This window comes from Amia ocellicauda, chromosome 2 (genome assembly GCF_036373705.1).
Source record: "Amia ocellicauda isolate fAmiCal2 chromosome 2, fAmiCal2.hap1, whole genome shotgun sequence".
NCBI lineage: Eukaryota > Metazoa > Chordata > Actinopteri > Amiiformes > Amiidae > Amia > Amia ocellicauda.
In genome coordinates this window covers 11,964,435-12,108,613 of record NC_089851.1, presented here as the reverse complement: position 1 = coordinate 12,108,613, position 144,179 = coordinate 11,964,435, and the positions used below count along the sequence as shown (strand labels likewise).

At 37.4% G+C, this 144,179-nt stretch overlaps 4 protein-coding genes across 11 annotated transcripts in view; 1 reads left to right on the top strand and 3 right to left on the bottom strand.

Annotated features, from left to right (window-relative positions):
• Positions 1-305, bottom strand: part of LOC136764593 (receptor-type tyrosine-protein phosphatase mu) — a 224,168-nt gene extending 223,863 nt beyond the window's left edge. For all 7 annotated transcript variants that reach the window (XM_066718779.1, XM_066718788.1, XM_066718797.1 and 4 more), the window contains exon 1: positions 39-305. In XM_066718779.1, the coding sequence (XP_066574876.1) occupies positions 39-111 (73 nt within the window). In that variant the 5' untranslated portion in view covers positions 112-305. The remainder of the gene's footprint in view (positions 1-38) is intronic.
• A 21,791-nt stretch (positions 306-22,096) lies between these two features.
• On the bottom strand, positions 22,097-24,531 carry lrrc30a (leucine rich repeat containing 30a). Its single transcript, XM_066689191.1, has one exon. The coding sequence runs from the start codon at positions 24,299-24,301 to the stop codon at positions 23,414-23,416; it is 888 nt and encodes a 295-aa protein (XP_066545288.1). The 5' UTR covers positions 24,302-24,531; the 3' UTR covers positions 22,097-23,413.
• A 14,870-nt stretch (positions 24,532-39,401) lies between these two features.
• lama1 (laminin, alpha 1) lies at positions 39,402-95,020 on the top strand. Its single transcript, XM_066718748.1, has 63 exons — positions 39,402-39,643; positions 49,880-50,050; positions 50,394-50,506; positions 57,743-57,985; positions 58,891-59,070; positions 59,468-59,557; positions 60,086-60,203; positions 60,581-60,759; positions 61,005-61,110; positions 61,267-61,427; positions 61,716-61,856; positions 62,172-62,309; positions 63,056-63,157; positions 63,422-63,636; positions 64,062-64,173; positions 64,423-64,533; positions 65,899-66,026; positions 66,760-66,846; positions 67,593-67,804; positions 68,479-68,585; positions 69,962-70,142; positions 70,326-70,462; positions 70,826-71,062; positions 71,725-71,868; positions 72,041-72,217; positions 72,443-72,628; positions 73,048-73,175; positions 73,573-73,696; positions 74,022-74,159; positions 74,397-74,518; positions 75,037-75,123; positions 75,332-75,525; positions 75,848-75,990; positions 76,301-76,399; positions 76,548-76,659; positions 77,260-77,416; positions 77,903-78,113; positions 78,424-78,540; positions 78,868-79,031; positions 79,435-79,570; positions 80,164-80,266; positions 80,860-80,976; positions 81,278-81,460; positions 81,718-81,872; positions 83,963-84,106; positions 85,516-85,649; positions 85,941-86,094; positions 86,180-86,304; positions 86,635-86,785; positions 87,529-87,673; positions 88,558-88,699; positions 88,930-89,044; positions 89,490-89,657; positions 89,931-90,082; positions 90,424-90,606; positions 90,750-90,945; positions 91,358-91,464; positions 91,798-91,987; positions 92,506-92,664; positions 92,935-93,088; positions 93,643-93,776; positions 94,290-94,506; positions 94,595-95,020. The coding sequence occupies exons 1-63, from the start codon at positions 39,583-39,585 to the stop codon at positions 94,753-94,755; spliced, it is 9,258 nt and encodes a 3,085-aa protein (XP_066574845.1). The 5' UTR covers positions 39,402-39,582; the 3' UTR covers positions 94,756-95,020.
• A 2,640-nt stretch (positions 95,021-97,660) lies between these two features.
• Positions 97,661-134,334, bottom strand: arhgap28 (Rho GTPase activating protein 28). 2 transcript variants are annotated; one of them, XM_066718759.1, is made up of 15 exons: positions 134,090-134,334; positions 110,433-110,623; positions 109,920-110,140; positions 107,553-107,640; positions 106,675-106,835; positions 106,424-106,589; positions 106,235-106,326; positions 105,317-105,394; positions 104,105-104,264; positions 102,464-102,546; positions 101,455-101,652; positions 100,841-100,978; positions 100,345-100,472; positions 99,443-99,507; positions 97,661-99,284 (listed from the first exon to the last, which is right to left on the bottom strand). In XM_066718759.1, the coding sequence occupies exons 1-15, from the start codon at positions 134,212-134,214 to the stop codon at positions 99,193-99,195; spliced, it is 1,986 nt and encodes a 661-aa protein (XP_066574856.1). In that variant the 5' UTR covers positions 134,215-134,334; the 3' UTR covers positions 97,661-99,192. The 2 variants fall into 2 exon arrangements, with proteins under 2 accessions (XP_066574856.1, XP_066574865.1); XM_066718768.1 differs by lacking the exon at positions 134,090-134,334 and adding an exon at positions 117,368-117,464.
• Positions 134,335-144,179: the final 9,845 nt, after the last annotated feature.

Here is a 144,179-nt window from a genome sequence, read left to right as displayed (position 1 = left end):
AGGTATGTAAACAGGCGTAGGAAAATAAAAGCTCTTACCTTTAAATGCTTGTCCTCTAACTAAGCCCAAAAGACTGACCGCCGCAAAGAAGCAAGTTATAACTCTCTCCATTGCGGGAGTGTAACAGATGTTCCCCCCCAGCTCCCGGGGTAAGATGGATGTAACTCTTCCTCTTGCTCAGAACTGAAACTGTTCCTCTTTTTTACAGTTACTCTCCGGGTACCTAAAGCGTCCAGTCCCTGCCTTTCCCTCTTAACTACTTACTTGTGCCTCTCTAGCTGCTCCACTCCCGCACTGACTTACTGACTGCCAGGAGAGCGGCGTGACGTCACAGAGCTCTCAGAGCCGGCGCTCTCCGGTAGAGGGGGTTTCTAAGCCCCCGCACTCGGGCTGGGGTCAAGTTCAGGCAGCCTAGTTTCACTGATTCATAATAGTAATACTTGATTTTGTTTATTTCTTAATTTGAGAGAAGGTGGCAACTGTAAAACAAGACATGTGTATATATCAGATGTTATAGAAAGTGTGGACGACACAGGGAAGCATGGAAAGATGTAGAAAAATAAATGAATGGATCTGTGAACAATCTAAAATATGTGTCCACACTGAAAGGGTCCAGAAGAATCGACCTAGGTGGTCCAGTTCTGATGCTCACGTGCCCATTGTAGGCGCTTTGGGCAGTGGACAGGGGTCAGCATGGGCACCCTGACTGGTCTGCGGCTATGCAGCCCCATACGCAACAAACTGTGATGCATTGTGTGTTCTGACACCTTTCTATCAGGACCAGCATTCACTTTTTCAGCAATTTGAGCTACAGTAGCTCGTCTGTTGGATCGGACCACACGGGCCAGCCTTCGCTCCCCACGTGCATCAATGAGCCTTGGCCGCCCATGACCCTGTTGCCGGTTCACCGCTTTTCCTTCCTTGGACCACTTTTAATAGGTACTGACCACTGCAGACCGGGAACACCCCACAAGAGCTGCAGTTTTGGAGATGCTCTGACCCAGTCGTCTAGCCATCACAATTTGGTCCTTGTCAAAGTCGCTCAGATCCTTACGCTTGCCCATTTTTCCTGCTTCTAACACATCAGCTTTGAGGACAAAATGTTCACTTGCTGCCTAATATATCCCACCCACTGACAGGTGCCATGATAACCAGATTATCAGTGTTATTCACTTCACCAGTCAGTGGTCATAATGTTATGGCTGATCAGTGTATAGTTCTTCAGATACATGTTGCTCCAAAATAATTAATTTGTATAAAAGCAACTGGTGGAAACTATAACATGGTAGCATTTGGCAAATGTAAGTTCACAAAGCACCATCAAATGCATGAGGTTGCACACAGCTGGGAAGTCTGACTCTGTTATTGGGTTGATTTAACTAATGTATCCACGTAATAGATGAACCAATGGAGCAACTGACAGTGCCGACTGTAGTGCGGTAGTTTAACATTGCATAGTATATTATAAGCTGGTGAGCTGATTCAACCGTTTATATTAGGAGAAACTGAGCAGCATTCGTTGATCAGAATAGAGGGATGTCTCTCTCACCCCACCCCCACCGATCCCTCTCTCTCTCTCTCTGTCTCTCTCTCGTTTCGCTTTGATTTTATGGAAAATAAAGTTTGATAAAAAAAGGGAAGTTAGAGCTCATATATTAGCAGCTCAGCAGTTGATCAGTTGTTAGTTGTGGCAGCAGAGCACACAGTGTATGCGAGAGCAGGAACACATGCTTGGAACCCCCTCTGAGGGCTGCAGCACGCATGGGTCATGGGCTGCATTAGACAGTACTGCGATGAATTCTTAAGTAATACAAAATATTTGACTGTACCTCAAGGACCATTCAATTCAGTTCTCAAGTCTCACAGAAGCATCCCCCAGCTATGGCTAAATGAATTGAAAATAACTAGATCTTAACCTCTGCTGCATTCTTGGCGGTCTTCTATATCTTTTAGTATTGTTTTTAAGATTTCTTTTTCTTTTTTGGAGGACTTTGGTAGACTGAAATAAAAACTTTTTTGGATCTTATTTTTTTTATTATTTTGTGGCATGGTAGGAGTGTGGATGGTTAGACTTTAATTGATTTTTCTCTTTATATTTTGAGTGAGCACCTGGATCCGCCTCACGGGATTCATAGCAGTCATGACTTACCAGGCACACCAGAGCACAAATCTCAACATCATAAATCACATGACCTGATACATATATATATATATATATAGTGCAGCAGCAACGGCTTGAAGCACAAAGAGGAGGCCAAATAACCATGCATTTTTCTATAACAGTAGTTTGAGATCTATAAGGTCAATATACATCAATATACATAAATACTTTATTCACATTCTGTTCATTTGTCATCTTAGTTTACCAAACTGTACAATTTATATTCTTCTTCTTCTTCTTCCTCCTTTTATGATTACTGGCTACCATATGGCTAACCATATAGTCTATCCGGTGAGTTTTGTGTGCATAGTGAATTAATAGAAACGCCTCAGGCAAAGTCAATAGACATGACAACTAATGTTATTGGCTCTTTAACGTTGAAGCTCTGCCAATGTCCATCATGCTCTTCTTTCACATTGAAAAACTGAAAAATTTCAAGTTGAAAAATTGTCTGTGGAGATTGATTTTTCACAATGAAAAATGTAACTAAACAAATAGGATCTCTGGTGACAGTACATCTTACATCGCAACAATTGCATACGTATTTTTTTTTCTCATTTCAGTTTAACGTTGACAGCATCTCACTGACTGTTTTCATCATGTGAATTCTTAGTTTATATTGTGTTTTGCACTTTTTGTAACGTTTGATAAACAGATAAAAAAACAAGTACTGCGGTAACACACAAGGATTATAATGTGAAAAGATAAGTTCCTGTTCTTGTTACGGCACATTCTTATATATCTGTGTAACACATCCATGATTCTGAAATTCTAAAATGAATGTGGTTGTTGGTAAATATGAGGAGGCTCTTAGTGTGATTGTAATTGCGGTGGAAGTATGACTGACATATGTATTATAGGTCTTGAATACATTTTATATCATAAAACGTAAGCTGGATATTTGAAAGACTGTTATGGCTATAGGAGGTTTGGCTTCAGTTGTGTTTTTTCTGCAGCACTTTATTACACATTATGATAGCCAACAACCAAAGGCTAATAAAACATAAGAGCCATGGTAAGTAACATTCACTTATAGATTCAGAAATATTTAACACTTCTGCCACCACATTAGGACAACATGAATCATATTATAAGGTTAGAGGATCAGATTATTCACATGGTGCCCAGCTTTTTTTAAGGATTTCTCTCATGTTATAATGTTGACCCTTTTTTGTTCTTGTTTTTAATGCAGAGTACATAACACATGTTGTTAAATGAAGAGATAATCAGATTATTTGAATTATTAAAGTAAAAAGCTGGTGTCACACCAACAACAGCCTGACCTACAGACCATGGCCTGTTCATGTATAATCTCCTCACTATTGGCACATCAATGGCAACTGAAGCAAGCTAGCAACATCAGGCAATGGAACTACTGGAGTTATTCTCATACTTGTAAGTTAGTTATGGGCAACACCCTTGACAAGTCAGCAGTCTGGATGTCAGTGACATCACTGGTTACATCCTGAAGCTCTCTAATAGGGACACACATTTGCACATTTAGAAATGATCTGCAACTAAACTCCACTTTTCCAAATCTGAAAAATACACAGTCATATAATCTAAAATCATCAATGAGAGAGATGAGAGAATACCTGTATGATTATATGAAAGTTCCTTGGGGAAGTTGTTATGAATTATGGGGGTTTGGTTTGCATACAAGAGACTGCTTTTAGATACACAGAGCTCAACAGCCTTCAGACCTGAAGCTTTGATGGCCACTAACCCTCAGTGAGGATAGCTTCCACTCAGAATTATATTGTTTTTATTCATATAATATGTTATATGCACCTATAGGATTTTGTTAATATTTTGACTGAATAGGAAGCAGTCTTTCAATTTATATTAACTGAATATGAAACGTGATTACAAATGCAGTTACTTAAAGCATTTTTTTCATCCAGTGGAAACAACGGAAACAGATGCCTCCTTAATAAGTTCCAGGTTTTTGTCTCTTCTGTAATTGTAAGATTTTCTCTTCATTTGCTTAGGCCATATTTATTTGAGAATACAAACTTTCTGTAATTGAGTTGCCAAACAAGTGTAGGTGTAAATTTAGTAATGTTTTGGCAGGTGGTAATAATCCAAGGGCAGGCATTTTCCAATGTTTATATTCAGTTAGTTTTTCTATGCAAGACTCTAACGCAGTGTCTGAACTCACCAATATACTGGATTTATGTAACTAGAAACTTGGCAGAAATTAATGTAACATGAGTGGAAATCGGCCATAACTCAAGAAGCACAGGAACAGCCCTGCAACATTGCTTTTTAATGCTCAGCCGTGGACTAAATTATCTTTTGTATTATGCCTTTGCTTTTTAGTTAGGTTTCTTCTTCATATACAGTATTGATATTGATTTTTCTATTTACATTTGTCTTAATGTTGCCTAATGCCAGGACATATGTAAGGAATTATTGAGGAAATTAATAGAAGTATACAGTACAGTTCTTATGTCATTTGTGATGGGATTGGCACTTAGTTAAGACCTTTTTCTCCACACTGTGAAACCTACTTATATGTTTAAACAGGAAACCTAATTATTTAGCACATTGACTCAAGGAATCTCAGCGGCGAATTCCAATGGATCACAAGCCTGTGTAAAGACTAATAAAGTGAAAGTAAAAACTGAAAAGGAATTAACAGTATCTCATTGTTAAAGACAGTATGAAGAAATTATGTTTTATAGTTCTATGCATTTGTGTAAACCACAATTATAAAGCTGTATCATATAGCGAACCTAGTATTATTATTATGAAACCTGTGTTAAAATATCGATGTACGGTGCTTATATAGAAGAAATACAATGCAAATATTTAATTTGAGTTCTGTCCATATATATGTCCACATAGAATTATTATAATTACAGAAAAAACAAACATTGGTAGCATAGACACAAAATTCAAACAAATAGATAAGGGTGTATGGGGAATTTGGTTGTATTAAGCAAGTATGATAAATGAAGATCTTTTCAAGGCAATGTGATTTTCAGATTATTAGTATTATTTCTATAGGGAAGGAAAAGAAAGAAGATACAAATAGAAAAATGTCCTGCTACCACCAGGACGAACAATAGTAAACTCACAGATTAATTTATTAAGTGCTTTGGCTTAATTTAATACTGGTACTCAGTAAAGCTTCCCAAATACTTGCAATGTTCTTTCATTTCCTTGCTTTTCCCTTCCTGTCTCAGATAACATATTCTAATATCTATCACCAATTGTTGAAATACTTGTTACAAGCCACAAATTATGGTTGAAGAAACCTTAAAGCCAGTTCTTATTTTATGTACAGTACTATATTTCATCTAGGTATTACAATCCAGGGGAATTAGTGTGTGTGGTGCCAATGATTGGGCTAATTCCTTACCCTTAATTCTGTCAGGCACACCAGCCAGCCATGTGATAATGAAGTTTGACTGCTGACCTGACTTCAGGCCACAAAAACATATGGAAGTATGTGGCCAGGTTAAATTGGATAATAAATTGCCAATTAAACCTGACCACATGAGTATAAGGAAAGCATAGAGAGTAGTTATTTCTTCCGCCTCATTTCACAGGGTCAACGACAAGTAAGAATGCTTCAATGAAAAAAATATTATGAAACGAGCCTTCAGAAAACTTGCAAGATGAACATACAGTGAAGGGGACATTTTATTGACTAATTACTTCAATAATAATGATTGTATATTTTATGATCGATCAACAGAGTCCATTGTTCGGTGTCTGGTCCCTGTCTCAACAGCAATACATATATTTTGTTTTAATTAGGTAATGTGAAGATAATTTATTCTTAATCCGTGTATTGTGTTGACCCATCTCGACTTCCTGCTTGGCCCGTTCTCTGCATATAAATATGTCATTTTTTTCTTTCAATATATCTGAGGGTTAAAGTATCAGATTTTCATATTCCAATGCTACACACAGCTTTTCCGTCCCCCTTGTGTTCTTATAAAGGCATTGGCATTCTTACCATGGGCTACCAAATGAAACCTTTGCCTCTTGAAGCACTTTCATCAATATATTTTTTTAAATATGACATCGGTGACAACCAAGAGGGATACACACACACACACACACACACACACACACACACACACATATAAATACATAAAGTACATTCCTCTTTTCTGATTTTATTTCAGATAATGTTTCTATATTGTGCTTAATTGATTATGATTTCAACTTAATAGCAATCATTGCTGGTAGACAAGTTGGAAGTAGATAAATAAAATCAGTAAGTGATGACAGACTAATACACACATACACACAACTGTGTATATATCATCAGCAGCAGTCTTTATTGATCCATTGCTGGATGAAGGCCTCCCCAAGATGTTTGCACTTGTTTCGATCTATCGCTTCCCTTTTCCATGTCACTCCTGCAAAACTGTTGTGTGTGGGCTCTGTTATAAGCTATTTTGTGTAAGAGCTTCCAAAGTTGTTACTCATATCTGAACGTTGAATTAGTGTAAAACGGGCGTGAATTCTCCAAGATTATATCTACTGTAATGAAAATGCCAGAGACTGTAGCTTTTGTATGAAGCTGACACTTTCCAATTGAACTCTAAGCTGACGATTTATGAGTATGTTGGCCTCAAATCAAAAGAGTGGGATTCAGACTGAACTCGAAGCTCAGACATGCCTAAATCTTTTTACCAGTGTGATAATTGAAAGTGATGGACTTTTCCTTGTCAGCTGAATCAAACACATGACAACTGCAAAAGGAATATTCTCTAAGGATGACAGAAACAGCAGAAGTCTTACTTGTTTTTGTTTCCTTGCGTTTTGTTTTGCAAGGGCCAGGGGGAAGCAGGGAAGTGACAGGATCAGTTGCACAATCTGCTGCATCCTGCCTCTGCAGAAGGTGCATCAAACTTGATGTTTGTTGTCTTGACTGTTGTACTATTTTATTTATGTAATCCTTGGGTAGGTTGTCTTGCCAAGAAAGTCTTATAGAACTGAAATGTGATTAGCAGGTTTTCTTTCCCACCGATACTACACTCACAGATGCACAGATTCTTTGTTTGCTGTTTAGGAGACACTGCCTTGACATTTTCAATTATAACTGTGGGATCCAAACTCCAGGACAAAAACACTCCCTGAGGAGATACCATGAAACAGATTGTGTTTATTTTTTCTATATATATTTGCATTATGAATCATTAAGTATCCCTACATTAATAAAGGGAAGGAGAAAGTAACCCCCTGGAAAACTTGCATCTCTTTGAGCTATACAGTAACTACTGTCCAATTAAACAAATTCTACTCTACTTGGTGGAATATTTTACTCTATAGATTGATAATGTGATGAAGTCTGAAATGCCAGTATTAATCCAATATATGAACATCTGGAACCTCTCAATTAAATAGCTTATTAAATTATAATGGCTCAAACCTCATATCTACAACTGGATTATAAATAAATATTTTGGATATACAGAGACACACACAGGCTATGAAACCATAATTATCAGAACAGCACTAAGAAGGTTGAATTAAATACTCCCTTTTCATAACTTCCTCAAAGACCTTTTAATACTTATACAATAATACATATAAAGGTCAGCAGTATATGCTTAGTTGCAAACAAGAATTCACAAAGTAAAAAGCCAACCGTCATTCTACTGGATTAATGAGGGTGAGAAGCATTTAGGATAGTCAGATAGGAAGACATTTGGAAAGGAATAATATTCCTTAATGCAAAAATGCAAAATATTTCACCAGATACCTATTCAACTACATTTTGAAATTGTCTAAATACATTGGAAGAATGCGTTTAAAAAAATAAATAATAATAATAATAAAAAAAAAAAAAAAAAAATATATATATATATATATATATATTCATTGGCATTCTAAACCGATGTTAAACATTTTCATTTCAATTCTCCCTCTCTCTCTATATATATATATATATATATATATATATATATATATATATACATACACACACACACACACACACACACAGTACTGTGCAAACGTCTTAGGCAAAAATAGACATGTTAATAGATTATATTTATCAATTAACAAAATGCAAAGTGAGTGAACAGAAGAAAAATCTAAATCAAATCCATATTTGGTGTGATCACCCTTTGCCTTCAAAACAGCATCAATTCTTCTAGGTACACTTGCACACAGTTTTTTAACAAACTCAGCAGGTAGGTTGGCCCAAACATCTTGGAGAACTAACCACAGTTCTTCTGTGGATTTAGGCAGCCTCAGTTGCTTCTCTCTTCATGTAATCCCAGACAGACTCGATGATGTTGAGATCAGGGCTCTGTGGGGGTCATACCATCACTTCCAGGACTCCTTGTTCTTCTTTACGCTGAAGATAGTTCTTCATGACTGTCACTGTATGTTTGGGGTCATTGTCATGCTGCAGAATACATTTGGGGCCAATCAGATGGCTGTTCCTCACCCAGTTTTATTCCTCCTACACAGCTGTTTCTGTTTCAGTTAATGATTGTGTTTCAACCTACATATTGAATTGATGATCATTAGCACCTGTTTGGTATAATTGTTTAATCATACACCTGACTATATGCCTACAAAATCCCTGACTGTGCAAGTGTACCTAGAAGAATTGATGCTGTTTTGAAGGCAAAGAGTGATCACACCAAATATCGATTTGATGTAGATTTTTCTTCTGTTCACTCACTTTGCATTTAGTTAATTGATAAATATAATCTATTAACATGTCTATTTTTGAAAGCATTCTTACTTTTATTTTTCCCAGTCTTTTCCTTGTAATTGAGCACATTTATTTGGGAGAGGTACAGAACCTGCTGATCTACATAATTATGATCCTGAAAATTTTTAACAGAAAAGACTCAACACCTATTATAACACAAAGAAAACGTTTAGTTCTGGTGAGCTTTCATGTGCTATTTCTACACACTTTTGACGAAGTGGCAATGATTTTTATCCTAATTCTTATGTTTTCAAATAATTCCTGATACTGCAAGTAAAAAAGGACCACGTATTTTAAAGTACTACATTTGTGGTTACATGATTCAGAGACGGAAAACCCAGAATGAAAGCAGACTTTGTTATGGCAACACATACTGTACTAATTTGAAAAACATCCTACAGAGCTTAACAGAAACGTACCACACTACTGCTCTGTAACTGAAGGACTCTGCATCTGCACCAATTCCCAGGCTGTGATTCATTTCTTATTTTGTTATTGTCATTATTCTTTCATTTACTATTAATGTTAGGTAACAGTTTGTTTTGTTTGTTTAAAGCACCTACTAATAATTCATTTGTGACTGCATCAGCCTTAACAAATCACGATCTCCTGAATGCCTAAGAATAAACAAAACACAGACAGACTTACAAGGTTATACATTAATCATTTATTTATAAAATGTTTGGAAACAGGTGTGATAAATAACTAAGATCAAGACTTCGCAAATGCTATCTAGTCATATGCCAATATCTTAAAATAAAATTATATCAGATGTTGCAAGGAAACAGCTTATCTGTTTATGGTAATAGGCAACTAGCAATAATCTCACACTTTTGTCATACATAATACAATTATACAAATGTATAAGTAATGAGAAAACAGAAAAGTGAATGGATCAGGTGGTTTGTACGTTTCCAGGTTTCACTAATCAGGTTAGGTTGCTAGAAACAAGCCCTCCATCTCAAAGTCAACAACAAGAAATTATAAGCTTTTGCCAAAAAAGACAAAAAATAAATGTGTTAAGTCAGAGGAGTGCAGATGCATATTTTCGGCTCATATGGCAGAGTGTTGGTGTGGAGAACGCCGTGAGGAGAATGTAAAAATGAGTCCAGCACGATGTGTGGAGGCAGTCGCAGCCTGGGTCTCTGGTTGCTGTGGTCTCTGTCTGATCGAGGATTCGTAAGAATGTTTATTTTCATGTTTTACCATGGCTTTCCTCTTAATTTGATACTAATCTGTCTTTGATTGTGCTTTCCTGTGGTTTTACAATGTTTTCAATGTGTGATACTGCAGCTGACTACCATGATTCAGATTAGTACATGTTTGTAAGGCATGTATTATTTTATGTTATATAATATGGTTTAATCTTTTTGCACTGTATGTGACAACACGTCTGTGTAATACCACTAGCCCCCCATAAAACATGTATGACTCTGAATCAGGTCAGTCTCCATTAATAGTATTTGATTAAAGGCACAGTGAAAACATAAAACAAATGGTGAACAAATGTAAAATGTAGAGAAATCATTGCAAATGTGATACATAGGTTTATTTATACAGGGAAATTTAGTTAGCTAGAGTGTAACAGCTATTTAGTTTTTTTTTTCATCTACATTTGTGTTTTAATTGGTTATTTAAGGTCAGCTGTAATAATAATCAGTCAGAATATTGTTGAAGGGGACAAAAGTGTTGTATGGGAAATACTACCACATGGGAGAAAAGTGCTGGCCCATATAGTATACCCACCCACCCATATTTTATCACTATACCACTGGTCTGTGTCTATGTGTTTATCACTGTCTCTTTATTATTATTATTATTATTAGTAGTAGTAGTAGTAGTAGTAGTAGTAGTAGTAGTAGTAGTAGTAGTAGTAGTAGTATTTGTATTATTATACATTGAAGCAGATAGTTATTTAATTGGTCATCCATCTGCAATACATGTATATACATCACTGTACTTTGAAAACAATAGAACTGGGTTACTGTTTTGAACCACTATTTTAACTGATATGGTTCTCTACACTGATGATTCTGTTTCAAAGTCAGCATCAGCTAATATAATACAAAATCACAACAGCATAGCAGTTCCCATTAAATCAATAGCACCGAGCAGCAGAAATGTGCTCAGGCATGTTCTACCAGTGAAGGGAATGTTCCTCTATTGATCTGCAGACTGCACTGAGAGAAGGAAGCTATATGCCTTGTTTAGGTGTGTTACGGCCCCTGTTCCCAGTAATTGCTCTCAAGACAGGATGTTTTCCATAAAACAATACGTCTTTGTTCCTGGATCAGGGCCCCCGACTAGCTTGTTTGCGTGCCCACATCCTCCAGATTTAAAGTATCGCAGGGTTTAGGGAAAAAATAAAACAATAGAGGGCAAAACAGAGAAAATAAGCAGAAGCCTGTAATGAACAGATTTTTCAGTGCCCTATCAGGACTGAGGTTGAACTGTTTTAGTTCAGTGGTGAAAAGCATTGTGTACATAGAGTGAGATGAAATACCAATGAAGGGTATCATGCATTTATACATGGCTACATTTCAGATCTTCCTTGTATGAGTCAGTTGAACCCTGTGAGACATTAGCATACAAATTAAAATTAAGATTTAGCACAAAAAATACAGGTGTACACTCAGTATGACACTTTCACAAAGCATCAATAGCATTTCTCTCAGCATTCTTAAAAACCTTCATCCTGACAGTTGCCGTTAGTATTTTGTGAATCTTCTTTTGACTTTGGTAACCTTGCAATGTCACTACCTGTAGCCTTTCAATAGACCGGGCACTTCTGGAATTTTGTCACCACGTCTCCATATAGAAACTCCACACAAGGCACCATTTCTTCTGTACAAATAGTCTGATAAAGCCCTGAAGCCAAACAGATCTAAAAGCAGAGAAGACATAATATTGTTCTCAATATGAGCTTTACATTTTCTATCCCAAGGGCTTGTAAGTTAGTCAATCTCTTCATTTTATTTGATCACATTTTGATAGGATTCTTCCATTGAATTTTGCCATGTTCTCATACCAAGAGTTAGTTGGCCAAAGAATGGTTAAACTGAAACTGACTCATACCTGTTGTATTGTGGTGTGCACTGGTGAGTAATTTCTGAGTTCCCCTTGTTAACTTTTTACAAGTACTGTTTGTATATTATATTAATTCTTTCTTTATAGATACTGCACGTAAACAGATTCATTTCACAGCATACTGTGGTGCAAAAAAAAGAAATCTTTCTAATGAATATTTGTCTCCAGTTGAGCAATTAAAAAGTCCATATAAAATGCAAAAATGAAGCAAAAATACAATGACATTGCGTATTGTAATTGGTATATAATTGCAGCTCCTGCATCGATAAGTGGCACAGATTACAGACAGTAAGCAGGGACTTACTTCTGCCAAAAACATTACACACAGCAATACAACAATACCCAACGTGAAGGGAATTGCAGTCATTAAAGAGTAGTTTTCATATTCACATGCTGAAATGCTTCATAATTGTGTCGAATCCCACATGTTGCTGTATCTACTGAAAAGAGAGAATGTGAATTGAACTCCCCTTTGTTTTCAGAATGAGGAGACTTTAGGACTACAGCCGGCTGCTAGCAACCCCCCTGGGTTTATTTTACCTCACTTTCACACCTGAGGTAACTCCTGCCAGTAAATTCCAGAAGGCACAGGGATCTTATGTATAGGAAGCATTACAAATGCAGATTTTCAAAGGGATTCCAAAGGAAGTCATAAAACAAAATGAAACTCTTTTGTAGCAGATATATTTAGAGTTTGCAGATCTGCGGCCAATTACTCCTCATGTAGAAATTAGATTAGAAAGTAGGCTAATATTGCATATAAAACATCAAACCTTTACTTGGATTTTATACTTTGATATACTTTCTTTTTTGCAAATGTAAAGATTTATTCCCATTTAAACGTGTTGCTTTTCATGCTGGATGCATGCAGACAAACTGAGCACATTTCATTGATCTGTCTCCCTGCTGTCAGTGTCACTGAGCAGCGGATATTTATCTGTTAAAACAAGCATAACTACAAAACAACATCATTTAACACAATAACAAGGCAAGACATTAATGTTTTCCCTGAAACACTGTTAACACTTCACCCATTTGTATGAAATATTCAGTTCAGTGTCTGAATGTCGGCAGCAGTAGTTTGCTAGACTTATTTTTTCACTACAAAGGATCTCAAAGATGTTCATAACAGCACAGCTCATTAATGAAAAGTCCTTCACAATGGATTTAAGTGAAAATTACAACATTTTATTGTGGATCATAACTTTGACAAAAACTGTGTGTATAATGTTGACAAAATTACAACAGTAGTTTGTGTTCATTCTACTTCTTGGCTAATAGTTGGACTGGTTTGACTTGGAGGACAGTACAGAAATGACAGTAGGGGGAGCTGCAGTGCAAATTGGAGTTTGTGCAGTCGTTGCTGTGCTCTTGTAAAATACGAAAGACTGTAACATTTAAAATGTTTCTTGATTTGTTTTTGTTATTCTGTCCATTATTGAAATTACTATATTGATGTACTGTAATAATATACATATCCAGTCCTAGAGGGCAAAAACATTCCTAGTTTTCCATCCATTTGAGGTATAAGTAGTTGATATTAATGTTTCACTAAAATGAACCTATTTAATCTCTTCTCTAAGTCTAACGGAGGTGATGATTTAAAGAGAAAACATGCTGGATTGTGGCCTTTAAAGATCCATGCAAACTGTGATATTGTTGCAAACTATGGAATTAAACATTAAAAATCAGAAAGGTGTTTCAGGTATGTTGACAAAGGCGTTGTTAATAATCTCATTTTCCATGTTAATATTTCAGTTTATTTTTGATTTATGTTTTTTACTGCTGTTTACCTCAAATACCTTTGTGATTCTATGAAGTCCTTTATTTGTTTATGAAATTGGGGCTCTGTGTTTGAAAAAGCTCAATCATCCATTTCACAAGCAAGAGTAGAACATGTAAATAGTAAAAAAAAATGATGATGATATTTATTTTGCCCCATACTTGTACTTGATTTATCTGATACATCTCCATGCTGCTTTGGGAGGGCAAAGAGAACTCATGCTTCCACCAAAGCCAGTGTTTTGAAAGCCATGCCCACGATTATATCAATCAGATGGATTTTTTGTAGCTGGAACTACTAACATTGTGAAACAGCAGGCCTCCAAAATGTCACAGCCACTGATGTGCCAAAGACTTTCCAACCCACTACTGCCTATTCAAACCTAGTCACGCTGGGCCAGTTTTGCACCCCCCCGATACACTTCGCTATTACGATAGCCAGGATTGGAGACCAGCCCAATTCAGATTATAGGACGCATCCTACACACTGTCTTTAATAGATGTGTCACATAGGAGACCCTAACTGATAATGTGTTTAACACCCATAACATGTCTATTAGAAGGCTGGTATATTTATACTAGCAATCCATCCACCCACCTGAAACACTGGGACAGCTCAAAAGAAAGGATAGGCTGAAAATAGACCTAAATCCAGGCCATGCAAGTGTATTTAGTATGACACATGAATTCATTTATAAACATCATCAGAAGCTTCCCATTCAAGTCCTGATCATACCCTTTCCCCTAGGTGTGAAAAGGAAAGGCTAAAAGGTCTTTCAGCTGCTCAGCTGATGATTTCAATCTTACATTGGTCTTCATAGCTTCACGTGTACAAAAATCCACACCCAAGGGAAAATAAACATGCAATGTTGAGCCATTTCAGAAGGCAGGAGAGAAACGCAGCTTAAACGTGACATGAGTTATTGGTGTTTTTAACAGCAGTCACAAAGTCACCCATTCAGTTGATAGCTTGGTTGATCCTAGTTAGGCTAAAGGGTTAAGCTCAGCCCAGGCAGTGACTCACAGAGGCCTAGCGGGGATGGGATTCCAGAAGGGTCTGTCTTGTGGTGTAAAGGTATTCTGTTGGGGTTTTGTTTTGTTTTTGTCAATCATAAACTATCTAGTGGTCTGTGATGGCTAGTTTCTCCAGAGAAAAATCCCCACACATTTGGAAGTATGTGACATAAAGACTATTTCAAAGAAACCTTCATGTACCTAATTTATGTGTATTGAAGGTAGGTTTATTATTTCCCAACTGTCTAACAGCCATGTCTCAAGGTTGAAAGACATGTTCAATAATAAACTGCATTTGCCTTTTCACAATTATGATTCTTTGATTTAACTGCTTTAATTATATTCAGTTGCTCTTCATGTTGTGACTTTTTTTGATGCTTATTGTTTGTAGTTGTGGGTTTTGCTTTGATTGCTGTCTGCTTTTTATTGGCTAGTTTTTACATTTAATCTGAAATTGTCATTTTTTTCTGTTTTTGTTTTGTTTTCCTTTTCCTTTTTTCCTTTTCTTACTTACTCTTTATAGTTGTGCTTTTGTTTGTTATTCTCAATTACTGTTCTCTGACTTAAATGTCATTTTAAAAATCCCTTCCTGGCTTGGTATAAATGCATTCAAACAACTGTAATTACACAAGTGACTATTAGCTCAGTCATCTGTACACAGGATCTCTTACACACTTGTATAATAATGCTCCAACAATTGCTAAAGCTAAAGATGGAGAGTTTTATACAAAATAACTAAGATTAGTAAATAAACACATATGCATATGCTAGTCAAGTGACACAACAGGCACATGAAACCTAGCCTTTGGACACTGATGTTTGGGTGACTTTCCAAGCTTTTCCAGTTCTAAGTCATTGGTTGTGTTTCAGTCTCTGATTATACTATTGTTAATCAATTCAAAGGGGACAATATTTTAACTGAAGGTGTCATCTCTCTTCACAGTACAGTACAGTATTTCAGTGCAGTGCATTCAAAATATATTACTGAAACTGTTTTCAGGGCACTAGAACATCAACACAGTCTGGTCATTCACAAGAGCATGAAGTACTTTAACAGTTCTGTGCTGGGAATATGCCAGAAACGCACAAAACAGTATAGCTGATCTTGTCCACACAGCGTTCTTGAATCCATTCCACAAGCACTAACCCCACTTATGTTATGCTAAATGCAATCGGCACTTTTAACAACCTCAGAGGCTGCACTTTTGAGTCATAAGGTGATAATTTCACTTACCCGGCTTTGTTAAGTAGGTTAATAAATTATATAAATAACCCATACATGTCTTTGGTATCTTTCAGATATTTTACTATAACATACTGTATATATTATCATATAACAGAATATCCAAATGCAATGCTGCTTTGTAATCCTCTTCCTGGGAAGGTCATTGATGCATGTTAATTCCTTAATGAAACTTTAAAGGTCACAATCTCAGATGCTGCTGCATGATGATGGAAAGTGATTTATTCCAACAACTATGTCTCAGGCATGAAATAATATGGAGAAAAAAGTAATTCATACCTTGTCTATGTTTGTACCTGAGTTGGTGTTGAAGACATTGACATTTTGATTTTCTTATAATATAAAACACAGATTCCTGAAACATCAAAAACATCATTTATTTTCTCATGAGAACATGTGAACGATCTAAAACATTCAAGGTTGTTTGCACTGTATCACCAGAGTGATCTGTCAACATATAATTTTTGAAGGATCCCAGCAAACAAAGCTGACATGAATTGATAACCCTTTCTGCACTTTTTCTGCTAAACTACTATTGTTTTCTATATATATATATATATATATCTTACTGGATGCTTTGATTTTAGTATTTGTTTCTCATGTTATGCTGTACAAACAGTTTTTTACATTTCACAAACCTCAAGCTATTATCTACAAAGGTCAAATAGTGAGGCCGATTTAGTCTCGTAACTCTTGCCATTCACTACAGTCATAAGTCTAACTGTCCTTCTCTACACCTGTGCTCTTATAATAGAGTTGGGTGCAGAACTGAATGACATATACCAAATAAGATCTAACGACATTATTGCACAACTTCATGATAATCTCTCTGGGTTAGTACTTTTAATTATTTAGCATTTTGCCTTTTTACTCTGGTGTCTACAATAATTATCTGAAAACCCCCTACAATATTTAAGTCTTCTTCACATGGTGTGTTTTAATTTGTGACCCGCTGCTTCAGAAAAAAACAAACCAGAACATACTATGAAGTATCGCAGGTTGGTCGCAAAAACAGAATACGCCTTCTCACCAGGTTATACTAGTGCTCTTTGCCAATAGAAAATTTATCAATAAATCTCGGTGGTGGCAGGGAGCATATACAAAACGTATCACACTTGAGGATGGAAAAAAATGACTAGGTTATAGAAATGGTAACAGGTCTCTGAAATGGAGTAAGACAAGAGGCTCCGACGATGATAAAGCTCTTTAATCAGGGGCTGGGAAATGGAACTGCCCCAGAGCAGTCGAGGAGCCACTCTGTGCTGCAGACAAAAGCACAGGGAGGTGGAAGATAAGATTTTCACTTGGAAACAATATTGGAAAGCTGCTCAGGAAACAGTTTTCTGGGTGAAGGGACAGGGTGGCTAAGGGGGAAGTATAACTAAAGAGGTTTCAAATTGGGAAGCAATCTAAGGGCCAGATAAATTGCTGACCAAGTATTTAACCTTGCACAAGGTCTACAGATAGAAAAACGAACACTATCCGCAAAGCATTATCAGAGTCATAAAATCGCCTGATGTAGAGTTCTGGGGAAGAGGTTGTCGAACACATTTGAATTTTACAGTAATTCATCGTAAAGTGCGTTGGCAACAAAGTTATCAGTCATCACTGTTTCAGAAAGCCCAATAAATTGAGGCAGAGTTTTTCCATAGCATAAGAGCACAAAGAGAGATGGTAATTCTCCCACAGTTTTCTAGTATACTCTTTAGAATTTGCGGTTGAAGACAAAGCACAGACAGCATGCTTTTAAAATGCCATTCATTATTTTTTAGCTTTATAATTCAACAACAGAATCAACAACTTAAACTCAACTCTTAATCTCAGATGCAGCTAATGCACTGAAACCAAAGAAAGAACTGCATGGCTAAATCTATTATATACACTGTGTGTGTGTATATATATATATATATATATATATATATATATATATATATATATATATTCTAGACAGTAAATTATGAAAATACGTATTGCTACGTGAATTAAAACAGTTATAAAATCAAACAAAGGAGGAATATATACTTTGTTTCTTATATTTTCTATCTATAGTAAACAGTTGAACAGTAACCGGAAATTAAACTGAAAGGTAGGATGTATATTTAAGTCTGTCAAAATCTAATCAATATGAGCAAGTGGTCAGCAGGGGTCTCAGGTGAGCTATGAAGCAAAAGACCCCCCAGCTAATTTAACACCCTTCATTCTGACACCTCAATAAACAGTGATACGAAGGTATAATACCTGATTATAATTGGCTGTAAATAACTGAGCCAGGTTGGAAACTCGATACATAATTCCAACAGGAGTAACCCTGGCTGACTGTCAATCCACCTGGGCTGCAAATGCTGAGATGAAGCCGGATCAGGAACATAAAATGAAATTATCAAAAATAAAATGATGCCCATTCCTGAGTCTTGTTTTTGTGCTACTCATGAAGGCAATAACTTCTTCTTCTATGCATTTAGAATATAATACTCTTGAAACCCATATATAACATAATAAACATAATACATGCATTCAAAATGAAAGATCAAATCGGAGGTTTGTAGCAGCCATGTGTAATCTTTTTACTTATATGATTTATTTAAAAGTATCAATTCAGGGCTGCAAGAGCTACTTCTAACCCTGTGGTTGTCAACTTGCGCATCCTTTAACCACTTGCCAATTTCATAAAACCAAAAATTTAAAAATGAGTTGTCATGAGGGGGTCTTACACAAATATTTACACACATGCAAAAGCTATGGATTACCCTTATAGTTACCCTTATAGTGTTTTCTATATAAGGTACATTGTATGTTTGTGTTTCATTTAGATACATGAGGCAGCTAAGTTATACAACAACAACATTGCATACTGAAAATATTGTATCATAATGCATACTGCAAATATATATTTTTGAGTGCGTGTAAGGGTTATATAGGGAAAGGCTGTAACCAAACTGAAGAGGTACTGCTTTTATATTTAACAAAGCCCTGGTGGTTGCAATTGTCAAACTCCCAAGTATTCCCAAGAAAGATTAAAGAAGTTTATATCTCACACAGTTAGTACTTCAAAAAGGCAATTCAAAGCCAGGAACTGGCAGTTCTTCATATAAATACTGGTACATTAAAATAAATAAATATGCAGTGTTTGTACTGAGAACACCTTGCCAAAAGACTTCAGTCTTTCACCATCATCCAAAATGGTCTCAGTTGAACAGAGGTAGAACAGATAAACAGGCCAGAAAGGCTCTTTGCCAGTCGTACCAGAATATCTTGGCAGGTGTATTTTTTCTCCTGACAACTCCAGTTCCCCGTTTAATGATTTTTATTTCCTTTTCCTTCTGATATGTTACTACCTAACCAGTATGAATATGCATTGCTTTAAATAAAAAGGTAATCAATGAGAAGATAAAAATGAATCACTAACAGAAAATAATCTAGAGGATATCATAATTTCCCAAGAATTTGTGGTTTTGCCCTTCAGTTTATGCAAGGCAGTGACATGTCTATCTATCATGTTGATGAGATCAGCAATCTTCAGCTGTTGAATGCCAGCACACCCCAGGGAAACTGGCGAGGTGGGTGTATAACACCTTTGTATCATAAGAAACAGCTGAGGAAAGAACACACTTGTTCACTGCTGTCCACATCTGGTAATTGCCCATGTTAAGGAACAGCTGTGATGCCTTTCGTGTTTGTTTTCCACTTTACACATGTCAGTTTATGTGGTCAGACATTGTCATGTAACGGCATGCATACTCATTAGTAGCTCTCTGGATTTTCAAGTCATGACAATAATAATAGATTTTGTTTGTCTGATGTGGTGGATTCTGTCTCAAAGGAGCCCAGCTGTACTGGCAGGAGTGTTCGTGACTGCAGCATAGCCCCATCTGGAATGACGAGAGCTCCCTACATAGCAGAATAGCTGATTTTGGCAACCTTTGGGCATTAAAACAGGTACCCATATCACAGTGGGCATCTACACAGTTCTGTATGTAAACACCTCAGCTTATTATTCACAGCTCTGAGGTGACCCATGACCACTCTGTTGGAGAGCCGGTGACCGTCTGACAGTATAAATGTGACTAGTAATCAGATTCTGCAGAGCACACGGAAATCTCTACTCTCCTGAACATAAAACCATTGAGGCGTTTCTGCTTCCTGTTCAGACTGTAGTTAGATTTTATAAATTGCTTGTTCTATTCTGTTACATGCAGTAAATGTAAAACAAAGTTGGCATGAGACACTGTGTCTTCAAAATAAACTTGAAGTGGCTTAAAAAATCAAAAGGCAATAAGAATATAGCTCCACCTGCAGTTTGTTCCTGTAGTGCTATCAGTACACAAACAAAAGATTTGAAGTATTTTCAAACCTAGCCATTTAACTGTAAAGGGGAAAACAAACTATAAACTAGAATGTTCTCCTTTGTGTTGCACATTGACACACACAAATATGTGGGTCTACAGCACTGGCCAATCAACCAAGCAGTGATAGTACAGCACAGTACCATGTTAACATAGGGTCTAGAGTAGGGACTTCCTTTATATAGCTTCAATTAAAAGGGATTTCAAAGCTTCCATAATTTACTATTACATTACTCTGCAGCTATCTGATCTCATTAGTTGAGAAAAGCAAGATAAACGATGTGTAGATGTTACTTCTGTTCATATCTCTCTCTCAATGCCATAAAGAGCACAGAGTTCTCAGGAAATTCAATAACACACAAGACACTTCAAAACAGAAGTGGCATCTGAAGTTGCAGTAACGCTCAAAGAAACAAAAATTAATGATCAATTCATGCATCAATGCAAGTCACTGTGGGTAACATCAAAATTTCTAAATTTATGGATTTTATGGAGCGTGCTGTTCACCTTATATATACTACGCTTCGATAATCAATTTAGGATGCTAAACACAATACCTGCATCTATACCTGTCTATAAAAAAATAATACATACTCAAAAATGTATTACAGAAATGTACTGACACATGCAGAAAAAGTCTACAGAGACTTCAAAATATAGTTCATACTGTAACACTTAGCTGTAGGTAGGTCTAAAGCATGAAACAAACTGCCTTTTTACAAATAGGAATCTGCTCTTTATTAAGCAATCATTCTGGCATAGCTCTGACACAGTCCCAAGGGCCACTCCTATGACCCTTTGCACTCCAATGATGATGAGGGCGATACAATATTAATCTTTTATTAAAATGAATCTGTCAATACTGTTTCGAGATCAGTATCTTACAATTTTAACCACAACAACCTAAAATTCAAAATATGTGGTTAATAAATGTAGAAATGTATAAAGTGTAAATTAAGTAGTCCATTAGATACAATGAGAATTCAAATATAGTGCAGTAGAGTGCATAGAACAGTCATGCTTGGATATTAAACATAACCATAATGCTCTGGTTTACTCCCAGCCCCCATTCAAGAAATGCAGCACTCCCTGTTTCATGTGTCTTAATGAGATGGCAGCACATTGACACAGATCAATAACACATCTGTGGTGACACCCTTTTCACTTGGCTATAGTCACATGATACATTTAAATGCTTCAATCATTAGTAAGAGATCGTTAAATGGCTTTCTCAATACAATAATATAACATTTATTTTAAGAAATTGTCCTTAAAAAAACTACAATCTAATAAAATGGAAAAAAACATAATTTCCTATTAGGAAAATGGCATATTAGAAAAGCAAGATTTAATCGCAAAACTCCCCAAATTGGAATGTTTCAACAATTAAGATTTATTTTTACCATAACAAAAAACTGTTGGTTCATAAGTGCTTTGAAATTGTTCTTGTGTTGCTGTAGATTAAAGGTTTTCGCTCAACTAATGGTTTTCATATACCGTATGCCAATGAAGGAATCCTAAAGAATTTCAATTTGAAAGTATTTTTTAATGCACAAACACTCATTGCAAGATTTTACAATAGTTTTACTATTCAGATTATTAGTCTTCTTAAACTTGACATATATTTGAAGGGCTCAGCATGTCATTATCCGGGCCTGGAGGGGGTTTATAGCCTGGTTGCAAATCCATTGTAGCTATTTTAATCAAACAAACACACTCATTTAAAACTCCAGTTGATTTTAATACTATTGTAAAAATGGAAAAATAATTAAACTTGTGTCCCTTCAAATTTTTGTCTATATTAAAAAAGTCCATTCTGTGTTCAAGAACATGCTGAGAGCATATATGGTTTTTAATATACCAATACCTCCTAAAATATATTCAGGAAGCCTCTATTATAATTAACCTTTTCCATTAGCTTTTATGATAGTTTCATTTTTGCAATTGAAATAATAATACTATTACATACATGGTGGCTCACTTCAATAAAATCATTTAATCAAGGACACGATTAATCCAGGGGGAGGTCTTTTATAATTGTTCCTCTTGAAAATTATCAGATTTGGTAACCACAACAAAGTGCCTGAGAGTATTTGTTAAACCATCTGTTGATGTGATGGAGTGGAACATTTAATCAGAATTTATGGCACCAGTTGTGTTGGATTTAATGTTCCCCCCATAGTTTCCATTAGCACTCTCTGTCATGATCCTGTTAACCCAGTCTCTGAAAGGTGGAGGTTGTAATTGAACTTGTTCTCCATTCCACTCCACCATGGGGCTCAGCAATGTCAGCTGCACTGAGTCAGCATGTAGTGCAAAAAGTTGAAAATGGGACCAGATATGCACCTTTCTAAAAGAGAAACCAGAAAGACATAGCTTGCCCAGCAGTTTAGTACAACTCAGAGATTTAACATGTAGCTAGAGCAAGCACACACTTTTCCCACTTCTACTAAGCACAGAAATTGAAAACTCCAGGGAAGAAACCTCAATGTGTTTTTCACAACAGCTTCTTATAACACTTAATGAATGCCAGAAACAAGTCCCTTTATTAAATCATTGACATCTCTTTGGCTTTTCAACTTAATACAAGGATACACCAAGCTGAACCTCTAAGAAGTGCATCTGGAGTTTAGGATATACTATTCAGTAGATTAAAAGATAAGATGGTTAATTATTTCTCACTTCGTTTAAAAAGGACCTATGCATTTTAGCGTTGCATGTTTATTTAACAGATTCTTATAGTATATTATTGGAAATGTACCTTATTATTGTGGTAGTTGTTATTATTAATAATAATATTCATAACCGTAACAATATATTTGTTTTCATTTGCAAGATATTCCCCTGAGAAAATTAATGACACCCACGAACAACAGAGTTCTTATGAATAAACATATTCATTCATTGTGTATATTGTTCACAGAGCTTTTTTGAAAGGGAAAACATAAAAAAACAAAACAGTTAATTAATAACCCTATTGCTAACCTTGTGCTATTAATTATCTATGTTTTTCAGTATCAAAAGTTAAGTCAGACTGAAAAACAAACAAATAAGCAAAACCACATTGTTTCAAACTACTACGGTTTGTTTTAAACTGACTTCAGATAATTAAAAAGAGCACTGAGTCCTCCATCCAAAACCTCGGCTAGGGGTTTCAGAAGTGGGTTGTGTACGATGTGAAGCCCTTTATCCAAGGGATGGCACGCCAGCTTCTTTAATTTCCTCAGCAGATACAATTGCATGGGAACATTCTGGATGTCATTGAAATCCACATTAAGCAGCTCCAGCGATGTGAGGAAGCAAAGAGTCTTGGGTAAAGAGTGAATGCAGTTGCCCTCAACTATTAAAATCTTTAGGTTTGTGAGGAGCTCGATTTGGTCGGCTATGTTTTCCAATTTGTTGCAGGCCAGGTGCAAGAAGACTAAGTTCTTCATCCCGTAGACACAGGCTGGGATGTGTGCGATACAGTTGTGGCTCAGATTGAGTTTTTTCAGGCTTACCAAGTTGGTGAGACTGTTGGGGAGGCCAGTGATTCGATTGTTGGCCAGGCTGAGAACTTCCAGTTTTTGACAGGTGCTCAGCTCCTCGGGAACCTCAGTCAGGAGGTTTTTGTAGGCAAATAAGACACGCAGGTTTTTCAGCAGGCCAATCTCCACAGGCAGGCTGGCCAGCTGGTTTCCCCACAGATTCAAAACCACTAGATTTTCAAGGCCTCCCACAGCAGGGGGCAGGACACTAAGGCAGTTCAGTGACAGGTTAAGCTTCTCCAACTCAGTCAGCTCCCACAACTCCTCAGGCATCTCAGACATTCCCCGCATGGCCAAGGTCAGAATGGTGAATCCAAAATGGGTGGTGGTATGCTTCCGAATCCTTTCAGCTGATGACAAATTGTTCTCTTTAGCTGCAGCCCTCCCAGTCTTTTTAACTTGTTTCTTCAGCTCCTCTTTTGCAAAGTCTTTCGATTGCTTAGCCCCCATATCTTCAAATTGCCAGTACTTCCTCTGTCAAAATGTCAAAGACCATTTTCAAAAGTTATTCCTCTGTGAAGTTTTTCAGACAGGACAGGTTTGTTTTTATGAATGCAAGCCTCTATGAATGTCTCCCTGAAAGGACTCATTCTTTTCTACAAAATAAAAAACGAATACAAATAATTGTAACATATAAAGAAAATCAGTATATCTATCTTACAACATGCAGAGCTCTCAACTTGGGCAACTGCTGTGATCCACTAAATGAAAGGTGTTAAGAAGAGCTGAAATGCTGAATGTGCTGACCAGACCTACTTCAGTTCTTACTGAATTTCACTGAACAGCTGCCACTGTCATTTCAGTGCTTCATCTGAGCGATAACTAACCTTGATTCTATTAAGGTCAAAAGGATACCATTATTGTTAAGTCGTTTTATGTCATGCCTTGGAAATCATATAGCCTTGACCCTAGTCCATGTCACTTAACAAGTAATGTATTATTATTAACATGTTTTCTAAGCTGTGCTGGAATTATTTATTTTTTTCAAGATAAGGCATCTGAGAATTCAAATAAGCAAAAGAAAAAAAATATATTGACTTTGCATTGAGATTTCAAATAGAAATATTGGGGATATTGTAGAGATAATACATACAGTTAATTGTTATTGGAATGCATTAACAATAATAAATGACTGATATATCTATAGTTAGGGTAATAAAACTAAAATCAGTTGAAAAGTATAAGGCATTTTAATCACCATTCACAATCTATTTGTGTAAGTGCAAGTCTACTATTGTATTCTATTTAAATCACCAGCACACACTGCTGCAGGCTCGAACCGTTGCTATGTTGATGTATTTAGTGGCTTTAAGGGGGATTATTGAGGATCTTATGAATCCCAATATAAACTTTGTATTTAAAGAAAGAGACGATTGATAAATGAGGAGCTTGTGGAACAGATCGTTCCTTTCTCAAATGCATTGGCTATATTTTCATTTTCTCATTAGTTCACACAGTATTAAAAATGGCAACAGGCTGTGCATTACGAAACCATTAAATCATGCCTGAAAAAAGAAATTATTCTTAAGAGGCATTAACTCAACTGCTGGCAAATCATATACTGACTGTAACGCAGGCACTTTGAGAAAATTGACAAATTTGATATTTTTGTGCAAATATAACAAAGGTTTTTGAATGCTTAGGTAGTTAATTGTAACAAAAGTGGACAGTGCATAATAAGAATGAAAATAATTACATATTACCATTTTCTATTTGCTCTACAATTACTATTAGATTTTATGATGTCAATGTTAATATTTATGTACTTTTAGCTTGCTGATATTTTTTAAAAATACCTGAATACATAATTATCCATTTGGACGCTTGATGACATTTAATTACACTTACATTTAGAATTGTATCCAGTTTCAATAAATACATAAGAAAATCAAACTAAAAATTCAAACTAAAAAAACAAAACAAATTAATACAAATTAAAATCAGTAACATCTTTGGGAAACTGATGTTGTCTGGATATTATACTACCTGCTATGTTGTCTTACTGAAAATATAAGTCACTGGTACTGCCACTGACGCAGAAAATTTGATTTTTAACAACAAATATATATTCTACCAGTTACAATCAATGTTTTGAAAAACAAAGAAACACATACATAACCAATTAAATAAATAGATTTGCTATATATTTTTTGACCAAATAATATCCCTAACATAACTATAACCTAATAACTATTTTTGGTCCTTAAAGTATAAATCTTATCAAGGTATAGTTTAGTTACAAAACAACATATAATAAACAAATATTGCATCATTCCTTGCATTATCTATTTCAGATTCATGTAAAGCAATTATGATTTTCTGACACACAAATAAGCTTCATAGTGCTTTTGAATGTTTTTCTGTAAATGCTGTATTGCCAGTTGTCAGAGCCTCGTTCGTAACCATTGGTATATTATTTTGTGCCTCGTTTCTTTATTTTTTATTAGTTTGCATTTACTAGAGATAGCAGATATAAGTATATGAAATAACAATAAAAGACCGTGTTCAACTCTTTTAATATAAAGCCTTACATATATAAGTACTAGAGTGAATGGTAAGATAAGATGTGAAGGTTTAATAATTCTTTTACATTAGACAGAAAGTTGAAAAGCAATAACACAGGGATATATTTATAGTATTTGCCATAACAGGGAACAGTAGAGGAAACCCATGGAAAAAAATCTATTTCCCTAATCCCAGGATCCACTAATTTTGACTCAAGGGGACCCTGGGTGAATGTGGAACTACACAACCTATGATCAGTGTAAAGTTTGGGTGTATTTATAGCAATAGATTTCACTCTACTGAGGCAAACATATTATTTGATATTTAACCTTATTTCACAACCCCAACTAACAACTGATCGACCATTTAATAGCTATTATTATTTCTGCAACACCTTGGTTTGTTGTTGTTTGTGAATGCATTTAATTATTCACAGATTTCATGAATCCTGGTTGCTTTTGCTGTTTGTAGTATGAGGAGAAAAATAGTGACTGAAGTTCTCTGACAATCTTATTTGCATGTTTTACATATGGTAGAATGATTATTATTTAAATCCCTTTACAGCTAAAAAATTATCAACCTAAAAGCTGTATAAACCAATGTTTTATAGTAGTACAGTTTAGTAAACAAATGTAGCTTATATAACATAGTCTGTAACCCATCTGAATCTGTAAATTGATCTTGTTGACCTGTTTGTTAATGTTAATGGCCAGATGAAGACTGACAAAAGATCCCACTTGTCCCTGGTGTATTTTTAACAGCCTGTGCTTCTGTTGATTCAGGCAGAGAGGCTAATATAGTCACAAGTCTCTGTAACTTATATGTGTGTATGTGTGTGTGTCTGTGTGTGTGTGTGTGTGTGTGTGTGTGTGTGTGTGTGTGTGTGTACGGTTATGCAAGACTATTCTTCTTTGTAAAGCAGGAAAGTAGAACACAACGTATAAATGGCACTTGAGAACAAGAGATTAAGGGAAACGTATAGTAGTAATTATTGACCAATGTGTCAAATTATGCTCCGCATTAATGTCATTTTGTCTCTTTGTTCAAACAAATTAGCTAAATCTGCTTACCACAACTGTGTGAAAGAATTTAAATGTGCTAAAGAAGAGGTGTCCAAGCTATGATTACATTCAATAATCACTGGATGATGTCTGACTTTGTTTTCCTCTCTTGCTGTGGGGGTTACATTTGGTACATGGGGGGTCTGCTCAGAGGGAACTGAAGCCATTATGAGGCAGGAATTGCCACCAGCAATGTATGTGTGGTCATAGGAGTACATACTGCTGGGTATAGTTTAGAGTAAACAAGTTAATCTCTCTCTCTCTCTCTCGCTCTCTTCTATATATTTATATACTCCACTTAACAGAGCTGTATATGTATATATATATATATATATATGTATATATGTATATATATACGTATATATATGTATATATGTATATATGTATATATGTATGTATATATATGTATATATGTATATATGTATATATATATATATATATATATATATATATATATATATATATACACTCACCTAAAGGATTATTAGGAACACCATACTAATACTGTGTTTGACCCCCTTTCGCCTTCAGAACTGCCTTAATTCTACGTGGCATTGATTCAACAAGGTGCTGAAAGCATTCTTTAGAAATGTTGGCCCATATTGATAGGATAGCATCTTGCAGTTGATGGAGATTTGTGGGATGCACATCCAGGGCACGAAGCTCCCGTTCCACCACATCCCAAAGATGCTCTATTGGGTTGAGATCTGGTGACTGTGGGGGCCAGTTTAGTACAGTGAACTCATTGTCATGTTAAAGAAACCAATTTGAAATGATTCGACCTTTGTGACATGGTGCATTATCCTGCTGGAAGTAGCCATCAGAGGATGGGTACATGGTGGTCATAAAGGGATGGACATGGTCAGAAACAATGCTCAGGTAGGCCGTGGCATTTAAACGATGCCCAATTGGCACTAAGGGGCCTAAAGTGTGCCAAGAAAACATCCCCCACACCATTACACCACCACCACCAGCCTGCACAGTGGTAACAAGGCATGATGGATCCATGTTCTCATTCTGTTTACGCCAAATTCTGACTACCATCTGAATGTCTCAACAGAAATCGAGACTCATCAGACCAGGCAACATTTTTCCAGTCTTCAACTGTCCAATTTTGGTGAGCTTGTGCAAATTGTAGCCTCTTTTTCCTATTTGTAGTGGAGATGAGTGGTACCCGGTGGGGTCTTCTGCTGTTGTAGCCCATCCGCCTCAAGGTTGTACGTGTTGTGGCTTCACAAATGCTTTGCTGCATACCTCGGTTGTAACGAGTGGTTATTTCAGTCAAAGTTGCTCTTCTATCAGCTTGAATCAGTCGGCCCATTCTCCTCTGACCTCTAGCATCAACAAGGCATTTTCGCCCACAGGACTGCCGCATACTGGATGTTTTTCCCTTTTCACACCATTCTTTGTAAACCCTAGAAATGGTTGTGCGTGAAAATCCCAGTAACTGAGCAGATTGTGAAATACTCAGACCGGCCCGTCTGGCACCAACAACCATGCCACGCTCAAAATTGCTTAAATCACCTTTCTTTCCCATTCAACATTCAGTTTGGAGTTCAGGAGATTGTCTTGACCAGGACCACACCCCTAAATGCATTGAAGCAACTGCCATGTGATTGGTTGGTTAGATAATTGCATTAATGAGAAATTGAACAGGTGTTCCTAATAATCCTTTAAGTGAGTGTATATATATATATATATACAGATGGATGACAAATTAAAGGAAAAACCTGAATAAATTAGTGGAGGAACATAACAAATGCAGATGCCTCTAAACAGGTGTACTGCATGATGCAATTAAGCAATTAACATCCTATCATGCTCTGTGGCATGTATAAAAATGCTGAGCAGGCCCAGTTGACCTCGATTTTAGATCAAGATGGCAGTGCATAAACCCCTCATTACAATGACAAATGCACATTTCATAGTTCAGTGGTGCAAAAACCATAGGCACTGGTCTACATAGATAGATGACAGATGACAGATGACAGATGAGTCATCCTTCACCATATTCTCAACAAGTGGGTGAGTGCATGTGTGGCGTACACCAAGAGTGAGGGGGTCCGGAGGCTGTGTTATGCTGTGGGGGGCATTTTCCTGGCATGGTTTGGGTCCGCTTGTCCCCTTAGAGGGAAGGGTCACTGCAAATCATTACAAAGTTATTCTGAGTGATCACCTTTATCCTATGGTGAAACATTTCTGTCCTGATGGGAGTGTCTCTTCCAGGATGACAATTCTCCCATCCACAGGGCACGAGGGCTCACTGAATGGTGTGATGATATGAAAATGATGTGAATCATATGCTATGGCCTTCGCAGTCACCAGAACTCAACCCAATTGAACATCTATGGGAGATTTTTGACCGACGTGTTAGACAGTGCTCTCCACCACCATCATCAAAACACCAGATGAGGGAATATCTTTTGGGAGAATGGTGTTCATCCCTCCAATAGAGTTGAGAGACTCGTAGAATCTGTGCCAAGATCACTGAAGCTGTTCTGGTGGCTCGTGGTGCCCAACACCTTACTGAGACACTTTATGTTGTTTTTTTCTTTAATTTGTCACCTGTCTGTATATAGTTGTCATTGTTTTCTTTAAAAACGACTAGCACACAATGCATAAACTTTTACAAGCTTTTGAGAATTGAGCAGATTCTGCTTAACAGTGATGCTTAGTTCTGGATGCAGAAGTTAATGCTTTATCAGGGAAGGCCATGGGCTTTTATTAGGCATGGAAAGTCTGATAAGGAAAGAAAGCACCACTCCATCAGTAGTGTCTTGAAGAAAAGTAAAGGATTAACTCAGGCCCTGGGGAGCCTGGGAGCAATACCAGAGCGCAGTGCAGTAGATCACACTCGCTATCTGCCACTAGCTTTGGGAGGATTTGTGAGAAAACCAATAATTTATGCATAGTGGTATCTCATACAGTGCATTCTCTCAGGTGGAATGAAGGAAATTAATACCCAGCCATCAAACATAAGATATAAAATACGTTATTAATCTATTATATGTTAAGTTTTACACCTGTTCTGCATCTGATTACTTTCTGACTAACAGCAGTTTTGAGAACTCAAAAGGCATTCCAGACGTTATCTGTTGAGAAAGATAAAAGATGCTTATTCCGGGAAGAGTTATGGATTATGTGCTACAGCTAGTTATTTATTATTCACAACTTACAAATGCAAATTTTCATGCCATCGGTCTTGACAATTTCCATTTGCATTTATTTCCATGGCAAGCTGAAATGAGTCTATGAATGTTTGTGCGTTTGTTGGGATTTCAGGATTTGTCACGCGTTCTCAGACATGTTCAGAGTTCGGCAAAAAATCAACACCTTTTAATACTGAATTTGACTCCTGGCAAAGAATACCCTTCGAAGCAATACAAATGAGATAGAAAGTAGAAGGGAAGTAAGAGACTGAAGACCTTCTTTGCAACACAAGGGTGACAGCAACAAACAGAGCACAAGCATCCACTGGCACATATAAATGTGCAATTAACATATTAGGTTTCACAAGTTGGCAGTTTTATAAAGTATGTAAAATATAAAGGCAAACCAAAACATGCAAAAATGTACCATCAATTTTTGATTGTTTGTTTGTTGCTTAAGCTGCAAATATTATATATGACTAACCACAGGGGAAATGTATTGATTATATTGATTAAATGATAACATTAAGCGATAAAGCAACCTTATAGCAGGAGCAAGCATTCTTTTGAATATGCAACATCTATACTGCTGCCACTAGGTGTCATGCTAACATGTAAATGTTATCTTAATTAACCTTACATTTGTGTTGGTATTGGTGGTTGTGTTTTCTCTTTTGAGTCTTGCGTTTGGTGGTGTGTCAGATGTGAAGCTCTTTGTAATATTATAATATAAACAAGAACAACAAATGAATAGACTAACACATACACATATATTAATATTCAATTTAAATAAATTATGTGACTTCGATATTTACAGATTGCTTTTTGAGAGCTTCCAAATGTTATTGGCTGGAGAGTTAGTTGAGGTATAGTAATGGCACTTTGTGCTCCATATGTTACCTCAGTGTAAAAACAAATCACACTGTGCCTTTGGCTTGATAATTCACTACCTTCTGGTTCATCTTTTGTATTAATTATTTAGAAATGTCTGTGGAAAAAACAACTTCTATTCATGCCCTCTTAGCTACCCAGTCTCTCTATGATCCACTGTTTTCCCAAAGATTATATGCTTCAGCTCAATTTGGAACTGCTGTTTAGTTTATAGTAGGTTTAATAGTATCCCATAATGTTGTCGAAAAATGTATTTCCCTTGAAACAAATTATGAAAATATCATCTCTGCAAATTTGGATTGTGAAACATAATCACTTTCAGCACCGCAAACCAGTGTGGCAAAAGGGACTGCTTAAAGTAAATAAATAAATCTGAAAATAAAATAGAGGGAACTGAGAAATAGATGTATAAATCTTCCTTTCTAAGCTATTGCACAACATAAAGATGCCATTTGTAATGTTCTATGGCAGCAGGAAAAGGCAGAGAGATTACTACATGGCTAATGCAGTTACAAAGTGGCAAAATCAGGTTTCAGCAGCTGAAAACGCATTGAGAATAAAAACCAATTGTGTTTTTGACAACAACAAGCTCTTTGATAAAGTAGAGCACAGCAACCTAACCAGGGCCCACCTGCAGCAGATGTAAACATGGGTGAATAAATATAAGGTGAACCACACAGTAATGTGAAAAATAATAGATTTGTATAGCATAGAAAAAGGATAGTAAAACTACCTGATTATTTCTATTATCGTATGCAATATTTAAAGTTAGATGGATCTTAAATTAACTGTAATAAATGGTCCTTAGTGGCTCCTTTATAGTCATGAGGGAGTGAGATGGTTGATTTAATTCCTAATCACACCCAGGTGCCCTGCTTGGCTGAAGCCCTACAGATAATACCCAGTTCTTATTGGCACACTAAATGACCAGTAAGAGACACACATCAGGGTTGCCTTTCCCTTCCCTGTCTACTGTGGACTCAAGTGATCATGGCGCTTCTGAAGTTAGACTCTGTGACTGTTGAGTAGGTTCATCAGTTGAAACTAAAATGTGTCTGCAATCCACTCACACAGCTCCATGTTGTATAGATGAGGCAGAATTTGAACATGCTGACTGTGGGTGAGTTGATGGGAAAGGAATTAAACTTGTAGCAAGCAGAGTTTGTGTAAGTTGGTAAAAATCAGTTTCCGACAGGTGAAAATACATGTGAGAATGAACTGCAAGCATTTAAAATATATGTAACGGCAAGAACATGAGTGCACATGAGTGGATGCTCTTCAGACCTTCTTTTACATTTACATTTGTTTTGTTTTTAATGAATTCATTCATGTTTCATTATTATTGTTAGTTAGATTGCAAGAAGGATCTGTTACCAATTTGAACTGCATTGTATATGCAAAGATTTATTTTGACACTGATCAAAATGATCACAGATACCAGAAATCGTGATGCCATGCCTCTGGGACTCATTTTTAAGAGGCACAGAGGCCAATGCCAAAGGTGGCATCGTTTTTGGGATAATCATTGACTTCAAATGGTGTTTAAAACGTCCTTGAACTGGTTTTTACATCATCATAGTCCAAAATACTGAATATCTTTATATTATATTTTCAACCACCAGAGGGAGAACTTGACATACAAAATATTGATTTAATTTCTTTTGTTGCTACTTGCTACTTCTATAGGCTGTAACAATGTGTTCACTTCTTTTAAATGTATTATTAGCATATTCAATTTGTAGAGTAAAATAGAATTGTTCCTATAAAATCTCATATATCTCCTTACTGAATTATTGTAATTACATAACATTAAATACAATATTTTTTCATTCTGTAATGCTTTTATCTATGTAAGCTTTTCCATTTCCATTTCAGGAATAATTACATTTGCTAAAGTTTTTGCAAAGACATTAATTGTATCTACATATGTATGCCATTGTATTGAACCTTTCAAGAACTGCCATTTTGAGCTTTTAGTTTTACGGCGAGAAATGCCTCCTGAAATAAGGCTGCTAAATGTATAATTTTTTACAGCATATAGCCAATGGCTACAAAAAACCCATAGTTCTAATGGCAAGATGTCATGAAGACCACGGCTCTAACCTGCAGAAAATAAGCCTTGAAACCTATAGTGTCATAAACAGTGTATCCACAGGAGTGCTGGAGGGCTAACCTCTTCAGTTACAGTTCTGTTTATTTCATTAATAGCTGACATCGAAAGTGACAGGAGGTTTCTGGCTATCAAAACAACTGTGGACCATGAAGAACAGAGTCCTGGACAAATACAGAAAAAATACATAAATAGTTTTCAATAAACATAGTAATAGGTCTTGTTTTAATTGTTATGTGGTGCTATACATTAATGCGTAAATATTATATATATATATATATATATATATATATATATATACACTCACCTAAAGGATTATTAGGAACACCATACTAATATTGTGTTTGACCCCCTTTCGCCTTCAGAACTGCCTTAATTCTACGTGGCATTGATTCAACAAGGTGCTGAAAGCATTCTTTAGAAATGTTGGCCCATATTGATAGGATAGCATCTTGCAGTTGATGGAGATTTGTGGGATGCACATCCAGGGCACGAAGCTCCCGTTCCACCACATCCCAAAGATGCTCTATTGGGTTGAGATCTGGTGACTGTGGGGGCCAGTTTAGTACAGTGAACTCATTGTCATGTTCAAGAAACCAATTTGAAATGATTCGACCTTTGTGACATGGTGCATTATCCTGCTGGAAGTAGCCATCAGAGGATGGGTACATGGTGGTCATAAAGGGATGGACATGGTCAGAAACAATGCTCAGGTAGGCCGTGGCATTTAAACGATGCCCAGTTGGCACTAAGGGGCCTAAAGTGTGCCAAGAAAACATCCCCTACACCATTACACCACCACCACCAGCCTGCACAGTGGTAACAAGGCATGATGGATCCATGTTCTCATTCTGTTTACGCCAAATTCTGACTCTACCATCTGAATGTCTCAACAGAAATCGAGACTCATCAGACCAGGCAACATTTTTCCAGTCTTCAACTGTCCAATTTTGGTGAGCTTGTGCAATTGTAGCCTCTTTTTCCTATTTGTAGTGGAGATGAGTGGTACCCGGTGGGGTCTTCTGCTGTTGTAGCCCATCCGCCTCAAGGTTGTACGTGTTGTGGCTTCACAAATGCTTTGCTGCATACCTCGGTTGTAACGAGTGGTTATTTCAGTCAAAGTTGCTCTTCTATCAGCTTGAATCAGTCGGCCCATTCTCCTCTGACCTCTAGCATCAACAAGGCATTTTCGCCCACAGGACTGCCGCATACTGGATGTTTTTCCCTTTTCACACCATTCTTTGTAAACCCTAGAAATGGTTGTGCGTGAAAATCCCAGTAACTGAGCAGATTGTGAAATACTCAGACCGGCCCGTCTGGCACCAACAACCATGCCACGCTCAAAATTGCTTAAATCACCTTTCTTTCCCATTCAGACATTCAGTTTGGAGTTCAGGAGATTGTCTTGACCAGGACCACACCCCTAAATGCATTGAAGCAACTGCCATGTGATTGGTTGATTAGAAAATTGCATTAATGAGAAATTGAACAGGTGTTCCTAATAATCCTTTAGGTGAGTGTATATATATATATATGCTTTGGTGCTTAATCAAAACTTAGACAAAACACCAACTCCGTGTTATTTGTCTGGGTATTTCAGGTCTCAGGTTCACAACAATCAAATATTTTGGAGCCAAAGGAATTAAGATGTGCTCTGGAAACAGTAATAGTTTGTCTGGCCACAATTCCCTGGTGATAATCTGAGATCTTGACCAGACATCTCAAACCAGAGCTCTCTATCAAGAAAGAATCTCAGATTGAGGAAAAAGCTACATTACTGCTAAAATGCAGATTAGTTGTTAATTATCTTGGAGAGTCCCAGCTTTGGACCCTCTGACAATGGTATAAAACCGGAGTGTGTGGATAGGACTCAGGACAGGGCCCTGTGCTACAGCCTTAGTTAAACTGAAACAAAATAAATACAATGTGGTTTGAGCTAACCTTTTAACACAGGGTGAACATGCTATGAGGCAGTTTTAGGCTGCATGGCCAATTTAAGTGAAATCTCTCTTCAGGACACGCATTATTAAGCTCTTTTAACTAAACAAATCATTTAATATAAAATATGGTACAAAATACAGATGTCCTTATATGAGAAAGATGCCAGAGGCTTCTCCTGAAACTATTTACAAAGATGCAGGAAGCAGCAGGATTACAAGAACATATAACTGTATATCAAATTGACAGGATGGTTATGATATTGCTGCTCTGATCCTTTATAAAGACCAATTTAAAGCTTACATCACCCGGCATTTCATATAACATTGTATGGAATTTATGATTGTGAAATAGTCAGCCTGCTGTTGATGTCTTTCAAATCTCTGGTGGCAAAAGTGAGTTAAACCATGCTGGCTGCAGCAACATAGAAATGTGCATTTTTAAAACCAGTCCTCCTTCCATCCTGGTACTTAGTGCTCAGGGTATTAGCTATACTTGTGACATTCCAGACGTCACTTAATGCATTTCAAAGGAAATGCTTTAGGTTTTCTACTTATCTCTAACCCCTTATTGGTTAAAGACATACATAAAATCATACATAAATAAAACAAATTACTGTCTTACAATTATAAAAACAAATATTTGGATTCCCTTTTGAAATTTCTGTCTTAGCTATTTGACAGATGTATCCAGAATCTTTCACAGCACTGTAATGTTGATTAGTTAGCCTAGTGGTGGCCGACGCTTTTACTGCCAAAGTCTTTGTCAATGTAAGTATTAAAAAGAACAAAAATCCTAATGGACTGTGGATCTCACTGGTTACACACTGGTCTAGAACATAAAGTTTTAGTCTGGAATGTTAAAGTGTGTTTTTTCAACCTTGTGTGGGAGTCACAGTCATCAGAAAGTCAACATATTTAAAAAAAAAAAGATTTTCCAACATAGTTATTTAATAACTTTGAACTTCATCAGATCATCAAAATGAATTGCTGTTGCATAATAAGTCTACATTTTAGATACATTTCCCTGAATTCTTGCCTCCCCTGTATATTGTTTACTTTAAAATTATTATTTTTATTATTTTTAATACATGCTAAATGTTATAGAAAGGTACAGCTCAACTGGGCATAATATCACATGGGTCTCTGTTTAGTCTATCACAAGTTTTAAACACTTGTTTTATCTCTTCTGAAAAAACATCTCTCTCAGAACTTCCTAATGTTAGTGTCAGAAATGTGGAATACTTTGTTTCCTGCTTTTATATTCCATTGCATCCTCTGCCTGCTTTTCCCACAGGGTTTAGGCAGAATTGTTGGCATAACTCGGCTATTGGGAGTGCAGGAAAACAGTACTACCTCCAACCATAATATTTATTATTATTATTATTTTTTTTTTTTTTTTATTATTATTATTATTTTTTTTTTCTTGGCAGACGCCCTTATCCAGTTCAACATAAGTGCAAAAATACAGAGAAGTACAAGGCATCAATCACTACAAATTCAACTTAGCTAAAACAGCAATTCAAAATAATACATTTTACAAATTCCAATTACAATTTACACGAGTACAGTAAGTGACTTCCTACATCCTGGACGGTGAAAGCTAAGTGCTGTCAAGATGTAAGGTCACAGACGAGGGCTACGGGAAAGGGAGCCAGGAGGAAATCAATCAAGGGAGCATAATAAGCTGAAGTGCTATCTAGCAGGGATAGAGGACTAATATTTAGCACAGATTTGAACGCTATGTTTGGATAAAGTTACTGTTTAAATGAGACAAATAGGGTTAGGGATAAGGTTATGCTTAAGACTTAGTTTAGGGTTCCATTAAAGGCAAAGGTTAAGGTTATGACTAGGTTTGCTTTAAAATGTTCCAGCATAGCAATTAGGACTTATCTGGGTTCTGTCCATTTTTCTAGTCTTTTTACCATCTCTATCACCTAATAAGCCGATCAAAACATTGATAGAATCTATCTGACTTCCGCTGGGGTTAATCAGCTTTGACCTTCATCGTAACATAGAACTAGAATCTTTTCTTGATGAACGCTCTGCCAAATTCTCCTGCTAGCAATAATACTTCAATATTTGTTTGCTATTATTTAAAAGAAAAATGTTTAACAAACAATACGTCAACAAACCCGTATATTGTAAACAGTGCCAAAATGTGTTATCTTAGTGAATTCTGTTTAGTCTGTCCAAAAATTTGTATTGGTTTTCTACTTTTGAAACAAACGCTCCCTTGCAGCACTCGGGAAAGTAGTGTTTGCAGATTTTCAACTATTTCCATAGCTGGAAAAGGGGAAACGTTTGGATACTGAAATGCCTTGGTCTTGGTCTGGAGTTTTAACTAAAGATACAATACCAACACTCACCAACATCAGCCATTTCAACTATCATGAACACATTGAGTGGAGATTCTCAAGAATGATCAGACCGTGTGAATTAAACCTTGAGTTCATATGATCCACACCAGGGGTTCATTAAGTGCTCTCAATGACATTCAATAAATGATCTTCCCACTACTAGAATAATTACTTCCTTGATATTTATGAAGTCAAGATGAAAATGCATATTTTGTTACAGCATTGTTTTAATGTATTCCAAAGGTTACACAAAAGCGAGAGAGATAGTGATGACCATGTGGAAGTTTTCCAAGTTATGCAGTTTCTGCTGATTTCTTTTGATCATCTTATACCCATGTTGATTAAGTCCATGAAGAGCACAGTTACTGTTATTTAATGCTGTTTTAAATATATAAAGCTACAGGGAATTATACATGAAGACTTGTTATATGAATACACACAGAAAAATCACTGTTCGTTAAAAGATGTCCATGGCCTAATCTGCCAAAACAAATAAAGGTTTTGCAATGTGATATTGTGTTTTTACATGTGATCATTTTGTAAATAAACAAACAAACAATTTTCATTTTCCCCAGGAAACCTTAAGTAAGGCTTCTAAAAGTGTCTGGAAATGTAACATATTTTGTATGCACTGCTAAACTGAATTAGAACAATATTTCATATGATATTATTGTTGTCTACTAACTCTCTTGCTATTTATAATATTGGTAAATATGCCCGCTACCACCCCATTTTATACAATATCGATACAAACTGTACATTGTTGTGCTATTTTGTAGTTACTGTCAAATGCAATTTTAAGTTAAAAGTGTATTTTGTGTCCTGGGTCAGGGTGTCTGCTAAGAAATCACGACAACAACAATAATACATGGGGTTATTGTTACAGTGTTGTGTGTGTGTTTCATACGTATGTACTCGCATTCATTCACAATGTGTGTACAGATTACAACAGACCGACTCCCCCCCCTTTTTCACACGTGTAGGAAAATAAGACACATTGACGTTGTAACGTTTACCTTCTCAAGCATTGTCCCGGCGTAAATATACTGCATATGACAGGGAAAAAAAAGAGAGAGAAAGAACAAAATATTAGTAAACATTTTTGCTTTTTACATTTTTAGGAATTTTAGAAATGTGTTTTATTTATGATCTCCAACAATTTACCCTATTTAAGTGAAATATGTCCATGCTCCTAGAATATAAGCAAAAGATCAATGAAAGCTATAACAAGTAACTAAAGAAATGATGAGGATTAAATACAAAATATCCCAAATACAGCAACATGAAGCACCTACACATCAACCTGAAGGACCAGCTCATGCCTCAGCTAAAGTAAGGCATGCATTTGTGAACCTCAAATGATAAGGATACACTGTATTGAAGAGATTGTTTCTCGAATAATTTTATTCCGACCGACACACAACTGCAATATGTATTTTAGGATTTGTTCATGGAGGAGTTCATCGGCGTCACACCCCTCTCCCCCGGAATGGTACCTTCCTCCGACTCGGCCACTCGGAGCGGGATGGAGGGCAGAGTTGGAGACAAAAGTTGGTGCCGAATGAAAGAGTGCAGAGGGAGGCGGAGGAGTGCAGTCACAGGAGAAGAAAGCCAATCCCAATGGGAAGAAAGTAGATTGGTAACGCTACTGTAAATAAACGAAGTTCTCCCGTCTAAAGAAAATATAAGAAAGCTAGAGATCCATATGCAGAGAGAAAATGAGAAGCTATTTGCTAACCCTGCTGCTATGTGCATCCTTTGTGGAGTGCCAGCAAAGAGGTGAGCTGCACGTTTTTCCTTCATTTTGACTTTGCATTTTATCTGGTGAATGCAGAGATTCAATTGTGAACTACTAGTTAAATAACTTGGTGAAACCAGATGTATTGATTTGCTAGAATAAATCAAGTTTTTTTTTTTTCCAAGGGGTGTATGCGCTTTGTTTTACATGTTTAAATAGAATATACATATTTAATTCAAATTCTCCATGTATTGTAATGCATGCATTTTAGCAGATGAGACAATTGTATATTTGTGTGTGTATATATCACTCAATTCACTTTTCCTTCAGAGGATATTTTGGGGGTGATCCCTAACTTTTCTGTTTAGTAGCTTTAGTAGTCTTTTTACTGGATTAATATTAGCAACAGCATTCATAATTTAAAATTGCATCTACATTTGTGTGTATGGGGACCCCAAAGAAATCCCAGGCCTTTATTATACAAATAGGTGTCACTGTGCTTGGTTTCTGCAAACTTGGTAACAGCTCAGGGCTGCATCCCAAAAGCAGGAGCTTGGAGAACAGCACGTTTTCAGTGATTGTGTTTCACCTCACACTGAAGAAGTACATTATTCATACATTTAAATTCTTGCAATACCTGATAGGGTCTACTTTCTGAAATACATATTAAATGTGTAGAGGTTAGAATGGTTGTTCTAGTCTCTTCCCTAGAGTGGTCATATTTTCTGTATGCATCTGCTTGACACTTTGACTCACAAAGTTTTACCTCTGTATTTGAACCAGATTGCTTTACTCCTTTGTTCATTTTCATGGGAATGTTAACTTGCTACTTACTGCCATTGAGCATTACGATTAGCTATACGTAGTGACTTAGGGTTGGATTTAATCAAATGTTCTATAAGCATCTTGCTGTGTTGAGTCAGAAACCCAAAAAGCAAAGCAAACAAACAAATGTGAAGCATCTGAGTGATTTGTGTGTGTAATTCAGGTAAGTGAAACTACTAAATCAACGTTTTTTGTTTTCTTTTTCTGGAAGCCACTGTACTTGTGAATTTTGGAAGAAAAAGGGCTGCAGTCCTACAAGGTTAATTAGCCGAGTAATCAGCCACCCTGCAGGTGATGTTCTCTCAATAAACATGGCCTGCTAGCTGTCACCACCACGAAAGACTATTTAAAGTGAGCATCAAAGTGAAACATAAAAGTAGTGATTTGCATGGGAGGAACAAAATTCAGTTTTGAGCCCAAATGGTATTTACACTCTGCTATCATCTTGGTTTGCACTTGTGGACTCCTAATTGAACTGAAAGTATGATATGATCACTTGTATTGGCTCACAAGTGAGCTTAATAGTTTAGCTATGCATTGCTATAATCACTCTAAAATCAGCATTTTACACAAATAACAACTACAATCCTTGAAGGTTTCTGAAAATCACTGGTAGCCAAACTGTTGGAGCCTTTGAAGTTAACAAAGATTAGGAACGGCATTGCTGGTCTTGTATTAGTTTGAAAGACTCACCCATGAAGTCCTGAGCACTGCAAATAGATAGTAGATAGACAATCTCTTACTATGCTGATTTATCTTAGGACAAGTAAAAATGATAAATCGTAACTCCAAACAGAAGTTAATTTTTGTTACTTTTGTTTAAAGTTTCATACATTATTTGATGACCTTAATTCCTGCACTTAATCTGTTTTCATGTGGTTAGTTAATTAATTAATTAATGCTATCTATATTTAAAATTAACCATTCTGCTTCACTGTGCTTTGAAGTTAATATATATAATTCACACTTGATTTTCCATGCTTTGAAGATAAAAATCAATGTTGCTTTATCTGTCCTTCAAGATAGTAGTAATTACAGTGTTATTTGCACAAATCACATAATATATTCCAGTTCAAATGTCTGCCAATGGATATATATTTAATAGTCATTATTGATTTGAATTACTTAAAATGTGTAAATAAATCTAATATTGATCACGTGTCACACTACTGAAGTCCTTACTCTGGTTTATATCCATGATTTTAAATAAATACAGAAAGCATTTCTAATTTGGACCCCAAGTTCATGTATATAATCAGAGATACCATATTTTGAATGTGGAACTAACACACTGTAGATTTGTGTCTCTCAAGAAAGGGCCGGCAAAATGGCCTTTCCACATCAGACTGTTAACTACTTTAAAATGAAGTGAATCAATTGGAAGCTTTACTTATCCTGTCTGTAGAAGTGATAGTATTTCAAAGAGAGCGCGGTACAGAGAAACAGATCATTGAAGAGAGAGAATTGCTTAATTGTGTAAAGAAATTCCAGCAACATTATGGTTCATCATGGAGATATGGCAGAAGTATTTCAGTATTTCATTCCATTGAAATGTATGGGTGAATAGCCTTACACAAACTTGTTAGTCCTATTAACATCCACTTCCAACCTCTATAGTGTTATTATGAAAACTTAATCCTAGATATGTGGAATGCTGTTCTTCGGAGAGATGAAATGAGCTACACCTCTATTTAACGGTACACAAGGGTAGAAATGAAAGGAATATAAAAAAAAAACTTCCCTCAGATCAAGTGTAATAACTTTGGTTTGAAGATTGGTTATTTTAGTTTTAGTTTTAGTATTCTGAAAACGGTTCAGAAAAGCATAGGAATTGCTTGAGTAAAGTGTGACTGTGTTGCGTTAATTCCTGTTCACTTTGCCATAAAAACATTTTGCCATTTTGTTCTTTGTTAAATCAATTTCTTGCACCTCCTGATTTAACAAGGACTTCTTGCTGCCGTACTGGGACACTTCATGTGACTGTCAGCTGAGCAAAGATGTTCAGAACAAGCTAAATTAGCGGCTGCCAGGAAATCCTTTGTTCTCTGTTGGGGAGAAATCCTCATTCCTATAATATGAGTCTTAAACTGCATCTTAGTGTTGCACAAAATTGTGTTATTTACCACTTAATTCACATAAAATAGGATCCATGCTTACTGTTCATTCCTAGTGTGCAAAAATCTATAATTTTAAGATTAATGTGTGTATAAACGTATATAAAATATTGTAATGTAAAAAAATGTACACATGTAAATATCCAATTCCTATTCATTATGTAGATTTCTGTTAATATTGCATTGAAATTGTTAACTCCACTTGAGGGTTTATTCGTGAATCAACAAATTCAACTTCAACAGTATCACTTTACTTTGATTTAATTAAAATTCTGAATTAATGTTCATACTGTTGCACCTAGTTAATGTCCTTAAAGAATGTTTTCTCTAATATAATTAACTTGCCCCGCTTACATTGAGGTAATTATTGTCTTAGCCAATCTATACATTAGCTAGTATCACATTGCCCATAGTTATGCAGTAATTAGGGTTGTAAGCCTTTGTACTTTTTTTAAGCATAGGTTTGTGAATAGCTGGATTTTTACCGAAGGCATTCTCTAAAATTAAAGGTAAGCGACAGAAAAGTTGAACATTCATTACCTGAATTGCATTTTTGCATTTTACATTTTTTTTTTACATTTCCCTGATACTCACACTGAAGAATCCTTTTAAAAGTACAGGGTAAATGCCCAATGTAATGAGTCTGATGCTTTTTATGCATTTAAATGATACCAAACGATTAAAAACTATATCTCTTTGAACTCGGTTGTTTTCATAGTGGCACAGTGCTAGTTTTCATCTAGATTACTCACGTTTTAAAGTGGGTGCATTACTTCTTCAGATGTGAGAGATCACACAGATCTTGCTAAGACAGCCATAATCAAAGACTGTTCCTCCTGTTGGTGGGCTGCATTGATTGAGACCCAGTGCCTCCTTTATGGTCTCATGGAAATGGATGAGATGTCAAACATGTGAAGACAGCTTTAGTATCAGTGCTGTTGTTGTGTTTTTGAGGTACTGTGAAGATATTTTAACATAATTATATATGTACAATTATTTCAATCACATTTATGCATGTGCTGTTTTTATATTGTTGCCTCAAATGAATGGAGCAAAAAGATACTTTAAAATACAAAATTATTTGAATGAAGTTTAATTGCGTAATGGACTCAATATCAAATATCTCTAATGTAATCCCATTTTATCTGTTTTTATTCATAGTCCCACATTGATACATTTCTACAGAAACCTTTAATTGTAGTAGTAATTATTGTCTGGATTACTTTTAAATTAAGAGCTCAATGTGTGTAGCTTATTCATAGCTGAGAAAATGTAGTGAATGTTAACCCAAAGAAAACGGAAGACTGATGCAGAGAACGCAATGGGGTTTTACATTACATACCTGAATAAAAGTTCAAATCCTTTTGGGATTAGTTACAGGCCCTGTTTCTAATTTAACAGTTGTTTGTATTTCACACTTGATAAAATAAGGGAGATGGGCTTTGCTGTACAGAACTAGTGTTTATTTAAGCATAGCTTGTCTGCTGCCTCCGAGTCAAAGCGGTCCTGCTGTGACCCTGCCGGCACATCCTGCAGGATATACTTGAACTGTTTTCCTAATTCTGCTCAGAGGGATACGTTTACCAAATGGTACTATTGTAGGTTAGGTGCATGGTCTCTGGGTAAGGAGTTTTTTATTAGTCCACAGAGTGCCTGAGGGGTCTGAAATTGCTAAGTATTAATTTGCATTGCAAATTATAAAGTTCTGCTCCTGTGCAACTGGGCATCATTTGTTTCAATCACTCGTTAACCATTTGAAGAGATTTTGTGCTTTTGAATTAATCAACCATATAGGCTAGATCATTTTCTTTACATCTGCAAAACTCATACAAGCATTGGAGAGATGCAGAATATATAGATATATATGTATGTGTGTGTGTTATCCAAAGTAATTTTACAAATAAGCTGTGGTCATTGTCTTGAAAACAAAGTGTCTCTTTAAAGTAATACATGTGAAATTGTTTTAAGCCTAGGACCATGTCTTAGTTGTCTAGACTTGAAAATGGTAAACAGACCCTGCTTGTGAATCATCTCCTTTTCAGTAAATTCCATTGGGAAGTTATTTCTACCCTTATTTTTTTAAATATATATTCACATTGTTTTGGAGCATATTGAAAATATTAAGATTTGTAACATTTGATCACATAAACAGCATAATGAAATATCATTCACTATATTACTATTTTAAAACTTGTTTTTGTTTTGTTTTGTTAAGGCAATGATAATCCCAGTCTCACAAAACCACACAGGAAAATGTTTAAAATACTTATTGGGACTCTTAAATGAACATCCTGAAAGATTTATATGACGCCTGACAAATGTGTTATTTTGTTCTCAAGAAAAAAACAGCTGGAAACTGAGGCATGGATTAAATCTTCAAGCTACACTGCAAATGACAAACTTGGTACTTTATGTTAGGTTTCAATGGCACAGACTATCAGGTGTGTAATTTGTGATTGGTAGGTTGGTTGAATCCAGGCAGCTATAAATATTTTATGAATATGTGCCTCTATGACTTGAACGCTGACTGGAAGTGAGGAAGTCTTATTGTGCAAAGTTCATTTCATGTTCTTGAAGATGTGAGGATATTTTGTGACCTTGTACATATTTTTATCAAAGTTTTTTCCATGCTTAGCTTAAAGTTCTAGAACACTGGAGATGGATCTCATGATTAAACTATTCTCCATTCCTTGTGTTTATAGAAATCACATATGTTAAAAAAGTGTCAGAATGAAATGACAATTTGCAGAAGGGCTCTGATATGTGTAACCTTCAGAAACATGTTCAACTCGATCAAATCTAAGCATTCTTTGCATGCTGAAACATGATCTTGGTGTTTCAAAGTAATGTTGACCCTTAGGATCTGGTCTACATTAGCAGAGTCAAGCACAAAAGAATTAAAAAAGGAAAATAGCAAATAAAGCTTGTCTCTCATCTTTATCTTGTTTTATCAGGTGTTGTGACCCTTTTGTCCCTGTCACCCAATACTCCTTAGAGGAATCCTGATGAATTTCTCTGATATCACTTGCAACTTGTCAAGCTGACAATCTTATCAAAGAGTAAAGAGTTTAAAAAGAAACAAAACAGTTACTTGTAGATGTCGAAAGAAAAATAAAAGACCAGTCTTCTTTTGAGTTTAGTGTAATGTTCATTCTTTTATATAGTAGGGTGAGAGAGGAGTCTTCAAAAGCCTGACTAGCTGTACTAATACACTCTTTCCTGGTATTGCATTATCCTTTTGTGGCATTTTACTTGTATCTTAAATCTGAACACGTTTGTTAAGAATGCATGCATGATCATTACAATGGACACTTTGTTGAATACTTACTTTTTTACCCCATCTTTAAACTGTTGGAATTGGTAATTCAGGAAATGAAATATAATGTTGCCAAAAGCCAAAAATGTGAAGGTGAGATGCTGGCATTATAATTATGATACCAACATGTTTAATCAGACATCATCCCGGGAGGTTTGGCAGCGTGGGTGAAAGAAATAATTCTTTGATGGGTTAACAAGCCCTCCTTTTTGGTCCAGTAGACGTATTATCCACTTGGAATAAGTCCCATCTACCAAACCACAGTAACCAGTAGTTCAGTGGAAATGACAGCAATGCTCTGTTCTGACAGAAATTCATTCAATTGAACTGTTAATAGCTCTGTTTGGAATGTCTTGCCTTAAGGCACCCAATAGTGTATAAAAGCATATATCTGGATGATAACATTTCTATTTTTGTCTGGTCTACAGTTATTTAAATTCTCTGTGATCTACTCTGTGACAACTGTAAGTCGCCTCGGGAAAGGGCGTCTGCTAAGCAATAAATAAATCAAACATAAAAAACAGTTTTTGTTGTTTTTTTGTAGTTGGACCATCCTTTCTCTTAGAAAAAGGTGATGGATGGTATTTGTGTTCAGTTGCATAATTTTATTGCTTTAATGTGAAGTTTGCAATTTATTCACTGGAATCATTCTCTCTACTTCCATTACTTTTTCACAGAATTTAATCTGCAATGTATTGGTTAGAGCCCAGCAGCTGCACACCATGTAATTGCTAGTGAAACAACATCATTCTGTATTGGAAAATACTAGGTCAAGTGAGTGCCAATTAACAAAACAGGCTGGAGCCTTCACTGGGTAGTGGATGTCCATAAAATATTGATAATATTATGTCCTGTCAATAACTTCACAGCATTGTTACAAAATGAAAACACAATGATTGCTTTCTAAATATTCTTTTTGTACTACAAAGGAAAAGAGAGGCAGTCAGAACACTGGAAGATGTCTGTGTAACTTTTTCATGTTGCATGCGTTTCTGATCATCAAGCACAGAGCGTCACCTACAGAGGTGTGGATGAGTGCAAGGCTTTATTGGCCAAAGCAGCGGTGCATTTGAAAGATAATTTAGCAGCATAGCAAGTCTGTGTCAATTCCTGTTTTGTGTTTTTAATTATTTATTTTTTATTTGCGTGCCCTGGGATATCGGTAACCATGTCTGTTTTTCCCAAACCAACAATGACAGTTTTGTCCCATTTCACTGACACTTAAACACAGGCTACTTAAACATTTTAAGCAGTGTTTAGGCAGTTCAGAAATTAGACATGGAAGTAGTTTTCCAGCTGTAATGAGAAGGGGTGATAGATGTTCTGTCAGTTTGTACTTGACTGTTCATAGTGCTTGGATAGAAGAAGTTGGAATATATATTTGAATAAACTGCACAAATAATATCTTTAATGACTTGGAAATTACAGAATAATGTATTGGCATATAGATATAGAATTTCATTTAAATATGCTTAAATGTGAAATATAAGATCAATTTAATATCTAATAATTGGTGTTACAGAAGCTTTCCATTCCTTTGCTTAAGATCAGTCACTTTAGAATGTGCATTCATTTTAAACTTACACCTACACTTCACTTTTTTATAATCTTAGGTATCTGACTTTTAGACTGTTCATCATTGAAACATGTTATAAAAGCATTATAGGAGGAAGAATATAGGCTATTGGGCTTTTCACTCTGCCTGGGAAAGAACCAATCAATCTTTCAGCAGAAACCATCTGAATTTCTTTGCTGGTTATAATGTTTCAGATGTAAACCAGTTTAACTATTATATTCACCTACTACTGCACATTGCATCAGAACTAATACACAAAATAAAAACAGTAATTAGAGGGGTAATTAATTCTGTTTACATACAATACTAGATGATACTCATTCCTACAATGACTTTAGATAGAGACTAAATTAGAGGTATCAGTATTGTCCTTATTTTTTCTGTGTGACTGTATGCACTGTTAGTTAATAGAAACGTATGGTTTCAGAGGCAATATTGACACTTGAAGATGGATAAATGTTGTCTCTGCTCATCCTTCAGAGGGCACATTCATAATAACTGCAGTTCTGGCTAGCTCTTTTTGAGATCTCAGTGCTACTGAAAAGGGGTCCTTGGAAAATTGATTTGGTCATTTGGCCATTATACATATGAGATAAACCACAGCTCTGTAGGTTTCCTGTCCCTATTACGAAAGGAATGATTGGATGAATGAATGATGATTAAATGACATCGGTGTCTTTCCGATGTGCTCTGGGACCCATCTTACTGATCGAAGATTTTAATCTGATCATTACCTTATTGTTCCTTTGACAATCTGCGCAGTTTTAAATAGCATATTAAATATCCACACATTTACTTTTTATAATAAATCAGGAGATGTTAGTGTTGGTGAGATGCTGGTATAATATGCACAGTATGTATGTTACACAGTATAGCTATTATGATACAATAAGGAATTGTTTGGACCAAAACGCAGGACTGGTAGCGAAGATTTAAGATAGGTTTGGGAAACACTGGCCTACAGTTTTCAGTTTCCATGCACTTGAAACATGCAACAGTAAGCTTCCCAGAACTCCTTCTACTATATAATTAGGATAATTACATTTTCTGCTGCTTTTTCATCTTAAGGGCTTTTTTGAACTTAACTTTAGATGGCTTAAGACTCAGATTAATATCTCACACATTTTATCATCTGATTTTATCGAGATCTTGATTAAAAAAAATTAAATCTCATAAAGAAAAACGAATCTTCAACATTGTGCCAGAAACAAATCAGATTTTTATTTGCATATGTATAATGTATTTTAAAGTATGTTTTTGCAACATTTCGTTTTTTCAAAGTACATGCCAGGTTGTTAATGTGATATTTTGAAAATAGCTGTGGCTCGTAATAGTGGTGATAGGGGTAATGATGTCTAGGCTGCTTAAGGAATTACAATGGAATGCCTTAGCTATTTCATTTTCTGAAATCATATACTTTGCTTTACAAAGCCATAGTCCTCTCTTAAGTGCTTTTTATTTTTTTCACTTTGTTTTGTTTTCTTAAAAGATTGTAAAGGACAAAGCATTCACTGCTTGTTATTGTGATGCATGAAGAAGTACCAGATTATGTTCTTTGTCGGCCATCCAAGACATACTTATTTCACCTCTTCATCATAAATATAAACACTTTAAAATGAAGGCTTCAAAGTAGAGCCCTGGAGAGCAACAGTTAAATGAAAGGTACAAATTGAAAAGCACTGGATTTGTGCTGATGAGCTCCTCCTCGGGCTGCTCTTTTATCTGACCGGACAGTGTAGGAGAGATCTTCAGATGTGGGGATTGTTTCCTGTCTTGTTTCCAGGGCGGTTTAGGGGTAGGTTTGACTCGGGTAACTTTGCTGTGGTGAATGAGTGACGCATTGTTGAGGAATCAAGGGTTCATGTTGTCATATTATAAACAGTCTGATCTCCACTTTGTAATTAAACTATGTAAAGTATGTTGATTGGCTTTCAATGACCCTATGCATTGTTTTCCTGAATAATCAGATCAACACTTCTCTACAAATAATTTTCTTCTATTTTTTAATTGGAGGTCTTAATTTTAATGAATTATAATGAATATAATGTATTATTCTCAGTCAGTTTCTTATAGTTTTTACTTTAAATAAAAATAGATTCATTAATGTTCCCTGTTTTATCTGCACTTTTAGGCAACTGATTTTAATATGTTGCACACTTTTCCACACTTTTTTTGTTAATTATGTGCACATTAGTTATGTTAATTTAATCTGAGGTTAGAGTTCATGTAAAGTCCTGTTATATTCCATAAATTAATATAATTCAGGAGACAGACTGGCAGGTTTATTCTGACTTGTCGTTGGTAGTGCAGATTGCAGTCATACAGCAAATTTGCATAATCACCATTTACATAAATATATATGGCGATAAATGAATGCGTTAAGAAACCAAAGGGCAATGAATAATTTATTTAGCGGTGATCTGATGTCTTTTTTATGATGTCATAGGTCTCTTCCCTGCGATTCTGAATCTGGCCAGCAATGCCGAGATCTCCACCAACGCGACGTGTGGGGAAGCCGGGCCCGAGATGTTCTGTAAACTGGTGGAGCACGTCCCCGGATGGCCAATCCGCAACCCACAGTGTCGAACCTGCGACGGGACGAGCGTCAACCCAAAAGGTAAGTGTTTTTTACAAATGACTAATAAAACTTATATATATTTTCGCCGTAGTTCTGTAAACTCAAATCATTCAAATCTTATGTCCTTATGTCCTTATGTGCATTATGTGCCTTGGATCTGGACTGCTTTATAATTCCACTCCAGTGAGGGGGGGGAATAATGACTTGAAATTTGTTTCTTCTGTGTTACATAAGCTCACATGACTGTATGAATATGTGGGCTCCACAGACAGTATAGAAGGGTGAGCCTATATTAGAAACTATACAAAACTAGTTTTATTATGAGACTTGATTAAAAACAAGTTGGGCTGAATGTAATGTTCACTATTTTTGTTCGATGCAGAACAGCATCCCATCACTAATGCAATTGATGGGACCAACCGCTGGTGGCAGAGTCCCAGCATCAAGAACGGCAGACAGTACCACTGGGTGACGATAACTCTGGATTTACGACAGGTACGTTAATGACCATCACTCGCATTTCATCAGGTTTCTCTTAGAAATGGTTGGACATTGTTACAGTTGTCCACAGAACTCCTAATGAGCTATAGTTCTTGGTGTAAGAATGATGAAATACTGTTTTAATTCAAAATGATTCTGTGTAACGTGCCCTGTCATTTGTGAGAGTTTAATGAATCACCTACAGTAGGATATATAGTCAGCACAGATAAAGATTTGCCCTTTTCCCCTGCCTGTTTACCTAATTTTCAGTTGAGATTTCAGTTGTTTTTTTACCTTAGGCTGCAGTAGAAATGGCTGTCACCCTCACGGAAAAAACACTGCTTTAGGGATAAGTTGGAAATATAATTATTTGTAAACAACTGTGTTCCGTCTCACTAATTCCAAGTCTGTCATGGATAGGATCCTTGGATCACTTAGTTATTAATGTACACCGAACGAGCAGTTGAATGGCCTCCTCTCATTTCTAAACTTTCTTTTGTCATTTCAATGTACAATACCTGCATGCCAATAAACGTACCTCATTTGTACATACTGTAAGACACCTGCTATTTAAATTAAGCAAATGTCAGTATAGATGTATGTACTTTTACTGGAAACTTTTGAAACCACTAGTTATAAAACAAAATACCCTTTGTGGACAGTCCAAAGATATGTGGATTATAAGGCCCGACCCAAACTCTAAGCAGAGGATGTAATGGTTGGTCACTTTACTGTTTTTATGGTTTGTAGCAGTATGAATATGTAATGAGTTGTAATACCAAATAGGGTTAAAATGGCAGATGTTTCAAAACAAAGGAATTGATAATGTATTGAACATGAAATACCTGCAAACGTTCATGTAGAGTCACCCAGCCACTGTTACTGAATTGTTATTCTTCAGTGTCTGTTTTGGGGAGGAGAATCCCATCCATCCTGGGGCAGACAATGTAACATTACACACCCATATTCAAATTTAAAAGTAAGATGGGAATCAAGACCCCTTCAGAGTAATTGCACCATAAAAATGATATAGATCTTTCCTATCAGTCAGACTTTGACCAATTTAGGTCAGTAAAATGGTAAGTAGTGCTGTAAAACGGGGCACAAGAGATTCATATCAATGTAATTATCTTACTCTTATATGTAGTGGATTGATTATTTTAGGTTTTTATTCTCATCTTCAGGATTATTCCATTCCTCATGAGTAAGGGGAATATAGATGTATACACTGGGGCCTCTACAAATGTCTTTGTAAAGAAGCTTAAGGTTGCTGTGAGATTATACAGAAAGAGGAAAGTGTGTGTAGGGTTGTTCACTATAATTCTAATGATCATTGATGTATTTTGGAGTTTACATTTTTCTAAACCAGCTGACGTTTTAGTTCACTATGGGTGCATGTCCTGCTAGACACATTGTTAAGCTCTGTTAGAAACTGAAAATAAAGTCAGAAGGGTTACCTATCCCTTCAATAGAATGCAAATAACCATTGAAGGTAGAACTGTTTTGTTATTTTTTCAGCATATAGGAGAGAGAGTGGTAAAAGGATCTTACTACATGTGAGAACACCTAACCTAAAGTTTCCAGGTGCTCATTTTGTATTCACCTCTAGGCAATGTCTGTCTACAGCTCTGTATCATTTTACTGTCAAGCCAGCATTAATATGTGTCCTGTATTTGAATCGTTTATATACAGCTATACATTAGTGGGCTGTTTAGAAATGCCCTTTTATACTATAGCCATTAAGTGGTCCTCAAAACATCCCCATTAGAAATACCTTGAGGGCTGTAGAAATAAACCTACCGGCTATAGCTGTAATAAGCTCTAAGGTCCATTAAACAGACTTTGATGTGTGCTAGACAGCTGGTTAAAGGATTGTGTGGAACAATAACCGAATTGTTCGTATCACCGTGAAGATTAGATAGCATTCCGTATCGGGAGGTCACTTAAAAAAAGATTAGTTAAGGAATCTGACCTATGTGGGACAGCCTGGGATTTATACATTTCCAAATTGACAAGATCAATGCAATGTGTGTATAAATCATTTTTTTGTGGTATATTAGGCAGATCGGGTTTCACCTATAAAAAATGCACAGAATATATAGGATTAAACAATCATATACAAATGTGATTATTAGAGGATAAAACATATACTCTAGATCCACATAGCTTCAGGCAAAAAAAAACTCAGACAAGAAATAATACCTGGAACCAGTGAGAGATGAAGGAGCAAAGACTGGAGACCCTTCTTTTTCTTCTTGGGTTCAACTAGATCAATTCCCTGGACCAGTCAGCACCAAACAAACAGGGTAGCAATGCCCCTTCTGGATTACAACCCTTTTTATTATTATTATTATTATTATTATTATTATTATTATTATTATTATTATTATTATTATTATTATTATTTTAATAAAACCCCTATATAATAAACACAAATTTCAGAACTTTAAATTCCATACACTTAAAGTTCAATATATCAAGTGTGCTTTGAAGAATTGTTATGGCTAAACAAGAAGTTATCATTCAGCTTGATCACATTACAGAGCTGCATATGGCAACAGGCTGGTTTCCATGGGTCGCGATGAGTAACTCCTTTGTTTCTTACTGTGGGGGGATGGGTGTTAACGGCTTGAATTCTTTGGGCTTTGTAACAGTGAAGGGATGTACAGTCCAGGACAAGAGCTTGCACACTGTTGCTCATAATGAGGAAAAACCACTGACATGACTATAAATTATAATACAAGGGAAATCAAGAAGAGATTTGAATGTTCATTAAAGTTGCAGGCATCCAGCACATTCCTGATAAAATGAAAAGGACAAACTTTTTCATAGCTCAAGGGCATTTGCTAACTTTTGTTCATGATTGATTATGCTTCCTCTTTTTACCAGCATATTTCTACAACCAGCCAAAGCGCTTTAGTTATTGTGCTTATTTTGAGTTAATGTATGTATTTAATTGACCAAAATATTAGTGATTTGAGCATTTCTTTGGTCAAGAAACAAAACAAAAACAATGTTATTCAAGTGTCTTCTCCTGTTTATAATATATACCTCTGGAGAACTTGCTATTTACCTTTTATTGAATATCATCCAAAACAAGAATCAATACATCTGAAAAAAGGATCTCTTACAATACAGTAATAAACCTAATGATTATATTAATTTATACTTAGTTCCTCCACTGACTGAATTATTAGCCCTAACGATGTTGTTACAGTGAACTATTGAGTCCTATAGGACAACACTGATGACCTGTGACAAGATGTTTGGACAGGAGCTTGTCTATTTGCAGGGAGCACATTGTGTTTGATCAGCTTGTGGGGGAGACAGGAAGATGGTAGCAAATGGTGCTCTACTATTTATTTTGTTCACCTCTGATAATTGGGTAAGTAGCTCACCAAGGGGAGAGTAGTATACACTCAACCACAAAGCCCAGCTCAAATGTCCTCCTGTTTGACTTCCTTTTGTCTTCTGCCATTCCTCTTCCCTCCCCCATTTGAACCTCTAAAGACATCCTCTTCTTAACCAGCAGAAGTGAGCAAGTTTACGCCAGGGTAATCTGCAGTTTGAGAGTTACTGTTTGAGAGTTATCAGCTACACAAACTTGTGCTTGCCATTGTAGTCAGATTTGGCCAGTGTGCTTTTAGGGGATAGTACACAGTAAATAAGATACTTATTTATCTGCTCTGAATTTTAGCTTCTTGACAAATACAATGCATCAAATTCCCTCTGACATTTTTGCTATGACAAGGCTTTAAGTAGCCCATGATAAACAACAACCTCTTTCATCTCTTATGCTGAACAATATGTGGATAGTGGTGGAATTGAGGAACAAGAGACTTCTCTCCAACCTGCATTGGCAGATTGTACAAAATGAGTTGTTTCCTTTTATCGTCAAACTGCTGCATCAGTGATAGGAAGCTGTTTAAATTGTATTACATTACAGGGGAGGTATTAGCTAGTGCATAGCAATATAAATTAAAAGCTTGAGTTTGAAAAAGCCCAAGGCTCTTGCATACCTTCAGATAAGACCAATCAAACCAGTCTTGTGATGGGGTCATTCTAATAAATAAATATATTATTATTTATTTCTTAGCAGACGCTCTGATCCATAAAATAAATAAATATATGTATGTATATATGTATATATGTGATTATTTGCATGTTGTTTATTCTGTTATCCCAGCTGTGTAATGCTTTGTAATTAAAAGCAATCCCTATACTGACAAATTAAATATACAAACATCCAGACGAATGTAAATATAAAGCCTTGTGATTATTACAGGAATCTGCTTAGTGATCACAAACAGATGGAGAACTGTCTGCAGCTGTTAATCCAACTTGCTGGGGTATCCCAAACTTTCCAGTTCATCGGTGTAAAGGGAATGTTGCTCAGCACCACTTCCAAGTGGTCCCGTGGCAGAAAAACATTAAAATATCTACATAAAAACATGACTGTAAGCAGTTTGAATATTTCTGTACAGAATGAAGTTCAATTGAGGTCAGGGGAAGCCAGGGGTGATTTCAACATTGTCAGTCCTAAATTGTCATGATTTAGCTAACTTCATCCCATTGCAGGGATTGTTTAACACTACATAAATTCCAATTAATCTTGGCAAAAGTTATTTACCTCAGTCAGGCATCAGATAACATCCGCTGGGGTCATTCAGGAATTAAACCACTACTCATAGGATACTATGAAGAATACTTTCCACCAGCTGATGAAATTCTAAGTAAAACTTTATTTGCTGCTTTTGATTATTAATTCTTGCTGAAAAGGGGAAATACCATGAATACATATGGAATGTGTTATGCATGCTATGCATTACAAAAATATGCTTGTCCTTTGTTGGTTTTCATAAATGGAACTAATTGGAAATAGTATATTAAGGAGTTGTTACTCAACCTGAGAAACCCCTGATATTGTTCAATTTAATAAATACAGCTTGCAACCGTTTAACGTGATCTGTTTGTGAAGTGCTAATTTACTGCTCTTAAGTAAGGAACACAGTGTATTGAGTTGTCCTTTGTAAAAATATTTTAAATTGCTCTAGTGAAAATGTTACCCTTCACTCACATGACAAAGAGCTGCATTCTCGCTGTTTGGAGGTCAGTCACATTAAATTACCCAGAATTTAACTGTTATAGTTTGTAGAGTACAGAATGTTTTTTTAGTCGTTTTTTTTTTGTTTGTTTGAAGGTCTTAAGATAGAAATGTTCAAGAACAGTAGTTCCAAGTTTAGTACAAATTGCAAAGGACCCCAACAAACCAATTCATCCTTTAGGTTTAGATGTTCTTGCACAGGCTGGTCATTACTGCCAAATTGATGTTTTTCATGTTGATTTTTTAATCTTTATCTGTCACAAGACAAAATTACTTATCATCACATTCATCATTTTGTTTTAAAGATTGGTTGCAATGCATGAAAATTACAAATGTAAAACAACGACTTGTTTGATAATGAAAATCTAGTACATGCTTTTTGAGTAATATTTAATATCATTTAGACAGGAGCATAACATGTTGTAAATTGCATTCATGGGTCTACACATTAATGTAGTCATATTAGGTATATTTACTGAATTCTGATTTTTTGTTTTAGGTATAGCCCAGTTTAATTAGACTTGGATATCTGTTCATTGGATCAAGACTAAGACTAATCATTAAATTATGCATCCCCTTCTTATCAGTTGAAAAATGAAGCCTACAGATTTAAACTGCTGAAACTGAGATCTGCCATGAAGATGAGACTGTATGTTATACCAAAAGTCACTCACACCTTTATTATTATATTCAGAAAAGAAAAATATAACTTGTTTGAAAGTAAGATTGAGAAATGGTGAACACAGAGAAAGTAAAACATGATGCAATATATTAAGCATATAGCTCAGGCTAGTTAGTTAGGGTAGTACTTATTTCATGAATTTAATTAGATTTCTTTCTAGATACTAGTGTATATATATACAGTATATTTTGTGAGATAGAAGGTTCGTCTTTTTCTCAGTGTCTTTTTTACATATGGTATGTTGAATAATTTAATTTACAAACCAAGGCCCCAGCAGATCTGAGAGCTGCAGACGCTGCAGTGTGAATTACCAGTGACAGCACAGCACATTTTTAAGAGACATCACCAGAACAGTATGCGGGAGCCTGGAGAACTGGCCTAGTCTAGTGGCTGTGCCTGGACGTCGTGTATTTCCAATTTAAATGTACGGATTCTGTGAGATATTGCATTCTAAACAAGCATTCCCAAAATGTTAAAATTCAACAGTAGTTTTTTTTTTTTTAATGACAGTTTATAATGACATTTGATCAGCATAGATTTGTTTTATGCTATATAATGTACTACTCCAGTAAATTGTTTATGACCTCTGCATTGGTGATCAATACAATTCCTGAATTATTTACCCATCCTTCCCCCCAAAAAAACAACTTAATAAAATCAATCTATTTATTTATTTATTTATTTATTTATTTATTTGAATCTATCAAATTCTTTAGTCTTGTTCCCATCATGCTGGCTGACGTTGAAGCACCTGATAAAAGAGCAGTTTGTTTTGACTGCTTGTTGAAACAGGATTTAAAATTAGCTGCATCAGCTGCAGTTTTTAATGTGGAGATAATGGCACTGCAGCCATTGAAAACCCCCTGTGTAATCAAAAGTAACTAATTTGCAAACTAGCCGACTGTGTAATAGGCACAGAGGCAGTTCAACAGACTGTGGCAAACAGAGGGTGAAGTTCGTGGTCAAGCCCAAGAGGAGGCTTATGTGCAGAGCCAAAGTGTTAAATGGTTCACACACTCATCCGTAGATCACATGTATGTGGCCAAATGGGTGATTATTTGACTAATTTACACGTGCGGTGTCAATGTATAGTTTTGAATTCTAGTGGGACTGAGATGTGTGTAGCATTTGATGTCAACCACATATTTGATATTAGTGCTGGACTTACTCCTAAGAAGCTGCTTATGCCCTCTCACTTGCAGATTAAAATATAGCAGTGCAATTTAGCATTATGCCATCATCATGCCTTCGGTTTAATAATTTTATTATTTTGAACTCAGTGCCTTAAAATCCTTGGTTTTAGTACTTGCCAATGGCATGTTTAAGTGCAGTCTTTCTATGATCCTGAACACCAAAAAATACATAGTTATGTATGATCTATTGGTGTCCTAACAAGTATAGTTATAAACACACTATGGTCATACGTGAAGTAATGACACATTTTGTGTATGTATTGTTTTTTAAGGTCTTCCAGGTTGCCTATATCATCATTAAGGCTGCCAACTCGCCTCGCCCTGGTAATTGGATTCTGGAGCGCTCTCTTGATGGAGAGACTTTCACGCCATGGCAGTACTATGCTATCAGTGACACAGAGTGCTTAACACGGTACAACATCACACCGAGGATCGGGCCCCCAACGTACAAATCCGACGAAGAAGTAATCTGCACCTCTTACTATTCCCGGCTGGTTCCCTTGGAGCACGGAGAGGTACACTTTCTTCCATGTCAATTGAACATTTCATCAAACAAATATTGTATCTTGTATTTACATTTTAGGGGGTATAGTGACGTGCTAGGTTCACTTAGATTACTGATTTAAATAACACAGAGTACTGTTACTTTTTTTTTTAATGAAGTGAAAACTGGTCATTGATAGTAAGAGACTTAGAAGCATAACTTGTGCTGTTTATGGATGTATTTCATGGTTGTTATTCATGCCTCACAGATGTTATTTGTGAATAAAAGACCTTTATATTGCAGTTGAATTGATAGCTCTGCAAAACACAACACTTTCAAAGATAAAGCTCTTCATATTACCAGTCCCACATACTTGGAGTCCAGTCATACTCCTTGGCACTCTTTCAAGGCCCGATTTAGTCAGCTGAGAGCGCAGACAATGTACAATTCTTTAAACGCACTCTAACAGACCATTCACAGAGGTGGTTTAATTGATGTGTGGAGAGCAGAAACATAATGAAATTCTGTAGTAAAATCACTTGTTTTTCAATTACAATACACATCCTCACTGTACAGACGAGGAGGAAGAAAATTAAATCAGAGACAGATGGGGTCAATTCTGTAGGGTTTCAATTGCTTCCTTTTATATCTGTATTATTGACATTGAGTGATTGAGTCTGACCACTGATACACTGCCTGTTCTTAAACATTTCTACTGTTGCAAAAGTAATTCACATTAATCAGTCAGTGGGGCACCTTATTCATTGGCTATTAAACATATTTGAGCTGATTTACCAAAATTACATTGTTTGAGCTCAAAGACTCGTAGAGACCCAAATAATTATAATGTAACAATATCAGGTTCGAAAGCTTTCCTACACAGATATGTGTGATTTCAGACACCAATCTGCAAGCTGTGTGTTCTCTGTCGCACAGATCCACACATCCCTGATCAACGGCAGGCCGAGTGCCGATCTCTTGACCCCGGCCTTGCTGGACTTCACCTCGGCGCGCTTCATTCGCCTGCGCCTCCAGAGAATCCGTACCCTCAACGCTGACCTCATGACTCTCAGCTACCGGGACCCCAAAGATGTGGATCCGATAGTCACCCGTCGGGTACGTTTACGCAATCGTGCAACACGTAGCAAGCACTTGGGCTGAACCTTTTCTCCTTTTCTAAATTGGTATGTTAGAATGTTTACACGGAATCAGCACAACAGTAATAATCTTAAATAAGAACTAAAAGTTTAAGTTGAATTTCTATAATTTAAGACTTTGCAGTATACATCTAAAAGCGAGAAGACATTCGATCTTCCTGACTTAAAAACTTTCAACACTCGTTTTTTGCACTCGGTGTTCTTGATCTTTTTACCTCCATTTCCCACGTTACGTTTTCTGTTTTCTTTTTCAATGCCCATTAGTCTAAGTGAACAATATAAAATAACTGTAATGTTGGTGTAGCTTATTAAAAATGATTTAATTTTTCTGAATCATCTTTTTCTCTGCCTTACAGTATTACTACTCCATCAAGGACATTTCTGTGGGAGGCATGTGTATCTGCTATGGCCACGCACAAAGCTGCCCATGGGATGAAGTAACAAAGGTTGTGTGAAGAAAATCATTTCTGAAGATTTTCTGTCTCAGTGAAATTGTGCCTTTACAAGCTAGAGAGAAGTATTGTAGTTACAGATATCCTTTCAATCTATTGCCGTGTCCTTGCCAGTTTGTTTCTGCTTAACAAGACGGACACGTCCCTGTGAAGATGATAGAGAAAACAGCTGTGATCTCACGAGGTTGTCAGCTGAAACTTGACGCTTAATGCTGGAAGCCAGTACACAGCACTTTCTTACACCTGATGGAAGAATGAGAATGTTAACATAAGCTTCCATTTTCCTTCCTAGTTTGTTTGAAATGGGATGAATAGATTAGGAAATAGACAAACATGGTTATTGAAATGTGTCTGTTTAAGAGCATAGACCTGCGGACGGAAACTGCTGTAACAGGACTGTAACAGTGAGTGGTAATTGCATTGCTGCTGAGGAACTGACAAGAAGATGAACATGGGAGAGCGTAAAAAAATATATTTCCAGTTAGTCTAACAAAAAGTCTTCTGTTCTCTTTGTTAATTTAGAAGCTGCAGTGTGTGTGTGAACACAATACATGTGGGGAGAGCTGTAATGAATGTTGCCCTGGCTACCATCAGAAACCCTGGCAACCTGGAACGATCTCTTATGGCAACACTTGTGAAAGTAAGCGAAATGCAAGAAAAATGAAGCTGCAAATGTGTTTACCAATCACAAACTTGACTTCTTCTGAAGCTTGTTTACAAATGTAATCAATTACACATAGAGCAGAGTACAGAATATATCAGACAATACAATACTAAATACCCGATTCAATAAAACCATCCAGTTACATCCAATTCATATGAATCAACCCTATATCTACCGTAATCCACTGCATTATTTAAAATACAGAGATCCTCATTCTTGCTGATGTGAATGTTGTTGTACCTAATTGTACCGTGAAAGTGATCAGAACTTGAAAAGTAACTGTTGTGTTTTACTGAAGAGAAAACATTTAATGACTTTCAATTAATTTTAATATATTTGCGTTTTTCTTCAAGAATGCAATTGCCACAACAAGGCTGAAGATTGTTACTACAACCAGACAGTGGCAGACGCCCGGATGAGCATGAATATTCATGGTCAGCACGTTGGTGGAGGAGTTTGTATTAACTGCACTCAGAACACAGCTGGCATCAACTGTGAAACCTGTGCTGACAGCTACTTCAGACCACAAAGGGTAATTAATTGTCTGTGTTCTGGTGGTTGACTGTGATACCTCTTATTTGCTGCTATTTTAATTGAACTATTTATATATCTAGTGGGTGCCTAGTTTACAGCATATCCAATGGAGCTGCAGCAAGACAGTTCAAATCTGTTTAGTTGTAAAATTAAGTTTATACAGTTATAATGTTCTTATTCCTGCTTTCATCATGTCCACAATATTGAATGCTTAAAGTTGATCAAAGTTGATTTTTTAATTAGGTTTCCCCCAATGATGAGAACCCTTGTGTGGAGTGTCAGTGCGATCCATCTGGCTCTCAAAGTTTGAACTGCATTAAGGATGAAAATCATGCTGATCCCCAAAATGGTATTTATGGTTTATTTTCAGATTTCTATTGAGCTTTTCTAATGTGTGCAGAGTGCCCTGACATGGACACTGGTCTATATTACTGTGCTTGTAGTGGTTCTTTTTAATATACTTGCCTTATTGACTTGTGCGGTACTTGTTTTCGATCTCTTTCAGGTTTACATCCAGGGCAATGTCACTGTAAAGAGGGCTACACTGGGGAGAAATGCGATCGCTGTGCATTTGGCTTCACAGACTATCCCTACTGTATCCACTGTAACTGTAGCCTGGTGGGCAGTGTTAATACAGACCCCTGTGCTGAGGAATGCATATGCAAGGTAAAGGAATATAGGTATTTTAGTAGTTTTCATACATCCCAAAAGCTACCTAGTGGAAGTGGAATTCCCTGGCAACGTTTAAGATGTTGCACGTCCTAATTAACAGCCACAGACCCCCAGTAACCCATTTGCACTAATATCTTTCTTTCAGGTTTCTTTTAATCACTTCTTAGTCTGACTTGTAACATACAAGGAAAGAAATTTACAATGCAGTAATTGTCAGCTTAAAGCATAATCCCTGATTCCCCTTCATGTGTACTCAAACCTCTTACCTTGTTTCTTTTGCAGGAGAACGTCATGGGTACAAACTGTGACCTTTGTAAGCGAGGCTATTATAACCTCCAGGAGAGCAACCCCGAGGGCTGTACCGAGTGTTTCTGCTTCGGAGTGTCTGACGTGTGCGAGAGTATTTCTTGGCCTGTAACTCAGGTATGTTTAATTGCCAGGTTTGTACCTCTGGAGGTAGCTGTGGATACCCACCATTATTTGTATGTATTTATTTGTATTGTTTAGCAGATGCACTTAACTAGTATGACATACAGTTTACATCAGAAGCATGTTTAATAAGAAGTTAGAGCAAGAAAGCTGAGCAGCCCAGGGATTAGGCTGCTGTATTATAGGTACAGTTCAAACAGATGTGTTGAGTAATTGCTGGAAGGGTGTCAGGGACTGTGTCACATCTGTCACAGATGTGACTGTGTATTTCTCAAGAACGGTCACACTGGGCCTTTTTTTCTCTTTAAGGTGGTAAATATCGATGGCTGGCTACTTCCTGTTCCTCAGGTCAAGGATAATTATATTACTGTTAACAACACAGCTGGAAACAGGGCATTCACGTCCCCCTACTCTTGGTCAGCTCCGGAGAAATTCTTGGGAAACAAGGTACATTTTATATTGAGAGAAAAAATGCTTTCACGTGTCTCTGTTCATTAATATTTTATTTGGGCAACTGCGTGTATCAATGTTTATTTTTATGGCATCATTAGATTTAATGGACAAGGCTAAAGAAATAGTGCCATTATTGTTTTAGTTTTTTAAAATTTGTTTATTCCCAAATGACATTAAGTGGGTTGTAGTATAATGTCTTCCTAAGCTGTTATTTTTGATAATGAACTACAAGTATTAAGGCAGGCAAAATTGATTTGAACAGGCTTGTAGAAGTTCGAAAATAGCTGCTGTTCTCCCCCAGGGATTTCATTTTTTGTTACCTCTCAATTTCCCATTCTTTTTTTTCAAGTTAATGGATCATACTCTCCAATTAAACTCTAGCAGACCTGGGTAAATTATGAAGCTTGGAAATAATTAGGTTGTTCTCGTTGTAACCACATTAAATCCTTGTACACATTAGTCCCTGGAGTGATTAATTCAATTAGAATTAGTAATTGTCTATGAAATTTACTTCATATTTGAAGAAGGGAGGGAGGGAGAGAGAGGGGAGAACAAAACTTTTCCAAGCTGTTTGGGCTTCATCATAAGAGTTGTCTTGTCATTTGCTAATAATACTGCTTCAAATATATTGACTGGAAGTAACATATGAAAAACACAGCCTGTATAATAACACATGTTGTTTTACATCTTTGTGCGTTGTGTCTTAAATACTGCCTGTTTTGTTTATTTTCCATTTAAAGCTGACTGCTTATGGAGGGTTCCTGAGGTACAATGTTTCTTATGATGTTTCTCAAGAGAATTTGGACACCTACCTGATTGCTGATTTCAATGTCATTATTGAGGTAATTAATAAAGAAAGTGTTAAATGCTTGTGTAGAATTGTTATTGGCCACGGAAAGTGACGATGAGGGGACGTTTAATCTGTGGAGGAGATTTTCCTGTACTGTTATTTGTTAATCCAGCTAAAATATGAGTACACAATGTGTGTTTGATGTGGGAATGGGAATGTGTCCTGCTTATCTGTAGTTCTCAGTGGTGAGGGATGAATGTTTAGAAGATCGTCCTGTTAGTGACAGTAGCTGATGCTGGCATGTTGTGCTCCTTAGGGAAATGGCAAGACTTTACAAATGGGGCACGGACACCAGCTGCTGTTGAAGCCCTATAAAGAGCGAAGTCTTGCGGTTGAAATTGTGCCGAGGAGCTTTATTGACCTCCACACCAGAAAACCGACCCAGCGAGATGAATTGATGACCGCTCTGGCCAACCTCACAGGGCTGCATATTAGAGTCTATTCCAACCGCACTGCTGATGCAGTTCTGAGGCAAGTTCAGGTTTCTTTTAAAAACATCTATAACATCAGAACTTTGTTGTTGGAATTTATTGCCAGGATTTAATTGAAAGGCAGTCATTTCACAGGCTGTGTCTGAGGATAAAACTGGTAATGCTCAATTCAAGTCCGCGTAATACTCCCACTGCATGTTATTGCTGTTTTTATGGGATTAGTTTGAATTTGCAACCTAGTCCAGTCTCTCAGAGGACAGTGGCTGATAAGCTTTCACTCCTTACTGATATTCCAAGCATGTCTTGTGATTGGTTATTATGTGTGATGGAAGGGGACTCTGTACTTGCAGCCGACAAGATTTTTTATCCTTTGAACTTTCACTTCTTTGCATATCATTTTATTATTGTTGTTTTCTTTGATTAGTTTCTGTTCTCTAACTGATTATCCTAAACCCTCCCCAACAGGCTGGGCTCTGTCTCTTTGGATACAGCAAATATTAATGCCATAGATTTGAAACCTGCAATGGACGTGGAGCATTGTGAATGCCCATGGGGTTACACTGGCACATCGTGTGAGGTGAGAGCATTGCAGTGTCATCAAAAGTTAGCCCTACTGTCATCAGAGATGGTTACACCATTTGAAAATCATGGAAACGCATTACATATCTAGCATGGTTATATCTGCTATAAATTTCAAATGTGTTCATTAATTTGTTCATGTTTTAGAGATTGTATTTTTGAGGTAAAATGTACAATCAGTCAATCATGTTTACCTGGGACAATACAAAACTAAAATATTTTTGTTTAATTTGTCCTTCTTTTTCAGTATTGCAGTTCTGGTTTTTATCGAGTTGGAGGAATTCTGTTTGGTGGCAATTGTCTACAGTGCGAATGTAACGACCACGACACAGAATGTGATGTCAATGGTGTCTGCTATGTAAGTGTGTGTGCCTCGTTAACTTTAACTATTAACTTTAATTATTGAATCTAATAATGTATTTGGTCTGTTGCTGAAATTATGTATATGTAATATACATTCATTGATTTGCACATGTTGGAAATTATTTCAGGATATCAGTGATATCATTGCTTTCATTTGCCTGTGTGTTATATTTTATCAGAGACTCATTGTTGGTGTATTTTACAGCACAGTACAGCAGTTCATATAATGTGGCCATAAAACTTTGGTCTAAATTTAGACATTTGCTACTGTTAACAAAACAGAGGAGTAAATATCTTCAGTTCTGTTTTGAAAGAGATGTTCAGTGAGCATTATTTAACAGTTCTTCATTGCAAAAAAGATCACCAATAGGTACACGGCTCTCTATCAACATGTAAACTTCTTATAATAATATATAATTACACTCCAGTGTAAAATAAAACTCTCTGAATTGGTCATTTAAAACTTCACACAAATACAAGTAAATAACCACATGACCCAGGTGACACTGATCACCTTTTGCTGAGTGCAAGTTCATGTACAGATCATGTAAATCGATGAGGAAACAAGTGTTCTATGCCTGCAATATCTTTTTGCACACGACTGCCTCATGTAGCCTACTCTCCTCATGTAACTCTAGTTGTTTAAACCATTTACAGAAAGTTGTTTCAATATTGTATAAATTGATTGCTTCTCAGTGCAGTATGTAGAAAGCATTAACGTAAATGATACTTTCCAAGCTATTAGTCTGTCTTGTTCTGTTATAATAACAGCTGTGTTAAATAAGGAAGATATCCTCAAGCTGTTTATCTAAATATTTCTACTTGCATAGTAGCTTTTTCAACTGTGGGAAAATTAATACAATGCCCTGAAGAAATCGGGAGAATTGAATTTGACATTGATTATGTTGACATTATAGATAATTCCACTGCAGAGAGCTTCCTGCAAGAAGCCTTGTTTACTAATTTTGTGACAGATGCATCCTGATTTATACATCTTTATATACCGCAAGTCAAACTATACAATCAATATTTTGTGGCATTCTGTATACATGGAGTTGTGTGCAGTTCTTAAAGTATGTCTTTGTTGGCATCTGTTGTCCACTCTTAACTTTTAAGTATACAGTAGAGAGCAATAGATACAATTCACAAGACAAGTATGATGTATTCTTTTCTTTTTATGTACCTTGTAAAATAATAGAAAATCTATCCAGCTCAGTTGAACTATTGAGTATAAGAGACTGTATTTTATTTGTGGAGTATTTTTTCATCTCTTAGATCTCGGTAAACTACGACAATTACACAGTTTTAAATGTCCTTCTGTGAAAAGATGGGTAATTGAATTCTCCTAAATTATCCACAGGATTGTAAGCACAACACCACAGGGCCTCATTGTGATCAGTGCCTTCCTGGTTTCTATGGTGATGCATCAGATGGCACCCCTGACGATTGCCAGACATGTGCCTGTCCTTTGAATATGCCATCTAACAAGTAGGTTTCGAAACTAATGCTGAAATGTGCCTGAAGAAAGATACTTTGTTCTAAGTTATGACCATTAGTTTTAGTACAGGCAGTTCTTACAATCTGCCTATTGTTCTGTGCTTGATAACAGTGTTCTCATAAATGTTCACTTTCTTTGTCATGACATCACATTGCTGAATATAGACACTTACACCTGTAGGATTCTCTCAACTTTTTTCCTATTTATGTATGAATGTATGTTTGTGTTTTGAGGATGGGCATGAGTATTCCAATATTCAAATACTCAAAAACAGATTAAGGATATTATTTTAAAAGTGAAAACATTTGAAATGCCCATCCCTAATATATTTGTTCATCTACTCTTTGACTTTCATAATACATGTGTTTATTTGGAAGGAGGGCGACCAGGTTTCAATATAATATAGTTGAAAAGCTTATATTTGATCTTTCTTATCTTTCACATGTCAACTTTGTTTAGGCAGATCCCTTGCTGTCGAATCCAGGATACTTGTTAATTTCTCAACGTAAATCTGGTTTTGTATATTGTTTGCCCACAATATTGGAGAAAGGTTAAAAAAAAGCAAATCCACTGAGGTATTGTTTTTGAAAGTAATGTTTCCTGAGCTACTGTGGCAGTCTTCCAAAAATGAGCTCTCTCTTTGTCTATACTTTCCCGTTTCAAAAGTAAGTCAAGTTGAGATCAGCGTGTTTTGCCATTCACTCCCATTTGTTGCTTCTTTAGTTTCAGCCCTACCTGTCATCTGGACAGTGCAAAGGAAGTGATGTGTGACCAGTGCCTGCCAGGGTATACGGGTTCCCGTTGTGAAAGGTAATTGAAACGCCTAAATCATTCCAGAGTCTCCCTTGTTACTGAATATTTGTAAGCGAGTACCTGATCAGAGAATTGACGTGTTAAGCTGTGCTTTGATGGAAAAACCCTGAGGATCCCCAAATCAGATAGAATATGCTCTGACTTGTGATATAAAATGCTGATTTTATGTTTTTGTTCAAGGAATGTTACCAGCTTTAATATGATCCACAAGTTCATAAATCCTGTGTGACAACAAGGCAGTGAGCACTCAACCCTTAGGAGTGATTAACCCACTCTGTATCTGCCCAGGGCATGGGGAATAATGTGTTTCACTCAATGTAACATGATTGAATCATTGTAGAGGAAAGCTGATACTATACTGACATGGAACTTAATAGTACAGAATGCCCACATGTCTGGAATAATGTCTGTTAGGTTGAATTTGCCCCAGATTTACTCTTACCTCACTCTGTATGGTATGTGCCAGTCATTCTTCATATTTAATATTCTATATTCAATATACTAGTGTTGGACAAAAATGTTTTTTTTGGTGTGTAAGTTAGGAAGCTTTTATTTCAGTTCATATGCTGATATTAATTCTATTAATTTGGAATGATGTGATTATTTCCTCACAACAGTTGTTCAAATGAAGTGAACCGGTCAGTTCTATTTGTTATTGTACTTCTAAACTGTCCCCCCCACTAGCATGAGCAGATGTAGGCCTTTATCAGAACTTGAGCAGCTCCTGCACTTTGTGGTTTTAGGTGTGCAAATGGTTACTATGGAGAGCCGGCGGTGCCAGGAGAGCGCTGTGTTCTGTGTGATTGCAATGGCAATGTGGACCCACTGGAGCCCGGCCACTGCGACCCAAAGACAGGGGAGTGTCTGAAATGCATTGATAACACAGCGGGTAGCCACTGTGAGAAATGCAAAGAAGGCTATTTTGGTGATGCTGTTGTGGCCAAGAACTGCCAGGGTAAGTGTTAAGAGTTGTTTGTTTTTCTCTGATATTAAAGCATTTTCACCAGTTTCTCCTCACTATATGCTGATGAGGTTAATTTTATTGTTGGTTGATGTATAGTTTTGTTTCTGTAACATTTCAAATTGGTCAATGTGGAAGAGAATGATATAGGAACACTGAATAATATATTGTTGGAGGTTACATCCCTTCCTTAATTGTTATGAGACCTTATTTTGGAAAACTATTTCATTTTAGCCACGTCTAATGGCTACTTATTTGTTAATGTATACGTTAATGATTTGCATGTATTGATTTTGTTTTCCTGTCATGCGCACAATTCATACCTGTAACCAAGACCAATTTTCAGGGTAATGAGTGAGATCACTTTTATAATTAAATTCAACTTATTTTGAAGTAATGAATGTACGGAAATAAATGCATTGTTTAATTCAATCTGTTTGGTAAATTTTTATATTTGAGACACTATTTTATGAACTAAACAAACAGAAAATCTCAGCACACTTCTTTTGAACAAGGAGTTATACTGACATCTAGTGAAGAAAGGCATAACAGCCACCACAAAGACATTTATATGTCAAATGTGAATGAAATTAGATTTTTAGCTCTATACTTTCTCAGTGAACCTTGTCTAATGAGTGTGAGGGATTTTAATTTTCTTTTTATGAAAGCTTGTGGCTGCCATGCAAACAGCTCGCTCTCCACGGTCTGTGATGTGGAGACGGGAGAGTGTCAGTGCAAACCAAACGTCATCGGAGAGAAGTGTGACCAGTGCAAGGTATGCCCCATTTAACACCTTGAACCCTTGGTGGCATTTTTTTAAGAGATTAGCGAAACCATACATTTACACATAGGTAGCTTTACAGTGTTCATTAAAAAAGGTATTAAGTGAAGTGAATCTTTCAAAATTAAACATGATGCATTATGATACATATATTAATTATAACTTGCTCATACTATCGATGTGCTGTATGTGACTTCTGCAACCGCACAATCAAATGTTCTCATAGGAAGCACACAGTCCCCTTTCAAGCAAATATTAATTTTTCCACTGTCATTCAAAAATGCCAACAAGACACAAATTAATTTTCTTCGCTATATTTGACTCATTTGATACAGTGATATCTGTGATTTAGCAATACAGGGTGCTAAATGATGTAATGGAATAAAATACTTCAATAGCACCTGAAATTTGCTCCCCAAAGACTGGGGGTAAAAGCCCATTATGGTCCATAAATCACATGAGGGCGGCAAAACAAATTCAAATCTAGGTTTACATCCTTTGGGAGCTCAGTGTCAGTTACATCATTGTCCTCCAACTTCTAAAATCATTCTTAGAAAAATACTTTATGGTCTTTAAGGTCTAAGACTGGACCAAACGTCCTGGCATTGCTTCATGTAGAAGACCAGGGTTTCTCTCCTCCTGTGTGTTTGTTGCAGATGACGCCAGCTGGTTTAAACTGTAGGCAAATGTTTTCCTCATTATCTGTGGCTATCAGATTGTCTTTTCATACTTGAATGGATGGTGATATAAATGATAAGGCTGGAAAATAGTTTTGTGGCTGCAGCATAGTCGGGGGAAATTGTATGCAGTTGAGCAGATGTTCCTTCAGAAATGTTCCCCAGATGTTACTCCTTTACACTCCTAATTTGGACTGCTTCCTGTTAATGACAATGTAGTGCTTCACTGGACCTTAAAGCACAAAGCGGCAAATGATTTGTTAGTTGAGTTTGGAAAAAGTTTGAAGCATCTAATGATCTGAATATATTCAGTAGCCAACAAAATGAATTTATATGAGCAAACTTTACAGGCTGTGTTTTATAATTTGATTAGTGTGATTGTAGTCAAGGTGAAAATACATTTACCAGCCTTCAATTGATTTAATTTGATATAAGGTAATGGTTTGACTGTGCAATCTTCATCAGATCCATAATGTTGCATATAAAAATAAACGCAAAATGAAGAAGTCAATAAAAAAACAAGACAATCTGTTATGCCCCTTCATAGATCTTTTGAAATTGTAGTGCACACTAATAATTGTACAACAGTGCATTTGAATCTGTGAAGTCCATAGTCAATGGATATGCCAGTGTTTCAGAGATGATGATGTATCGCAACTATAAGACAAATTTTTTGTTGTGTATCTCTGATAGCCCGGTCACTTCGGCCTCAGCAGCGGTGCTGGCTGTGAGCTGTGCGCCTGCAACGAGGCCGGGTCGCTCTCTGCGGACTGCAGCCACGAAGGACGGTGCGTCTGCATCCCAGGAGTGACAGGGGACAGGTGTGACCGCTGCCAGCATGGCTTTTATGACTTCCAAGATGATGGGTGCAAAGGTGGGACTGTCATATTTGATTTCAAGAGCTATGAGCATGTTCTTGACTGTACAAGATGTACATTAGCTTATTCGGCATTGATTTAAGTTCTGTTTTAAAGAATGACTGAGGTGACGTTTTGGAGCCGTCTGCTGCAGAGGTAATGCTCATGTCTGCTCTTCGATATGATTTGTCCCCTCTCAGAGTGTGATTGTGCCCACACCCACAACAACTGCAGCCCAGAGACGGGCGAATGCATCTGCCCCCCCCACACTAAAGGAGAGAAGTGTGAGCTCTGTGAACACAACTACTGGGGACATGACTCAGTGTCAGGATGCAAGGTAAGTTAATAAGTTCTGCACCATGAAAAACTAATTTCAGTGTGAAAGAAAATAGGAATATCTGAATAATTGTAATCATTAATTTGAGTTTCTTCATTAAAAGTACTTTGTTCAACATGTTTTCATTCCCACTAAGGAGTAAAATATGTATTAATGAGTAGAGAAGAGAACCATCTCACTTTTGACAAATTCAACTGTAGAATTTTAATATCGGTTTAGTATCGTATTACTGTTCGGTGTCACATGTATTGTGAAAAAACATATATATGTGATTAGACAAACTGTATATTGTGCATATATAAAAGAATGTTATATCAACAAAAACTTTACTGAGGCATTTTGAAACTCCTCGTCATTTTCCAGCTGTGCAACTGTAGTGTCATCGGGTCGTCCAGTGCCCAGTGTGACCTGTCCAGTGGCCAGTGTCAGTGCACCCCTGGGTTCGGGGGACAGAAATGTGACCAGTGTGCCCTGGGGTTCAGAGCTTTTCCACAATGCGCCGCCTGCAATTGCAACATCAACGGCACAAGAGAGGAGTACTGTGATGAGAAGCTCGGCATCTGCGGCTGCGAGGAAGACTTGGGGAATTGTGTTTGCAAGGTTTGCTCATTATGATTCATACTTCCCTTCTCTCTGGACCTCATTTATCCCTAAGTAGCATCATTGCTAATCTTAGATTCTGCTGAGCTATCTCTGTGGTGTTTATCTCATGAAACAAAATCTCTTGCTCTCTATATAACTATAAATGTATAGAAAGAAATGCTTCATGTACTTGAATCAAGCTGTTTAGAAAGCTCCTCCAGTACTAAAATGCCTCTTAAGACATGGTGGACCTTTGTGTGGCTGTCTTTTCATCTCCTGTAATACAGTTTCAATGCTTCACAGGTTTCTGCTGAATTGAGGGGATTGTCAGCTATCCCTTACATTTATGAGTATTTTTCTCAAAACAAGGACTATTTTTTTTCTGTGCCTTCACTTCAAATAGCTTTTTGTTGTCATCGTAGAACATGACTTGTTTCAACAATTTCTCCTTTCATTGCCTTTTTGCACGGCTGACAGTTTGTCCTACCTTATGCTTATATTCATTGCGTCAAGCCGCCCAACTCCACAAGAAGTTCTTCATGTACAGCATGACATCTTTGTCTGACACTGTTCAGTTTTTAAACTCAACATCAATGGCATTCTCTGTGTGTATAAGGTATTCTCTCCATTGTTCTGGTGCTGGAGTGTATACGAATGGTGTGGTGTTTTGGGTTTGTCAGGACAATGTGGGCGGAGCTGGCTGTGATGAATGCAAGCTTGGGACCTTTGGCCTGAGCGCGGACGAGCCGGCTGGCTGCAGTCCGTGTTTCTGCTTTGGCGTGTCCACAGACTGCGAGGAACTCGGGGGACTAGTCAGAATTCCTGTGAGTATCACCGACTTTTCGTTTGCTCAGCCAAGCCCAGAGTTAAATGTAGCCAAAGGTCAAAGCTGCTGCTGTTTGTTAATTTATGTATAATTTTTTTTTAACATTTTAAAAGTGAAGCAAACCAGAGACTGTGCTGTGATGGTTTATGTGTTGTTGTGGTCCTGTGCAGATCACAGTGTCTTCAGAGCCGGAGGTGCTGCGTGTCGTCAGTCAGAGTGACCTGACGGGCACTACGGAGGGGGTCTTCGTGCAGCCCCCTGACTTCCTGTTGGATGCCACCTTAGTCCAAAGCTCACTGACCGGCCCCTTCTACTGGAGGATGCCAAAACCATTCCAGGGCAGTAAGGTAAAGGACTATCTGTGTACTCGTGCATCTGCATCACAGCAATCATTTATTCTTGTTTTGTGTTCTTGTTTAACATTGACCAGAGTGTACCATAAAAGGTGCATCTGAATGTTTTATGTTGTTGTTTAGATTACTTTTCTTGAATTTTAGGTTTCTTTACTGGCTTTGAATAAATCTTCCTATTGAGATCATACTGATTTGTATTTTCGCTGTGGTTTTGATTAGCTGATGGCCTATGGAGGGAAGCTCAGATATACGTCTGCCTTCTATGCCCTTGAGGGCTCTGGACTCTCCAACTACGAGCCCCAAGTCCTCATTAAAGGAGGACGCCAGAGAAAGCTGGTCATCTATAGAGACCTGCTGGTCCCTGACAATGGGGTGAAAATGAACCAGGAGATTGACATGAAGGAGGTGAGCTTATTTAAATTGATTTTACACATGTAGATACTTTGAAATCATCAAAATGATAGTCACGATCGAGAGCAAATGAACCACACTTTCTGATTTAGGGCTTGACAAAATCAACACCTTGACTTCCCTGCGAATCACAAATTACAAACCTGTACTCCCTCACATTCAGATTTATCAGCAGTATGAAGTGGCTGCTGACAATAAATGTAACCTCGACAGGTATAGGTTTGTATTTTGGCAATTTCAAAGTTTACATTTTGGTCTAGCCCATAGGAAAAGACACATTTTAAAAATATGGTTATGCAACTGGCAGTTATTCGTACTACTACTACTAGCCTTTGATGCAGGCTTTTATCTAATATTACTGCCAATGAATCCTTTCATAATCTCATTCTTTTGTGTTTTTGTTTTTCTCTTAGCACAAATGGAAGTACTTTAACTCTGTCTCTGAAAAGGCTGTGACACATTCTGACTTCATGTCTGTCCTGAGCAACATTGAATATATCATCATCAAAGCTTCATATGGCAGTGGGCTACAACAGAGCAGGTAACATTATTTCATGCTTTATTTGAACAGATTGTAGATAACGCATTTTTGAGTGGAGTCAAAATCCTGCTTTTCCTGATAACAATCAAAGTTAGATTCTAAGAGAGGCCCAGATATGGTGTTAGCTTAAATTGTTCAAGTCGTAATCAGTATATCTCATATTGCTGTGAAATCCACTCTTGCTCTTTAATCTTGTGTGTACTGGACTAATATCCAATCCCTGTGTGAAAGATTTTATGATAAAAATAAAATAACCTGGCATTTTAAGTAGATATTCAGTGATATTTTTCAGAATATTTGTAATTCCTAATGTGTTTTAAATATCTTAAAAGAATGATGAATAATTTAGACTTTAAAGTGTCAAACAATAACATATTTTTCTCTTTTTACAATCTAGAATTTCTAATATCTCCATGGAGGTTGCGGTTGACTCTGATGACTTGAACACTGGCAGTGAAACAGCTGCGCGCTTCATTGAAATCTGTGAATGTCCATCAGGATACGCTGGACTATCCTGCCAGGTGCTCCTTTATGATCAGATCAGCTTGTTTTTGTTCTTATTTATGGCAACCTTTGATATTGTGTGACACACACTTACACACACATATATTCATTATTGTTCTAAAAATGTGGTCCGTGAGTATCTTCTGTAAATCCAGCTTTTATTTCCCACTTTTTGCACCTGTTTAATGCAGGAAAATGCAAAAGTGCTAAATTACTCTTCAGAGTTACTTCCTATAATACCATATGAAAGAAATGCAATGCAATTACCCGATTAATATTTCATAATCTGTGTTTTATGCCCATTTCTTACTTTGGTGCTCATGTGTTTCTCTGGTTGTCTAGGAGTGTGCCCCTGGGTTTCACCGGCAGAAGGTGGCAGAGTTGAGTGTAAGAGGGCCACGCCCACTGATTGAGTCCTGTGTCCCATGCCAGTGCAATGGCCACAGCCAGGCCTGCGATCTGGACACGGGGAAATGTCAGGTACGTCACACACAACTGTTAAACATCTTAGCTGAGCAAATTGAATAAGACAGCTGACCTAGTTTCACACAATACATTTTTTTCATCAAATTAAACTGCCATCTTGCTGACTGTACTTATCAGAAGAAGTCATACAGGTTTTTCTAGGATTAAATAGGATGTGAAATATTCTGCCTGATCTCACCATACTCCATTTTCTTTCATGTCCTCCATGTTTTTGTTTTTGTTACAAAACAGGGCTGTCAACACAATACAGTGGGCGATCACTGTCACCTTTGTGCTCCAGGATATTATGGAAAAGTTAATGGCTCAATAAATGATTGCTCACTCTGTGCGTGTCCTCATGGCAACAAAAAAGGGTATGGCTTCATATTTAATTACTGTTCATCACACCTCTATTCATATAGGCACGACTGTATTGTACACTGGATGAGATAGAGTATTCAACAGTTTAAATTGATATTAAACTTAAAATATCCATGCTATAAAAACTGTGCACATGGCTTTAATTCTTTTTTCCAGGAGATGGCAGTAGATTGCAAACAATATTCAAAGATACTCTACTGAACAGTGAAGTAACAAGCAAAATGAAGAACATACATAATTTAGTATTATTCTCTCTCTCTCTAAACACATAATGGAACCATATTTAAGCATATGTTTACTTAAAGTACATTTTCAAATTAAATGTGAGGTATAATCTGACTTATAGTACAGCTCTAATTCAGAATGGTTGTTTATTTATTTATTTTGTATATATAATTGTTTCCTGGCATCTTTTTAAATGAATTGCTGATGTTTTTCAAATTGTGCTGCTGTTTTCTTCAGTGTTTAGATTGTATTGGGGTGCAAGTTAGCATTGCTTGTGTTCTTACAGTTTCAGCCCCACATGTGTCCTGGAAGGTGCCAGTGACTTTCGCTGTAACGCTTGCATGCCAGGCTATGAAGGACAGTACTGTGAGAGGTAAATCAGCTTGTATATACTTTACTCTTACCTTTCATTTGTATTACTCTTGGTGGATTTAAAGAGCAGTTATGCCTATGTTTAAATTGTGGTCCAGTTAATCTAAAATAGTTTGCATTTATTTTGTACAGCAAAATGTAGTGTACAAATCATTTACAGTAGGCATTAAGAAAAATGTTATAAACCAGTTTTCTTTTTCTTTATGTAGGTGTTCTAAGGGTTACTATGGGAACCCAAAGCAGCCCGATGGTACATGTGAACTGTGCCAGTGCAATCCCACCGGCTCTGAACACGATCACTGCGACGAACTCAGCGGCCAGTGTGTGTGCAAGAAAGGCGTGCGTGGGCACCTGTGTGATGAGTGTGAGCCCAGACACGTCCTCGTGGGCACCGAGTGCATGTGTACGTACCCAGACTTTCTGCATCCCCCTGGACTGCATCTAGATTGCGAGATTTGAATTTGGAAACTGAATGTGTAGAAATGTCTTTCACAGTGTCTATGCAGCATTATTAATTGCTATATAAATGTACCTAAATAGAGAGGTCACATTCAAAAAGCACTTAATTTTATGTGTTTTTCTTTTTCTTTACCGTGAATGTCAAATGCCAGAGTTTGGAAATGTGTAGAAAGCATAATATTAATAACCCCCCTTTGTAAGTCTTTCAGTCCAATGAAAGACAATGTGCTGCTGTCTCATTTAAATGAATATCTGTCTTTTCACAGCCTGCAACGATAACTGCACAGGAGTCCTGCTAAATGACCTGGATGATCTGGAGCTCTCTCTGCAGTCTGTTAACTTGACAGGTGTTGTTGTAGCCCCATACAGCCTCCTGGCTTCACTCAAGAACACCACAGAGGAAATGAAGGTGAGAGTTGAATCCATTTTCTTTCAAGTCAACACGTCACACGCGGCCTGGGGAGAGCCATTGTCTTCTGTCTTGGCCTTGCTTGAAATTGTACAGGGAAATTAGCTGTATGGCTACCTTTCAACAAGCCTCATTATTCATCACATTTTGGAGACCTTCCAAATCCTCAAAAACATTCTTTCAGAAGTAATAATAAACATGGTTGTGGTTTCCTTGTTTCATCTGGATTGTGGTTTATTTAATACAACTAAACTGATGAGACCTTGTGTCCCTGTCTCTCTGTTTCATGGTCCCTGTTTTCTTGGTTTAGACACTCTTGTCCCCGCAGAAAAATACAAGTTATTTGGTACAGCAAATGGATAAGCAGTTTGCAGGACTTACCAAAGAGCTTGATCATCTTCATCAAAGGGTAATGGTTTTCCTCATTATTAAACATGATAGTGTTTTACTTCTTTTTGAAGGGACATAAACGGTATTGTGTATTTGTGTATAAAAATACTTTTCTCTTTAACAGAATTCAAAGAAATGTGTTTTAAGATGTATTTATTTTCTTTTAGACAACACAGGCATTTGGCAAAGGGCTGGATCTAGAAAAAAGAACTGACCGCAAACTCAATCAGAGCCATGAGCTGTTGAGTTTCATAACAAAAGTCCAGACGGCTATCAAAGGTAATTCTGTCATGTTTGAATAGTGATTTTCTAGAAAAGATTATGTGCTTTAAAACTTTACACCACGTTGTTTGAAGAATGCAGTGCTTTATTGTAATTGTAAAGATGAGGAAATATTTACAAAGACAAACCAAATGCATATCAGGAGTGTTCATTAGTTAAAACATATGATATGTGAACCTTGTATTAGATTATGCCCAGTGCTTATATAATAGGCTTTCATAACTTTCTTTGGGATTATTCCCAGTATTTATGTAATACGCTGCACACTGAATTTGGAAGCATGATTGAATGGTTTCAGAAGCTTGTTGAACACACATCTACAACCTGCAGTACGCCTTCATTATTTTATTATACAATGCTTGGCTCCATGAATTTAAATATGTATTTAGAATTGAATGTTCATTATGGATTGCTTCACAGGCCCTGCCATAAAGTTGTTATGCGGATTACATGACTGTTATTTCCTCCTATACAACAATCTGTCAGCCACATTAATGCATTCTGTACCAGGCATTCACCTCTGTTGTTATACATTCTTAACAAATAATGGTGAAGACCTGACTAGTGATAAGTAAAATGTAATATTTTCTGATTTAGCTCTTGCAGATGTGGCTGGTAACTTGAATGAGTCTCTGGAGGTTGACCTGGATCTTACAAACAGCAGTCTGCTACTAGAGGATATGACCACACTGTTGGAAAAGATGAGGAAGATTGACCTTACCCAGCAGAATCAAACTGCCACAGATGAGTTTGTGTGAGTCACTTTTCATAGATAATGGTTACTTTATCAAATAGAAAGTATGGTACATTGGACTGATCTCTGTTAAAGTGAATATGAAGAAAAGACTATAACCACTAATCGCTTGTGTATATTAATGACATTTTAAGTACATCAGTCCCCTTGATATGGCAAACGTCTTAGAGCTAGTCAGAGCATCGAATGTACATTTGTACAAACATATTCACCCATTTATTGAAAGCCAATCCAGAAATGATTTGCAGAAAAAAGGTTGGTAAAAAGCATCATAATTAATTAATCAGACAATTTGACATACGATTGTAACCAATTTACAGAAAACTCTGGGCTTATTAGTGGAAAATAATAATATGAAACCATACTTACTCTAAAATAACATCGGCTCGCCATTTACTTTCTCTAATCTGAGTAAATGAAACCAAATGCTAATGTGTGATTGTCAGCCTCCTGTTCTAACATGCTGTGATCTTCAATCTCTTTCAGAGCTGCACAGGCCCTTCTGCAGAGGGTTCGGGGGGATCTGGAGAAACCCCAGCAGGCCATTGAGGAGCTGAAGAAGATAGTCGGCAGCATGTTGTCAGAGAAGACAAACCGGCTGAGAGACACCAAGGACCTGGTGCACCTTGCGCAGACAAACACCAACAACACTAAACAGCTACTGCGCACCGTTTCCAAAAACTTGTCCGAATTTCAGGTGAGCAAGTTCACCGGCAGCAAAATAGGCCTTTATAGAAGTAATAGTAATTTCAGATGACATTCACCCATCGACATCGTCAATCAAAAATTTGATCCACCACCAAATTGCACAATTGCAGTTCCAGTACTCGATGGTAGCTTTTGGTGTGACAGGATTCTTCCTTCTACCATGATTGTTCCAGCAAGAATGTGATTAAATTTACCATTTGACAGTGGGTTAGGGAATTCGTGTTCTAGCTAACTTCTTAAAGGAATATAATGTTATTTTCATGTAATGCAACTTTGATACATTTTCTATTTGGCGACAGGATACCCAAAGGAATGTCAGTAAAATGAACAAGGAGGCCGGAGTCATGGTTGAAGAAGCGCAAGAAATAGTGGTTGACGCATTTAATATGGTTGAATATGTGGTTAATGCCACTTCAGTAAGTGACTTTATAATTCCTGTTGCTGAGAAAATAATTGGATAAAACATAGAGAAAAGAAAGAACAGAAAAAACTACTTAATATTACTCTATTACTAGTATATTTTGTATTTTAAGACTAACAGCCTGTACTTTGATGAGAAAAAAAAAATAATATATATGTATAATTTTCTTCTGTAGGCATAGGGTTATTTTTTCTACAAAGAATAATGTTACAACCTTGTGGAACACAGGGTACAAAAAACATTCTGTAACAAAAACGCTTGCTGTGCTTGGCGTGCTTCACATGTTTTTGATAAGTGGGTGCTATTTGTCTTGACTCTTCAGATGTTGGAGCAAGATCGAGATGAGCTGGACCTCTGGAATCCCACACTGAGAAAACAAGTGGACAACCTTGTCATGCAGATGAAGAAGCGTGGAGCACTCGACCTGGTGTACAGATCCGAAGACCACGCCGACAGGCTGAGCAAATTGGCAGATTCACTCTATAGGTCAGCATTTTTTTGACAGTTTCAAAGCAGATTCACAATAAAATGAATGTTCCTCTCTAAAAATAGTTAGTCATTCTAAAGACCTGTAAGAAAGCAATGATACATTTCACATTTCAAGTAAATTCAAAACTCAACATATTATTTCTCAATAAAATGGAATGTAAATACCTTTTCTGACTTCTAAACTGATTTTACACCAACATTGTGTTTGGCAATGTGTGTTGTATTTGTGTGAATGTGTTTGTTGGAATACAGCTGCACCACATGTTCAGTCCTTTTTATGAAGGAAAAACTGACATCTGTCTTTCGAATATGTATACGTTTGCAGTAACTGATCAAGGGTCAATACAGACATTGTAGCTCTTGATTATGGTTATATTCTGAACAAGTTTCTTTCCTCTAGTGCTGTCTTGGAGGTGAGGAATGTTTCTATCAATGCCACGACTGCTGTTCAAGCGAACTCCAACATCAAGGAGAACATCGAGGAAGCGGAGAGGTTGTCAGAAGCTAATCTTACAGCTGGGGCTGCATTGAATTTGGTAAGTATACGTGATCACATGCAATTCATGGGAGCGTATAAATTGAATGTGATTTTGTAAAGTATGTGTGCACATGTTCCTTTTCTCAGATAGCTTGGACGGGTAATTCATGATGATAAGGGAGAGAGAAAAGCCTTACAAAAGAGATCTGTGTTGGATTTAGGCTGATTAGTTATTGACAGTACAGATGTTCCTTTTTATAAGTATGAATATGCTTCTTTACCACTGGTACATTATCTGCATTTGCTGAAAAACAGGCTCATTCAGTCTTGTTTTAAATTGTTAATCTCACTGACATCAAAATGCCTAAGTCACTGAATGGTAGTTTTACTTAGTTATCTAGTTGATCAGTGATTAATTTGTAGGAGGATGTTCTTCAAAGACATTAAATAAAGTTTTAAATATTACACTTGAACCAGATCACTTTGGTTTTAGTCAAATAGATGGACTTGTCCAGTCTGTATTTTCCTTGACAAAAATGTCCCCCTTTCTGTAAAGATTTCCCTCCATCCCAGGAACTTTCTTGTACAATTATAATGACCTGCCTGTCCACGGATCAGTTTAAATTGAAGTTTGTGTCTTTGTCACTGTAGACACAGTCGTCTGATGAGCCTCTGAAGGAAGCCGGATCCCAGTCTCTGCAACGCAGCACCACGATTCTGTCAGAAGTTCACAACACGAGCAACAAGTCTGACAGTGAGTCACTGCCTCATGGGGTTTTATGCCTTTATAACATTTCACGACTGAAACTTACATCCAGTACATTTTGCTAATGGGTATAATATTTTTAGATTTTTTTCTAAAATGTTTTATGCCATGTTTTCCCAACGGAAAAAACTATATCACCAAATCATGATTATGTAACCATAACCGGCCTGATGTCTCATTAGTCTTCTTTTTTCTATGAATGGCTTCCTTCATCATAAAAAGGTATTAAAGATGTATTAACTGGAGTTTTGTTTCAAATTTGTATTTGATTGGCACTCAGCAAACAACAATTAAAAAGAGTTTTTAAAAGGCACATAGTGCTTAAAATACATGTGGTATAAGGGTTAACAATATAATTAGAGCAAAAAATGTAACTAATTATTCCTGATTAAAGTCAATTATATTAGTCCTTTAAGGAAACAATACAATGTATGTATGTATGTGTACATATTTGTGTATAAATGGTATAGCAGCATGTTAGTAGAACAGCAGGAAATTGGCAGCTGACAACATTCCTTCTCATAGTTTAATTGGTGAAAAATTTAAACATTTCTCAAGAATGTATGGTTTTCCTTTTGTAGGTTTAATGGCGGAGCTAAGGGTGCTGAAGCAAAAAGTTGCCAAGATACAACAGAACACTCAACATATCAGTAACCAGCTGACTGAACCTTTGCAGCTGATGAGAAACTTGCCTAATGGTGAGAGCAGCATTTCATTACCCTGGTCAGAAGTTTGTAAACCACTTTTAAACATTAACCTTTACTTTTTTAACACTGCACTATGTACAGTAAAAGCTATTTTTATCAGCCTGAATAACAGCGGCCTCAAAAAACAGACAGTTCATTATCCCAGAAGCAACCTTAAGCACACTATTTTGTTTTAACAAAGTGTTAAAGTAAAATGTGTTTTTCATTCACATCATAACATTTGAAAAAATACAGAGCACATTCTGTCGTCTTTTTTTGTGGATTGGATGATTAGAGCTTTTTTACGTTACAGATACCAGTAAGAAACTCCTGGAAGCAAAAGCGCAAGCGATGGTAGCAGACACCTCCCTCAACACTGCCCTGAGACGCCTGGAAGACTTCAGCCAAAAACTAGAGGAGTCCTCATCAGCCGTGGCCAGAGCGAACAACACTGTCAGCAGCACCAACAAGCTGGTCACGGATTCAGAAAAGACAGGTGAGAGATCCAGTGTGCAGCAATTTAATATCCAAGAAATCTTATCCTCCTGATAAGTATAGCTTATATATGAAGTGTCTGTACAGTATTAAAAAATGTGGCACTACTATAATCAGTTAAAAATAGACAGTATAGAGTTCCCAAATATATCACACATATCACATGTATTAAGATTTAGAATAGAAGTGCATTAAGAAGACGATATTTCAAAGTTTTCCAGTAAATGTCATTAATATAATTTTGATTATTTTCTTCAGCCAGCGCTGCTGAGAAGAAAGTCCAGGAAGTGGAAACTCAAGCCAACCTGCTGTTTGATCGCTTAAAGCCTCTTAAAATGCTGGGAGACAACCTGAGCAGAAACCTGTCTGAAATTAAAGAGCTGATAAACCAGGCCCGGAAACAGGCAGCTTCGGTAATTTGGTTACCATTGCTTTGTACAGTGAGGGAAAAAAGCATTTGATCCCCTGCTGATTTTGTACGTTTTCCCACTGACAAAGAAATGATCAGTCTATAATTTTAATGGTAGGTGTATTTTAGCAGAGAGAGACAGAATAACAACAAAAAAATCCAGAAAAATGCATTTAAAAAAAGTTATAAATTGATTTGCATGTTAATGAGGGAAATAAGTATTTGACCCCTTCGACTTAGTACTTGGTGGCAAAACCCTTGTTGGCAATCACAGAGGTCAGATGTTTCTTGTAGTTGGCCACCAGGTTTGCACACATCTCAGGAGGGATTTTGTCACACTCCTCTTTGCAGATCCTCTCCAAGTCATTAAGGTTTCGAGGCTGACGTTTGGCAACTCGAACCTTCAGCTCCCTGCACAGATTTTCTATGGGATTAAGGTCTGGAGACTGGCTAGGCCACTCCAGGACCTTAATGTGCTTCTTCTTGAGCCAATCCTTTGTTGCCTTGGCTGTGTGTTTTGGGTCATTGTCATGCTGGAATACCCATCCACGACCCATTTTCAATGCCCTGGCTGAGGGAAGGAGGTTCTCACCCAAGATTTGACGGTACATGGCCCCGTCCATCGTCCCTTTGATGCGGTGCAGTTGTCCTGTCCCCTTAGCAGAAAAACACCCCCAAAGCATAATGTTTCCACCTCCATGTTTGACGGTGGGGATGGTGTTCTTGGGGTCATTCCTCCTCCTCCAAACACGGCGAGTTGAGTTGATGCCAAAGAGCTCGATTTTGGTCTCATCTGACCACAACACTTTCACCCAGTTCTCCTCTGAATCATTCAGATGTTCATTGGCAAACTTCAGACGGGCCTGTACATGTGCTTTCTTGAGCAGGGGGACCTTGCGGGCGCTGCAGGATTTCAGTCCTTCACGGCGTAGTGTGTTACCAATTGTTTTCTTGGTGACTATGGTCCCAGCTGCCTTGAGATCATTAACAAGATCCTCCTGTGTATTTCTGGGCTGATTCCTCACCGTTCTCATGATCATTGTAACTCCACGAGGTGAGATCTTGCATGGAGCCCCAGACCGAGGGAGACTGACAGTTATTTTGTGTTTCTTCCATTTGCGAATAATCGCACCAACTGTTGTCACCTTCTCACCAAGCTGCTTGGCGATGGTCTTGTAGCCCATTCCAGCCTTGTGTAGGTCTACAATCTTGTCCCTGACATCCTTGGACAGCTCTTTGGTCTTGGCCATGGTGGAGAGTTTGGAATCTGATTGATTGATTGCTTCTGTGGACAGGTGTCTTTTATACAGGTAACGAGCTGAGATTAGGAGCACTCCCTTTAAGAGAGTGCTCCTAATCTCAGCTCGTTACCTGTATAAAAGACACCTGGGAGCCAGAAATCTTGCTGATTGATAGGGGATCAAATACTTATTTCCCTCATTAACATGCAAATCAATTTATAACTTTTTTGAAATGCCTTTTTCTCTCACTGTTAAAATACACCTACCATTAAAATTATAGACTGATAATTTATTTGTCAGTGGGCAAACGTACAAAATCAGCAGGGGATCAAATACTTTTTTCCCCCACTGTATGTGTATATGTGTATATAGATCTGATTTCATTTAAATTAGAAATGGCTTCAGAAACATTCATTCTAAAATGTGAATGGGATGAGGACAAACCACTATCTCCAATTTTCTGAAATTGTAGGGCTCTAATTGTGTAAGACCTATTTTGTGCTGCCGAAAATAATTACATATTTTCAGATTGACATATTTTACATGAAGTCACATTTCTCATTAGTGACTTAACATTGTCATTCATCATTTCAATTCCATCATTAGTGTAAAATGGATGTAATTTTCCAGTTATACACTTTGGCCCATTCTAAACACCAAGATAATTCAACTCCAGAATTAGACAAATTCTTAGTGAACACACATAGAGATGGTCAAGAGGTTGATTATTCACAATAATAATAGTTAGTAAGGCACAGATGTGAAAATGATCCTAGAACTTTAGGGAAAGTGTTCTAGAATTTTGAATACTTTTTTGATATGATTACAAAAAGCCCTTTTTTATCATTCACAGATTAAAGTGGCGGTGGCGGCCGATCGAGACTGTATTCGTGCATATAAACCACAGATCACCTCCAGCAACTTCAACACCCTCAAACTGACAGTGAAAACCACAGAGCCCGACAACCTGCTTTTCTATCTGGGCAGCAGCTCCAGCGTAAGTGCTAAGACATCAAATATACAAATCATACCAGGTTCACTCAAAAAAAGTTAATTAAGATCAGGGATCATTAAGTTCATACAATACGTATAGTGCTTATGTTTTAGTACATGTACACATACATCTTTCCACCTGAGGACATCAGAAGGCTCAGGCTAGCCCCCGGCCCCCCGGGGTCCTGAGGGGCTTCCTCACACTGCCTCCAAACAGTCTTTCAGCACTGAACTCATCAACCGCTGTCACATACCTTTGGCAGAGTCAGATTAAGACTAATGGAACTGGGTTAGACAATACCGAACTGAATTGCTTTGTTACATAATTAATGTTCTACAGAATACCCCGTGGTATTGATTTAAAACAAAATATCTTCCTTCCCCCCGTCAATGCCGCAGTACCTGTTCCTGAAATCTCATGTCAACCTTATTTGTGTTGTTTTGATATTGTAATTAACCTACACTGGGTCTCACATCAGCTCTGGAATAGTAAGTGAAACTAGTGAACGACTGTCCTTTGAGACTCAGGAACCATAAAAAAAAAAATAGGATGAGATCTTCTTCCAATGCCTTCAATCGCTGTGCTGTTTTGACAGGGCACTGCCACCGTGAACCGTGCCAAGCATTTACCTGCAGTTCAGAGAACATTTCCAAAATTGCTTTCTGGAGCAGAGCAACCATAATATAATTATGAGCTTACTGTAGATGATGTGGAGCAAGGTTAGTGTTTGAAAACATTTATGATCCCATATCCCCAGCTGCATCTGGCAGTGAGGAATGGCTGTTCATACGAAATAAAATATCCAAATAGACATCAAAACAGTGACATGAACCTTATCCTTCAAGGCAACAAACCAGAATCGGAGATGTGGGCCACTAGAGAGAGCTTGGCTGGGTTGTCAGAGTAGGATCTCTCCCAGGATCACGGCTGCTCTGACCTCGGAATATTTGCGGAAAGTGTATTACAGAAGATTGGAAATGAGGGGCATAGTTTTGCAGCAAGTCAAGTAATGCCTGTTTAGACATGCTGGGACCACAAGAACAACAACATTACTGTAGTTAGAGGAGGGTTTATAATACAAATAATTGGCTCCCAAGGTGGTTGTCAAATCTCAAGAGAAAATACAAGTGATTCAATTTCGTTAGTATTCTCAAGCTGATTTTTTCGGTATTTAAATTTAATAAGTATATAATGTTTCGTGTCATATTTGTGTAATACAAAAAGCAAAGGGAACAGTCACCATAAATTGAGTGTTTGTTCCAGTAAGGAGGGGAGGGGGTTAATGCTTTGATCTTCTAAACTTCATTTTCCGTTTTAAAATGGAGTTTTACTGACTGGTTTGTTTGTAGGCCATAAGAGTATTTACAGCATGATTCAAGACATGCCTTCTGTTCCTGTTGCCATTTTCTTAGGTTGATTTCATGGCTCTGGAGATGCGACGAGGAAAAGTGTCTTTCCTCTGGGATGTTGGCACAGGACATACTAAACTGGAGTACCCCGACATTCAGATTGACAACAACAAGTGGTATGAAATCCACGCAACCAGGTGAGATATAATGATGTAAAATGCCAACAGATGTGCATGAATACACTTTATTTACTTAGTAGTTCATTATGTATTACATTTGACCCTAACTTCCATGTTGTATTAGAAAGTTTGTGCTGTGTTCTAAAAACAAACCAAAAAAGGCATTAAAAAATCTGTTGCCCGAGGATAGTTGAATGAAGATCTAGTAACAGGTTAAATTCCAAGTTTTTGTTATTAGCAAAGCTGGGCTTCTAAAGTACATAGAATTGAAAGGTCTGACAGTGTCCTCAAAATTGTTTTACTATCTAGATATGGAAAGCAAGGTTCACTGATAGTGCACGACCTGGAAATTGCAGAGAAGACCACCGTAACAAAAACGGCATCTTCCCCTGGAACGTCTACAGTGCTGGATGTGAATAAATCCACCCTCGTCTTTGTAGGAGGCCTTGGAGGTCAAATCAAGGTAAGATGTAGCTCATTCCACCTGAATGCTCTTTGGGACGTCATTTTCCATCCGTCAGCCTGACCCAGTGTAATGTTATTGACAGAAATCATCAGCTGTGAAAATGACCCACTTCAAAGGCTGCATGGGGCAAGCGACCTTGAATGGGGAGAATATTGGCCTGTGGAATTACGCCGAAAGGGAGGGCAGGTGTAAAGGCTGCTTCATGAGGTACGTGCTGCTTGATGAGACCCCCTCAATCTATCCCACTGGTACATGGTACATGGAAATGGCCCCATTCTTTGTATGTACAATCTGAATTTCTTCAGAATACTGTACGAATACTATACAAAAAAGAAAGGATTGATGAATTGAATAGAGTTTCAAAGATTTAATTATTTCCTCTTTCAGATAATAAATCCCTTTTTGCAGAAGAAAAATGCATGATTTTTACAGATATTGAACTTGTTTTGTTTTCATGCAAGTTTTTTTTTTTATGAGCTCATTGTTTTCTAAAGAACTGAATTGTGTTTTTGAATGCAATGTTGTTTTGTTCTGAAGTCCCCAGGAAGAAGACACTTCCTTTCATTTTGATGGCAGCGGTTATTCCATTATTGAAAAGCCGCTTCGCTCCACAGTCACTCAAGTTGTGATGCTTTTCAAAACCTTCTCTCCAAATGGATTGCTCCTCTACCTCGCTTCCAATGGAACGGTATGCCATCTGACACACACATTTTGTCAGCATAACAGTTCTGTCTTTTGTATGTGTAAGAATTAAATGTCGTATTTTGTATACCCCCAAATGGACACCCATTCTTAATCATATATGCTTAAATAAAAGCATCCACAATATGTACTATCAGGCCGTCCACATTTTGTTAGCAGAGCTAAGCTTTAGTTTGGAGGACTGACATGGTTGTCACTTATAACACCACAGACACACCGGGGTCCCTATAATGCGGTTAGCCAAGGAAATCCAGCCAGCTGTGCACAGCTGCTTTGAGAATCCAAGCTGACATTGACTGACACAGCATAGACTCTGGGCTTCGGGTCCAAATGTGCTCTTCACCGGATAATTAATCTTCTAAATGCTTCAATTGACTAAGTTATACTTTTATGTTTTACTTATCAGGACACACAGGACTGCTGAACTGTTATTTTTTGCTATGAAAAGAGATACATTTTTTGCTATAATTTTAAACTGTAAATCATGAATCTGGATTCGTATTAAACAAAAAGTGTATAACCGTAAACAATACTATAGCCAATTGTCAAATTATTGTATTTTATACATTTTGAAAAATAAATACGCATTTTCCATTTTATTTGGTTTATAGTAGCTGTGGAATTTAAAAATAAAATGTAAACTCTCTCTCTCTCTCATTCTCGCTCTGTATATATTTAAAATATGTTGTTTCACAATGTGTGTTCAATGAGAATGTGTTTATTTTCCAGAGAGACTTTGTGTCCATTGAGCTGGTCGAGGGTAAAGTTCGCCTGACCTTTGAACTCGGGTCAGGACCTCTCACTCTCATCACAACAAAAGCATACAACAGTGGGAAATGGTATAAAATTGCCTTCCAGAGGAATAAACGAACAGGTGAGACCGTTTATTGCAACCAAAGTATGATTGGTCTGCGTGTTGGATTTAGGATAAAGTTATTGTTATACGTTATGTTGTTATACAAATTTGCAGTGTATTTACTTGCATGCACGGTAACTTTGGTAGACACTGTTTCACATTCACAGTAGCTTATGTTTGCTTTTAGTGAATATAACATGAATCTGCATACAGTATGAGCCATGAAGGTATCTTGTTCATAAATAGTGGAACTCCAGCCCCTTATGGAATTATGGAAATAAAGACTTGTGTTTGTGGTTTAATATTTCACACTGTTAGTGTATAAATACTGAATATGTTGTTGTTTTGTTATTAAAGAAGGACACTTTTTTTTGTTTTGGTTGAGTAATTGCCCATATGGAAGACTCCTATATTTATAATATATGTTTAAATATGTGGACTGTATTATAATTACATTACAAATGTCTATAAAGAGATATTTTAGAATATAAGTCTTTCATGTGGGTGGGTGCTGCTTTTACTCCCATTAGTGAGAGGAAAGTGACTTAACTAAATACCTTGTATCATATTTCCATGGTATGTAATTATTAATTGCATTCATGTGTTTACCGATTGTGCAACATTACAAAAATGTTAAAGTAATGAAGGTAAATCACTTCCACATGTTGTGACTATGATGAACTCCACATGGCAATATGATTTATACAAGTTTTACACTTTTATACAAGTAATACAAGGATGATTATGTATGTATGTTTAGGCTTAATCTCGATACAAATGCTTGTCTCATTGCTATTTTGATAAGAGCGATTGTCGTAATGACAGTTATAAATTCCAAAACGTTGAATGAGATCCATCTGTGTCTATGGAGAGAATAACAATGAAGGGCCGTCCTGCGTTAGGTTACCTCGCTGTGATGGAAGCCTACACCCCCACAAACAGAGAGACCATGGAAGGGGAGGCCCCCGGCACCGCCTCCGATCTCAACCGCTCAGACAGGGACCCCATTTATATAGGGGGGCTGCCCAGCTCCAGACCCATCCGGTATTAAACTCTTTACCTAATTGCTTTGCATTGATGATTTATCACAGCCACAAGATGTTTTTCCTCTTTTTCTACCTTTTGCCATACAGTATTGTCATAATCACAGGCACTGTCAACTTGAAGAACATCTTTCACTGCTGTAAGCATGAACATTATTGCATAAGTGTGGCTTATGCATTGTTTCGAGAGCTCATTTTCGCACTCTTTGAACACTAATCTCTGTTTTATAGGAGGCAAGTCATTACCAGGTCTTACGTTGGATGCATCAAAAATGTGGAGATTTCTCGGTCTAACTTTGACCTGCTAAGAGATGCCTACGGGGTCAGAAAAGGCTGCATGTTACAGGTAAGAACCATAATAGTGTCAGTAGTGGCACAATAACAGTGAAAAATTATCAATGTTATTTGACTACCTATTGCATAAGGTTTTATAAACTTTAGATTGCCAAGATTATTTCATTCAGTTATTGATTTAATATATTTGTTTTCCGAAAATAGACAGATATTACTTATTTACCAGTGTCCTGGAAAAAGTTTGCAAAGTAAAATATTTAACTGATGTTTGTAAATATCTTCATTCAGAAGTAAAGAGTAAGAAAAAAAGGTATTGAAGTCTCCAGATATGATATGAAATACCTTCAAATGTGCTCACCACTTATCTAAGTGCTGCCTGAACACTGCATTCAGACAATGAAGGGGTTATTCTCACAGGGCGGGAATGACATCCAGGAACTGCAGTCCAGGGTTTATTTCAATGTTTAATGCCGTGTTGCTGCTTCTCTCGTGCTCAGCCCATCAGCAGCTTGACCGTCCTGAACGATGGTTTCCTCGAGCTCCCCCCCGTCACACTCACGCCTCAGTCCGAACTCCTGGCCACTTTCACCACCAAGAATGACACCGGCCTCATCCTGACGGGATTCACCAAAGGAGAGAAAAGGAAGAAAAGGCAGACCCAGCACGTAAGAGCGTCTTTTTACATTTATATCAAAATGTCACTTTTTGGCATTGATGGACAAATTAACAGTAGCCGTTTCCCTATCATCTTTGAAACAGGCGAGGAAAAGAAAGTGTAACCTAAACTTCAAACAGAAAATGCGAAACGGTGAGCGCTGTAGCCTTCTGTCTGGAGTGATTCTCAAACGCACTTGTGTTGTACGGTGCTAAACGTCCCTGTGACTCGTTAACACGTCTTAAATGAAGAAATACTCAACCTCTTCAACTGGTCTTTTCAGCCCTTTTTCGCCATCATGCTGGTCAGCGGGCATCTGGAAGTCCACATGAACGCGGCTGATGGGGCGCACATTAAAAAAGCTGTGATCAAGTCGAAGACCGGCACCTTCAGTGACGGACAGGAACATTCGATCATCCTGCACCGCAGCAAGAGGTACTGCTTCATTGTGACAGCCGTACAGCTGTCTGCGTACTAGAGCAATAGATGGCATTGGTTATTACTACATACTTCAGACATGAAATTTATTATGATTATTTATGACTAGCAGATGCCCTTATCTAGAGTGACTTACAGTTGTTGAAAATACAAAAGATATCAACAAATGATACACAGTACAGTATGAAGTTTAAGAAGGAAACCTATAAATGTATCTTATCCAGGTGTAGTATACAGATATTGTGAAACTGACTGATTTATCTATAGAAGAGGTCAATAACATGGTGAAGTGTCCATAACTACCGTTTTCCTGTCTTCCCAATGTCGTCTGTGTTCAGGATGGTGTTGGTGCAGGTGGACGAGGGCCGCCAGGAGGTCCTGCGTTTGGGCTCGATGGCGGAGAAGAGCTCGTTTGTCCTGTCCAAGCTGTACGTTGGGGGCGTCCCTCAAGGAGAGGGAGCGAGTCTCAAGACCACCCGGTCTTTCTACGGCTGCATCAAGAACCTGGCCTTCGACATGCAGTGAGTTCAGGCAGCCCAAGTGTGTCTGTAATCATCATGCTGTACCTCGGCCCAGAAGGGTCTGCTCTGCTGTTTAAGAGTCAGTAGCTGGGCATTTCTGGGGGCTGTTTTAATATGTTGTATTTCTCTGACTTTGACGGTAGGCCGCTGACCCTGTCCTCCGCGGTGAGGTATCATAACGTGGACCTGGACAGCTGTCTGCTGGAGGAGAGGCCCAAGCCTGTGGTCCTTCCCGAGGAGGGCGAGCTCGAGGGGGAACCCCAGCCCTCGCCTCCCCCAGCCAGGCCTGTCACGACCATCAGCACAGACCTGCACTCATTCACGCCAGGCACGGCTAAGGTATGGGCTGCTCAGCAACAAGGTTTTTGTTGTTGCCACAGCAAAAGTTATATGCATCTATATTTTAATTTGAACCAAAATATCCAGTAATGCTATATGGCAGAAACAGACGTAGCTCAGAATGTTTTGTTCAGTAAGGAATCCTTATTTTCTTTCCAATGTTTTGATCTTGATAAAGACCATTATTGCCTTATAAGAGCAAATGTACATATTCTTGTGAAAATATTATTGAAAAATATGCTGTGTATTTAAAATGAAATTGGGTTATTTGGAAATGTGTTTAATATTGCAATGAGGCTGTTTGGTCTACAAGGAGTATTTTAATAGAGACCGTATTTTGTTGAGCAGCTAAGCAGGTAGCTTGATTTCAGCTCTCTTCTGTGCTCTCTGTTTTCTCTGTGGACGTGTGCAGTGTGCAGCAGAGGAGCTGCCAGGCCACGTCCCTGCAGCGCACCAGTTCGGCCTGTCGAGACACAGTCACATGGTGCTGCCCATCAGTCACCTCACAGTCAGGAAGAAGTGAGTACATCACGTAACAGCACTGTAAAGTTGAGTTATTTATGTGTGTTTTTTATCCTTAATACTTAGAAAATGCTGGGCAAGTATAAACATTTCAGTTTAGAAATTAGCACCATTAGCAGCTTTCCTTTAATTTACAGAATCACCTCATTTAATAATTTAAATTTACACTGATGGATTTTTTCATGATAAAATTAGGTTAAATAAATACTGCTGTGAGAAGACGGTGTTACCTGATTTTGCATGAACATATGGACCATGAATCAGATATCAAATGAGTCAGTGGATGTACAGTGTTGATGTTTCCTTATTAACCGTGTCTTCCTCCTTTAGGTTCACTATCCAGTTATCCCTGCGCACGTTTGCCTCCAGCGGCCTAGTTTACTACATGGCCAACGCCAACCAGATGGACTTTGCAGCCCTGCAGCTGCTTGAAGGTCGTTTGTTCTTCACCTGTGACCTGGGCAAGAGTGCGGCCGTGGCAAGTCTTCCTGATGTTGTCAGTGACGGCAAGTGGCACACAGTGAGTACAAGACCCGCAGGCAAACCAGTCTGGAATCAGTCGGGCATTGGAATCTGGACCAAAAATGAAAATGAAATGATGGAATGGTAAAAATGAACTGCCATCCCTGGAATGTTATTACACAGAAATGCAGAACACTTTTTCTTTTTTCAATACTGTTTTTCCGTGAGCCAGATCAATGCATAGCTTCTCTACCATTCCTCAGTTTCAAACATTGCACTTACCAGGCGTAACTCCTTCGTGTGAAAAAGGGAAATCATTTATTTGCAGAAAAAAATGACTAATGAATAAAGAACTTAGAAGCAACATGTTTTATATGCACGTCCCCAGAGGGGTGTATTCTGCCTCTGAGTTTCTGTTGAAGATCGGCTGCCCTGTTTAAGTAAGAATTACAAGCAGGTCATCAATCACCTTGTATTTTGCATATTTATTTTTTGACAGCAGTTATTAAGACATGATCTTGTATATCATCTATTCCAGCCCCTCGGGGTAACGCTGAATGATGTTCTCGGTTGCAGATTAAGACTGACTTTGCGAAAAAGATTGCCACAATTAGTATCGATGGGAAGGAGTCGGCCCCCGCAGAGGCAGTGGGAAACGGGAACACGCTGGATGTGGAAGGAAAGCTGTTCCTGGGAGGACTACCTCTGGACTATACGGCCAAGAATATTGGAAATGTAAGTGTAGTGATACTTTACTTTTGTATATGTGTATTCTGATTTCAGTGTATTTTTATATGCAGTCTTTTTTTATATATAAATTAAAACACATCAACCCTCCATCTCTCCCCAGATCTTTGGTGCATGAAATATGAAGTAGATTTTTTTGGCGGGGGTTCTCCAAATTTTAATGTGTCTATCATTTGCATAGTTGTCACAGGATGATCTGTAATTGTTTATTGAGGACTGTATTTATGGATTGTGTTCCTTCTGTCATTAACCCTGCAGGTGACACACAGCATCCCAGGCTGTATTAACAGTGTGATGTTGAATAATAAACCTCTGGACAGAGACAGCCCGGTCTCCGCTCACTCCGTTGACAAGTGTTACACGGCAGCTCAGGAAGGCACTTTCTTCAACGGGACTGGATTCGCTGCATTAGGTAATGTAGTGAATCACCCATACTTGTGTTTCTCTCTTGCGCTCCTCTAACTACCAGTTCTGCTGTGTTTTAGATTCACATAAAGGATTTGGTAATAAAATAGTCGGTGAGGGTGGAATCTCTTTTAAGGAATTACTGCATTTCCACCAAATAAATATTATAATTGTAATATTATATGAGCAATGACTACATTTAAAGGAATATATATATATATCAGTTCATGACTACAGATCATTAACATAGCAGTGCAGTGCATTTGAACTCTCCTAGCGATATGAAGCTCTTTACTCCCTCCAGTTGACTGATGCGGCTCGTTTTGCAGAAACTTGTGTCAGTATGATGAGGACACACATGACTGGGAGCAAGAAGAGTTTATATTGGATATTTCCAGTAAATGAACTGCATAGAAAATGAGGAAAACCTGTATTTAATAATAACTTGCTGAGATGATTTTAATAGTTTTAGACTTATGTATTCATATGCAGAATCTCTCTGCCAATATGATGAGGCTGAAGGCTCAGTGTAACATGACTAATGGTCTCCTCTGTTGGCAGTAAAAGACGGGTACAAAGTGCGCTCCGACGTGGCGATCGCGCTCGAGTTCCGCACCACGGTGCAGGACGGGGTGCTGCTGGGCATCAGCAGCGCGAAGGTGGATGCGATTGGGCTGGAGCTGGTCGAGGGGAAGGTGAGTGTGACATTGAAATGGGCCGGCAGTGAGGGAGCTACACTGAATTCAAAAGTAAATCTCTGGTATTACACACCAGTGCACTGGATAACTTCTAGTAGCTAAGTTAACATCTTAAAACAGTTAATTTACTTTAAAGCGATGCTATATGCAGCCTGCTGTAGATTTAAATCATAGCTCATGCTTCTAGTGAAGCTGTTCATATGACTTCAGTATACTTTACCTTGCTGCTGTAGTAACACTTTCCAGATACCAGATGGCAGCACTGTGTAATAAGTAGAGATCCAGAGCGGGCATTACAGGCAACTTTGCCATTATGAGTCTGAGAGCACTACAAAGATGTGACACATTACACACACATCATCAAACACCTGCACATTCTGTAAAGTAATAGAGATGAGATTTCTTGTCTGTCCCTTTCTGAATTTGTTATTGTTCGGGCTCTGAATCATGAACATATAATGTCAGTTGACTCTTGGAGAGCTAGACTGTGACACAGACTCAATTTTTCAGATCCTTTTCCATGTGAATAATGGCGCTGGACGAATATCTGCCATCTTCACCCCGAGAGGCACCCTCTGCGATGGGAAGTGGCACGTCCTGGTGGCGAACAACAAGAAGCACGGCCTCACTCTGACCGTGGATGGCGTGACCGTCCAGACCGCCAACCCGCACTCTCAGTCTACCTCTGCAGACACCAATGACCCCATTTATGTTGGAGGATTTCCTGGTAAGTCTGCTTTTTTGTTGTGGTTGTTGTTAATGCCATCAAATTGTATTGAATTGTTCATGATTTTTTTTTTTCTCTTCTACAACAGCAAATGTGAAGCAGAACTGCCTCACGATTAACACTCCTTTCACCGGCTGTATGAAGAACCTCAGGCTAATCAAGGGACACGTCACCGAGGCCTACGACTTCAACACGTCTTTTGAGCTGCGCGGCGTCTTCCCACACTCCTGCCCAGGGCTTCAGCTCTGAAGGCGCAGGGCGGAAATATGAAGCCAGAGCCTTTCCACACTCCACTCAGGATATTTTATGTGTTTCTTTAAAAAAAACATTGTAAAACAGAAGGTGTTTATTCTTGAAGTATTTTAAATCATTACCTCTACTAAAATGCTGATTACATTTAGTTAATTTTATACCAGACGGTACCTGTGCTTGACAGTATTCAGATTCTCCATTAAGAACCTTAGAATAATACATGTTTTTATTTTATTAATCACAATAAACATTTCTCATCAAATATCTCCTTCATGTTTTTTTTTGGGGGGTTATATTTCCGTTGTGGGGGTTTTACAAATGTACCGACTTGCAGCTTTTGTTTCTTCATTAGTACCAATAGATTCTGTGTAAAAACAAACAAAACAAAACAAAAACGGGCAAAGAAGCAAGGCGACCCAACACCGAATTCAGTTCCCTTTCAAATCAAAACAGCCATTACCTAATGGGAAGAGCCTTCTGAACTGCCAATCACTGAAAGCATGTACCAAAGCTGCCCAATAGGGGCCCTGCTGGCAGGAGGAAGACCCGCCCCCCACGTCTGTGAAAAGTCTCCTCCTGACTGCAGCTCCCTGCCATTTCTTCTTTCACCTGCCTGTGATTGTGCTTTATTGCGTTTCACTTGTGAGAGGGAAGAACAGGCTCTACAGATGGAAGTCTAAGGGCAAGACAGACGCCCAACAGCCCCCTGCGAAGCCGCAGGATCGTCCTTGAAGGGACGTGGCTGCCATTGCCTGGCATAATTCAGAAGGGCGGCTAATTTCAATGGCGGCTACCTTGAATATTCTTCCCTTTGGCCTTATGCACATGCGCTCATTGCAACGCTGGGTAAACGCCCACAAGCTACACCCAGTGAGACACAAACACTACCCACTGACAGTGACTGCGCCGTTCTGGCAGGAGAAATCCTGGTGCAGAAATCGGAACAATCTGCGCCTCGGCTCCCCCTCGGGTGCCCGCACAGACGGGAAGTCATCACCACAGACGCCTCCGGAACAGGCTGGGGAGCTGTCTGGAATGGGATGGGAGTCCAAGGAGTGTGGAGCGGCCTCTGGTCAGCCACACACATCAACATACAGGAGCTGCCATGATCTGGCAGACAGACACGTCCTGGTTCGGACAGACAACACATCGGTGGTGACCTTCATCAACCACCAGGGAGGCCTACATTCCCCCCCACATCATGTGGCGTGCAGACTTCTCCTGTGGGTGCAAGACAATCTCCGTCTGTGGAGAGTGGAGACTGAATCCTGAGGTGGTGGAGCAGATCTGGAAGAGGCTGGGACGAGTTCGGGTCGACCTCTTCGCTACACAGGCAATGACCCACTGTCCTCTGTGGTTCTCCCTGGAGACAGGAGGGGCCCCCTGGGTGTGGACACCTTTGCTCACCCATTGCCGCAGGAACTGCTGTATGTCTTCCCCCCCACTGCCACTTCTTCCACTGATACTGGAAAGGATTCGCCAGGAAGGAGCTTGAGTTCTGCTACGGTTCCACTACCGGAGGGAGGGCGGTTTCGAAGCAGCGACTGGCGCACTCGGTGGCAGACATGATCCAGCTCACCTATGAGATTGCTAATGTTCCCATGCCTGAACACATCTCAGCGCATTCAACGAGGGGACAAGCCACGTCATTGTCTCTCTTTCACAGTGCCACACTTGAAGATCTGTGCAATGCTGCAACCTGGTCTGGTCAACAGGCCTCAACGTGGCGGACCGGCTGCGCTCAAGCTTGGGCTCCCAGGTACTTCAGACTGCTAGCCCTCAGGCGCTGTGAGGCTCTGCTATCCTTGTCATTGTGGGTTTGGGCTTAGTCAGGTGTCAGGACTCGTGACAGCTCTGGTATAGTCTTCCTATTAGGTAATGGCTGTCTTTCGATTTGAAAGGGAACGATAGGTTATTATCATAACCACGGTTCCCTGAAAAAGAAAGACAGCCATTACTCTTCAGGGGTCACTCGGCCAGCTGACCTTCCTGATGAAGAGCTGCAGTCAGGAGGAGAATTTTCACAGAAGCTGGGGGCGGGTCTTCCTCCTACCAGCAGGGCCCCTATTGGTCAGCTTTGGTACATGCTTTCAATGATTGGCAGGACAGAAGGCTCTTCCCATCTTTTTCAGGGAACCGGGGTTATGATAATGTTCGTTTATTAGATGTTTGGTTATTAGAAGGCAGCCTAGACCAAGTTGAGGTGACTCAAACATTCACTCTCTTACTTTTTGATGGTGCATTAAATTGTTAAATTCCTGGAAAAGATTTATAGTTTGAAAAGATTAGATGCAATCTTCATCCAACAGCTGTAGGATGCAAACAGGCACAGGATTCGAAGAACACTTAGTTGTGAGAAAATGAGTGTCTGCTGTACATAAGTCATGTCTTTTAGGTCAGACCTCAGTTAAAAATTATATTCACATAGTTGTCAAAATGTAGCCAATCAAAAGTATTGATTTCACATTGAAAGGACTATCAAACATTTAGCAGAAATCCATCATTGATTAATTAACTAAACCTTTTTCTTAACATGCTTCTGTCTTTACAAATGCAATTTCAGACTTCCCTTTATGATAAGCAATTTCATTTGGCATAGGAGAGAAGCAAGACAGGCTTATCAAGGCTTAGGTGGGTCTGAAATTCAGTCAGGTCTCTGTTGCTATTCTTAGGTTATGAGGAGGGGATGGATCATAAAGTCATATCAAACGTGAATGATCTGTCCCTGAGCAGATCCTGGGACCCCTGATTTTGACTAGCAAACACAGACGAGGCACCGAAAGACACCGACCAAAGACGTATTGTGAATGTATTAACTTCAGTATGGGAAGGGTGTTCACTGTATGGTCACCTTAAATCTGACAACGGTTAAGAAGAACAAAAAATAAAGCAGAAGCCCACGTTGGTTCATTGATGTCAGGTCTATTAAGTCGGCAACATAACATCACAGTACTTTAGTGTTGTAGTGTACACAAATCAAGGCTACTATGCCTAAACAGAAGATACAGATAACTGCTGGCAGTGTCAAACATACAGGAGAAAAACAAAACAAAAAACATCATACAGAAATGTGACCTGTAAGTTTGCACTATAGCACTTAGAACATGTAGGTCTCTTCTCACAGTCGGGCTTTGACTGAAGCAAACAAATCCAATTCCATTTCCAGCCACTCCATTTCAGGAAAATATAAAAGCGGACGTCTTGGAGTTCATCATACATTGCTAACGGAACTGCTCCATGATATTTGAGAATGACAAATGCAGCACTGCAGTGCAATAATACATGCTATGTCAGTACTTTTACAGACAGCCTGTTGGTTATCAAGGATTATAAAAGACAGACAAGAGAGAAACCACAAATCTCACTCACAAGGTCAGCAACAACTGTTGTGTATATATTCTTTCATATCCTCAAACACACTCACACATGATACCCATCTTAAAGGCTGTTTTTGACCACTTAAAAATCTTAATTCTGGCTACTTGTTTCTATACTTTCTTCTTTGAAGTTAATTTCAAGCATTTGTTTACCTAATTACCTTCATAGATGTTTCTGTCAGTCACAGCTCCTTCCATCTTTACAACTGTCATGTTTAGACAAGTCCTCAAAACTACTGTCAGTGTTGCCACTCGAATGTTTGATTAAGACATCTTCTTTGTGTGTTTGTTAACATTGTGTTTAGAGCTCCATAGACCGGTGAGCCAGAAACAGCCGTTACCACTGGGCATCCTTTGAGGCAAGTCTAAAATCCAAGTCAGTAACTGCTTCACAATTGTCTGCAAATCCCTTTGAATGGTATTTACAATAAACATGCTTTAAAAAAAAATCTTAGGACTTGCAGCTCATGATAAAATATAAAAAGTGGGATAAATTAGTGGTATAAATATTGTATGTACATTTTTACATTTGTACTTCATCTGCGTTTCGAGCGGGAGAGGTTCTATGTGAGCGCGGCCCCAGGAGTCCCTTGTTATCCAGAGGAAATCTCAAGCAGGTTTGGCTTTTGAGTTTGGCACAAACCAAACCTGATGGACAGTTCTGCAGGTTTTGTTGGCGATAGAATTGTACGATTCATCCTGATAAAAATAAAAATAAAAATAAATCCTCCCTACCAAGGAGGCTGAATTCAAGCCCTTTTTTAAATCCAAAGGCTTACAAGTGGTGGCACCCTTTAAATACTTGTCTTCTGGATAAGGCTCAAAGTAAAGCGAATCACAAGTCAGTGCCACAGGTTCTTCAAATACTAAGTGGTTGCAGACCCACCTGTCTATGGCATTGAGGGGTCTGTGAACAGGTGGATCACAGTGGTCAACTCGGCAAACATCTGATGAACTGTGCTTCCTTCCTCAAAGCCACCAGCAAGTCAATGTGTAGGTATATCCAGCAGGGGGCAGTATGGGCAAGTATCCAGTCTGCCTTGTCCTTTCTGGAGGTTCATGTTGTTCTTGGTTTAAAAACCCATTCACAGTTGGGATTCACTCTGTGTAAGTCTAGAAGGTAGGCCTCAGGGTCCAAACATCGCTCTCCTAGGAAAACACAATCGTTCAATTATGACTTTTGTTCAGCTATGAATTGTAATGATAATCCTCATGTAAGAAATCTTGAAAAATATGTTTTTAAAAGTAACTGGTACAATTGCCCTAAATCAACTAGGTTACTTCAAGAAAACTAAATAATGTCTTACCTATATTCCCACCCACTTCATAAAGATACTGTTTCTGCCATCTGATGGAGCTGCGGGAGGCATTACTGAAAACAGACACGTAAACAGCATCACACTAGAGCTGGGAGCGACGCTTTGTTCTTTTCAAATGTGTTTTAAAACTCCCTACCAGTCTAAGGTTTTTTGTTGTTTTTTTCAGAACAGAAAACTATCTGTATTTTCGTTTTGGAGGTTCTTGCTGTAACAAAATGTCAGTGTAGTCCACAGTTCAAGGTGGTGTTCATACATTTTGTTCAGAAGTATTATTTAATTTCACCCCCAGGACAAAACGTTTTTTTTTTAGGTTGTGCTTTATTATCTTTATGTTGTTGAGGGCTGAAGCCATGGTGTTCACATTGTAGGTTTCTTTTCTTGCTTCTTTGCATCTTGTTCTACCAATTAATACCAGATCAATACACGGTGAGCTGCTGTTGTGCTAAAGACTGCTTCTTCTCATGTATAGTTTCACAACATTGACAGTGACAGGCAAAAATCAATGCACAGAGGAAACCTTCAATTACTGTCACTATCAGAGCTATATGATCTGAACAATGCTTTTCAAAAATCCTAGTAAAGCAGGCATCAACCAGCTAAACAATAAATCAATCTGAGCTGCTAAGATTTTTAAGAAACATGGTGATACCTAACGACAGAGTGTTTGGGAACTACAAGAACAATTGAATTGAAAAAGGAACCAAAGTATAATCCATGCCTGAAGTTTGCGTCAGTGATTTCATAAAATGCATGGAAAACAATAAATAAATAAAATAATATATGAACCAGATACAGAAACCATCAAAAAAACAGAAATGTGTAAAAGCGATTTAAAACGACATCATAATAATCAATTAAATAAAAACAACAAGAGCGAGCTTTTCACTAACCTATTATCACACTCAAAGCGAGCCATGACATCCCTCGCTTTCGTCTCGCTGTCGAGCAAGATCGCCATGGAAACCTTGGCGTGCAGCGGAGCGTGAACCCGTATCACTCCCTCACGGATGTCAGAGAGCTGTGGACACAACACAGATAGCTTTCATCTCCCACTGCAACACACAGCAGCTCCGCTCCACAGAAGAGGATTCATCATGCATGCAAATTAATAGCTGTGAAGCTTTGACTATCTCTTTGATTACAAAACAAACGCATGAATATGATTGGTCATCAATATTCTCCATAAAAAAGCAGATTCTAATATAATATTTTGGACTCAAAGATCATAACTGTCCCATGACTCTTATGGCCGATTTTTGTTTTTACAGCAACGTAATGTAAAACAATCTAAACAACTTGTTGCAGATGTATATATTGTCGGTACACTTAAGTAATGCCCATTGTGTATTTGTTAATGGAACCAAAAAGTATAATGTGGCTGCGTACCTCATTTCTCTCTGATTTCTCTCGTTCTGCATTCCACCTTCTCAGGAGTTTCCGTTTATTTTTGTCCGAGCCCTGGTGCTTCTTGTTCACGGCAGCGTCATTCATTTTTCTCACCTGAGAGATCATAAAACAGGGGACCTACCGAAACAACACACTGGTCAGTCTTCCCTGTACCTTCTCAAGAGACCTAAACAAACCTGCCTTTCAGACCATGACGTGAATTATTTGCGTTTGTCGGATTTGGTTACGTTTTAAATTGTGATAATGAAAATTCAACTACTTAACCAAGTGTCCTGATTTCTGTAATTATTACAATATCTATATAACACTAGATTGGAGGTGCCTGGAGAGACGTTATTGACAATAAAGCTAATCAGTGTAAACGATGCAACAGAAGCACATTTCAACTGATTTAAAAGCTTTTCCACTTTTTGTGTTATATTGTAGAATATTAGCACCCCAAAAAAAGTACATGAAAAGAACTTTATTGAAATTGATTGATGGAAACTGTAAATATCTAGTTGTCTCCAATGTTCTCTGAGGAAGTACACTAGCAGTGCATTGGAAAGAATAGAGAAGCAGTTGTAAATGTATGCAGAGGTCTTGGTACTTACAATCCAGAGCAGGTCCTGGTACTTAATGAGGAGTCGCACCAGATGGGCAGCACCGGCAGCCCCCTGCATCTCCTGTGGCTTGGCGGTCTTGCCTCTGCACATGAACAGGTTAGGAGCCACAATCATAGACACGTTCCACAAGCTCATCCTGTTCTTCTCCTCATTGGCCACCACTTTTATGAGGAACTCCAACAGCGCCTGAAGAAAGGAGAAAGAGCTCAGGACTGTTAAGGCCCTTTTATATATACACACACAGAAACACATATTTAACCACAGATGAAGTTATCAAACACCAGTGAAAGACAGTATCTAGGACAACCATTGTAGATGGACAACACATGTCTCAGTCTGTGGTCTCACAAACTTCCAAAGTTCTCAGTAAAGCATTAGTGGCCGATACTGCGTTTAACAAGGTGTAAATCATACACAAGTAATACAAAGCTTTTCGTGTTTATGTTAATATTGTTTAATTCAACTGTTGATTCAAATTCAAAAGACACTTTTTCAAGACTTCCTTATTTGGCTTTCAGAGAAGTATATGAACGGCGGTACTTGCCAAATAGCTTAAGGGATGTCATTTGGTTATATTAGTCATTTCCTAAAATACCATCACATGTGAGGACAACACAAAAAATGTACTTTGGAAAATCTTTAGGTACAGATGTTATTTTTGATAATGATTCAAAAAAATACTATTGAATTATTGTATTTTGTAGATAAACAGGACAGAAAAACAATACAATACTCAGTCTTATAATCTAGCAGGACATTTAAAATTAAAGGAATCAACAACTTACAAGCTACAATCTTAACTGCACAGCTGCCAGAATTGCCATGGGGTATTCTGCAAAATGATTCAGTGAGCACAATGTGCAAATAGATTGAATCCTCCCCAAGTTACCGGCAATGAGTTAAAGAATATAATAGGAGTGGGTGGAGATTAATTGGAGAGTTTGCTGTAATGTTTTTAATCCTGATTTGGGGTTTAATTGTTGTTGATTCAGCCTACCTTAAGTGTGTCTCTGTTAGGCTCAGGCAGCAACATGATAAGGAGGTGTAAGGCTTGAAGCTGCATCTTGGATGGAGAGATATCTGCAAACAACAGGAATGTTAGGAAGGGCCTTAGCCACTCAAATAGATAGCATACATGTATCCCACAGGCTGCTTATCAGTGTTTCCCTTGTGCAAGAGAGAGAAAAAAAAGAAAAATAGGGAATATGTTCAAAGAACTAATCTCGGAGGTGAAAAGCAACACGCACAAAAAAAAAGAGCTGCGGAACAAAACATCAGACACTTCTTGGGGGGTTTATACTGATTGCGGTGGTAGAAAAATAACTTTACTCTAAAGGACATTCAGATTGCTAACAGCTGTTGTTATTTGATCCTGCAATATGAACACATTCTTCACACAGTGTCACGTTTAAAACACACTTCAGCATTGAACACCTTGGGGAAAAAAACATTCATAAACATTTACTTTTCTACTGTCCAAGTCAAGTTAGCACACAATCTCCAGCATAAGATATGGGTCTTCAGTCATGTGTGTGATGTATTAGGACCTTACAAGTCACCTCTAAACTGCTCAAAAGTCCTCTCTTTGTGACACAAACACAAAACTGTTCAATATGATATAAAGGCTAGGAAAATCCATACACTCATTCAACACACAAGACAATTCTAGAAATAATAGCCTACTATATAACACAGTAACAGACAGTTTTCATAGCAAGGGAGAGAGTGGGGGGGGGGCACTCATAGATATTTCACTTTCAACATTGTGGAAACTATTGAGAAACTATTGAGAAAATGTCAAGCTTGCAACAAAGGAGGTATGCAAATGCAACAGCACAGACATTATCATGCACTACCTATCCCCACCCCAGTTCAGAGAGGAAAGATCTGGTATTTAACAGGGAAGTGGGAGCAGCTTTCAAAAGGGTGATTAGAGAACAATTACTGCCTCGTTAGTACCGTGACAAAATCTGTTTCATACAACTTGCTTCATGGCATGTTTACTGTGAACACGTGAAGGCAGAAGACTAGGCAGTAGTCTTCAGGATTCCAGGTCAAGTATAAAAAGGTTTCTAGGTCACCCAGAAAGATAATAAATAACACAATTTACAAATCCCACAGGTTTAAATAGCCCTTGTAACCTTTTCAAAAGATTTCCCTTGTGGTCTCGATTCCCAGCACCGAAAGATACATACCCTCAACAACAAAAGCAAACGGCAACAATAGAACAGTATACTGTAAATATAAGTAAATGATATTTTTTCCATCTCTTCCGGGCACGTAGATATACTGCATACAAGACCATACAGAACTTAAGTAAGTACAGAACTTACCCAATACATGTAATCCAATTTTATGATGATTATGATTATTATTACAGACTTGGTTGACTTTTGTAGTGTTGCAGCGGAGACAGGCACATTTGCATATTAATAAATCATTCAAAAACAAGTTGCATAAAGCATAATTGTACAATCGTAAGACAAAATACGTTCGCATGCCGTCTCTGTAATTTTCCTGGATCGTGCCCTGAACCAGTAATGTAACTTCTCTGAATCTTGCCATTAACACATCATCATTTACTGAACACAATGAAGTGTGTAATATCTGTACAGTACATTGAGCAGTGTGTACTCACTTTCTACTGCAGCAAAAGCCGGGAGGTGTTGCATAGTTAACAGAGGATGTGGGAGCTCTCTGATAAACATTTTCAGCAGGCCAGCAGCGTCGTTGTGTCTCACTTGATCCCAGTCAAACGTGTCTTCATAAAACTTTGCTTCCAGTTCCTGACGGAGTTGCTATTGCATAAAATAAACAGTTTTTTTGCAATGAGTAAACAAAGAAGAAACCCTTTTACATTTTGAAGACTATGCTTAAACACAATGCTCAATGTTTAAACTGAATTTCCTTTCCTATTAATCAGTCTCATTCATGGTTAACTTCGACTACTTTGTTCCAGAACACGTATGGTAAAACAATATCCCAGAATAAGCAATCCCATGGGTTTGCATATTACAACCAGCAGGACCTGAATAAAGTAAAGCTTATTCTTTTGAACGATGTTGTCATGTGGGTTCAGTGCTATCCCTCAGAATGTCATAATTCTGCTCAATCAAACCCTGACCCATTACACTGCTGTTCTGCTTCGTTTTCATACATATTTGTGAAGCATTTCTTTAATCCAGTCAGAAATCACGCAAACAATCGTCACAGAACAAAGAGCTCAGTTCACAATGAAATCTGTTTCTGGCCGAGGTACAGCTTTAAATCAGAGCAGCATGGCGGCTGAAATACATCGTGTTTTCATCTAGTGTTGAGGTCAAAAACATTGAATTTCTTTGTGCAGTAAGGACTATGCAGAATAAATACATAAATACATAGAAACCAGCAAAGACACTGCAGTGAAGAATATCTAATTTAATTTACTAATGTTCTGACCCCCGTGAGGCCATGCAGTAGAGGGTACATCTATTGATGTATAATTTGATTGTTTTCCTATAATAATGTGAAGCTATAATTAGATTCAGATTTTAATTTCAGATAATTATGTGGTAACATTTTGTGCACAAAATCGGCTAATGTAATACGTCATAATTTCACATGCCCCATACTCTCCCCCACCTCATTTGAAACAAGAAGATGACAGAGGACCTTTTCTCTCATGGGCCTAAATGTTAATCCACTATATCTACCTGCCAAAGGTAACTGAATTATTACTAAATTAAAAAATATAATATAAATCTTACATTATGTAGTTTAACCATTGGCTATTGGAGTCCCCTAGTAGCTCTACAGCTTTCCTATCCTATCTAGATCATCGTGGTGATGTTTGTAAAGACAGCGCTGATACCTTGACCCTCGATGCCGATCCGGGCACCCGGAGAATTCCCTCTGTCTGCAGTCCTGTCTGCTCCAGCTTTGCCAGCAGCTACAGAATGAACACAAAAGAATTTTTCTCCCCCCAAAGCAGTGTTTTGTCAGTAAAAACAAAAATCGAAAGCACACAGGCATTGTGCCTTTACTGGAGAGTCACAACACTTAAAATAGAAACTATCCACAGTGCATCAACCCCAACAGCACAGCCACAAACCTCCGAGGAGAATAGAAAATGTTAGTGAAAGGAAACAAAATATACAAGAATATATACACATTCACACAAAGCCACCCATGTTCGGTATAGAATATGAACATCTGTCTTAAACGTGGTATTTGCACTTTACTTTTGGATTACATTAGAATGTGTCATTTTCCAGAAAAATAAACTTTTTGTTTGAGGAAGGAACAGGGTTTGTAGCTGCTCTGTTCGACTTGGAGTCAACAGATCAGGAATTCCCCTCTGTATGAATGGTCAGATTATTTTATTATTTTCCACAATTACTCAATGATGATGAATTTGCTGTGTTGTTGGAAAAGAGAAGCTTCATTAGGAATTGAGCTGTACTAACGAGGTCAGTTAAATCTCAGCTTCAACTCTTACACACAAGCACATTCATTTATCAGCTCGTAGCCATAACACTTAGGAGCCACTGGGACGTTCAAGGTTAGGGCCAGTCATTGCAAGACCAGGCAATCTCCAGGAGACACAGGTGCTGTCATTGAAGTCAGGATGTCATGTACAGGAAACTTTCATTCAAGGTTTTAACCTGTGCTCTAATATAGAACATTATTTTAAAAAACACTTCAATACAAATACATGCTTAAAGTTGCTCAGAACACTGGCTGAACGAAACCTTTATCATTAATTGTATTTTAAAATATACCAACATACCTTTCTGAAGACAAGAGGGACTTTGGATCCAGGGGCCTTTTTTTGGTCATTTTCTAGCAGCGTTGTGAGGGGAACCCCAAAGAGACCACTTTCTACAAAGGAAAAGAAAAAGGGCTAAATTACTTCTGAAGCATACATTCCTCTGTGAAACACTTAATCCCAGTAGCAGACCTCCACCAGGTTACCCACCTCGTACTTTATTCCGCACTGTTCGGTTTCTTTTCAGCTCAATTCCAAGGGCGTCATAATAAGCAGTTAACTCAATAAGGGAGATATAACCAATCTTCTTCATATCTTCTGGTGACAGATCTCCGACCCTAGTCCGTCCCATTTTAGTGGGAAGAATGTTAAATTTCTAAAAAAAAAAAAAACAGCATTTAAAAATATATATTTTGGTAAAACATGACGCAGACATTGGCAGGCCCAACTTTGGGACTTACAGGCAGTGCTGCATCATCTTTCTTTATTTTCAGGAATTGCTTGGCGTCTCGTTCTCTCCGTCGGCAGGCGGTAGCCTCCGAGTAGGGCACGTTGAAGTTCAGCTCCTCCACCAGCGCCGGTCGCTCTCTGCCCATCTGACATTCTGACACACAGTTTTCCACTTTAAAACAAGAGATTTAAGAAAAGAGGAAGACAAAAATACAGATGCTGTAAAACAGTCTTGCAATAGCAAAACTGTGTCCTTTACAAGTTTGTGGGGCTTGTGGGACACAGAGTTAAACTTCTTCAACTGCCACACAGTGGATACCAACACTATTTGTACTACAGTCCCCACATTAACCACACTGTAACAAATATACAGTTACAAGAGACCCACTACATGTATGTGTACATGTTAGTTATGCTCCTAGACTATTCTCAGTAGACCTGAACATAATGTTGGATGAGCAGCATCATCCAGTCGGTATTTCTGAACAGCCTCCTGCGTTACTGTCCAGCCAAAGACATTTGCAGGGCTTATTTCATGTATTGACCAAGATGCCTATAACAGTCAACTATACAGCCTCTCTCAGAAGGAACAGAGAAGCCATAGATTGAAAAGTGAATACAATTTCATAAGAAGAAAAACAAAGATTAAACTTTTTGGATTGGACTTGTACTTATTTGGTGTATTTGGGTCGCACATTACTTTGGAAGAATAATAATGATGAAGGTAATTCTAAACCAGATGAAAAACTCACCAGAGAGAGAACTGAGTTACAGTATGAAGTATGCAGTATAACCAGAAATAAATAAAATACTAGAAATGTATCTACTGTAAGTGGGCTTTATTCTCCCTGGAGATGGTGCCTACACCTGGGCTCTGAGGAGTGTTTACCTCTTCCTGGTGTGCGGAAAGGCAGCTTGGCTGGATGGGCGATGCTGTTGGAAGGACTTGGCAAAACGGGTTCAGGACAGAATACAGGCTGTCAAAATACAAAAACAATGATACAGATGAAAAATGTAGACTAATTATTAATCTACTATATTTAAGATATATGTTGGAACTCATCATTTAAGTTCATGCATTCTCCAAATCCATTTTCACACAGTTCATCAAGACTAATGTGAAAAGGGAAGGGTGGTGAAGGAACAGCCGATGTACTCTGATCAGCTGAAGATATTCAGGTACGGAGCTTTTCAACAAGGTCTTGAGTTTCTAAGGCAACACAAGCTGTAATATTGACGTCAGGCCCATGTGGTAAGGATGATAAGGTTATAAAAAAAATAAAAAAAATAAAAACACTTCAAAAGGGATACAGTTCCAAAGAAAATTATATCTATTGTGATTTATAGTTGTAGGCCCTAGGTTAACCATTCACCATAGCAGATGTAAATATATATATATATATATATATATATATATATATATATATATATATATTTTAAACTTTAAAGCTTAAAAGTGTCAGAACTAGATGGACAAAGGTGAAATTTCCACTCTTTCAACAGCATTCTTTCCACTCTTATCATGAACTTTAAATGACCTGAGCAGCATAAGTCAACATGGTAATGTAATAGGAAATGTCACAAAATGGTGTGATACCATTTCTGTACTTGTCTCTGAACTTCATCACTTCTTTAAATATTTTACATGAACGGTAGCTTAAAAAAACTGAATGAGAGGCAGAGGTTTGTTTCAACAAGGATCCTCTGTGCCAGATCAGGTGTTAACCTACTTCTATGCAGCCTTTTATTTTTTGTGTCTCGTTTGATCGGATTCCAAAAAGAGAAACAGGTTCCACAGTGCGTTCTTAAGACACTATGAAATGCAGGCCTAGTCGAAAAGCTGAAGCTAAATACATAACTACATCTAGACAAATGCAAAGATTAGACTCTTATGTTGTGAACATTTTTAAAATCCTATTTTTAAAGGAGAGCAGAAGCAAATCTAAGAAGAAACAAAATTGTTACCTGGCCTTGGAAGTATTTTTGCACATAAGATGCTGCTAAACCGTTTCCCACTCCTGCTACAATGTTCATATTCAAATATGACTTATTTTGGTCCATTGTTTACTGGCAGATGGGTAGGTACCTTTAATGTTTAATCATAAACCTAAATGTTTAATCACAGTAACTTTATACTGCACCCCGCCAAACATACTCCAATTTCAAAACACAAACTTCACAAGCGGAAGAGAAAAGCCAGTGTGGCCTTTTGAACCGGTACTGACCAGTTGGTTTCAGAGTACTGTTATACACACATACTTGATAACTGAACTTCTTTAACTGGACCTGAGCATAAGGTACCCATCTGATTCCAGTAAACTGGTTTCAAATGTTCTCATTTAATCATTGATTTGTTTAAATAACTAGTAGTCTAATTATTTTCATATATTAACTTATGTATTGATTTTTGTATGTCAATTTATTTGGGGCATAACTATTGTAAACTAACTGCTTCTAACTGACCCAAAGCCCAAGGCTATGCTCTACACTGGTCTGACTAATCTGTCTGTAAAGCAGCTTTCTATAAAACACATCTTACTTAATTAAAGCCTGTTTTTTATAGAGAGAATAACCTAGTAGATTAAAGAAAAGAAAAAAGCATTCAAAACAATCTCACAAAAGATCAAACGCTGCTCTAAATATATCTTTTTATGGTAAGGAGAGGGAGTCGTGGTCTGGAAATCCTCAGCATCGTTCTACTGTAATTCACTGCAAAGGATGTGGCTTCAGGAGCCCAGCAGTGAGTCATCTGAGGGAAAATCATTACCCAAAAATGTGCTTACAAGCAAACTGGGTGAAACATCCAGTCTGTTGAGAGGGAGGAAAGGGTGCATGTGACACAATGTGCTGACTGCGAATCAGGCCAGTCAGAGGGCACAACACCAGGCCAATTCCTTACAGTGTTCCTCACACTCAGCAACAAGAAGTGTACAAACATCGATAGCTGCTTTAAGTTACTGGTAATACAGGTTATTACCAGGTTATTCAATTAGATTCAAGGCCAAGCTATGGAACTGAAACTAGAGGAAACCAGGGGAAGTAGACAAAACATAGAAGTTAAACAAATCTCTAGACATAATAACAAGTATGTCAGGAAAAATGTGAGACACTGGGAGCTCTCCATTAAACTCCAGCATGGTCTTCGACGAGGGTTAGAAGAGATTCCTAACAAAATACGCTGGGGTCTAATCTCTGCACTTCGGAAACATGCCGTACCTCACTTGCATACATGGAAGTATGGATGTCCCTCACTTACCGGTGTGTCGCCACTTGCAAAGATATCCCGGACATCCCGAACGGACTGCTTGTTCTTCTTGCGCATGGTCTGTGTGTAGTTGTCAATGCGCTTCTTCACAGTGGCGGCCTGAGCGCGAGTGAGCGTGGAGAAGATGGCCTCGGCTGGTCCATCACCTGGCGACCCTGACACTAGCGTGGACAGCCCGGCTTCCTGCAGCCAGGCCTCCTGCAGCTCCCCCTCTGTGAAACAAGAACCAAAATGCCATACTGAATACACTGAAAGAAAGTTTTCAGAAGCAGCCTTCTTCATTTGTTGTAATCATTTAACAGCATAACCTTTATTAGGAAATATTTTGAGAAACACCGCAGACTTTGAAATACAGTTCCCCAGCAGTATTAGTTTCAAATGAACTCCTTTCCATATCACATAAAAAATCACATAAAAAATACAGAAGCACAAGATTTTTAAAGTTAAACATTCCAAGTGCACAATGTCTTAAGCTCTATGTGCTTATCCCCCTGGAAACCTTACCATCAGTTGACTTGGCCTCCAGCATTTCCTCCTGCCCATCTTCACAGTTCTCCTCAATGCTCTTGACTTCACTCCAGTAATCCTCCATCGAGTTGCTGTCCAGGGAGTCCTGTGATATAGACCGGTTGATGGAAGGTGGGTGCAGAGAGTCCTGGGAAATCATTCTGCTAATCCCCTGGTAGAGCACCTTCCTGTGAAAGACAAAGTCAGATTACTCACACTCCATGCTCTCCTAGAACACGATTTGGATTTGACAGAAACAAATATATATAGTTGTTCAGTAAAAACAGGTGTTGCTATTCAGCATAAAATCACATTAGATGGAGCCCTACAATGCGTGAGAACTAAACAGTGGGATACGCCGAAGAACCTCCACACACAGGGCACCGACTACAGAGCAACAGTCACAAAGCACAACCGAGATTTGGCTGGTACTCAATGGCCACCCTATTAATTAACGGGTGCTCTCAGGGGGAGATTGGTCTGTACTCCAGTTGCTCACGGGATGACTCTGTAAATATGAGTATGAACAGCAAACTACTCTCATCAAACCAAACCCTCTAGGAGTTTCTTGATGGGAAAACCATGAAGCGCAATGTATTATGATGGTTAGTGAATCTGAGGACAAAGATCTGTGGGAAAGAACGCAATTTATAAATCGAAACGAAAACCTATGGTGATCTTAAATGCTTGCGGTGAAATAACAGATGTTTAAACTGCAGTGCCTCACCCAGATATGCAATCTGTATCACCAGCAACAGCTGAGGCTAGTGTTTCTGCCCACAAGCCAGTCCCAGTGTAGAAGTATGCCACTGGGGAGCAGACACATTCTTGGACCCTGCTGGCAGTGCTGATCTGGAAGTGTAGGGGGCAGCTGCAGCTACAAATGTGTGAATTGCCTTGGGGAATTTTTCTCACTTTTTAGGTTTGTTTTTTCCCCTTCTTCCATAAAAACACACGTGGACATGAACACAGGAAAACACATGCAGGATCGCCCAGGCATATTACTGGTAGCTTATTCAGCTTAACAAATGGTAATCTTAGTTATGAACGAATACAAAAACAAACAAAAACAAACAAAACAGCTGGTAAAATCACACCTACCCAGTAACTAGAAGTGAAAGCTTAAGTCAATAACCTTACTGTTACTGATAAAAAACAAAGCAAGAAAAAAAAAAATGCATTACTGAAAACCATTAACGTAATCATATCTTAAATGAACTTAGAGAACATAAAAATACTAAGGGCAAATGATAACGTACGAAGTACAAAAACATGTATATTTTGTAAGTTGCCCTGCCCAGAAATAACAATAATAATAATAATAATAATAATAATAATAATAATAATAATAATAATAATAATAATAATGTGCTGTATTAAAAGGGCATTGACAATTAATATAATGGTCACATTGTGGACGTTGTTGTCAGTGTTTTTAAGACCCCTGCTTTCAGAGGCATTCTGTGTACCATTACACTCTAACAAACAGAAAGTCTACCAATGACATCATTTTGCCTTTCATTCTTAATGAGGATTTATGAGTTGTTTTGAAGCATTAACCTCTTGCACTGCTGAGAATTAAAACATATCCATCAAATCTCCATTGGGGGGTTGCTGCAGGCTAATCTGTTTAGACAAAAAGCTGTTTCGTGCTGGGAACAGAAACCCATAAAACAATGGGCCCCCAGTCATATTGAAATTAGCTTCATATCTCCCACACCCTTATCACACTTCAGGCGTTTCAGATCTGGACATTTGGGTATTTGTGAATGGGAAACTCAAGTGATCTTCCTTGTCTGATATGCTCTTTTGCCATGTTGCTTTCAGATTAACACTCCAACCACTTCAATTCAATCCAAAAAAGGTATACATGTTCTCTGAAAATAGCATTCCAGGTTTCAAAATTATAGGGTTTTTTTCTACTCAAAAGCTGATGTGGTGTAAGTGATTGCATTTATTGTCATTTTTAATATTATTTAATAAATAACTAAATGTTTAATTGACTGATCTAGTTTTATCATCGTTAGACTGGCCTAGCATGTCAAAATGCCTCAAAGTGTTTTACGTAAAATAAAAAAAGCAAACAATAACATACAATAAAAAGATATAAAATATAACCATTAACTGTAGCAGTTTGTGTTAACAATGTAGAGAACATTTAATTTAAAACATCTGTGGTCATATTTTATGCAGCTTGAGGTAACAGTCCATAAATATTACATTTATGTATGGACCAATTAAACCACTGTGATGTTCTATGTTTGACTTATTTAAAAGATGTAATAAAATATATATAAAATATATATAAAAACAATATACCATTCACTATTGATAAAACAGCATATATCTTTAACACATGATGCATAATCTGTTTTACAAACTAAAACAAAAATAAGCAATACAATTTAATATGTCTAGCCTAGCAGCTAGTATTGTAAAGTCTGTGGCCTCTATGAGCTGATTGGGTAATTAAAAAAAATGTAATGCAAATAAATATATTCTAGTAAGCAAAGATGAAACAAGAATAGACAAGGATTAGGCTATTTTCTCAGTTGTCAGAGAACAAAGGGGTTCTTGGGTTTACCACCAACAGGGATCTGACCTTATTGATCTCTTAATCCTAAAAAGAATTGCACCCTTGTAGCGAGCATCGGCCTCTTCCTAGAAACCCCAAACACCAGACCTGTTGGAGCTCTCCATTTGGCTGTATACATCAAATTCTTCAGAGACAGCTCACTTCTACTAATAACGTTAAAAACACATGTCTCTTGGTTTAAGGTGCCAAAATTAACAAACCTAGTTAAACATTCTGAAACTGTACATTTGCCTAAATGCATAGTTTCTCATCGCTATACCTAGAAGGCATCTAAAATATATTAGACTACTTTAGGGTATTTAGTAAATCTATTATTTTAGGAGACCATTATCACCGTTAACAGTAGGTATAAGCCTGCAACGATAGAATACGCTCAACAATTTTGTCATAGCCTTGTATTAATCTACAGCATTGTCAGAACAACATTTGGTGGGGGAAAAAAATCATAATCCAGTATTTCATAAAATAATGATTTACAGTAATCCAATAATACATCTCAGACTGAACAGGAAATAAATCCAGATCATCCATAGAAATCTCATTAAGGCATGAATTACAATCAAGTCTAAAACAATTCAGGTTGCTACGCTGGTTACATTAAAAAGCTTTGGATAATAAATTCACTTTTGTGTAGTGGCTGAAGGACTCTGCACAGCTTCAGTCTTTGCTCTGATCTGAACCTGACCCCAGCTCTCAAGCATCCTTAATCTCATACAGATCCTCACTCCGTTTCTTAAATTAATATTGAAGCGAGAATGTCTGCATTTAGGAAATATTTATTTGACACAGGTGTTATGAATACATGCTATCTCACACTTCATTCTGAAGAGCCAAACCTTGTATTTAAAAGTGTAACATTACCGTATCTGTCTCGCATGTCTGTAGGGCCGAGACTGCCATGGGCTTGTGTCAGCTAAAGTTTGATTGACACATATATTAGTCACTGTATATTGTGTTCACTTTCCAAAACAAAAGGCTCACAGAAAACCTGAAGGAATGCATTTATCAATATTTTAGGACTGGCTCAGCGAACAGGAAGGAATTACTCCCTCTTTGTCAAAGTAGATGAGTAACCAATTTAAGATACAGACGAAGTGTCAGCTATTAACATTTTACTGTCTGAATCAACACCAACTGAGCTCACCCTAATAAAAAAAAACGAAATCACTGCAGCACTTAGAGTAATAGGCAGCTAACAGTGGCTTGTGTGTTTTCATTAATCACAGAGACAGCTCCGCAAAATTTAACCTCTGCTTTTTGTCAAATCGTATGCCATGCGTTTATTTTGCAGATCGAGTCTGGGTCATTTATTTTCTGAACATTCATTTACATCCGGAAAGGTGAAGGGGGAGCCGCACAGTATATTTTACTCTAAATACAATTAAGCTGAAATTCAATTAAATGCTCCTCTTCTTCCGCTGCATCTGTCATTCATATCTAAATTCAAATCAGTCACAGAAAGCACGAACTAACTGCACTTCGGAGACATTATTTAATCTCATGGTTGGTTGGAGGATTGAACGATAAACTAAGCTAGTGTAACATAGATGGCAGAATGGCAACTAATGGAACCATAATCACCATCACAGCTCGCTTTCCCTTTCCGATAATTGACGCTGGCGTCAGCTTAGGATCTCCAGATAAACACAAATGTGCTTATTGAATGACAAGAAGGATATCACTGAGCTCCATGTTTAAATGAGGCAAAGATAGAATTTAAAATAACTATTCACTAATGAATGAATTATTATTGTTACTATTATGCTTATGTATGTAGCCTACACACTATGAGGCATTTTAACAGTGTTGATTCTTCACCCAATGTAGTGAAGAACAGGAATTACAGACAATGGAAATGAGAAATTTGTACACATATATGACATTCCATTTAAGTTATAAACAAGCCTGCTAAGCCCACCATATGATTCATGTTTCATACGCATCCAGCTCATTTAGGGGTAGGAGCCAAAACCATTGTGTACAGTTATAGTATTATATAGATAGACAGACAGACAGATAGATACACACACACAGAGAGTCATGAATCATTTGGTGGTGGTACAATGGTCAATGATGCATTTCCTTTTTCGTTTTTTTTTTTTTAATGTAGGCATTGAATAAAAAAGGTACAATAGCTAGAAACACAGAGATGTACTGACCACTCATTCAACAGCATCTAGATGAATGGAACTGAATGTTTTCTCAGAATTATTACCATGTATCTTATCAATGTCTTTCAGCCTCCTTCTGAAACCCTGTGTGATCAGTTCAATGATGAAAAAACTGTTTCGAACCACCGTTCATTGCACTGCAAGAAGTAGGCGATTATAGAGCATGTTTTGAAATGTGCAAGTCAATTTTAAATAAAGCTAAACAAAACTTTTAATCTTTTTGGTAACAACTGCCAATTTCAAATAAGGAAGGTATATCAAATTAATCAAACTAACAAACATGTTTTTAGTATTATTTGGAATTAGTTTGATTTTATTTTTGGTTTTTGAAAGCTTGTTTCTGAAAAGCTAGTTAAAGATAGAAAGCTAGTTTTTATTTCTCCTATCACAGTCCCAGTGGCAACTCAATTGACAAGGACATTAGATGAATAAATAAAAATCATAGGGATCTTAAGAATGTTGGTGAAGTCCAATTGCTTTATTTATGTAAACCCCACCTCAAGAAACTGGTAACCTGTTTGACTTCCATTCCATTATACACCCCTTCCTCCTAAACATTTGTGAAAATGTGCTCTCTCAGGATCGATGGAGCAATCTGTCACTGTGTCCTGTAGAGACATTTAAAACTAGACTTCCGGGGTTCTCTTGGTGGGACATTCAATAAATAAATGCCTTGGTTTTCTATGAGAAAGATGACATGTTGTTCCTAGAGAAGTAAATATTCACAGACCTCAGTGAGATATCATGAGAGTTCAACATTTATTTCTACAGTTATAAAGCATTAAGCAGTGGACAGACTAACTAGTTTCTGTACTAAAGCATCTCCCCATTTCTCTTCCCTTTACCTTCAGACACCTTACATTCCACTACCATAGTTATAAGTACCAGTAATTGGTGTTACTTTAACATATTTTAGAATATTTAACTTTTCCTTGTCATTACTATACACAATGTTTTGCTTTCCATTTCCAGTGGGCTGTGTAGTATCACTATATTTTAAGATAAGGTCTCTACAAGTGATCGTCACGTTTTACAAGTCTAGCCTTATACAGTTTCAAACTCAGTTCCTGGAGGGCCGTGTGTATGCTGGTTTTCGTTCCAACCGAGTCCTTAATTAATCCAATTAATTTTTCAATTTGACGTATTTAAAAAAATATATTGCGAGGTATTTTACAGTCAATTGTCTAAAAGAGCATTTGATTCAAGATACAGTTGCTTATAAAATATCCTGGGGCCTGGATAGGTGTTTAAATGCATCTAGCTAATTAAACAATTAGACCAATTAAGTCATTGAGGACTCGGTTGGAATGAAAACCAGCATACACACGGCCCTCCAGGAATTGAGTTTGAGACCACTGCATCAGAATATTACACACTCCTTAAAGTGGGAAGTTTGTGACTCCGTCGCATGATTAAGTGCTGCATGTACTATAGCACAAATATTGTACTAAGCAACTAAGATGAGATTAGATTCTAGGAAAGAGAAGTCAGAAGTACATAACATGTTCCTTTTGAATCCATAAGTTTATCTGGGCTTATTTTCACACCTATTCTCTATTTAAGATCAAACATTTACTTATTACATACATCAAAGTAATAAGGCATGCAAGTATTTAGTATCAAGATATTTACAACCATTAAATCTTACTGAAAAGTACCTATTGGTCAGGAATGTCTAATAAATAGCAACAGACTTTTCTATGTTCCTTGGAACTTCTTAAATTACATATTTTGCACATATTCTGATACGCTAAAAGCAGAAGCAGAAATGTTACAACATATATTCAATCCTGTGTGATTTAATTTGGATCTGAATAAAATGATATGCATCTGTGGATTACTGCATGATTGTACAATAGGACACAATAGGCTTAACTTTTAAAACTAAAGTAACTTAGTAACTTGAACAACAGTGTTTTTGTGAGAACAAAACTGAAAAGATGTTATGAAGGAATTGCTAAAGGAAAATGAAATGCAATTACCTCTCATGTACTCATCTGGCCACACAACTGGAACTTATTAACCACAAAGCAATCCGGCCATGTTTCCTTTAGTAAAGTATTTCATTATCTCCAGCGAGAGAGAGAGTTATTGGTGTGCTCAGGATTTCCTGTGGTATTGAACTCCAAATCTATCAGACACGGACAAGATTCCCACCTACATACCTCAATCAGTTCCCATAGAAGTCAGAAGTAACTTTCCAGCTGCCAGCGACCCTCTCATTGCTGCCTTCACCCTCTGAATCTTTCTCTCACTCCCTCTATCTCTAGCTCTCTGGCTCCCTCCCTCTCTCTCTCTCCCTCTCTCTCTCTCCCTCTCTCTCTCTCCCTCTCTCTCTCGTTCTCCTACTCCCACTTAAGTGCTGGATAAACTCTCCCAGGATTCTGGCATGTTTACTGAATGTCTCTATTTAAGAAAGCTGGCACAACATACTTGGGAGTAATCAATAAGGTATGTTGCATTACTAACTGTAAAAGTCACTGAAAGATTCCATGAATTTAAGTTGGGGGTGGTGGGGTTCTAACTTCTTCTAATTAGTATTACGTTTTTATTTTGACTTTTTACCAAATATATGTAATGTTCTATTTAATTTATGATGGTCTATACTGGGCTCAGTGTGTAGGAATTTGTTGTGACTGAGCTCAATACATCACAGGAAAGCAGGGTCCTTTAGCTGCCTGAGTTTAGACCCTACCCCCCATCGTTAAATGGGCACTTGGTGAATATAAAATATAAAATTCTCTGCAGGAGAACTCAAAGCAATAGATTTTAGTGGGGATGCTGGAGTGGGTGTGCATTCTCGTAGACAGGATTTATATAGGTTAATTCGGTGTGCCAATACAAAAGGTTACTACAAATTACAGATGTGGCTTATTTAAAAATGAATTAATTACTGACTAAATTAAGCACTTTATTTAAATAATAGACACAAGTATTAGGCCTATATTTGAACAAATATCCCATATCTATAGTAAGAAACCTATAAACGTTAACACAATTACAGTGTAAAAAACAAACTTGTAAAAACGTAGCTCAGCTTAACTGTTAATTTAGAACACATGAAGAGAATATGATTGTGGTAGGTTTCTTGACGATTGATTGACAGCAATGAAGTAGGCTCACCTATGCAGGGCTCTCCACAGACGGCAGAACAGGCTAATGGCACTGTGCCATCATACTGGAATTGGAGCATCACTATCTTTCAACTGTCTCTTAAAAGGTCAAAATATAATTTGTTAACACTCAATTATAACCTTTCCGTACAGCTCAGACATATTGAATCCAACCTCAGTTTTGACATCTGTCCTAAATTGCACAAAATAAAATATTGTAAACAACAGTCTGCTTGTTTTTCGCAAAAAAAAAAAAAAGTTGTTTAACAATTTATTTTTCATCCCACCCCAACTTTAATGTTTGGACCTGCAGTGTCTTTCTTACTTGTGTTCCAGTTTTTTGTCTTGATTTACAAAAAAACAAAAAATATTTTTGAAGCTATGTCTCAAAAGAAGCCTTTTTTTATTATGAACACAGGAAATGTAACCACAGAAAAAAAGGGAAGAGGTTCCACAAAATACAGAAATGCTTGGTTAGTAACAATAGAAAGTTAACTGGAAAGTCCCTCAAAGAATTTACCTGCAGACAGACACACATTCAAGGCAATCTCCAAGGATTTGTCTATAGGCTGGTCATCCCTGGTTCTGAAGTGTCTTGTTTTGTTGTTTTCTTAAATCTACTTAATTGAGGCAATTGCAGTTTAATTAAGTCAAATGTATGTGTCCAAAGTATTTAGTGATTGACAGAAGTTAAAGGACCGATACCAAATTAAATGGATCACATTCACTTGTGTGTGTGTTTCTATGTAATTGTGTAATGTAAAATTTTAACTCATATAAGACATTTAATTTAACAATATTTGGGGTTTATGGGTTTCAGGCAGAAAAATACAAGTACAAAAAGCTACTATTGCTTTATTCTGAGTATTAATAACCCAAGAGATGTCAAATTACTGCCCTGCTTCTAGGGTGATCTCCCAGGGGTCATTTTCTACCCTCTGCAGCCTTGACCACGTTCAAGTGTTTCTACATATACACCAGCCAGCAAAGCTCAGCACATGGCCAGTGCTATCTAAAGTAAACAATGGCATGTTTATTGGGATATTAATGGATACAGTGCTTACACATTGTATTATGGTGAAGATGGTGCCAGGCATTTAACCAGACCTTGCACCTGCCCTCAGAACAGACTATGAGATGAGTTTCATGGTAAAGCACTGACGGGCTCTTCCTCAGAATCAAGGCACACACTGTGGGTTTCCCTACTTAGAAGAGTTAAAATGGGGCATAATTTTAATATTTCAAAACAACTTATTATTTTTGTTCTTTAAACGTTGCCAGTAAAGTGCTCTCTTGACACCTAGAGATGGCAGTTTACTGCTACTCAACTAGTTAAAGGCAGAGGAAGTAACATGCATTATTAATTATTGAATTGTTTCTCCACCGTTACAGGATGTAAATGCATCCTGAAAAACAGACAAGATCGATACAACAAAACATATTCCACACCAAACTGTTTATGATGCAATTCAGGCAGTCGGTACCAATACCGTCAGTATCACATAATTACAGGATGGCTCATATATAAAATTTAAAATGTTTTATTGGACATTCATATTCATCAATAGATTTAAAAGAAGCAAAACCAAACCAATCCAGTTGCAATCCAGCTTATCTGATAACGTTGATTGTACCTCCCTAACCTGCAGCCATGAACTCATTTCCTTCTTGACAATCTGCCCCTCTTGTCCTTATACAAAGCCAAAATACCAAACAATTCTTAAACAAAACAGATATAAATGATTTAAAAATGATGGGAACATATATTAAAAAACAATCAGAATATGTTCATACAAAAGCTGTAATGAGCTGTACAGGACAGTGATAGATGCTTCAAAATGTTTGCAGTGAGAAAACATAGCCTAACTCATGTAACAGATCTAGTATCCATAGCAAATATTTCCTGTTTTGCATTTTGACAAATGTGAGTGAGCTACATGGAAATTTTTCAGCTTTTCAAAAGCCTGCAGTTAAACAAAACACACATTGTGAATGTGCGCTTTAGACATATTGCCAAATCCCTTAGTTTGTTAATGGCTGAAAGAAAAAAAAAAAAAACTTGTGAATACTAAGGAAAACAACCTATTACATTATCTCAAAGAATAACATATCAGAGATAAGACCAGCACTGAGAACAGATTCTAGTCCATCCCTTTCCAGACTCAAACATGGCTATCAAGCAGCTAAAAGCTGTGCGTTTCCTTGTTTGTTCAGTTTGACCACATTTTTCAAAATGGTTTCCACCTCTCAAACATCAGAGGTTTTGAAGAAAAAGCATGTGCCTGACCTCAGAATCAATACAAAATATATATATTCATCAGTTATTATATTTATAATAGGGCGTAAATGTTTCACACTCAAGCAACCCCACACTTTCACTCTCATCTTGTTTATATGGGTTGGCACACAGTCCATAGTAATTTAAATAGTCAGTCCCAATTTATTTTGGTCTAAGCACTAAAACCATAGCAGTAATATAATATTTGAATGTTATCTAGTACCAATTCAGATTTATATTATACAACACTCAAGTGGGAGAAACTATTAAAAACTCCAAAATATAGGCTATATGGCACACAATTGACAACACGCATCACACAAGAACAGTCCTTCCTGCCCGGCTCTCACGAAGATGCTTCTGTGCAACATGACACAAAGAGCTTTACATATTACAGCCAGAAAGCATCATTGGAAAGCTCCTTATAACAAAGATTAGTTATTTTAGTTCAAAGCAAGCATAAAGCCATCTTCACAGATCCTGCTGACCTCGTGACAGTATAGCACTGTATTCCGCCCAAGGCCTTGTTTTTCTGTAGGCAGTACAAAGCCTGTGCTTATTTTTGATAATCCGAACAAGCAAACAATATGTTCGTTATTGATGAACTAGCTAATCGAAACTGATACTCACTGTAGGGTTTTCCATTTTGTGATGGGCTCTTAATGTTTTCAGCTCTTTACTTTATGCCCCGAAGCGCCAATTCATAAAACTATTTTAAACAACATAAAGATGTTCATTTAACACTACATCCAGTAAACATTTGATTTGATTGCATCACAGCCATCATAAACAACCCAATACCAATTAAGTTATAAAGCAACAATGTAGCCATATTTAGCGTGATATTCATCTATTATTAACAACCTAAAAACATGGTTAGTCTACTCTAATTCATCTACTGCAATAACATTAATCTGTACTGTTCAGAGTAATGCAAGCATAAAGGTTTAATTGTCAACAGTTAAATAACAAGTTAAAACAATATGAAAAAATACAGATCACAGTCTGTGCTTCAAGTCTTTGTACGTATTGTAATAAAAGACAAAGCTGTTGATTTCTGAAATTAATAAATATTATTGTAAAAAATTGAATTATTTCCCCAAAACACCTCTAGTAGGGACAAATCTCAAACAAACCATCATAAATCAACCATCTGAAATCATGAAACCAAGTGTACATCTCACATATGTTCAGTACACAAAGCTGTACTGCACTGGAGACTGAATATATTCCTAAAGTTAGTTAGATGAATTAATGAGTCCAGTGAGACAGTTGTGTCTTTTTGTCCAAGGTGCCCTGCGGGACACACTGCATTTTATTTCTCTCTAGATGTGCTGTTTTTTAGAAAAAGATTCCCTAATAATGTGTGTCACTGTAATCCTAAACTGCCCAACCTGCATCATGCAAATGTTTGCTGGAATCCACCATTAACCTGAACCAGAGCAATCAAAATGATACACAGTGCTAGTGCTAGTGAAATAATGTTTTTACATCAACAATAATTTACTGAGCATGACTAAAGCATTAATCATTACCATATTCTGCAAAAAGTGTTACATCTACTAGTGTTACAATAATGTAGGTGTTATTTATCACAAATAATAAATTATGTTGATTCAGTGCAGTAAGTCAAGACAAATAAATACTTTGTGTGAGACTTCACAATATTGGCAAGCCTCTTAACCAAAAGTTAATACAGACAAGGCTGTGGCAATGCATAGAGTACAGAAAAACAAAGATATGGATCACTTTTTAAATGTCCGCTGAGCTTGGCTGCTCTGCATTCGCAAACAAGTCTTAATGCCCTATTATTAGCCATCACATAAATGTATATAGATGACCGAGTGGAAACCCAAAAGCAGCAATTAGATATCTGTGTCAGAACACAAGAGAGGAAGGGACAGAATGGCATACAACTGGCAAAAAAGAACAGCGTCTGGTAAAACCTGTCCTCTAGAAGGTTTTTTCCTCTACTATAACCACTGCCAGAAATGTCTGATATAGTATAAGTCACGACAAAGACCACAGTTACAGCTGAAATTGTGAATAACAATCACAAAAACATTTTTGAAAGTTTGTCCCGTATGGAAGGATAACCTTGGCAGTTGTCCCGTACCACACATATGGTATCGGCCCCAAGGTCACAGTACTCTCTTGCTTTATTCCATTGATGCGCATTGTGCATTCAGCTCAATCGCTAAGATGATTAGACAATCAGGTTTGTTTACTTTACAATACCAGTTTTACCTTTATAAAAGACATTGTCTCGCTGCTATACTGTAAGAGAAAAAACATCAATTGGTGTCTTGAATAACATTTCAAACACTTGAATAACAATGGAACCCATAATTATGGAGACTCTTGTTACCGGCTTCCCAGAAATCTGAACAGGTGCTTACATTTCACCTGTCACCCTTATTTCTAAATTATACCCGTCAATACTAATCAAAAGTGTTTTTTTTTCAGACTGCAATGCTTAAAAAAAAAGGTGGATAAAATCCAAATTCCATCAGCAGACCATTTTTCAGATTTAAATCACCTAATTCTAGAAATGACTTTACTAACAAAATCAGGGAGAAAATGTAGACAGAACAAGTTTTAAATTCAAATAAGAGTTTAAAGATTCAAATGAAAACTGAAAAGTGGAATGAATCAGTCATGCAACCAGTATGCATAAAACATAAGCATGAAATATATAAACTAAGGACTGTTTTGATGAGAAAGTGCATGTTGCTTTCAGCAATAATAAATTAGTATTACAACTTTTGCCCAATGTTAAAATCTTTAGGTACATTTTATATAATTGTAAAGTTGTTTATTTTCTTTAAGCAATAGCAATGTGAAAAGGGACAGCATTCACAAAGCATCAAGTATTTCCCATAAACCTGGCTCTCCAGCAGCTCCAAGGCTCTTAAGCAATACATATTGCCCTAAACGTATACAGTATTCAATTATTTTCATGCATATGAAGCTCCATTTTACTTAATGGATTTTAATAATAAATAAGAATGGTATGCTCTCCATCAAATAATTATTTATGGCACTGCCTTAATGCAGTCTCCTCCTGAAAATCTGCAGCAGCCAACTGGCATTTTCATGTCTTATTAAAGGCTTCCATTATTAGCCTCTCTAACGATCCTTAATATTAAAGCATCCATGGTAAAAGAAATAATACATTTTAGGGCATGTCAGCTTCCTTTTAAAACAATTAGCCGAATTACCATCCTGGAAAGGAAAAGATGCAGATTTTTTTCTGTTATTTCCCCCCCTGCTAGTTCCTTATCTGTACAGTAGAGTCAGTTCCTTTAACATCAGAGACACCTCTTCAGTGTTTTCTTTTACAGTGAGAATTTATTTCCAATTCATGTCAGAAGTTGTACAAAGGGCTTCTCAGGAAACTTGGGTTTTTATTTTTAAATCAAACACTTTTTTTTGGATTGCCACAAGATTTTAAAGCATTTACTGACCATGATCTCCAATACAGCACACAAACCACTGAATATTCCTGCAATGTTCTTTTGCAAAATCCACTTTGTTGTGAAGGGTAATGATGGATTCTTATTTATGACAATTGGAGCGATGCTAATGCACTGTCCATGCACTTCGGCCTTAACTCTCTTAACTCTGGATAAGGGCATCTGCTAAGAAATAAATAATAATAATCATAATAATAAATGCCCCCTGCTTACAGGAAGCAACAGCTGATGACTCGGCACTTCAGACGGCTTGACCCTGTTGTTCAGATATCTCTCTTTAATTCAATTGGTTAAGTTCTGAAAGCTGTCCATCTGATTTTTAACCACTCACTGAGAGGGGAAAGTGTTCTATCTTACAAGAGGTTTTAATAATACTTTCTTTAGAAATCAATACTCCATTTCAAATTTACAGTAAGGGCTTGCAGATGCATATCCCTTTTTCTCAACATTGATTTCCTAGTATTAATGTATTATCTCAACCATGTAATACTAAACAATCAGAAGGTTATTGCTATTAGATACCCAAGAATTAAAAAAAAAAAAAAAAAAAAAAAAAAAGATAATGGCACAGTGATATGCAGGTTTAAACCCTTCGGCCAGTACAGTGCGTGTCAGAGTGATTCAAGTTTCACCAGATCCTGTTGTAATAAATTTCCCATTCAAATTCAGGACTTTCATTCATGGTTTCATTTCTGTAATTTTACATGCAAAGCAACTAGCTAGGGGAGTTATGAGACCTATAAACTGCCATGTTCTTCCTGCCATAATAACAGCACAAAATTGACAGAACTATACATGTTCCTAAAGACCCAAGGAGGGATATTGTATACGTCAAACATGTATACAATATCAAACAAATCAAGAACTTGCACTAATAAAATTCAGATTTGACTATAGTCTTTCCTAGCCAATATGATATAAAGACAAGAATAACCATGATCCTCAAACTATGTCTTTAAAGTTTGGTTGCAAAAAATGAGCCATGTTGTACACAAAACTTCCAGTACAAGGTGCTTTTTAAACACTCAAGCAAATTGTATTAGGCTTTGGGCAAAGTCTGTGCTTCTCTTGTTAGTTAAGAGTAAGAGTTTGCTGTAGCTTAGTCATTGCTAGCATCATATGTGACAGTACTTCTGCTTTTAAATTAACCATGGTAGTCCTTCGATACAATCTGGTATTTCAGACGCACCTTTTTGCAGGGCTTAATATAATCTGTTTAATTAGGGACCGGGTTTTAAATATGAACCATATTTTAAAATAATAATGCATCGACATCTTCTAATGCAAAATTTAGTGTGTTTTTTTTATTTATGTACTGTCATTAAAGTAATGGTTAATTTAATCTCATTTGCATCTATAGTTAATATTTCTACATCTACTGTGTCAGACAATATCTACTACCTCAGTCACTATACTATACTATATCAAGTCTACAGACAATCATTTAAATGAGCTGATTGGTCTTTAAGAACTTATTACTGAAGCAATACCACATAAGCACAATCATCAAAATGAAAAGAAAGTGAAAGAACAGATACATATTCAATCAGTATTCTATTAAGTCTTGTTTCTAATCTAATTCCATTCACATTCTCTTCAATATACTGTGGAAAATAATTAAAACAGAGGATTAAGTCAACCAAAACATAGCCTATTTAGCAAGAGCTGTTAAAATAACCAGTGGCATGCCATTAGCAGCCCACTCTTTTTATAATCTATTATACATGCCTTTTACTTAGAAGAGATTTGAAAGTGTCATTATATAAACATTCCATATACACATTCTAAAATCTATAATAAAGTGTTACTTTAGGAAATAGAACACCATTCCACTGATAAAGAGATTTTCCTCATTAATGTTTCATACTGAAATTGAAAAGAAGCAGAGCTGTACAGATTCTCCACCGATACCTTACTGCATCATGAGACGTAACAATCACCCGTGATTACCTGCAGTCCTCTCTCCCTCCTCTCCTTTTCAGAGTAGTTTAATTGGTGTTGGAAGTATTTCAGCTGTGGTTTTTAGAGAAAACTACTCCAGTTACAGCCCATAGTGATTACTACGACTGAGGAATATATCAGGAATGTTGACTAGCATAGTCAAAAGAAATACCAGGAAGTTTTTTTTTTTCACAGTTCTATTTATAGGACTTCCAGACTACAATACTGTTTCTTTAGTTCATTGCAAGCTGATCATTATTTTTTTTAAATATTCTTTGTTCTCTTTTTTTTTCCACAACCTGCAACATTGCTGTATAGCTGATCCATGATAATCTCATTTTAGCAACATCAACATGAAAAATATTTTAAAATTAAGTTAGCTTTGTAGTTAAAATGGGATTATAGAGGATTGGTAACTTCATACAGTGAGCCTCTGTTCTGAGCCAGAAAGAGACAATCAACTGAAAGTCATATGTTATAAGACCCTTCAGCTAACCCAATCAGATAAATACTGGCATTAGCCTATATGTTGTCTAACTAGTACAGCATACCAGACAGTTTAAAAAGGATTCCTAAGTTGTTGTTTTTCTCCCAAAACACAAGATTTATAGGATACATCATACATCATACATCATCAGAAAGGCTGAGCGGGTACAGCAGGTACCCGTCTGTGGTCAGAACTGCAGCAGGGGGTAAGTTGTGATATTCTACTACTACCATTCTGTCTCTCCACTTTCCAAAACACAACTCACTTTCGAATGCGCACTTAAGCCCCACACCCTCAAATTGGAATATACAAAGACTGAGCAGGAATTGGTATAATTGTGCTAGCTGCCAGCTTACAGCAATACTTTTCTGGGCCTACAGTCATGCTGTGGTGCTATACTGACATGAACAGCACTCTAAGCTCCTACAAATCCCCCCTTGATTCAGCGACTAATTGAACACTATGCTTAAGGTTAAAGAAACATGCTTTGATTTGTCAGACAACACATTTGTAACAATCAGGAAAAGTGGATTAAAAGACTCAATTCAAATTAGATCTAAGATGTTAAAATTAGAGGTTAAGACTAAAATAACATAAAACTTCAATTAAAGGCCCGCCGTTTATTCCAAATAACTGCAAGAAGCTCCGGCGTCAATTGGAGACCAGCATTTGTATTAAACATTGATAAATAAAAAGACATCACAGACTCATGCAGGGCAAGAAGAGCCTGAAACATTGCTTCATTGCAAAAGTAGGCTAAGAGGCCAGGCTTTTATTTATTTATTTGTTTGTTTGTTTGTAATTATTATTATTATTTTTATAATAATTTGCTTTCCAAAGAAGCAAACAAATCACTTTCAAATGTATGGTGAACTATACAGTGGATTGAAAACCAGATAAACCAAACCATCAACATTATACTTCATTCATGCACTATGTCACAATTGACAGTTCAATCACTAAAATTAACAGCAATACAACTATATATTATTGCTGTGTGTGTATATATATATATATATATAGTTAAAGTGAGAAATAAATGAAGTGTTTTGTTTTAAAATATACGGTATATATATTTACTGAAAACAAGAAATATGCCAAAATTAAAAATAAAAGTTTGCGTAAATGTGGTTCTTTCAAATGTGTTAATGCATCTTTAGAAACTGTATTGATTTGCCTTTTCTGTATTTATTACTGACCGGCTTCTGTGTACATGGTTATGCAGATCAGCCCGGCGCCTATTGAGACCAGCGAGGATTGGCAGTTTTACGGTCGTTACATTTGGAAAGGGGCTGTATTTTTGCATTAAATTAATTAAAACCTTTCAGATAAATGTATTGCAATATGTTAGATTATTTTTATGATTTTATTTTACAGCAGTTTACCCCCAAATAAATAGAGAATGATTATCAAGCAAGAGATGTGTGTGGAGATTTGAAGGGGACAGAGCACAATACAGTAGACAGTATACGGATCTGTAAGACAATGGAATGACTAAAGGAAAGGTATTTCTTCCCAGTTAAAAAGGTTTTCATTCAGTTTTTGCAACTGCACAGTGTTATGACTTAAATCAATTATTATTTCAATTTAAAATATGGTTTATGTTGAAATCTTATAAAATAAATATATATTATAATCCAAATCGCCAACATCTACATAAGTAACATTTCAATAAAAGGCTTCTTCAACCCTATAAATGTGATATCTTTCAATATCTGACCCACTATTGTTTAATTATAGCAAAATTTACTAAATTTTTTTTAATGTAAAATTTTCATTTGCCACATCAAAACAGGCCCTCAAGATATTTTGAGTTCATAGTACTATACAAATACAAAAAATATATGCAGTGCATGTAGAGAATGGAGGAAATCAAATTCCAAATAAGTTGGAATGGTATGCATTTGAGAAATTACAATATTGCCATTACAATATTGAATTGAATCACCTAGTCCTTCTAAGTTAGGGTTGAATGTCATTAATTGTACAGAAGACTCAGCTATGGTATTTTAAAGACAGAGAAACCATGAACAAAATGCTCTGTTGCTTTAAATGAGCTTGTGGCTACATAATGTGTCTTTGTATTCCCTACAGGGTTTTAACTTATTAAGGCTTTCTTTTAAGCATTTTATTAGGGTTGTTTACAGTGCTTGCATAATAGGTTCATACCAGAGAAGAGATCAGATCTGGAGAGAAAATATTTACACACACAACAAAACACAATACATTTTCATTAGAATAGAATAGAATAGAATATTCACAAAAGCTGGTTTCTTAATTAATTAATTAATGTTATTATAAAGTCTATAAACACATCGAGTATAAATATAGAATATAAACTATGTTACATGAGGCAAACAATAGATCTTATACTTGTGGTTCTAAGAACAGAACAGGCTTGTAGGTTTTAATTGGATTTTGTTTTTGCTTCTACATGTAAATGAGGAAAGTCCCCGAAAAACAAAAACGTATATTATATACCTTGTGTGAATACGTTTTTTTTTTGTTTTGTCTAACCACCTTTAAACAATTTTTTAAAGAAAAGCTAGGTAATGATGCTTTCAAATTAATTTGATCATTAATAATGATTGTATTGGGCAAAGTCAATTTATATGTTTATTTGTATTTGTTTATATTGTTTTAAGGGACTGGATTCCTCTACCAGAGTGCAAGTAAGTTACACATACATGTAATAAATAGGTAAATTTAAATTTTAAGCCCTTTAACCAGGTGCATTTGAGCAATTTCCAAACAAGGGAGGTTTGTTTCTATATTTGTGTCCATGTGTTCTTGCCGAGTATTGATTAAACTCCAAGGAACAAAATAATCTGACTAGCTGTGCATTACCTTGTATTTACTCCTCTATGTCTAGACTATGATAGTGCATTAATAAGTCCCAATTGCAATGAACCTCGACTCTCCAAAATAGCCTCCAACTGTGTATTACAAAGTGGTACAACTGAGGGGCTTTGAGTTTTTTTTGTTTTAAGTACCCCTGTTGTACTGTTAGGTGTTGCTACTCACTGGTCCTAGTGCGGAATATAAACAAAGCATTGACACAAAGGACACAAAGCATTGACATTTTAGGACAGGGTGAAGTGCTGTTCTGGGGATTAAGAATGCCGAGCAGCTTCTGTGGTATACCTGGATATTGGAACAGAGGGAGGCACGAGGCTCCCAGAGAAGGACAGGTGGAGAGTGCGGGAGATGGCGATAAGGCGAGGCGAAAAAGGCTATGGAAACCTTCCAGCACTGTTGTTAGAAATCACTTTAAAACACCAACTATAAGCACTCAACAGATGCTTATGGATCCTGTAAGAACATGTTTCAGTTTACAACGTAACGAAAAGGCAGGTCGTGACTAAAAAGCATGGCTTTCAATGAGGAATTGCTCTGGTTAAACCTTTATAGTGTATATTCCTTTGAAAACGCCTATTTTTTTAAATTTGACTGACTTCTGGATGAAACGTATATCCGGGACAGTAAAAATAAAGTGGGGGGGCAGGAGTTTGGTGCCAGTAATGTCACCAAATACACTCATTGCAATGAAGTAAAAATGCTCACTGCTGCCCCGTAGATGTTCCCAATATAGCAGACTAAATAAAACCACCAAATGAGGAAGTTCAAACCCTAGACTTTCCATGTGAAGTCCTAGTTATCAGAACCTTTAGAACACCTGGATTTGTGATTATATTATTTGGGAGCTACCTAAAATTATATATATTTAATTTTCCATGGACCCCATGGTCCTATCTGATAGACCCCCTGGCAGTTCAGGTTTAGAATCCATGCTGTAGAAGATCAGTATCTTGACAATATTGCTGCCATGGTTTCTTTTTTATATACAGTGGGAGGGCAGTTTTATTATTGTGTTTAACCCTGCTCTGGTACCATGAAAAAAGTTAAGTTCACAGTACCATTTGAGGTTGGGTCACAGAGACCCCATGGTACCACAGCAGGGTTAATTCCACATATTTAGGCTGTTGGAACAGATGTAAACCACAGCTGGAATGATCCTCATGAAAGAACCACAGTAACAGTTCTCAAGTCCGCTATGTACCAAATCTGAATGTTCATTGTAATTGACTCCTTATAGTTTTCAAAGCATACAGAAATGTACTGTTGTCTTAAACATGGCATTTTGAAACAACGTTTAGACCTGCATAGGTTTTTATGTTGTCTTATGTTTTATATTATTTCTCTTTGCCATATTCATTGGCTAATAGTGTTTACAATAACCAAAAATTGGCATTCCACGTGTTGCTCTATTTCTTCTTTCATGACAAGTATTTGTAATTAACATACTTGGATAAACCCCTAAAAAGCACCTGCAAAGTTTTTGTTATTCTTTTAGAATATTGCCATGTCTGGGGGAGGAGTGATGACGTCACTCAGCATGGATTATACATCACTCAGAGCGGAGGTATGCAGAAGAAGTCAGATAAAAAATATTTTAGGTCCATCCGCAGTGTAAACATGACAAAGAATGCTGATAAGAATCATGCTGGCAGTCAGCCCAAAGACACTTTAGGTCCGCGCTTGCAGTGTAAACGCATAGATGTGGGCTGGGTTGCACAGCCTAGGGAATTTGTGTAATGTTGTCATCATTGTCAGGGTACCTGCATCAGACACCAGCAAGGAGTCTGCTAATATTAAATCAGACTTAAGGGTCTTCCATGTCGCCCAATTCTGTTAGCAGCCTTGCTGTGCACAGGTGGTCCTTGCAATTCCTGAGCTTATTATAGTGTAGTGTTTACACATGGTTGACCAGGTCAGTGTCAATGACGATGTTTCCTGAGAGGTGCTGATGGAGTCTAGTGATGGTGGATGGATGGACCTTGAATGCCGTAGCGACTTCAACATTAAACAGCACGATCACACTCTCTTTCACTGAGCAATGTATGATTAAAACCTGTCAAACCTGTGTCTTGAATGTGTGTAAAATGCAAACATCACCAGCACGCATGACTTACAACACCCTTGCCACACTTTTACCATTTCATACACAGGGGGAGCAGTGTAGCAGAAATAATACTTAACTTCATGTCGAACAGTGATCATAACCTCCCGTAATACTGTAAAACCTCCAAAAATCCTTCCATTCACATGCTCTCAAACTTTTGTATACAATTATATTTTAAGGGGGCAACATTTATAAAGGTAAGCCAATGAAAATGGTAAATTTATAATTCGACATTGAAAAAATAAAAAACAATATAGAAAGTACAAAACTAGATAACATTTTTTTCCCCACATTTCTCCACCTCTTGGGAGTTTAAACATAACTCATTTTCAACCCTAGAAATTAAGTTTAAAATGTGTGACTAACCCTTAGAAGAAAGAGCATATTAGTTAAGTGGACCTTCATTAAATATTTTTGAAAACTGCTAGCATATCTTTAGCAGAGAAATGTGCGGTGTGTCACTAACATTGAGACTGTAGTCAAAACATTTTTAACTAACCACCAAAGATCTGTGTAGAAGTGATAACAAAAGCAAGGTTTGAAGTTTGTTGCCTAACAATGCTCCCTATAATAAAACAAAGAATGATCTCTTTACCAGTGGCTATCAAAAAAGTGAATTTTTCCAGTTAGCTGGAAAGTTCTCTGTAATCAGATACAGTATTCTATTTCACACACAGATAGACCTAACTCTTGTATCCAAAACTAAACACTAGATGGTTTTACCCTCGGAATGGTTAATCAAAGATACAAACAAAAAAGCAGAAATTCAATACTTTTTAAACGAAATCCAAAAACACTACTCCTACAAGCCTCACACAAAATGTAAATATTTAAGGGATGCATCAATTACTGCTCCCTTACCTCACAAGACGCTTTCACTCATCTCACTCTGTCTGACCATGAACTATTTGTGGGTAAATTCAACTGGTGATGAACGGCAGATAATGGACAAGGCAAGTGGCCAAACATGCAATCCACACACACACACACACACACACACACACACACACACGATCAAAGGTCTGTGTGCCAGATGTTTTAAATCTGTGCATGGAGAGGGAGCAGGGGACTCGGTGAGGGCACTCCATGAAAGAAACAAGAGGAACCACCTCAGATTTCAACTACAAAAAAAAGAAAGTCTAAGTACACTTCCCACTACCCCCCACTCTAACCTTTACCCCCATGTCTGTTACACACCAAGAAAAAGTAGTGTTTGTGGTGAACGAGCATCCTGAACAGACCTAAACCCAGCAGATGCTTAGACACACAATAACTATACAGATGTCTTCCAGAGATGTTTTACAGTTTACCGCAGACCTGGGCCTACATAATCATTGTTGTTTTCATCATCTGCATGAAAGGCATTTGCAAGTGATTGTGGTAGGAGTTTGAAATGTAACTCCCTGAAGGAAATGCACCACGTTTCAGTCCAAGGATGAAGATTCTTCGTTATTTGAATGATTGTTTGTTTGTGGGATTTGGCTTCCTTGCTCTTGATCTTCAGGAACATAATTTGAGAAGGCCTAAGGCTAAATTGTAACACAAAGAACAGTGGTCTTATTTAAAGGGCTAACAGTGCTTAGTCACTGTGCATCACCAATAGTGCTCTGTGTAAGGATTCAGTGAACACCTAATCGAGGTGTTATATCTCCAACCAAAGACTGGACTGTCTTCTAAAAATCTGATCAGACCACAAAGATGTTGGTTTTATCATTTACATTGTGATGTTTACTAATTATTATTAACATCCAAGATATTGCAGAAACACAACTATATATCTGGTGCAACTGATTCAATTTCAACTTAAATCCCAGCATGTCTAGAGTTACAGACTCCTTAAAGGCTGCTGTGTAAATACTGGGACACATTTGACCACATGGCACAATCATTCACCAGCCACAGCAGTTCATGGAAGCCAGCTGTCAGAGAGGTCAAAGATTGTCACTGTCTGGTGTAGGAACAAGCGTTTTGTCATTTCTAGTCAAATAATACAGCTTCCATCAAGTCATCCTGTTTAGGAAAATAAATCATTTTAGTACCAACAATGAAGGGGGTAAAGTCATTTCCAAACGTTGTGGTATTGCTTCAAGTGCACTTAGTAATTAAAGGGAGCTGAAGACTAGAAATAACTCACATATGAGCATTCATTCGTATTTCACACATTACAGCACAGCTAACTGATGTGACACTGCTTTCTGTTTAACTGCACTGTACATGTTAACATGCATTGAAGAAACTCAAAAACAACCTGCAAATGTAGGGCACAAATCAGAGCCAATAAATCAATTAAAGAGGCCAACAATTAAGCAATCTACCCCGTAAAAAACGACCTCCACAATAAGCAGCAAGCACAATGGACGGTAGATGTGCAGTCACAATCAATTATCACAACCAGCTCCTGAAGCCCAAAAGTAATCAATTCATGAAGTGATTGTTAGAGCGCACATTCACCAGAAGCGCACCTCAAAGTCAATGTTTGGCACTTTTCCCTTATTGTGTCATTCAAATGCAGCATTAAAGGTACTTGCATGATTGCTATGGCAGTATGTTACTGTTCTGCTCTTTACAAGTATGAGGTGTGCGACAGACAAAGACCCCCAGGCGCCCCAGTGGAGCTGCTGGTATTTACCTGTTGAGAGACGCGCGTCCCGGGGAAGCCTGCGCCGGGAAGCCGTGGTCCAGCAGGGCAGCCCTGGACGGCGAGTGGGAATGGTAAGCGGTCAAAATCACGCTGCCCGAGTCTTTTCTCTCCATGGTCACAGACGCATTGCCTCCTCACTTGGCAGCCGACACAAGTGGACAGGAGGCTCTCATTCACATCACACTGACACACCAGGGTCTCCCTCGCCGTGCAGAAACAGAAATACATCGGCTCCTCACTCTCATGTGCAACACGACACCGTGGGCACCGGGGGAAGGGCCACCCCTGGTCTTACCAATGAGGATCGGCCTGGCATTTGCATCAGGCATAATGCACACCGCCCACAAACACACAGCCAAGGAAGGTGCTTCTAGGAAACAGTGGGGGGTGCTTGAACTTACTGAACTGTCCTCCAGTTATTGTTTTAGTGTAAATATATGTTTGTTTTTCACTTGTGCTTACTCTTCTATGAACAGCTTCCCTCTTGAGCCCAGGTAAACTGAAACCAGTGACCTGTCCGGGCAACACACAGCCGGTTGTGGTATACACATGAAACATTTACATCTGGGATAGCATTGCGTTTTGAACAGTTGGAAGACAGGGAGTCTTTCAAAGGGGTTGCCCGTCCGCCAGACAGTGTTTTTGTCTCCCCAGGGTTTTCCCGTAGAGGTAGATAAGTTGTAGCCAATATCAGCAGAGCGAGCATTTGCATTATGCATCATGGAAGGTAAATTCAGAAATCCTTACGTCTCCTGAGGTTGGACACAATTGAATGCTGTTTACAAGCATTCTGGTTTCTAGCTGCCAATAAAACGGGTTTTCTGGATTTGCTTGCTTTCAAAGTGACTTAAAAACACACTTAATGTATAATTTACAATAAAAAGGACAGTCCCTTCATAAAGGAATATGGATAATCCCACAGAATGAAATACCTGCCACCCAGTATGGCCTTAGATTACTTAAAGTGGGGGTGCTACTAAGTGGACCAGTACCCTTCAGATATGAGCTAACAGGCAGTCCCACACTCCGATTACCTGACAAAGTTTTCACAATACTGTTACCCTGCTCCTTACATAGATGTCAGCAGCAAGTAGTATATATATATATAACTGCACATGAACCATGATTTCTTTACACACAGATATGACAGCCCAAAATATCTAGAAAACTGCACAGAAGTCATGGTCTAATACTAGTATCAAATCAATGCTTAATTAATATCTACAATCCAAGCTCTTTTTCAGAGGAATTGTGGATGTCAATGTAAATCACACACAGGTGCTTTTAACGAGCTTTCTTTAGGTAGGATTTTCAATTAGCTTTGAGAAAACAAGCTGCCAAAGTAAAACCATAATAAAAGTATGGTACTTGAATGACATGCTCCAATGGATCATTTGTGTATCTGCTGGGAGGAGGTTACAATATATTTCAGCTCCCTTACAAAATCAAATATTCTTGTCTAGTTGTGGTTCTTCTCAAAAGTATTTCACTGATCTTGTATTTACATAGTTTTAAAAGAAAAGAAAGGACCCAATATCCACAAAAATGCAGCTAATGTTATTTCACATCTTTCAACCTCTCAACACCTAGCTTGCCGACAGTTTATGATAAACTGCTGTGTTAGGGGGAATGCAATCATTTATGCAGATGAAGCCACAAAGAGGGGGTAGCATCTTGGCCCAGAGCCCTTATTTTAACATTTTTCCTGTTTAAAAGCTAATAGGGAGAAAATTGATTATTTCTGTTTGTTCTGTATCTCGATGTGGTCATATTTTCCACAGACATTATAAAAGAATTAAGCAGCATATCTCCACTTAGCCATCTTCTTTCTGAATTTCTTTAGCTTGGCTCCATGTGATAGTATGGAGATAGTTTAATAGTTTACTGTAAATAAATATGTTATGAATATAGTAAGTCTTCCCAATGAGGCGAAGCAGGTTTCACTGCTTGATCAAGCAAAGACAATCTGAAAAACATGTTGCTAACTATGTAAAGAATACCAAGCCTAGTAACTGTAAATTTCAGTATTTGTCCCAGACGTAGCAGTATAATAGTGAGAGACTGTATCTTATTAATGTTATTTGGAAAAACAGGATCATTTAAGGATCTTTATCTGTAGAACCTATACACAATTAAGCTATATTCTATGCTCATAAATATGGGAGAAGTATCCATCCATCCATCCATTTTCAAAACCGGTTATACAGGTGAGGGTCGCAGGGAAGCCGGAGCCGATCCCGGCAGACATAGGGTGCAATGTAGGAATACACCCAGGATATTCTTATACAATTTTGGACACACCTAAAGACTTTTTATAAATAAAATCTAAGAAAATTAAATATGCATTAACATTTTACTTTTTTATGTGCTTTGTAAGGCATCCTGTTTCACTGAGGTATAAAAATTAAGTAACATGCATGTAAAATCCAGTTGTCATCCATCACCATGGAGAAAGGCAAAGAATTCACAAATGAAAAGAGACAAATGGCTGTTGACTTTGATTAATTAGGCAATGGGTGCAACATTTTTCTCAATAACCTCAATATACCACTTACCACTATTAGGGTTAACCAGTAGGATCTAAATCAGTAGAATAGTGGTAAAACTGCCTGGTAGAAGACGCAAAGTGCATCATGCCCCACGCACAGTGAGGAAGATGATTTGGGAGCAAAAAAGAATTCATGGACCACATTAGGAGAATCAAAGAACTTGGTTACATCTTGGGGTCACCAAGTCTCCAAATCATAATTAGACACCACCTCCATGCCAATAGCCTATTTGGAAGAGTTGCCAGAAAAAAGTCTTGGACTGGAACCGGGCTAATATGGTCAGTCAAGATTAAACTTTAGACAAAAACCTGGTTGCCTCTGCCGGGCGGCTGAAACGTGGCAGCAAGTGAATCTTCCACCAAGACAATGACCCCAAGCACACAAAATACACAAAGAAATTGCTAACTGACCACAATATCAACATTTTGCTGTGGCCATCTTAGTCTCTGGACTTGAATCCCATTGAAAACCTGTGGATTGAATTGAAGAGGGCAATCCATAAGCGCAGACCAACCGATAGCAAGGATCTGGAAAGATTCTGAATGGAGGAATAGTCTGAGATCCCTCCCAATGTGTTCTCCCATCTCATATGAATAGTTAGTAAAAGGCTCAGTGTTGTTATCCTTGCAAGAGCAGTGTGCACAAAGTATGTTCACCCATAATGGTGAAACAATTATTATTTGAGAAAGGTGTAAATTTGGTTGATTCCCTTGAACCATTAATAAAGTACAATGTATTCCACATGTTAGAATATTACAACGTAGCTCATTACCTGTATTGACTTTTTTGCTCATCTTTATCAAGGGTGCCAATCATTTTGGAGGTGACTTTATATACAAATATTTGTCAGGAATTGGTTTGGCGAGATGAGTCCGAAACAACTGTTTTATACTATGTATCTATAGATTGTTTTATTGAACACTATCAATGCATGTATTGTGCACATTAAGTACTAGTTATGTTATCTTTCACATTGCTATTAGTGTTTAAATGCTGTAAAATTGGTATGGTGATCAAACTTTTAAAGTATATTCCTTTATTTAATAAAAAAGGTTAATTAAACTGAATTAAGTTCAGATAACATTACTTACTTAAAATGTGTTCTTCTGTGATTTCAGTTGCATGCCTCGCATTTGCTAGTCATGTATTTCCTTAAACTAACAATTTCTACCATTGTGAGTTTTCAATGAGACAGAAAGAAAATAACAATTATAAGAAAATGGAAAACAATTATCTTACCTGGAGCAAATCTTGTTGAAGCATGAGAAACATATGTGCCCATGCTAAGAATAAAAATGAAGAAGGTGAAAAATAAAGTAGTTTTGTTCTTGTCTGCTCCAGAGATAGGCACTGCTGAAATGACCCTTTCTGATGCGTTGTTGTTATTGGTCACTTAATGAAGAAAAGGGCTACACCTTTAATGATTCACAGCCAATAAATCACTGAAATGGAGGGCAGGTTTTTCCATGTGCTGTGTGGGCAATATTTCCAAGAGAACAGCATTTCATTTTTGCTTTTACTGAAAAACAAAAACATTACATAGCCATACAGGCTATTGTATTCAATGACTGGTAATTTTCCATATCCATCATTTCCATTGTTATAATAATAAAGTGTCTCTGCATCAATTGTCAATTATTTGTTTCAATTATATGTTGAAAGTGAAAAATGCATTGTTTCACTACAGGGGGAAAGCAAACAGTTCATTATTGAAGCAAAACATTTTTTTTTTCCAGAGAATGTAGTGATAACTGCTAAAAGGAGAGTTTTTCTGCTTTTTGTCAGTGATATACAATTGTTTAGTTTTTTGTTTTGTAATCAAAGTTCTTCAATTGTCCTGTTCCACAATGATAACAGAAACATTTTAACTCTGGGATTCTGTTCTTCAAAATCAATCCTTTTATTGTTGTAAGATATGAAACTACACAATTATGTTGTGTGTTGAATGTATGTGTGCCAGTAGCTTTAGTATGCACTCTGCAAACCAAATATGGCAAAAAGTTTCCCAAGGAGTTTTAATGGAGAACTGGTGAGTGTAAACGAACCACAGGGGATATTAAAAAAAGGTGGAAAAATTACTCTGCATGTGCTCGTGATTATTTCAAAATGTTCAATATGTATATGATCATATGTTTGACATCAGTCTGCTCTGGACATGAGGAATGTGTTGTTTGAATGCACGTATATTTAAAGAAAACTGACATCTCCTGGCAGGGCATGGAGCATATGTTCAGCAAATGTTGTAGAAGATAGTTATGCTGGTACTAAATGATAAAGGGTCTGATTACCATTTCAAATACGTCTATGTTTAAAGCTCTAGAATAAACCATGACTTGTCAGACTTGTTCATTTCGTTTGTCAGCAAAATTAGTTTCATTTGTTTTGCAACATGGTGCACTACGACGGGGTCATAAAAGAGTCAGTGCTGAGGTTTAAATGAAACATATAGTCGCCTATTTTTGGTCTAACCCCTCAAAAACGCCTGGAAGGGTAATTACTTCATGAACATTCTGAAGTAGTATAATTATGTAAATGACAGCGTAAACATCTCCTAGAGTTCATTTACTTACACTAGTGTGCACATTTACACTAACAATGTACAATATGCACACAGTACATTTTCACTTCTTAGTCTTGCATTTTTCCAAACCAGTGCTTATCATGGAAGGTGGGGGCTGTTGAGTTCCTGTACTTTCTGAAGTGACAAGGGGTAGAGATACAGTATATGGACCTCAGGATACCAGCCCTTCCTGCCTCACTGCAAAAAGACAAGCATTCCCTCATCCCAAAGGGCAGGAAGAAATGTTATTCCTTCTTTCCAAAGGAAGCTAGTGTAACAAAAAGTACTGGGCTTCATTATTTACTCCAAACCTATCCAGCACATGCCAACTCCGAGCCAACCCATCTTCAGCTACCTTTCACCAACATTATGATAATATGCATCTATACATCAATACATATATCCAACCCTTTGATATTTTACTTTCTAATTGATTCTTTTTTAATCTTATTTTTGTTGTAGTTTAATACTCTTGTGGTTATTACTACAATAATATTTTTTTTTCTCTTCATACTCCCTTCATGACGGACAGTTCCCTCTCTAGTTGTGTTGCAGATCTCCAGTTTCATGGTTTTAAGCTGCTGTCTAAAAGGAACATTAAAATGAGTTGTAACACAGTGATATGGGCTATCAGAGGTTATCACAACATATATAAACAGGGTGACTGTCTGAGTGAGGAGAGTTCAGACCTATCACTATCACATTTTGAAACGAAGCCATGAATTAACCCAGTAAGGGCAAGGCCAAAAGAGCTGAAGGGCCATAACAACCCATAAAAAATAGAATAAAAAAACAACAAAAAAGATTTTACAGAGGATGAGCAATTTTAAAAGCACTGTACATGAACATTATTTAAACTTAACATAAGCCTCTACAAGGAAGCATAGTCTTCTCTGAAAAGTAGTTTCATAGAAGCTTAATATCCTGGAACTATTTAAACATACTTACTGTAAATACCAGCTAGGGAAAATGTCTGGCCACAAGCCATTGCGAATCTCTGAAGACAATAGCTAATTACACTGAGCATGTTATATCAATCTAGTCCAAGACAATCCTTAATTATGAAATTGTTAGGAAATTAAAATGATCTTGTCATTCTAAGTTATTGCTGTGAAAGGGTAGTGGTGGGAAGTGATCATATTGATTTTCTAAAAAAATATAGATTATTTTTTGAACAGTCAGATAGAAATATAAATGATCTATTATCCAGGCACATTATCTATCTAGTAATTAAATTAGATGGTGACATATTAAATTATAGGTATAACAGGATAAGATGAATGTCTACAAAGGAAAACAATACTATTGATTTGTTTTGTAATATAAATTAACGTTCTTTTCCTTTCCCTAACTGATTATAGGCTAAATGGAATTGCTGCAAATCTTCCCCTATTCAATTTCATGAAATAAATACAGATGGTAACTGTTACTGACAAACCATTTAAAATAGAAATCATTTTGAAGTATCACAACAGTGATGTAATATAGACAAGATAAGTTTCTTTTATGTGTTAAAAATGTAAAACACACGAACTATAACTGATGTTTAATGAAACTGCTATATTTTATTTGAGAATTCTGTAAAGCATTTAATCCACACCTAGGAACACATACAATATACTGACACACAGGGATGCAATTGAGGAAACAGGTTTAGAGATCATTGCGTAAGTGGTTACATATCTCCCTGTTACTTATCAAAGAAAACCACACCTGCATGTATACCTATTGTACTGTTGGGAGTTCACAAATGAAAGGGTGATCTTACCAAAGGTACTTACTTAATGTTTTTAAATATTTGTTCTATGGTTTTGGTGATCAGAACAAATTGTCTTTTAATTGTATATAGTTGAGATTCTCACACGGATGTAAGATTGCCTTATATAATATATTCTCTCCAGTCATGTTGGCATATGTGTTTTTGCTTGTGTCTGCTTTGCATTTATACAAAGTTTCATGTTTACTTTGGGATGCTGGAAAAAAACAACAACATGTTGCCTTAGGAACTGAAACACAAATACAGTTCATAACCCAGGTGCACATAATTCCAGGTCTGCTACAGTGGTAGGTATGATTCATTTGTCTGGATTAAATTCACCTCTACAATGATTATATTTGGATGGAACTCTAAAGTAACCAAGTTAACCATAAAAAATATGTATATATTATTATGACCAACCTACACACAGACAGCATAATGCCCTACTTTTCTGTTCTACAGTTAATTTTATAAGGCAATGTAAATGGCAGATCTAATGGATTCAGCCAAGGGTTCAGATAGGGTTGCAGGCCAGTGTTATGGCTAGGGAATATATGCAATCAGCATTGTAACTCTGAATCATGTGAAAGCATATGATATGATATACTTAGATTTTCAGAAAACTTTTGACAAGGTTCCACACCAAAGACTGATCCTCAAATTGGAAGCTGTAGGCATTCAGGGGGAAACAGAGGGTGTCGATTAGAGGAGTCGCTTCTAACTCGAGTGAGGTTGTTAGTGGAGATCCACAGGGATCAGTACTAGGGCCTGTGCTTTTTCTAATCTATATTAATGATCTGGACTCTGGGATAGTTAGCAAACTTGTGGCTCAGCAGCACGGGTTATTCAAAGGGATAATATTCAGGTGTGGGCTGACACCTGGCAGATGAAATTCAGTGTGGACAAGTGCAAGGTACTACATGCAGGTAATACAAATGTCCACTATAATTACATGATGGGAGTAATAGAACTAGAATTACTAGATGAAGTAATGCATGAGAAAGACCTAGGAGTCTACATGGACTCCTCACTTTCCCCATCCAAACAATGTGGGGAAGCAATAAAAAAGGCAAACAAAATGCTAGGTTATATTGTCAAAAATGTATAATTTACTGTGCAATCCACTAGTTAGACCTCATCTGGAATACTGTGTACAGTTCTGGGCACCAAAGTTCAAGAAATAAATAGCTGCTCTAGAGGCAGTTCAGAGGGTTACTTTTAAGATGTTATAAGTAGTTTTGGATGTTGCCTTGTATCTAGAATGTATTCAGATAGGGACAGCAGGCTATTATGATGAAAAATCAGGAGCAGCTGTGAAAGTGGAGCAGCAGCCCACTGAGGGGAAAGCTAGGCCTCCAGCCAACCCATTGCCAGAAGCCCCCAGGGCTTTCAGCAGCACTCACAACTCCATCTCCTGATTAATTGACAGGACGTCTGGATTAAGGGTGTTTTACGCCTAATGTAAAACATGTATTTAAATAAACTATACGTACAGACTATGAAAGTGGCTTACCAAAGGCTAAAGGAATCATTTTTCAATTCATTCCAGAAGGAACATTGTCGTTATGTGTAATCTGTAAGCTTGAGGCCTACAGAAATGACAAATCTTTGAAGGGAAAGAAGAAGCCAATGACTTAATTCTTAACCACATTAGGGAATACAGCTCTTCAGACCAAACACTCGATCATAACTGTACAGTTTGAGTGATTTTTCACAGCACCACTAGTTGGTATTCTGGTTTTCTTTTTTGTGTTTTCTTAGATGGCAACATTGATAACACTAGAAACTGAAAACTGAAATATGAATATCCCCTCAGTGGACTTCCCGTGGGTGTCTGATTGTGGATGTCACTCTGCATATAGACCTTTTAACATTGTTTTAACATTCACTGAGACCTAAGGTGAACTACCAATCTTATTTGTACTATCAGGAATGTGAACCCAGGTCTCCTGAGTAAAACAGCCTCAAAGGTTAGTGAATTAATCTTCTATATTATGCCACCCTGGCATATTCTGTTATGAAAAGGGAATACACTGAAAGCGTGTACTAGAATGATCACATGACCTATTCCTTAACACACTACACAATTGTCTCCATACACATGAAAATCAAACTATATAGATCAAATGTTTTATCCTCAGATTTGTTACACATCAGTCAGTTTAAACATTGACTGAAGTTGAAGCATACATAATTATATATATATCATTGTTTTTAACTTTATGAATAATGGTTTATTGTATTAATTTATTATTGTTTACAATATTGGAGCAAACTCTGCCCTCATTATTATTATTTTCTCCATAACATGAATACAGCTAACAGCTCTTTCAATAAACACATCTCTCCCTGCTTCTAAAACAAAGAAGTGGCTGTATTATATATGCAGCTGTGGGGAACTGGGGGTTTCAATAAGTAAAATACTATAACAAGCACAGACCATTATCCCATATAACAGGAAGGGGGTCTTACAAACTGAGCGAAACGAGGTCAGGAGGATATTAAGGTGCACCACTCAATTAAATCAATATATAACACATTAAAATGAATTTCCGTTCTACACCACTTTAATTGAAATGTAAGAGGAAAAGTGGACAAAATGTAGGTAGATGAAGTGAAAACATATTGTAAAAAAAGTTCTTCACCTGTAAAAGATTGTGGTGATTAAATGCTTTATTTGGTGTGTTTGAGATGAGTTTTTAAATCTTTGCTATTGGAGCTGTGTAAACTCTACTGGTTTCTTTTTTGGTTTTACCAAGACAGCATCTGCATTCCACAGTTCAAGTCAGCTGCACAGACTGAACCATATCTCGCTTTTGAAAAAGGAAAACAACTCCTAGGGTAAAAAAACAGCTTTCATTGCATTATTTATCTGCAACAACATAATCAAAAAATGTTTTATTGTCCTTGTGCCCAGTGATTTGACTGCTTGAACAAACTTGTTTTTTATTTACCTTTTTTTCCTGACCACGTCTAAAACTAGATAGCATACCAGCTTTTTCTGTCCAACTCTATATATAATTCTAGTTTCTTACCCATATGTATTGCCTTTATGGGGTATATTTAGGCTTTGTGTTGTCAGTGTAATAGAGCTCATGGTGTCTGCAGTGACTTCTCTCCCTTTCACCAGTGCACTGTGCCCTGTTACTAAGAGACCATTCTCTAAGTGTAGTGGGAGTGTGGCTTACGTGGGCTGTGCCATTCAAGTGC

What these genes read in the sequence shown, in the direction of transcription:
- lrrc30a (XM_066689191.1), bottom strand. Translation starts at nt 24,301, where the DNA reads ATGGGGGCTAAGCAATCGAAAGACTTTGCAAAAGAGGAGCTGAAGAAA.
- lama1 (XM_066718748.1), top strand. Translation starts at nt 39,583, where the DNA reads ATGAGAAGCTATTTGCTAACCCTGCTGCTATGTGCATCCTTTGTGGAG. An exon ending in ACTGCCACAGATGAGTTTGT is followed by an intron (nt 77,417 to 77,902) that starts GTGAGTCACTTT and finishes AATCTCTTTCAG; the next exon opens with AGCTGCACAGGCCCTTCTGC. An exon ending in TATGAAATCCACGCAACCAG is followed by an intron (nt 85,650 to 85,940) that starts GTGAGATATAAT and finishes TTTACTATCTAG; the next exon opens with ATATGGAAAGCAAGGTTCAC.
- arhgap28 (XM_066718759.1), bottom strand. Translation starts at nt 134,214, where the DNA reads ATGGAGAGAAAAGACTCGGGCAGCGTGATTTTGACCGCTTACCATTCC. An exon ending in TTGCAAGTGGCGACACACCG is followed by an intron (nt 107,641 to 109,919) that starts GTAAGTGAGGGA and finishes GTATTTTGACAG; the next exon opens with CCTGTATTCTGTCCTGAACC. An exon ending in TCCCTCTTGTCTTCAGAAAG is followed by an intron (nt 105,395 to 106,234) that starts GTATGTTGGTAT and finishes TTCATTCTGTAG; the next exon opens with CTGCTGGCAAAGCTGGAGCA.